General features: G+C 43.6%; 15 protein-coding genes and 1 long non-coding RNA gene across 36 annotated transcripts in view; 7 read left to right on the top strand and 9 right to left on the bottom strand.

Moving 5' to 3' along the window:
• Positions 1 to 22034: 22034 nt before the first annotated feature.
• LOC105184237 (UPF0528 protein CG10038) lies at positions 22035 to 30159 on the bottom strand. 5 transcript variants are annotated; one of them, XM_011142901.3, is made up of 9 exons: positions 29715 to 30159; positions 29360 to 29414; positions 28171 to 28243; positions 27748 to 27854; positions 27353 to 27679; positions 27147 to 27266; positions 26966 to 27064; positions 22437 to 22503; positions 22035 to 22336 (listed from the first exon to the last, which is right to left on the bottom strand). In XM_011142901.3, exons 1-9 carry the CDS (start codon positions 29750 to 29752, stop codon positions 22182 to 22184), a joined length of 1041 nt encoding a protein of 346 aa, XP_011141203.1. In that variant the 5' UTR covers positions 29753 to 30159; the 3' UTR covers positions 22035 to 22181. The 5 variants fall into 5 exon arrangements, with proteins under 5 accessions (XP_011141203.1, XP_011141204.1, XP_011141205.1 ...); XM_011142902.3 differs by having other exon boundaries at positions 29748 to 30158; XM_011142903.3 differs by lacking the exons at positions 29360 to 29414; positions 29715 to 30159 and adding an exon at positions 28726 to 28908 and having other exon boundaries at positions 22037 to 22336.
• Positions 30160 to 30659: 500 nt separating this feature from the next.
• On the bottom strand, positions 30660 to 35479 carry LOC105184238 (sorbitol dehydrogenase). The gene is made up of 8 exons (XM_011142906.3): positions 35173 to 35479; positions 34069 to 34102; positions 33201 to 33361; positions 32907 to 33070; positions 32527 to 32711; positions 31571 to 31749; positions 31261 to 31382; positions 30660 to 31024 (listed from the first exon to the last, which is right to left on the bottom strand). Exons 1-8 carry the CDS (start codon positions 35224 to 35226, stop codon positions 30871 to 30873), a joined length of 1053 nt encoding a protein of 350 aa, XP_011141208.1. The 5' UTR covers positions 35227 to 35479; the 3' UTR covers positions 30660 to 30870.
• Positions 35480 to 36116: 637 nt separating this feature from the next.
• RIOK2 (RIO kinase 2) lies at positions 36117 to 39174 on the bottom strand. The gene is made up of 5 exons (XM_011142907.3): positions 38957 to 39174; positions 38665 to 38806; positions 38204 to 38582; positions 37820 to 38110; positions 36117 to 37715 (listed from the first exon to the last, which is right to left on the bottom strand). The coding sequence occupies exons 1-5, from the start codon at positions 39020 to 39022 to the stop codon at positions 36893 to 36895; spliced, it is 1701 nt and encodes a 566-aa protein (XP_011141209.1). The 5' UTR covers positions 39023 to 39174; the 3' UTR covers positions 36117 to 36892.
• A 465-nt stretch (positions 39175 to 39639) lies between these two features.
• egh (beta-1,4-mannosyltransferase egh) lies at positions 39640 to 43165 on the top strand. 2 transcript variants are annotated; one of them, XM_011142908.3, is made up of 3 exons: positions 39640 to 39975; positions 40912 to 41720; positions 42014 to 43165. In XM_011142908.3, the coding sequence occupies exons 2-3, from the start codon at positions 40917 to 40919 to the stop codon at positions 42584 to 42586; spliced, it is 1377 nt and encodes a 458-aa protein (XP_011141210.1). In that variant the 5' UTR covers positions 39640 to 39975; positions 40912 to 40916; the 3' UTR covers positions 42587 to 43165. The 2 variants fall into 2 exon arrangements, with proteins under 2 accessions (XP_011141210.1, XP_019697491.1); XM_019841932.2 differs by having other exon boundaries at positions 39640 to 40061.
• Positions 43166 to 47649: 4484 nt separating this feature from the next.
• On the top strand, positions 47650 to 50976 carry Metrn (meteorin). Its single transcript, XM_011142914.3, has 3 exons — positions 47650 to 48582; positions 48953 to 49529; positions 49769 to 50976. Exons 1-3 carry the CDS (start codon positions 48488 to 48490, stop codon positions 49967 to 49969), a joined length of 873 nt encoding a protein of 290 aa, XP_011141216.1. The 5' UTR covers positions 47650 to 48487; the 3' UTR covers positions 49970 to 50976.
• A 302-nt stretch (positions 50977 to 51278) lies between these two features.
• Positions 51279 to 57368, bottom strand: LOC105184242 (testis-expressed protein 2). Of its 2 annotated transcripts, none has more exons than XM_011142912.3 (7): positions 57180 to 57368; positions 55872 to 57069; positions 55260 to 55643; positions 54872 to 55049; positions 54328 to 54803; positions 53985 to 54060; positions 51279 to 53637 (listed from the first exon to the last, which is right to left on the bottom strand). In XM_011142912.3, the coding sequence occupies exons 1-7, from the start codon at positions 57226 to 57228 to the stop codon at positions 53308 to 53310; spliced, it is 2691 nt and encodes an 896-aa protein (XP_011141214.1). In that variant the 5' UTR covers positions 57229 to 57368; the 3' UTR covers positions 51279 to 53307. The 2 variants fall into 2 exon arrangements, with proteins under 2 accessions (XP_011141214.1, XP_011141213.1); XM_011142911.3 differs by having other exon boundaries at positions 55872 to 57102; positions 57180 to 57353.
• Positions 57369 to 57518: 150 nt separating this feature from the next.
• Positions 57519 to 59527, top strand: LOC105184244 (TP53-regulated inhibitor of apoptosis 1). 3 transcript variants are annotated; one of them, XM_011142917.3, is made up of 4 exons: positions 57686 to 57988; positions 58126 to 58233; positions 58332 to 58513; positions 58670 to 59527. In XM_011142917.3, exons 3-4 carry the CDS (start codon positions 58379 to 58381, stop codon positions 58754 to 58756), a joined length of 222 nt encoding a protein of 73 aa, XP_011141219.1. In that variant the 5' UTR covers positions 57686 to 57988; positions 58126 to 58233; positions 58332 to 58378; the 3' UTR covers positions 58757 to 59527. The 3 variants fall into 3 exon arrangements, with proteins under 3 accessions (XP_011141218.1, XP_025157297.1, XP_011141219.1); XM_011142916.3 differs by lacking the exons at positions 57686 to 57988; positions 58332 to 58513 and adding an exon at positions 57519 to 57611 and having other exon boundaries at positions 58126 to 58292; XM_025301512.1 differs by lacking the exon at positions 58332 to 58513 and having other exon boundaries at positions 57677 to 57988; positions 58128 to 58292.
• Positions 59528 to 59604: 77 nt separating this feature from the next.
• On the bottom strand, positions 59605 to 62566 carry Ssrp (structure specific recognition protein). The gene is made up of 4 exons (XM_011142918.3): positions 62252 to 62566; positions 61529 to 62026; positions 61031 to 61426; positions 59605 to 60960 (listed from the first exon to the last, which is right to left on the bottom strand). Exons 1-4 carry the CDS (start codon positions 62300 to 62302, stop codon positions 59692 to 59694), a joined length of 2214 nt encoding a protein of 737 aa, XP_011141220.1. The 5' UTR covers positions 62303 to 62566; the 3' UTR covers positions 59605 to 59691.
• Positions 62567 to 63285: 719 nt separating this feature from the next.
• LOC105184281 (superoxide-generating NADPH oxidase heavy chain subunit C) lies at positions 63286 to 64847 on the bottom strand. The gene is made up of 2 exons (XM_019841917.2): positions 64570 to 64847; positions 63286 to 64111 (listed from the first exon to the last, which is right to left on the bottom strand). The coding sequence occupies exons 1-2, from the start codon at positions 64669 to 64671 to the stop codon at positions 63308 to 63310; spliced, it is 906 nt and encodes a 301-aa protein (XP_019697476.1). The 5' UTR covers positions 64672 to 64847; the 3' UTR covers positions 63286 to 63307.
• Positions 64848 to 66625: 1778 nt separating this feature from the next.
• LOC105184246 (uncharacterized) lies at positions 66626 to 70052 on the bottom strand. Of its 3 annotated transcripts, none has more exons than XM_019841946.2 (5): positions 69452 to 70052; positions 68827 to 69058; positions 68540 to 68741; positions 68249 to 68442; positions 66626 to 68176 (listed from the first exon to the last, which is right to left on the bottom strand). In XM_019841946.2, exons 3-5 carry the CDS (start codon positions 68589 to 68591, stop codon positions 67553 to 67555), a joined length of 870 nt encoding a protein of 289 aa, XP_019697505.2. In that variant the 5' UTR covers positions 68592 to 68741; positions 68827 to 69058; positions 69452 to 70052; the 3' UTR covers positions 66626 to 67552. The 3 variants fall into 3 exon arrangements, 1 of the variants encoding a protein (XP_019697505.2); XR_003113357.1 differs by having other exon boundaries at positions 67896 to 68176; positions 68514 to 68741; XR_003113358.1 differs by having other exon boundaries at positions 67896 to 68176; positions 68574 to 68741.
• A 2091-nt stretch (positions 70053 to 72143) lies between these two features.
• Positions 72144 to 75576, top strand: Not10 (CCR4-NOT transcription complex subunit 10). Its single transcript, XM_011142920.3, is given in 11 exon segments — positions 72144 to 72597; positions 72710 to 73038; positions 73203 to 73309; positions 73460 to 73611; positions 73686 to 73885; positions 74099 to 74390; positions 74474 to 74824; positions 74890 to 74999; positions 75078 to 75156; positions 75321 to 75338; positions 75341 to 75576. Coding segments are annotated over 11 exon segments (2133 nt in total). The 5' UTR covers positions 72144 to 72188; the 3' UTR covers positions 75427 to 75576.
• A 5756-nt stretch (positions 75577 to 81332) lies between these two features.
• Achl (La ribonucleoprotein translational regulator Achilles) lies at positions 81333 to 89824 on the top strand. Its single transcript, XM_025301500.1, has 8 exons — positions 81333 to 81730; positions 82014 to 82154; positions 82235 to 82498; positions 82566 to 83514; positions 85440 to 85785; positions 86827 to 87069; positions 87218 to 89131; positions 89603 to 89824. Exons 4-7 carry the CDS (start codon positions 82765 to 82767, stop codon positions 87523 to 87525), a joined length of 1647 nt encoding a protein of 548 aa, XP_025157285.1. The 5' UTR covers positions 81333 to 81730; positions 82014 to 82154; positions 82235 to 82498; positions 82566 to 82764; the 3' UTR covers positions 87526 to 89131; positions 89603 to 89824.
• On the top strand, positions 89663 to 98967 carry LOC105184249 (uncharacterized protein DDB_G0284671). 3 transcript variants are annotated; one of them, XM_011142925.3, is made up of 5 exons: positions 89663 to 89824; positions 90962 to 91046; positions 91225 to 91347; positions 91653 to 91745; positions 97681 to 98967. In XM_011142925.3, exons 2-5 carry the CDS (start codon positions 90965 to 90967, stop codon positions 98886 to 98888), a joined length of 1506 nt encoding a protein of 501 aa, XP_011141227.2. In that variant the 5' UTR covers positions 89663 to 89824; positions 90962 to 90964; the 3' UTR covers positions 98889 to 98967. The 3 variants fall into 3 exon arrangements, with proteins under 3 accessions (XP_011141227.2, XP_025157287.1, XP_025157286.1); XM_025301502.1 differs by lacking the exon at positions 89663 to 89824 and adding an exon at positions 90433 to 90491 and having other exon boundaries at positions 97699 to 98967; XM_025301501.1 differs by lacking the exon at positions 89663 to 89824 and adding an exon at positions 90433 to 90491.
• Positions 98964 to 106601, bottom strand: LOC105184250 (transmembrane protein 114). 7 transcript variants are annotated; one of them, XM_011142933.3, is made up of 6 exons: positions 106013 to 106601; positions 101550 to 101715; positions 100797 to 101043; positions 100603 to 100680; positions 99903 to 100040; positions 98964 to 99704 (listed from the first exon to the last, which is right to left on the bottom strand). In XM_011142933.3, the coding sequence occupies exons 2-6, from the start codon at positions 101580 to 101582 to the stop codon at positions 99454 to 99456; spliced, it is 747 nt and encodes a 248-aa protein (XP_011141235.1). In that variant the 5' UTR covers positions 101583 to 101715; positions 106013 to 106601; the 3' UTR covers positions 98964 to 99453. The 7 variants fall into 7 exon arrangements, with proteins under 7 accessions (XP_011141235.1, XP_011141229.1, XP_011141231.1 ...); XM_011142927.3 differs by having other exon boundaries at positions 101550 to 101782; positions 106104 to 106601; XM_011142929.3 differs by having other exon boundaries at positions 106104 to 106601.
• A 5713-nt stretch (positions 106602 to 112314) lies between these two features.
• Positions 112315 to 138979, bottom strand: part of LOC105184251 (uncharacterized) — a 255175-nt gene continuing 228510 nt past the window's right edge. For both annotated transcript variants that reach the window (XM_011142934.2, XM_011142936.2), the window contains 5 exons: positions 119256 to 119413; positions 117793 to 117927; positions 116249 to 116439; positions 113768 to 113989; positions 112315 to 112476 (listed from right to left, as the gene is read on the bottom strand). In XM_011142934.2, the coding sequence (XP_011141236.1) occupies positions 112381 to 112476; positions 113768 to 113989; positions 116249 to 116439; positions 117793 to 117927; positions 119256 to 119413 (802 nt within the window). In that variant the 3' untranslated portion in view covers positions 112315 to 112380. The remainder of the gene's footprint in view (positions 112477 to 113767; positions 113990 to 116248; positions 116440 to 117792; positions 117928 to 119255; positions 119414 to 138979) is intronic.
• Positions 134146 to 138696, top strand: LOC112589193 (uncharacterized). Of its 2 annotated transcripts, XR_003113354.1 has the most exons (5): positions 134146 to 135163; positions 136253 to 136353; positions 136727 to 136990; positions 137064 to 137099; positions 137618 to 138696. It is a non-coding gene; the product is annotated as an uncharacterized LOC112589193 (long non-coding RNA). The 2 variants fall into 2 exon arrangements; XR_003113355.1 differs by lacking the exons at positions 134146 to 135163; positions 136253 to 136353 and adding an exon at positions 136439 to 136609.

Raw genomic sequence — 138979 nt, 5'->3', positions numbered from 1 at the left:
GAGAGAGAGAGAGAGAGAGAGAGAGAGAGAGAGAGAGAGAGAGACTGTGGCTTATTAATTTTTCGAGAGAGGACCACCGTGCGCAGAACGCGCGCACAGCAGCCTCTCCCGCCGGGGCGACACTATGGAGATAGAAGGAACGGCTCTTGGCAGATGGTACCCGAGGGGATATCCTTGCCCGGGATATCAAGGGTTACCCGCCACCGCGGGGACAGTAGCACGGCGGGCGCAAGTAAAGGGTAACTGATTCTAATCACACGCCCTCGGTGCCGTAACCTACTACGGCGCTATGATGAATGGCCGGAGTGCACCCATGACTACCGAATGCGCGGCCAATGTGGCCCGCGCGATATTAATATCTACATGATTGATCTGTATCGTGCAACTTCGGAAGCGCCAAATGCGCCTGAGCATAATCACGATACGAGCAGCTCGCCCGGACACGATCCCGCCCGCTCTCCTCTTCGCGATTATCCAGAGATTTCCCGTGGCTTGGCAAAGTAAAGGTCAGAAAAGGAAATGGACTTAATACTTCGCGCTCTCAGTTACCGGAGAAGCGTTAATTAAAGGGTTTAATTATATACTTTCAGATCATATAATTAGAAGACACGTATAAAAAATCGTGATGAGATCCAGCCAATTTAAGAGGTACACGTTTTTCAGTATTTTGAACGGAAAAGAAGTCAGAGAATTTTTTACGAATTGAGAGACGTACACTCTGTGGGTTCGAATTATGACGAAGAAAAATAGTAGACACGCAAGAGAACGAGAGATAAATAAAAACGGGACGCGAACTAATCGGAAATTTTATTATAATTGTTTCTGTTGGATAATTCTCGCGACGAGCGACGGGATTTAATAATTTATCGGGCAAGTAATACGACACATAAAATGTCCAAGTTCGCCGACGCGGTTGCGCCGATTATTTACGCGGGCAGTTTCGATCATTATATCGCGAGTTTTCAGTGATTTTCATAGAAAGCAGCTTAAAAAATCGAGGGTGTCTGGTTTACGCCCGTGTTTATAGAAGCGGCACGCCACAGAACTCTCTCTCTCTCTCTCTCTCTCTCTCTCTCTCTCGGTGGTATCCGATTCAATTTAGATAACAATCTCGATCGCCGCACGCGCAATAAAAATACGCGGCTCGACCGTACCGTGAATTATGGAGGCGCCGTATTAAAATCGTTTGCAATTTTGTATCTGATTGCGGCGCACGACACGCTGTATAAGCCATTCGCGTTTCGTTCCGTACGCATAATAAATTTTTTCGCGCGGCAAGATTATCGTTCGCACGACCTCCAAATACGCTCATTGGTGGAACGCAATAATCGTGCACCGGGGAAAAAAGCCGGAAACTGCGCGCGCTTACGCGACCCTTCCGGAATTTTCGGGGATTGCGTCGTGTGCTATTCGCGTAGTTGTTTCTCAAGATTCTCTAAAATCAGAATGCCGAGATTTGTCTTAATTTGGTATCTGCGATACCAACTAAGAATATCGTTTTTATCTCCATCATTCTTCATTTAGAAGGGAGACTGAAATATAATGAAAAATAGTGTTTTTTTGTTATTTCTAGTGGGCATCTTTGTGCGCCGACTATTGAAACCAATAAAATAAAAAATGAAAAATTAAAGAAATATTTGGTACGCTTCGAGTATATTTATACTTTTTAAGCATGCACACTAGTGAAATATAAGCGCTCAGTATTTGGTATATTTTGCTCGATTCTAATATAAAGTCGGAGAAATCTTTAGGGAGGACAATTTCTGTGTGGGAAAATGCTGGGACAGATCTGTTTCAGTTTCCCACACATCAGAATCACGTGTTTGAAACATTTTACATTCCTAATCTGAATCCACATATTTCCTTGAAAATGTCGATTAGATCTCCAAAAACTTTGCCCAAACATGGATAACGTCTCTAACGAAGCTGCCTTTCGACTTCGAGACAGATGCGACAGAAATATCGCGTCGAAGGAATAAGATTCAAACGTCTCCATGAGATTTCCAGGTAGAAAATTGTGGAAAATCGCTGACCACAGACCAGGAGATCGCTATCGATCCATCGCGGTTCTCGACCTAGCCCGAACCTAGCGAAAGCCCGCGTTTTCGTTCGCTCGCTCGCTCGCTCGCGCACGCACGCTTCGTGCGCCGCGCTTCAGAATAGGACGGTGAGAGAGTGTCTCTATTTCTTTCCAACGCGCGAGACAATTTTGCCGTAGATAAGATCGGGGCGAAATCCTCCCAGGACCACCACCGTCGCCGTCGTCGACGTGATCGAGGGAGAAGGGAAGAGGAGATGATTCCGAGATATCGCCGACATAAAACCTTTAAGGTTCAAATTTGCATGTTACAACCTGTACCCCACCTGATTCCTGATCCTCTCCCCGGTAGACATTCGCGACGACCGTTCCCTCGCCCTCGCGACTGCCAAATCCGAAAGCTCAGCTTGATCCCCGCTATTTTGAATGTAAGATTCCTTCTCTCCGCCGTACGTTCTCGCGCACACGCGCGTAACCCTCGCCCCATCTGAGAGAAGCATCCGATTTCACCCGGGCCAGCTCCGCTCCACCCGGCGAACACGCGCGCGACTCAGCCGAGAGCCGACTACTCGCCGGTTTCCTTTGTGAGAGAGCAGCCTTTGGTCATTCCGAGGATTCCGCGCTTAAGCCTTCTTGTTTATGGCCGAGATTCCGCCGCTATTGATATCTGGCGGACGTGCACCCCCCCCCCTCCGCCGCTCAGCCCAGTCCTTTAAACGTCCGCCGGAACGATCTCAAGCCACGAAGGAGCAGTCGAAGGACGCGCGCGACATTCAGCCGGAGGGAGGAAGAGATCTGGCTGCGGTGAGGAGAATGTTGGCAAGACGCGAGAGTCTCACCCGGCGAGTGCTCAATTAATTGAACGCCAGCGGACAGCGGAGTCGCGCGAGCGCGGCGACGGTTGATCGCGTTAAGTGAGTGGCGCACTAATTGAGATATCTCCGCGCCGATACCGCGCGGTTCACAGGCGTGCGTAAGCGCCGCGCCAAACAATAACTGTTTGCACGAGGCCACCCCTTCTGTTTGCGCAGGCAGCGCGCAAGCACGAGGTGGTTGAAAATGAAGCACGCTCCGCGCGCGCGGTGATACCCGATGGCGGCGGTAACCGAAGTCAGGGTGGATAGGTGGAGGTGTAGGCACAGACAGATAGAGAGACGCCCGCTCGTGCGCTGCTCCGCGTCTCGCAGCTACGTCGGCCGATATCGGAGGAAGGACTTTAAATTAAAGGACGTCGCGTCGTTGACTCACTACTCCGAGCAAACTCCGGAGAACGTTGTTTGCTTACACCTCGACAAATTGAACCCCTGCAGTCACCGCCACGGTACACCCACAGTCGCGCGCGCGCGCGCGAGCGAGCGAGCGAGCGAATGTCCGTGACGAACGTCGTTGCCGTCGCCCGGCTTTTTCGCCCCGTGCGTCTGTCTGTCGTCGTCTCGCAAACGACAATCGTCGGGGATGAATCGAAGAAATCGGCTGATGAGATCGTTTGATGAGAGTCAACGGAGTCAACACGCAAACGAAGGTCTTCGTTATGGCAGAAATTGAAGTAGCTCGTTTTCCAAGACCTGCCTGATCTTTGCGAATGAAGAAAGCTGTTGCCTCGAATGATCATTTCTTTGCATCGGAGAAGAACCGGCCGGAAGGAACTATACCTTGAAGTTACGCTAATTTTGTTGCGCATTTTAGCTGAATCGTAACAATAAATAAACCGTAGATTAAATCAGAGTAATCTCTATCGTTGATGCCACATCTGTGGAGCCATGGATAATTCACATGGGAGGTTAAATATGGTCTTCAATCGGGCAGTTAAGAATGATCGTTTTATCAAGCTAAATTTCGAGTTTGTTTCACACAAACGGGAGAGAGAGAGAGAGAAGAACATGGAAATTTGGCTGGAAAAACCCGGACAGAATTCATTCTGCTATACGCAGTCCCGAAATTCATCCAGTAAACAATTTCGACTGATTTTTCCCTAGCGTATACAGCAAACTCCGAGCAACTCTGCGAAAAAAAAAAACAAGTGAAAAGAGACGCCACGATAAATATTTGATTTAGAAAGTACACTGTCTCCTGCGTCAATTTTCTCAATATAAAAGGAGCAAACGTCGTTACGTTAGGTTAAAGGTTAGATTAAATGAGTTACGATCGACCTTACGTAATCGGCTCGCCGATGATGGCAATGTGCGATACGCAACGTGCAGATTAACATTCGGTAAATAACCGTCGATGAGACCACGCACACTCTCGAGCCGACGTTGCGGCATCGCGTGAGTTTACCCGCCGCGACGTCGCGACTGACATAGCAGAGAATGTGAGAGATCAAAGTCCGACATTAATATTCATGTAATTATACCGTTATACCGCGCTTTTTTAATTCGATCGGGCCCCGCGCTCCCGAGTGTCGCGTGTGTTTTTCCTTGGCCAAGTAACTTCCTCCGCGGCATATTGCGAAAAGAGGTCGCGCGAATGCACGCGTGCGTGCTGTATATATCGCGGGAAAAAGCGCCGGAGGAGTTCCAGTGAATTATCGATGAATAGTGAATCGATGACGTTTATTCGATCGTTCGTTCACTCGCTCGCAGATTATCCTCGAGCGCGCTGCGACGAAACGAGCGCGACACGGCGCAACGCTCCCGCGAAGATCGACGACGCGCAAATTTAGGTGTTTAAAGTGTGCCGCGGCGGATCCGCGTCTCCACTCTTGTATCGAAGCCAAAGGACAAGGGGAGGAAGCTTTACGGCGCTCTCTCGACGCGATAAATATCCTTTAGCGGCTTTATCGATTTCACCGGAGAGCCGGGAATGACGGATGACCCGGCGCGACTCCCGGGGACAAATATTTTATGTTTTCTGTGCGATATCTGTCGCGCGTTATTTATCTCGAGTGTGTATTATTGTTGTTTATTATCTGCCGCTCGGTACATTTAACCTGCGTCATTTCCTCCCGCGGCACACAATGCCAGCGGTAGCGGCCGGGACGAATAATGTCGCCGGAATTTCCGGCCGCTGAAATTTCAACTTACGATGGACGAAAGTTGCCCCGGTGCCTCTCCCTCTCTCTCTCTCTCTCTCTCTCTCTCTCTTTCTCTCCCACTCCTTCCATTCCCCACGATGCTCGCGGGAACCTACCGCGAACTTTCGTATGTCTCCGCGTCGTTTGTCATCGGAATCGTAGAAAGAAGTTCCACCGCGGGGAGGAAATAAAAAATATATCCCGACAGATAACACACGAAGCTGGCACGCACCGCGAGGGGAGGAAGGAGCTGTTGCTTTCATCGCGATCGCGTCGAACACGCGGTACAATGTAGATGCGCGATATTACGATCGTCGGACAAAAAGAGGCAATGGAGATGCTCGATTTATTCAATTGGGTGGCATTAATTGCAATCGGCTCTTATTTGCCTCTCTCTTTTTTTTCTTTGACTATATACACTGAAGAGGATCCTCATATTTAAAGACTAACAAGGAACATCCGCGCGAAGTGTGTATCTTCGATTTTGACGAAACTTGGCATATTTGTAGAGTAGTGAAAAATAAAAGACCCACATATTTTTTTATCGGCAGTGGCTCAGGTTTACGGGGTGAAACTGCTCCTCAAATCCTTTCATCCCCTTCATGCTATCTCGATAATTATTGTAGATAGGACAAAACTTTTCGAACAAAAATTGTTCGAATTTTTATGTTATTCAATTTCCGTTTAAAAAGTTTTTTCCTATCTGCAATAATTATCAAGATGGCACGAAGGGGATGAAACTTTGACGGGCAGTTTCACCTCTTAAAGCTGAGCCATTGCTGATAAAAACAATATAGGTCTTTTATTTTTGCCTACTCTACAAATATGCCGAGTTTCGTCGAAATCGGAGACGCACACTTCGCGCGGATGTTCCTTGTGAGTTCATTCCCAGTTACATTTTTTCCATATTTTGTGTATTCCATATTTCCATATTTTTTATAGCGTATCTAATATTTCTGATTATTTCGACAATTTCTAAGCTCAGAATCTAAACTAAGAATCTCCCAGCCTCGCACGTCGTGCACGGATTCGGCTTTATTTCGTAATTCGAGCTCTCGCCCGCGAAACGATTCATCCGACAATAGCGTGCGCTCCCGATCGAACGCGATAATTTTTCTCCGCGCTTTTGTACGCTTTTGTGCGCGTCGATCGTATAACCGTTATAACCGGCAATACGAACGCGCGTTAATCCGTGCGAGCAACCGCGGGTGTGCATTGTATGTGTGTATATGTATGAAAAGTACAACCTAACCTTCCTAATTTCAAGCGCGATGCATTTCGTTGTGATAACTTCTTCATTAGCGTTCCCACGCGATCGACATCGTGGCAGCGCGGCGAGCGCGTCGGGAAACAAAGGGGTGGACATAGGGGCGATGTTATAGGAGGATAACTCCTGACCGGTTTCCGGAAGTGTCGATGATCGACAATGGATCGCGCGACGAGCAGGTGTAAAATCACGATAAATGTGAATCCAGCAGATGGCAGAAAATCACGATGCGTGATTACATGCCGGTTACCTGACTTCGCCCGCCCGACCGTCACGGTGGACACCGGAGAACACACTCGACCACAACACGAGGGGACGGAATTCAGCTAACGTACCTCTCTCATGCGAGAAGTTCACGCATGAGAAACGATACGGTTTCTCCGCGAGGACTCCGCTAATGAGCAATTTCTGCTAATGAAAATACATCCCGATTGGATTCTTTACGCTACGCTAACCGCCGTCTCACGAATTCCAGCTGAATGTTCGCGATCCCGATAACCGGACCAAGATTACTCACACTTGACAAGAAGAAGCGTTTCGGAAAAATGGACCATGTTCAAGTGCTCAGTTGTGGTAAAATGCGCAATACAGAATCTCAAAGCAGCCCCTTCGCGAAAATCGCGTGCTTCCGCTCGCGAAGCCGTTTATTTCGCGGCGCGAAATATTATCGGACGAATAATCGGGCACAGCGCGGGTGGCCGAGGTGAACGTCGCGAAAGAAGCATGGCAGGTGTCTACGGCTGCCCATCCAATCGGACGAATCTCGAATGGCATCTGCGGGGACCACAAATTCCCAACGTGACAATCGTCGCGTCCGTCAACGAGCGGGAATAAAAAGAACCGCACCGGGAGAGGGTCCGGAACGCGCGGGGGGGAGTGGGGGAGGGAGGCGACGACCACCATCCACCGGCACCAGCGGGACGAGCGGCAAATCGACACTGGGTGTTTTAAAACGAGTGCTATCGATAATCGAAATCGCCCGGGGGTTGCGGTTGCCCGGGGCTTTAGGGTAAATCTCGCGCCACATTCGCTCCCCCGGCCCTCTTTCACCCTCTTGTGCTCTCTTTCTCTCCCACGTCTTCCCCGTCTCGCTCATCTTGCCACCACTGCGCTCTTCGTCCCCTGCCCCCTTCCCCCACCTCCGACTCTCTCTCTCTCTCTCTCTCTCTCTCTCTCTCTCTCTCTCTCTCTCTCTCTCGCCTCCTCCCGCGGGACTCGCGGGTGCGTCCGTCTTGCTCGCCCTGTCGCACACAATCGCGTCATGTATGCACGCACACACACACGTCTCATACACACGCTTACGCCACCCCCGCATGCTCCAGATCGCTCTCCCAGTCTCTGATTCCAGTCTCGAGGGTGACCAACCGCGAACATTCTGATACCTAAGCTACCACCGCGATCCTTGTGCGGCCTACCCCTAACTCCGAATGCGAAACCCGCTCGTCCTTCCCCCCTCTCTCTCTCTCTCTCTCTCCCCCACATGTTCGCTCTCTCTCTCCTCTTTCCCGATACTCTTCGCGGGGAACGAGATTAACGAGCGCGGCGGCTGGCGCCGTTTAAAACGGGTCTATCGGCGCGTTACGCGCGTCCGAATCCCTTTGACTTGCTGCTTTTTTTCCCGTCCTCTTTCTTTCCGCACGCCCGCGCCGCTCGACGCGCCGGAAATAAAGGAATCTCATCGGACGAGGAGCGACGACGTGTTTGATTCGCGAAATCGCATCTCACCGGCGTGATTCGCTGACAGAAACTCTGCAAACAACACGCGCGAGGACCCGTCCGTCGCTAACGAGAAAATCGCGCGCGCTCGCGTTTTTCCGACCTCGCGTACACACGATCGTCGTCGTCGTCGTCGTCGTCGTCGTCGTCGTTGTCGTAGTCGGGACGCGATGTGCATGACATGTTTATGTCTATATATATATGTGTGTGTGTGTGTGTGTGACGCGCACGCGAGTCCACGATGTGTGAATAATTTCGCGGACGCCCTGAAAAGTGGTAAACCACCGCGACGACGATCGCGACAACGGCGCGTCGCTGACAGCGGCGCCGGTGGCGCTGGTTATTTCATAATTCCGGCTTACGCGCGGTCGCGCGGTTTAATAAAGTTAACTTCGGGACCGAGCCGACTAGGCTACGTCGCACACGCCAGTGACTCTTTTGAGGGTGGCGAGCTGAGCGAGCGAACGAGCGAACGTCGGGGGTGTCTTTGCGCGCGCGAAAGACACATCGAAGTCGCGGCGCGCAATATTTTGCGTGGAAATCCCGTAGTTCGCTCCCCCTGCACCACCTCGCCTTCGTCCTCGTCCGGCCGAGGCGGTTCCCTTCGGCGCGCTGAGAGGTAAATTCACCGGCGACAGAGCGCTCGGTTCCTCGACGGTGGAAACCCTCAGACGAATTTGCCACGCGCACACACGCACGCACGCTCCGCCGTGCGTGCGTAATCATCGCGGATAACGGAATGTAAAAACCTTCGGTTTCTGTTCGCGAGCTTCAGCCGTGCGACGAGGCAACGCGCCGGTGTGCGTGCGCGCGTGCTCGACATCGTATGAGCCACTTAACTGTGTGATGAGGAGAAATTCTCTCTCTCTCTCTCTCTCTCTCTCTCTCTCTCTCTCTCTCTCTCTCTCTCTCTCTCTCTCTCTCTCTCTCTCTCTCTCTCCCCTCGTGGCTTTCAGGAACGGTCACGCGGCTGTACCTTCGAGGAAACTTGGAAAGGAAAAGCTTGGCAACTGCTTGGCAAATGCTACCTGATATCGAGTGTATTCGGCGAATTTGTGCTCGATGAGAATCAAGTCCTGCCGGCGGAGGAGAGCACGAGATGAGAATACTGGGAAAGTAAACTCTACTTTTGTCGACTTCACCTTCGCAGTTTGTGCTCCCCTACATCTTTCGTTGATTCCGTTTTACGTTACTGTCAAAATCCTGTGGATTCTACACGAAGAGGAAAGCTGATGGCCGAATTAACGGTGATAATGGACGAAACAAACGCGTTTCAGTGGAAACAGAATCTCTGGCGCTGGTGAACCAAATTCAGATCTAAGAACCGGAAATTTCGTTTCGCTCCGGCTTCAGATCTTTCGGATTCGTTCGTCGTCCCGCTGATTCAAGCAAACTTTTCCTCCGATCCGAGCATTAATAATACGCCGTGTACATGTAGCATTTGAATCCGAAAACGCACAGATGGGGCGAGCCGATTAAGGAAACCGTCGTAACGCACGTTAAAGTGATAATTTCCGCGCGACAACGCCTCCACGTAGGTATATCGATCGCGTGCAATCGACACCACGCCAAAGCCGTGTAATCGCGACACGCGGACTTGGTCACTCTTCGAAACACGTCATTTCACAACGGCCTAACGTAAGGACTCCGGCGTTCTGTTATATCGGGCGACAGGCCCGTCGAGAGATAAGGCGAGTGACGAGTCTCTCTCTCTCCCGTATGTGGGGTGGTGGCGACGAGAGATCAGACTCCATGTCTCCGGGGGTCGATCGCTCATCTCGGAATAGCGGTTGTTCGCCGCGACGGCGCGGCCCAACCCTCCTTATAATCTTCGCTATTCTCTGCCAACTATCTTACATCGATCATCCGGTGGGTTCTATTAAATTTTTCATTGGCCTCGCGATATATATGTACATATGTGTGTGTATGTGTATGTGTATGTGTGTGCGTGCGTGCGTGCGTGCGTGCGTGCGTGTGTGTGTGTATAGGCTTTGCGGCCAGAATCGATCCTATGTGTCACTCGCAATGATCGGACGCACGGCAAATCGGCTCGAATGAGAAAACACGTCGGAAATTATGCGAGATACGCGCTCCGCGAGAAGATCCGCGTCGTCGATAACGGGAGCAAACGAAGTCGACTTCTTTAATCTAACCGACGACAAGAACCTTCTTGACAACCGCGTAAGAACTCACAAACACACGCATGCACATACACACATACACACTCTCTCTCTCTCTCTCTGTCTCTCATACAAGCAACACGAAAGAAGCGAGTCGGGTGCAAGAGCGAAAATCGGGGGCTCGGCAAAAGTGACGAAGTTATCGGGTAGAATCGGATTTCGCCGGAGCGTCATCCGGGGCCGGCTGAGGGTGCCGTGAGGCGGAGTGAGGAGGCGGGAAAGCAGGAACTCGAGAGAGTGACGGCGGAGTTTGAGCGAGTAAGAAGCATTTTATGAAAATTACCTTCAAATAAAAAAGTAAAACAGATAAAAACTAATGTATGCGGACGGCGGGTGGCTCTCTCCCCGGCGCGATTTACATAGCGAGGTGGCGCTGGCGACGCGCGACGGGGGCGAGCGGCTCCTGAGGATATACATATACATGTATATATATCGACGCGCCTTTATATAGAGTACATAAAATTGCTTTTACCTTCTATTAACAATTCATATTTCTTGCGCAAAAGTCGCCCGCGATAAGAAAAGTTATTGGCGTTGGAGATTTCTGCCGCTCCTTTGTATACGCGGCGCTGCATCGGCTGCGCACACCGACACGGGCGATTCACGAGCGCATTTCGCGCGTGGCACCACACGCACCGTTAAACCACGACCACGACGAGAGCTCGAGAGTTCCTCGAGAGACGCGCAAGAGACGCTCCGCCGTGGTTGCGATAATGCCGAGAATCTCCTTAATTGAAGAGTTCTTCGCGGTAACCGTTAAGCCTGTTTCCCTCGCGGTCGGGTATTATTCCGGGCGCTCCTCCCTGCGCCGCGCGCATTATATCTCGAAATTACATTTTTTCTCCCTTTTCGGGACAAGGTTGAAATTCATGAGCGTCCGCCCGGTTCGTTAAGTGAGAGACGTTGATCGGGACAGAGAGTGATGTAAATCGTATCTTTTAGCGGCGCCACTCGCGCCTTTCCCTGAATTGCAACATCTTGAAGATGTTGAAGAGAGTAAATGCTTCACTGAGAAAGAAAAACACACGTGTCTGGCATTGTTGCGACTATAATTGCACAGTGAAATAATTGTAGCCGGGAAAACTGACATTTGCAAGCACATTTTCGTAAAAAATGCCACTCGCAGCTGTCAAGTATGATAAATTTATTGTATTATTACACGCGTATCGTAACACATAACATTGAATATTGCTACTGCATTTTAGTTAGAGCAACTAAAACATATGATTAACAGCGAAAACGATAATAATCTCCGTAGGATTCTTCTCTCCTCGTGGCTGTATCGTCGCGTTATTTCGTACAAGCCCACCGTTATGAAATAATACGCTCGAAATCGGTGATGATTTCACGAGCACCGGCCGTCTGCATTTGAAAAAAAAAAAACAAAACAAAAAAATGTGTGGAACAACGGGCGAGCGTGTTGCGTCACGGTCGATCGCGATGCGCACACGCGCACGGCGACTTTTCACGCGCAATGATTTAACCGAATCACAGCGCGAAATCAGGAAGCGCCCCGTGCTCTCTCTCTCTCTCTCACACACACACACATCCCTCACGCGTTCGTCGGAGGCCGGGGCGCGCTTCCGGGGTGAGTTTTAAAAGCGGTAATTACTTCCGTCCGTTTTGTCGGCTGCCCTCGATATCCGGCGTATTGCGAGACCTAGTTCCAGGTGGTCGTCACGAAAGTCGTCGCGAACTATTGTTTCGGCCCTACGGATTACTGTGCCGCTCGATTCCGCGCATCGCCAGGTGCGATGCCGACACGGTCGTGGGTATATCGGAGGAAGACACGTGCACGCGTGCATGCTCGCGACGGAAAGTCCGGTAGAATTTCGCGGAAGATTGCCATCGCGTGTCACGATCGCGAGGGACGGGCATTGTGCGAAACGGCTCGAATAATCGGAAGGAAAATCCCTGCTCATCCCCGGATAAATATTTTTTGTTTCCATTTTTTCAAATTTAGCGACCTTCGTCGCAGCGTCCTCGTATACAATCACTCCTATGGAGTAAAATAGCTATATAATTTCTACTCTTTTCCAATATAATTTTTCCAATATAATTTTCTCTCTTCATCTCTTTATCCTTGCAAAAATCTCTTCTCCTCGATCACTCTGATCCGTAACCTCTCGGTTTATCAAATTTCGTGTTCGAAAATTATTCAAAATATAGCCTGACAATGATCAAGTTAGAAAACAACCCTTCTCTATGACATTTAAATCAGAAGTATAATAGCATTCTGAATAAATGTAATTTTCTTTGCAGAAAGGCGCGTCGATATATTTCTCGTAACATGCAATAGCGCGCCTGCTACTTGCACAGCGTTATTTTTTATGAAAATTGGACAACCTTTTAGATTACATTTCTTTCTTTAAACAAATACGTTAGTTCTGATAATATCATTTTGAATAAATATGTACTGATAAACATATTTATTTAATTTTATTTATTTTAATTTTATTCGCTTAAATCTAAATTCTCTTGTTTAGATAAAATAAAAAGATTGTTGCTTTTCATGGAAAGCAACGGGTTGAGGTGGGTTATTTGTTAAGCCATTTGATTGATGCAACGCTCAAAAGTTCCGAATTAATATTTGAAAGTAATAATTAAAGTTAGTATATTGGCTATAGGGATGGCCGTCATACACGGTCGATACGAACGTGCGGGTATCGGTCAAAGGGCACGCCGGTTATCGATTGCGACCCCTCGCCACGAAAGGTGGAGGCCGGGATTCTGAACGAAGTCACCTTCGTCGACTTCGAGAGCGAGCGAGCGAGCTCGATATCATCATGCGTACACGGGATCGTGAAAGACGTGCAAGCCGCGCTCTTTGATAAATATCAAATAATTCGGTCGTTATTTTAACGACCGAAAGAAAATTTTAACGAACCGTACCTCGCCTCGTACATTCACTCTCGACAATTCGATACAACGAGTTTCAGAACAAACTCGTTCGAAGGAAGAAATATCTAAAAGATGGAAAATATTTATTCGGAGGTACTAATAACATATTTGTTTGTATTAATATGTGTATTTTTACATAGAGGAAAGATTGTTCTCAAACGGGAAAATATCACTAAAACCATTGCTTTTTTGTTCTATCTAAGCAAAATAATTTAAATCTAAACAAATACGTTATCAATACCCATCGAATATTTTTCACATATGCGTAATCATGTGTTAGTTTGACCTACAAGTTTGCACATGTGAACAAGCCGGCACCGTCTGTGCCGTTTCGATATTACGCCGATGATATGGAGATGCGCGAAATGAATAGTAATAAAAATCTTGTAGGGCTGACTTTCCGCAGAGAGCCCGGATTGTAATGAATAATTTCACGAGAATCCCTCCCTTGCCAGTCGCACGTGCGTGCATGCGTGCGTACATTTGAAATTTCTGCGACTACACAAAACGAGATACGATAGGATCGGATATTTATGCCAGCGGCTAAGAATTAACTTGCTCGCCGAGAATCTGGTAGCCGGCAGCCGGCGTCGGGTTGCGCTCGTAATCCGTCGGGCGTCGATAAATATTGCCGTTGGAAAAAATAGTGGCGGTTGTGTACGCCGGTAGATAGTGCACGGTGAATGCCCGCGATGAATATTCGCGCGGCGCGGCCACCGAGAGAGAGAGAGGAGAGGAAGAGAGACAGAGAGAGAGAGAAAGAGAGAGAGAGAGAGAGAGAGAGAGAGAGAGAGAGAGAGAGAGAGAGAGAGAGAGAAAGAGAGAGAGAGAGAGAGAGAGCGAAAGAGCGAGCGCGACGGTAACGGTAGCTGTAACTTATCCGCTGAATAGAAGATGCAGTAAACGTTACGTACGTCCGTAAAGTACGTGACGTTATTGCGCGAATAAATCGCTAGCGCGAGCGAGCGAGCGAGCGGACGACCGAACGAGGGAAGGAACGAGCGGACGCCGCAGACGATATTTCCAGATCGTAGCGGCGACTCGCTACGCGAAGTCTAATTATATTTTACATTTGCGGGTAAGGTTAACGTTAACAGCCATTTCTGTCGACCAAACCGTTCCGCCGGCGAATAAAACGCTCCGCGCGACGTTAAAGTTTCGCGTTATGTGTCTTGCCGCGATACGCGGCAGGGAGAGTGGGACCGATAATCCGCTGCGCGCGCGATGCGTTTCGCATTTGGCCACGAAATGTGCGAGTCCGGCGAAAATTGTGTTTTTCATCAGATAATACAACGCGGCTTCGACCGCGCCGATCGACGAGCACGGTAGCGGGTCGTAACGAGATGCGCAGCGTAATTCAACTTTTCCTTCATTACACGGCCACAGTCATGATAACGATACTACGAGAACGAGAATTAAACGCGCGGACACACGCAGAAGGCCGTAAAATCGTTAACAAACGCGACAAACGCGAGATAGTACAAGCTGCGATTTTTCGATCCTTTTTCTTCTCTCTCTCTCCCTCTCTCTCTCTCTCTCTCTCTCTCCCCCTCTCTCTCTCCCCCTCTCTCTCTCTCTCCCTCTCTCTCTCTCTCCTCTCTCTCTCTCTCTCTCTCTCTCTCTCTCTCTCTCTCGTTTTTCTTTTTTTCGCGGGCGACATCGTCTCGCCATCGTTGCAAACTCGCTGAAACGAGACCGCTCGGCCCGGCTGCACGTACCATCGTACATAGAAAAGGGACAGAGAGGTGTGGGACGAGCGGGTGAAGGGTAGAGAACGGTGGTTAGGGACGCTTTGAGCTTACCGCGGCTTTGTGGGATGCCCCTTGTGGGTTCCGCGTCTGCGTTTAATATTGCCAAAGTGCTCAGGCAAAAACCGACTGAATTATGAATTATCCCGGGAACGAATCTCGCGGCGTCATGTACCCAAGCTCGTCGTTGTCCAGTTACGCGCCGCGACGGTTCGCGTCGGTCATTCTGCGTAAGTAGCCGCGCGAAAAAACGATCACGATTTTTCTCGGTTTTCGCGGAGGACCGAATTAATACGTCGTACTCCGACCGACGCTCACCGCGGATCAAATTATATGCCGCGAATTTGTGTCTCGACGTGTTTACTCTCAATTGCATGACATATCAAATTATTCGAGTCTTCGAAAGGGAGAGAGGGAGAGAGAGAGAGAGAGAAAATCACGCTGAAAAAATTCACTCTTCAAGATTGTGACTCTCTCTCTCTCTCTCTCTCTTCCTCTCTCTCTCTCCTTCCTGAAGCGTGATCTAAAACGCTTTGATCTGCGCGTCTCTGCTCCGACTGCGGCATGACGCCGCTCAAAAGAGAAAAAAGAAAGAGAAAAACAGAGTACCGTTCTTCATTCCCTTAAGTGGATGGCGTTATAGGCAGAACGCGCTCTTACCACGCGGAAAAGGAGAAGGAAAAAATACCGATAGCTCCCTCGCTATATCGTCGAATTCGCGCGTAGCCCTCGCGCGAATTATCTCGCGCGGAGAAGACGAGGACGTCGAGGATTGGCGGGGATCTATACGCGCCGTAAATGTCGCGGACTCGCCGAAGGAGGCCCGCCTAATATGTCAGGAAGGGTTCTCTCGGCGTGCGGTTGTCTCGAGACGCGTAGGAAATGTCAAGACCTTTTCCTCTCTTCGATCGCGCTCGCATAACTCGAGCGCGCACGCGGGTCGTCTCGGCCCACGTAAGTGCTCGCACAACCAGTCGCGCTCGACGACCAGTCATCGATCGACGTGCGCGAGAGGCGCTCGTTCTCTCAGCACACCCGACAGTTGACAGAACAGCATTTAATATCCGGCGTTGATAAATAAGCAGAGCGAATGCTGCCTCGAGCGAATGGTGTCCGCGCGACACGCGTCCAGTCGGCACGCGAAAAAGACCTCGACCGCGCGCGCGCGCGCGTCACGTTTCTGCGGGGACTCGGCGAGAAGAGACGATTTCTCTTCGGCCGCGGCGATGAACCCTTCTGAGAGGGCGACTGGCCGAGTCCATTGGAATCATGAGAAATATCAGTAATTTAATAAGCTTCTCTGATAAACTATCAAAATGCGAGAGAGAATCAGTAAGACCTCCGCTACCGGTTGTTCGTTGCGGGATCATACGATGGATAAAATGGCTTGCGTATAAACGATAATGATGATTATCACCGAAGAGGGTCGAGACGCATGTTTCTAAACATAAACGCGGCTATCATACCGGCCTCTATCTATATGTGCGACTCCCAAGAGTCGTAAAAATGCTTTATGGTCAAATAAGCGATTCCCGGCTGGACGAGCGGAGATTTAAGTCGCTCATTTGCGAGTCCCATCCTTAACGGGTTAAATCGCAGCGACGGACGGTCGAAACGACGAGCGAGCGAAAAGCGAACGAGCGAATAAACGAACGAACGAGCGCGCGAGCTACGCTACGCAGGTAACGCCAAATACGACCACGTGGTCGTGTCATTTATCGCGATACCAGGCGAGTCGACGGTGTGCGAGCTCGCTAATGGCGCTTCGTTCCGTTTAACGGCAACATTATCCATCCCTCACGTCGAATTTATGCACGCGCTGATGCGAGGAACGCGACGTGGCCGCGCCGCGCCGGCGGCGCGCTCTATCTCTCCTTCGTTCGCGTTCTCTCGTATCTACGCGCACGCATCTATCTGTCCACACACAATCGCCACGCTGAAAGTGCGTGCACGCTGGAACCGCTGGAGATAGAGAGAGTACGAACAGGGCGAACGAACGAGAGCGAGAGAGAGAGAGAGAGAGAGAGAGAGAGAGAGAGAGAGAGAGAGAGAGAGAGAGAGAGAGAGAGAGAGAGAGAGAGAGAGAGAGAGAGAGAGAGAGGAGAGAGAGAGAGAGAGAGAGGAGAGAGAGAGAGAGAGAGAGAGAGAGAGAGAGAGAGCGAGCGAGCGAGCGAGCGAGCGAACGAACGAGCCATACGGGTCCATTTTTCACGGGCATATAAATGCGAGTTATTAATACGCCGGTATTGTGCGGCACGGAGAAGGTAATTAGTGGCCAGTTCATCAGTCACTCGGCCAGATCCCCGCCGACGGGTGGGGCAGGGGAGGAAGGAAATCTTCCTCGGACCTATATAAGCGAGAGCGGCCTAAGTTCCCGTCCTCCTCTACCAAGGTTGCAAGAAAGATTAGACGGCTAATGAAACCGCGGTCGGTACGGGAAAGACGGAGTGAGCCGGGTGCGATGAACGAGAAGGAGAGGAAAGGAGAAGATGCGAGAACGAAGTTAAGGGTAGGGAGGGGGCGAGGCGAACGGAGATCGCTCTCGGTCCCGATTAACGTGAGTTATATTTTGTACCTTGATCGCCCCGACGCCGGAAATTTTTAATTAGGCGTATCGACGATCGATCTCTCCGATCGCAGAGAAGACAGCGAGAAGAATGGAGTACGGTACGTGTGAGAAGCCGACTCGAAGTTTCGATTCTGCATTTAACGCAGTACGGAAAAAAGAGATATCGGTCGAAGCAGCGCGACGATAAACAACGAAGTGGACTCGCGTCTTGTCTGAAAGAAACGAAACGTCCGCTCTCTTCGGGAGCGACCTCATCGCGAAGAAAAACATGAAGAGGGAGATCAACCGCACTTATTCACCCCTCAACCCTCGACTACCGACGGAACCTTCCTCTTGGAATAATCTACGCTAAGATATAGCGAGCAGACGAGAGAACCCGGCCCGCAAGGTAACGCAGCCGCCAAGAAACTAGGCGAGCTGAAAGATCGCGAACTACGATGTCACGTCAGAGTTACCCCCGCGGAGGGCTGAGCATCGAGTCCTCGTCGAAGACTCCGCGGTTGACAAACGGCTGGACGCGGCTGACACCTTGGATAAGCAAGGTGCGACGTGATAAGCTGCGTCTCCTCGTCGCGATAAGCGCTCACGTAGTATCTAGCCGGCTCTCTGGAGATATTAATGGCAGTCGTGCTGGGACCGCCAGTTCTCGTCTCGGTAACGTACTGTCGGGAAGTCCAGGTCCTCCAGGTCGGCGGTATTAGCTAATGTCGTCGCGATTACCGCACCTGGAGTAGCCCAGGCCCCCTCCCCCCCCCGGCTGCAATCGCAACGACGGCACACGTCGCCGTCCACACGCGCGCACGCGTTCATGCCCCCCACATGCACGTATCGCCCCGAAGACAGGAAGCGTAGAGCGTTGATTGGCTGTCCGGAGGCGGTTGGAGCCGACTGTGTGACCTCTGACCCCACCCCCGTGGGGCGCGCGCGCACGTCTCCAACCCCGAGGAAGTAATTACCTTGCCACCCGCGCTCGATAACCGTCGCTATCGGCCCATCCTGACGGCCGCTGATGCGCCAGGGTCGCGCGCGTGTTCACGAGCACGCGCCCTCGACAGTACACATGCGTCGCGACCGAAAGAGCCTTGGCTGCGATTAGGTGCACAGCGGCGAACTACTAGCTAGAGAACTGTCGACTGTGAAACCGTCGATCGGACAACAGGACGAACCAAGGTAACGCCGCGCGACAAGGAGACTCGGATCGATCGCCGTGAGCTCCGAGACGCATCCACGTCTCACAGTGGCACTCAGTGGCAGGAAGTGGCTCGAATCTATCTCGAGTCTACTCTTTTCAGCTGAAACAGGCTTTTCGTCTGTTCGTGTGTTAGGATGAGACAAGTATATGTTATATGACCTGAGCGTTGAAGGGGTGGACAAAATGAAGAGTTCCAATGAAGAGTTCAGCTAAGAAGAGCAGGTCTGATTATCTTAAGACCAGCTCGGATTGCACTAGGGAGGGATTGGGTATATACTCGAGTAATACAGGGGAAAAGAAAGATTCCCAAACTATGCGCCATCGCGTGCAAAATCGATCGACACGCATCTCGTGAATGTCGAGACTGGCGCTGCGTGTATGTGGGTGTGTTCGTGCATGATGGGTTGGTTACCTCTTGGAGTATTACGTTAAGCTGCAACCTTTACTCATCGTGACGCAAAGTTACCTCTGTTGCGATGCAATCCAAGCTTCTTCAACCAACGGTCCCTAACGGACGAAATTAACGATGCTTCTACCTTGACAGAGATGAGATAATGGGATGGTATGGCGAGACACCCTTTGATGTGTGTAAATAAATACGCGCTCGTTAATACGTAAATAATCGCGAGTCTCGTATAATCGGTCCTTTCATCTCCGCGTTAGCATTATTACAGCCTGCCAACGTTCACCTACGGTAGCTCTCCCTTGTTATTGCGGAGTAAAGTCGAGCGGAATTTTATTCCATGACGTTCGCCTGCGACAAATTCAGCCCCGAAGAAAGAAAATACCAGCATTTCGAGGAGCAAGCGCTGCTTGCACTCGCGTTATTGCAGAGCAGAGGTAATCGCGCGCAGAGCAATGCTGCAGTCTCAAGTCTCTAATCGCTTCAGCTCTACGTACATAATAGTACTATAATTAGCGCTATCAATCATACGCGATCAGCGCGGCGAGCGGCGCGCGGCAATCGATGAAACACGATAGCATATAATAAACAGCGTTATCGATTGCGTGCAATGATACTCTATTTGCGCGATTCCCTTCACCCGAGACTCGACTGCTGCTATATCTCCGACTGTTTGACCGAAACGAGCCGAGCGGTGGCCGTCGACGAACGGATGGAACGATGGTGGGTTTCGGCCGACGCGAGTGATTTCGCCGACGAACGTGGCAGGGTGAGGAGGAGGAGGAGGAGGAGGAGGAGAGGAAGGGTAGATCTCGCGGCGCAAAGTGCAAGAAGAGAATCGCGCATAAGGTCACGCCGTGGGGTTACGCCAGGCAGATCCCCATTGGCAGGCCAGTGCCAAGCAAGAATCGCGATTGGCTGAAGGTCGTGGGTCGCCTCACCTACCCCCAATCCAACGTGACCTCCCACGCGAACTCGCGAGGTAGTAACCGCCGCCACCCTCGCCGGATTCGACGTTGGGGTCGCGCTGCCTCATCGCGCGTTCCGACACGCCGCGCGCAAAAATCCGCTCCAACGGGGGAGAGGAGCGCGGTTCTGCTCGGTGCATCTGATAACGGTGAGATTAATCGCGGGTGTTTCAAGGGGGCGAAACGCAGTCTTTGCATTCGGCCTCGAGGATATCGCGGGCGGCGACGATGCTTTTCTCTCCGCGCAAGGGTTGAAACGCGATCGGATATCGATTTTTTATGCAACGTACATGTTCGTATGATCGGTACTCATAATTTGATCTTATACTTAAGCATCTTCAAACGTTGCGAAAGCCAGTTCACTGGCTCGCTTGGCAAGTGTGAGACTTAAATCTCATGAATCTTAAATACAAAACTAAATACCCCACCCTATATTTTCTATGGAAACCTTTAACGTTCACACTTTCTATTCCCTAAACTGCCGCTTTGTTCTTTACTTTTCGAACTGAGGATTTTCAATACTCGACTCTCCATTCGCAACTTACGTTGCATCCAGAGAATCAATTAAAAAGCAAAAAAAGACTAGGACGACTGTTCGTTAGATGTCCCTCTTGTTTCCGACTACCCCTTTAATGGCCTACGCGCGAGGATCAAGTGATATATCCTTGCCTGCACGACGCGCATCCAAGACGGGAGAAGGTAGGAAAGAAGGATGGACTAAAACGAGCGTAAAGTCATAATGCCATTCATTAGGAGGATGAGGAGACGAAGGCGGAGGAGGAGGAGGACAACCGGCAAACCGCGGCAATTAACTTCCACTGGGGGCTTTTTTATCGCGTCGCGGTATTATTAGACGAGCGGTCAACCCCCGCTGAACACGAGGGTGAAAATGTCGCGCAGCGCGCAGATGCGGTAATCCAAATTTAGTGCGATATAAATACAGCAGATTAGAGCGACTGTTCTACTTTTTTTATTGTCCCCGCGATCCGTGACGAGGCGAAAAGAATTACGCACGAACGAAACGAGGCGTGACGATAATCTCGTTACAATCTCGTCGTCATCTCGTGATAATCGATCGTACGATCGTAATTGTGACGCGGATTTCATCTCATCGCGGAGTCTTTTTCTTTTTCAGTTCAAAGTTGAAACCTGGCGCACATAGATGTGCGCAAGCTCTGAAAGTTTAACGCCATTTGCATCGTTTAATATTATATAGTGAGAATTCTGCTTCTCGTGGAAATATCACATCACACGCTTCTATTTACATGGCATAGATATCAATATGTTTATATATAAACAATTAACATGATATTGTAACAGATATCATTAGGATAAGCAGGAAAAGCTGAATACGAAATATATACGTCCATAATGTATTCAATGGATCTTGGGAAGCTTCTGATGGAAAACAGCTTTTATTTCGTATTCTATAGTAAATTTACGTCATTATACAACTATTGCAATTGTAATCTCAAATATAAAATTTATTAGCATATATATAATAATCATTATCCTTCGTATGGCAATACTCAAGCTACGTAATTAAATCTGAAGCGTGCGAGCTTCAGTTCAATTATAATGGACCTTTGCAAATACGCCGCTCATTACGATTTAGTAATTGTTTCACGTATAATAACATCTGTACAATATTATTATTCGGTAAGATGTTATTGCCTGAAACGCGTATAACGCAATTACTCTAACACAATTAGGAGCGCCGCGCATTGGTCTGTTTCTTGTCTCTGGAAACAAGTCGCTCTCACGAAACACAGATTGAATTAGCGAATATTATAGAATAGGCATCGAAACCGAAAGTCGATAGCGCTATTCAAAACAGTTATTCAATCTTGTATTTAACGATTATTGCATATAAAAATATTAGATCGTGCAAGAAAAATATGTGACACTATATCTGACAAAAGATAAGCTTCATTTTATATATATATTCTTGAAAATTTATTGAATGTATGATTAAGCGTTATTAATAAAAAAATATTATTAATAACGATTAATAATGACGAATGAATAAGGATTAAAATAAATAATAATCAAAAATAATATATTACATTAAGCGTCAGAATTTTAAGATTTGTCGTTATAAGAAAAACTCGTGTTTTTAAGTATACTAGCTTGACATTGTCGTTCAGTACCACGTTTATAAATATCGTTAAGTCAAAATTAAATAACTATTTTATTTTAACATGACTAGAAGTTTCATTATCAGAATAGACCATCATTACAGACTTTCTGGAGATATCTTTAACACGAAAATATTTTCTTTGTATATAATTGAATATTGGTTTCATACAAAGAAACGGCAACTTTCGACGATCATTATCATCTGTAAGAAAGAAAGATTCGTTATATAAAATTCTCCGGAAAGGATGCCTCGTTCTATACAGCTTATTGCTAAAAAAAAGAATAAGGATTAAGAATTATACCACTTATTATGTATTCAACGTTTCCGTTATCTATTTTTATGTTCTTGAATGTCCAAAATTTGCAGATCTAAAGATAGAAATTATAAAGATTCTTTCGTTAAATAATGTTCGTATCTATATCACAAATTTCACGCTTATACATATATATATATATATATATATATATATATATGTAACTCTGCTAAAATACCAACAAAGTACACACAGCATACTATCACAAGAACGAAAGAAAGAACAAACTGAAAATACCAAATGTTCGTTAAAACAACAAAATATATGCATGTACACAGATATTCCAAATCCCGAGATCACACGTTATCGAAGGTCGTAAAGTCAATAAGAGATATAAGAATCTAAAGAAGTATTGTATTTTTTCTTCGTCATCTCTTAAACATAAAGTGATAAAGACTTTAACATAACAATGGACTTCATCTTTAATAAAAGAGACTTTCTTTCCATACAATTTCTTAAAAAGAGAATGATGTCTCTTTGTGTGTGAAGAATCTATTTTCTCCACAATGTGGATATGTATGTACATATATATGTACACAACATATATATATATATATATGCATATTAAGATGTCAGATCTCGCAATTTGAAATACAAACACCAATATGAATAAGTAAGAAAATAATAATAACAGCAATTAGCATTTCTCCATACCGCGAAAATTTCAGACACACTAAAAAAAAGTGCCAATTGTAATGTAGAAATGTAGAATTGTAGAAATGATTATTTTCAAGCACAAGTGCACATAATTTCATCCAGACACATACTCCTCCCTGCGTCGTGTTATTATTACGGTAGATACATTTCAAGCGTGACACACATGATCATGCGAGGATATATTTACAAGCAGGATATTAGGTAACGACGAACTCTGGGTATTTTCTTTCGGTTTTAAGGTTTCTGACAGGGATCTCTTGGTGTCCGAGCGACTCGCAGCTGCCAGACCGCAAGACCGATAGGAGAACACGCCGTTTCCGCCACTGCCAAAGCGCAGCCCTCCTTAAAATGTCGTGAGGCGCACGTGCGCGTGGTAGGAAACCGCAAGGTAAAACTACGTGACTTTTAACTTCCACGCGAAGGAGAGCCATATCGATCGGCTTTTGCATAGAGTGTCCGGAAACAGTGCATCGCACTGAGACACCGGATGCACAAAAGAGAAGATAGATTTCGCGTTGTAGCGTCAGGAAATTTCCATTTACCTCCTCCCCCCGTGTCAGTAATTCCTGCGTCAATCGGAAATAAGCAGGAGAAAGAGTGAAATAAAAAAAGCACATGACGGTATCGGACGCGACGCTGTCGTTCGCGTGTCGGCAATGATGTTTACAAGGAAGCTCCTTACTAATCGGTAACGAACAGCGGAATCCACTCGCAAGTCAATCCAATTGGACAGACTCGAAAGCGAACAGCGACGGGCAAACACGGACGATCGGTTATCGAAGCGATTAAACGTACATATCGCCGTCCGTGTCTGTCTATCCCGCGTCGCGCCGCGCCGCGCCGCGCCGCGCCGCGCCATGCCGTGCCGTGCCGTGCAAATATGCGCGGGCAAACTCGAAAGCTGCGCTTCCAACAAGGAGAAACACAGCGTCCGTCCGTCGACGTGGCCCGCGCGCCAACGTTCGTATGCACAACCGGCGGCATCGTGCTCTCGTGGGAAATGCCGTCAATTATATTTGCGCCATGGCGAGCGCGGGTGTCCAAGGTACGCCGGAGTTCCGGACGAGGGATGGCTGTGGGTGGGTCTATCGTCGTCCTCGTCCTCGTCCTCATCCTCCTCTTACTACTACTCTCCTGCCGAACCTGCTGTTTGCACCGGCACTCTAATTAATTATCCGGCGTCTCCGATAATGTAACACCCGACGCGAGCGCACGCACACCGGCGCGGCCCCGCTCTATCCGAATATGCCCGGAATTGTCGCGGCCACATCAGAACGACGATTTTGCGATGCGCGACTGTAACCCCTCGACGACGACTCGGCGAGAGAGACCTTTCGCGATTCCGTGTCCGCGAACAATGTGAACTTCGTCTTCGAGGTACGGCCGTCTGTTTCGTAAAGCGATCTGCAGCCAAGACGAATTTCTATGACGATATAACCGCCAAACTAATACAGCTGACCACTCTTGTCTGGTCTATGCGAATGGAATCATGAGAGAGAGAGAGAGAGAGAGAGAGAAAAGGGGGTAGGAGAGCCGAGAAAGAGCCAAGTCTGTTCGATAACTTCCTCTTTGCCGTTTCCCGGCGATGGGCGCGGAGCGTGCAAATGGAACGCATGGAAGTTATATGTTGACGCTCACCCACCGGATGGACAAATATCGTCGAGTACCACTCGGTAACGCGGGGAGCTAATAAAAGGAGTCGCGCTGTTCCATTATCGAAGCTAAGGGCTCACAGCTAACCGCTTCTGTAAATGGGCACGCGCTCTCTCATGCGCGGCATCTCGTCGAGCCCTTCTTATTACAATGATGCACAGGTCAAACTTCGTACGAGCAATGAAGCTCGTAGCGAAACTTCGTGCGTAAAATCACGCGATTATCCGGAATACAAAGCAGTACAACTTTCGCTGCAATTCGCAGATTTCCACGAGTTAAAAAATTCGACCCGTATTTTGCTCAATGGAAAGATTAAGATCAATGATTTTCTTTCGTTGCCGCACAGAAAAGAGAATCATTCTACCGAAAAGCAACTACTCAATTTATTTTCTTTTTACAAGTAATAGTTATTCCGTGTGAACAAAAAATATTTTCTCGATATTAGTTTCTTAAAGATCGTTACAAATTTCAAATTCATCAACTTGTATTAAAGAAGAGAAAAAAGAATTTTTGTTCTCTTCTCTTAAATATTATAAAACTTGTATTGTATAGAGGAAGCAAATAGAATTTCTGTTTCAATCTAGTGTTCTTGATTGAAATACTAAACTTATTGAAACTCAGAATTTATCTTGACTATATTTCAAATTTAATAAATTTACGTTTGTAAAGTGTTGAACTTTGCGTTTAATGAACGATAAATTTACAGATATAATATCCTATGAAATACTTGAAAGAAATAATATTGATTTGAATGCAATATGTATTTCTCTGCATGCATTCTGGTCTCATTATATCATTAATTTGTTCAAAGTCAATCAATTTGTTGTTGATTAAAGCGGCTTTAAGGCCGCAAAGGCGAATGTAGGTCTTGACAATTAACACGGGTATGACCGACAACGGATGGGACTTGTATCTGAAGTACGCACTCGGTAACGTAGAAGGCTAATAGAAGAAGTCACGCAGCGCTATTGTTAATGGACAATACTGCAGATGGTTAAAACGATTCCCGTCATCCTGAGCTCACTCTGCTCGGCGCGAGTACGCGAAGCCACTTGGCGCGCTTTTGTATGGCCAACGATCTCGGTGTGGATATCGATATGAAAGCCGACTGATAGTGAGCCAAAGTATTTTATCGCGAAGAACACCGATTAAATATAGTATTTATTTTTTATACACTTATATATGTATATACTCAATGGACCCGAGAGATATCAGAGAGAGAATGCACATTTATAAATACCCTCGATAATAAAATATTCCACACTTCCATTATCGGGCAAGATATCGAATTCGGACAGTACGTAAAAATTTCATGTATGCTATAAAATGCATTATGCTTTTTAACATAGACTGAAAATTTTAATTAACTCTAATCGCAAGGAATATCTCTTTTTGAAGTAGACTTGTATTAATGAAACTTTTGACAGTAACGTTTCGAGAAAATATTATATGAACAACTTCATATAACATTTTACTTTGTACCACAGCAATGTATTTTTATTATTCTAATAAAAGAAGTGTTCAGTCTTTATATACGTATGTCTTTATATACGTAATAATAATATATACGTAATAATAAAAATAAATTAACTTATTCACCCCCGTTAGTTTTCTATAAAATATAATCTTAAAATGAATTCTCAAGCAATATATAAATGTTCATGTATGCATCATGTGTTATATACATGTAATTTTTGATATCTTAGTTATAGATATTTCAGTTTTTAAAGTTTTTTTATATATCATGTAATGAAACTTCATTTAAGGAAGGAAGAAAACAACTTAACAATAACATATAAAATGCATGCAAGCACAGAAATTGCACAGAAATTGTGCACAGATCATTAATCCTAAAAATAACAAAATATTTTTCATGTAAAGTAATAATAATTTGTATAGTCTGTATAATTGTATAAATATAACTATATGTTAAATGGCATAGCAAAATATAAGTGTTATATATTTTATAAGAATATCTAACAAAAACTATATAAGATCATATATTTCCTGACATCAGACTTTCCTTTAATTACCAATATGTTCTTATAATTTTATGATAGGATTTTTAAATTTTTCAGCACTTTAATTACAGATATATATATATATATATATATATAAATATAAATTTCATGTGTATATATGAAAAATATTTTGTTTTTCCATTATCGATAGATTTAAGATTAAGATTTTGTTTATAGCATACTTACGGTTTTTAATATTGAACTTTCACAACATACATTAAGAGGGGAATCTATTAAAGCCACTGCAAAAACTCTTTTCTTAAAGTGTTCCTCTAATATCATCCCCTAGAACAACATAGATTGTCAAAAATTACAATAAAAATGCTACTTTGTATGTAAGCTTAGGTTAAAATAAAAATTTACATACATTTCGTATTACACAGTCCCCTCCAAAATTATGAGCGATAATAGCAATATTCTTAGCTTGACAATCTTGAATGTAGTTTTTCCACACTGTCTTGAAATGTTGATAACCATCAATACTACCCTGTATAAAAATAGAATATTTGAATAATAAAAAAAAATATAGTCCTTGCAATGAGTTACAAGTATTGTAATTATCATACAAATCACCTGGATTAATTCTAGTTTTCCGTCTATAATTCTTAAGTTGTCATTAATATTGAGCAGTAAGATGCCATAACCTAATTTCTTTGCTTTATCAACATATGAGATCTGAGTCCCATAATCAAGACCATAATTAATTATTGTTTGCCTAGACCATTGACCAACCACAGCTCCACAGCCATTGACTATTATTATCAGCTTATCATTTGTAAAACTATCTGTGCTTGCATATATAAATGATTTTTCTAATGTTAAATCAGAAGACTTTTTTGGCACTGGAAGTTTCTTCAAACCTTCTTTTTCAAGTAACTTGTATACATATTCATCAAGAGCCTGTAACAGAATACTGAGTTACAATAATCTTCAACTAAATGGAATATATCTGTAAACAATTTACATACATTATATACTTCATATCGCAACTCCTTCGCAAGATCATTAATTATATTTTCCTTCTCTGTGTTGAACATGACATCTTTAAATATTCCAACATGTTTCAACTTTCCATCTGTAATAATTTTCAATATTCATCATTTATTATCAGAAAATTTAATTGATTTATAATATATATAAATCAAATAAATATTAAATTTATACTTCTGAAAATATAAAGAAGATATATATATTTTCATATTGTTCCAGCAGTTACAAAGATCGATAAACAGAAGATATAAAAACGAAACAAAATAACTTTAAAAAAAAACCAAATTGTGATGATAAAATTCTATATGACAACAAAGTTAATATTGTTTACAATATTGGATACAATAAAATTCTCGATACATCGTCCTTATTTCGTACATAAATTATAACATTAAACGTACTCTTAAATATATAGCCAAGTTCATCTAAGGTTCTCGCCGTCTTTGGTAAATGTCTCTTGTTCTTGGCAAACAACTATTAAACATATTTAAAAAAGCATTGTTTGAAGATCGTACAAAACATAACCTCTATCAAATAATCTGAAATCTGTTCTTTTTAGCTGCACTTTCTGCACTCTTAATAGATCTCTTCTTTCCCCTCCAATTTAAACGTATATTTATTTTATATTAGGTGACTTTTTATAGCTGTATTATGTTATGTATTATATTACACTTATGTTTGCGTTTAAGATGAGACAGATATGTACTTGAAATCCAGTAGAGGAAAGCTTAAGATAACTATAAACAAAAGTACAAGAAATATAAAATTCAAAAAAATCGATGTATTTGCAGAAAACGCAACATGGTGCATCTAAAAAGAAACAGATCTAAAAGTTTTATATATATATATATATATATTCATATTAATTATCAATTAGTGTGTAAAATATGTGAATATTCGACGATTAAAACTTATCACACACACTTAGATTACATAATAAAATGTGAATACTTAACCTTTTTCCACAGAATATAAAGCAAAACACCGAAAAAAGGTTGCCATATGGCCATTAGGATAAATATCTTTTATAGAAATTATTGACAAATACGATAACGTCTCGCACGAAGTGTATCGAATAACAATCTCGGAGCAAGAACGCTACAATATATGTGTATTCTTCTCTTATAGCTACAAGCTTTTTTTGCCGAATCACGTGATTATTATTCAAATATAATAGTATAACCTCCATACACACATATATATATATATAGTGGATTTATTAATTAATGATAGAAATTTTATGTACGTATACATGTGTAAAAAAAACATCTATATAATTATAAATCAAAAACTTCCTGATTTTCTGATCAATGAGTTGAAAAAACTAAAACATTACAGTTTAAACTTCGAACTGCCATTATTGGCAAATGCCGCGTCGTGTTCCAATCAACCGTCGACTTGATCTCATTACATAAATACATAAAATTTACTTTCGACGTTCTCGACGATATTCTGCGCGAGTATCTCCTTCAACGGTTTAAAAGAGCAAAGCTCAATAATTTAAGCAGCGGACGTGTGTAACTATTCGACACTTTCAACGCTTTATTTCGCGAGATGTTTAATGAGTGATTTATTTCAGCGATCACTTACCGATACTTTACCGCCATCAACGCAAGGTATTTGCGGCATGCTCGGCGCTAAAATGCTAAAATTAACGAGCCAAAATTACTAGAAATATAGAGATGTAAATCTTAACTGATACGTTGCAACTGTTCTATAATTGCGTATCGACGAGACGGTTGTATCGGTTGCGATTCTCGAAATATCAATGTATGCCAACTTCACTCGGTACTCTCAACGAGATATTTCATGATATTATTCTAAGCGATTATTCAACCATATTTCGCTACGACGAATCGTCGGGAACTTATTTTTCATAATAATGCATGCGCAAAACTCGTTAACGGCAAATCGGAAACGTAAAAATCCGCGATTAAATACTAACCTGAAATGTGTAATGGATGTGCTACGTACGTACATCATGTTCCGGTCTTCCTGACAGAACGATACGCGAAATATTCATTTACAACGATTACTCGGCATTGTTTTATAACTACAAACGCATGAATCTTATTATTTTGGGCACTTTGAATGACAAATTGTACGCAAAATTCATCAGATAACGTTAGATAGCGCAACCGTTACAATTTCGGATTCTACATACTCTAAACAGTGAAACGACCAATCACAATGACGCGTCTGCTTTCTTACGAGACAAATGCATGTGATTGGCCATACAAGAAGCGCGTTAATTAAAAAGCATAGGAAAAAAAATGATATTTCTCAAAATTTAGGACACATACTTATATGTATACGCATACTTTTTAAATGATACATTTATTCGCACACTTAAATTATCCTCCTTTAGATCTCTAAATATATCTTTATATTCTACTTGTTGCAAATTAATATAAGACAAGAGACAAATTAACTTTTAAGATGAAATGGTATAAAAATAAAGTTCTGTTTTTAAAAAATTATCAGTTTATTTTTATGTATCTTATGATAATATTTGTATCCTGGGAAAACGTCAACAAACTCAAAAGATAGTCGTTGCTTAAATTTACTATTCATTTTATGTACATGCAGATTTTCTTAAACTATTGAACTTGATTGAGATTGATACATATTTACAATAACGCATTATATATTTACGCGATTTTTATCGCAACAGTATTAAAAAAATTAAATGTTGATGTTTTAAATTTCATTAAAATACTCAAATACTAGACATTAAATTCAGATTGATATTCGAGTAAAAGACGTATAAATTTGAATTTTAAAGCACATTATTATGCGAAATAATACGGGTCTACATATTGACAATATGATAATTGTATCTATCTATACGTAATTTGATAACTCATCAAAATAACAAATCGTAAAAATATGAATTTCATGAACTATTAGCATAATTTATTTCGTGCAAATGTAATCGTTTGCCATTTTTTTGCACCTCGTAGATTAAAATAGACCATTTATAAATTTGAATCGGTCGTTTATCATTTATAAGTTTTAACATGATAGTCAATTTAACATACTTCAGTTCAACATGTCGAGATTTAAAAATCTCTCATATGACAGTTTCACTCCGGCTGAATTTATCTACAATGAATCATGACTTTAATAGCTCCACCTGCTCCAGTTCTGCTAGTTTCGAATGCTTTCATAGTGTCTTCTATCTTATAGTTATGGGTGATCAAAGGCTTCACGTTTACTTTGCCAGATGCGAGGAGGTCCAGCGCATCGCCGTAGCTGTAAATCAAAACGAAATCATATTGTTACTATATGTTAAATTTGATAATTTTTCCCTATTTAGTGTATATGTAATCCATTATTTTCTTTTATCAAATTCATTATAGTCCAATCAGTATTTATAGTCCAAACGAGAAAATAACTTAAATTCATATTATGTTCTCACATATGTGGAAAAATAGTATATTACTCATTTGTATATATATAATAATTTAACAAGAAACTTGTCTTCTTACTCATTAACGTATCGGAAAACACCTCTGATGTCAACTTCCCTGATCAGTGCGTTAATTAATGGGACTTGCACTTCAGGAGCACCCATACCCACTAACACTACGACTCCACCAGATTTTGTTACCTAATTATAGACATATATAAATATAATTTACAATAAAATATAGTAACATAAACAGAGAAAAAATATTTTATAAAATTAAAAGGAAAAATTTATATAAAGATATAAAGATACACTTAATGGGATATTAAAGAGATGTAAGATTTGCTATACAGGATATTATAGAAGTATATCTTTTTTTCAAAACATACGAGGATTGCTAAGCGTATTGAGGACTGTGCACCCGAGGCATCTATCGTTCTATCAGGTTCATCTCCAAAAATCGCGTGTATATCAGCCATTGTTTCCGATTCTGACTTATCCTTCTGCACCAGATATGTATCGTCAGCGCCGAGTTTCTTCGCTATTTTCAGTCTATTCTCTATAATATCTGTAAACATAAATTGTATTTATTTATATCTCGTTCGCAGATCTTACGAGATTATATTCAAAACCTATGGAAAAAGGAATAACAACGAATGCAACAACGATAGTTGTAACAATATGCAGCAAATAGATTGCAACTATACGCTGTTGATAACGCATGACCTCGTTTCACAGCTAACGTCTCTCTATCATGCTAATTGTACTTCATCTGCTTATCTTGCAATCGATTGCAACATCATTGCAGTCACCCATATCTGGAACGCGCGATGCGATTAATATTAATCACGATGTTTTCCGCTTGTTATTGTGTAATTCGATAAACACTTATCATGTGTAAAATATTCCATTAATAACGTGTTAAAAGTGCAATTACTGCAGAATTTCTCTTAACGATTGTACATCACGCGATTTGTTTTAATTCACGACAGATAAGGAACTGATAGCTTATTAATAGGCACCAAACATATCAAACATACATATACAAGTTTGAAAAATAATAATATATAATAAAATGTAAAAATATTCTCGACATTTTATGCGATAACGTGTTTAGTTTCGACGTTATAATTCACTATAAAAAAATAACGTCAAAGTACAATTTTAATTTTGCATCACGATAGAATTATTACAAAATTATTTTTCCGCACATATTATTTCGATTAATTACAACTTGTACTATAGTGGTACTAATGAAAAACAAAAAATTGAAAACAAGCTCAAACTTGAATATATTTCTATTGAGTTTCTTTCTACTGCACTAAGCTTGATTTTCTATACGTACCAGTAATAACCACTTTGCTCGCACCCATGGCTTTGGCTACCAGTAATGTCACCAGACCGATTGGACCAGCTCCCAGAATTAGTACTTTAGAACCGATCCCGACAGATCCTCGTTTACAAGCGTGCACTCCAACTGACAACGGTTCTAAGAGCGCTCCTTCTTCTAAGCTCACGTGGTCAGGCAATCTGTTGCAAAAAGTATGAGGATAAAAATCAATTGTCTTAATATATGATATACTTAAAAGAAATCATTTAATTAATTATACTTAAAAGAAATCATTTAATTTAAGTTTGCTATAAAATATAAAAAAAATTGCTTCTGTTTAAATTAATTATTAATTTCAAAGTATAAATCAGCGTGGACAAAATAGGCAAGCTCACTTGAAGCAGAAATCAGCCGCATGTTTGTAAAAACGTCTCAAGCTGCCATGCACCGGCGGCGTCGCGCAAAACACCATATCCTTGCAGAGGTTGTAACGTCCTGTTTTGCAAAACTTGCATATTCGACAAGACACGCCAGGCTCGATGGCGACGCGATCGCCTACCTATATAAAAACCAAGAGAATGTATCAGGAATCAAGAACACTTCGAACAAGAATAACACAGATAAGGTTTATTGTTATTAGCTCTGTGTCGATCCTGCCAAAATAAATAACACGAGCGGTATACACATACTTTCAAGTTCTTGACATTTTTCCCGAGTTTGGTGACGACACCGGCGGACTCATGCCCGACGATCATGGGTTCGCGCACCACGAAGTCGCCAATTCTCCCGTTGACGAGATAATGGACGTCTGATCCGCAGATGCCTACACATGCCATTTCCAAAAGTACCTCTGCAAAAGGATAATGTTCGTCCTTTATTTCATATCATTCTTCATTATCTTTATCATTATGATAATAATGAGAATCTTAATTATATAAATCTTTATGCACACAGCTATCTTGATAAGCTCAACTTTAATTCTCGGGCGGAGGATTTCTTTCTGCGACCTTATCGTAACTGTACACACAAATGGCTTTTCATTATTTATCTATTCTTTGTATAATCTCACGTATATATTTTCTCATATCACAAGGCAATTTGCGAAGCTGTTAGTTAGTTAGAAGTGGAGAAGAAGAGGACAAGAAGACATGCAAAAATGCAAGGAGCCTTAGATAGAAATTGATCTCTGTGACTTATCACGCCACGGGCATATGTGAAATGGCGTTCCATATCACTATGACGAGCGTCATCGTGCACATTAATCGCACTCAACGTATATTAGTCCATACTAAGATGTTATGCAATGTCGAAATAAAGTGCCTTTCCTTTGCGCCTCAAACGAGTACAAAACTTGCGCGATTTTTTCACACACACACACACACACACACACATACAGTAGATAGGATAAAATTATCTGTACGTAGAATAAAATAAGATTGCCAAGAAAAACCACGAAAATATTATCGCCAGTATAAGTAAACATATCCTAATAACACATTGCTTATCGCTGATAATTTTAATGACTGTTAGTGAACATTGATAAAGGGCATTCCTCACCATCGTCTCGCGGTTCCTCGATAGGCGTGTTCTCCTGGAAAAGAAAGAGAAAAATCACAGAAGTTTTATTTACAAGAAATTTTATACAATATCGGGAAAAGCACACGGTGACAGAAAATCTTTTTAACATGGATACGTTCGAATAATGAGAGAACTAAAAAGTCAATTCGTTGGTTGATCAACAGCACGTGCAAGGTGCAATCGATCTGCGAGCCGGCTAGTTTTATGTGCGTAGCCGCGAAGTTAAGAAGTCAGGGTCACCACAATCGATATACGATAACAACATGTAATGTAAACATTAAAAAATTCGGATAACGCCGGAATTGAATTCGCTATTTTACACGCACATATCTTGTACACTTTACGCAAGAACAAAGTAAAAATATAATCAACATAAAATAAAAGAAAGTATCTATTTTTTCCTTTTTTTTTGTTTAGAGAATACTGCGAACGTAATTTTATATGATGTTGCATCATTTCCTCGTTAAAATCGTGTTATCTTAAATTACACTTCGTTTTCAATAATAAATACTTTGTTTCTAAAATGTTTTAAAAATGTTTTTAAAAATGTAAGCTCTATGCAACGTATTGCTGACGTTGCATGATAATATGTAAAATAAGTTTACGGATAAGTGTAATCGTATAGAAACGTTTAACAGTCGGTAAATGTATACGCAAATAGTGCGCGAGTTTTGCAAACTCTCGCACGTCTATCATGCCAAACATGCCGAACGAAAGATCGATAGATCGAGACCAATACAGTTTGCGATTACAGGTAAAGATAAAACAAGCCCAAATCGATTGGAACATGAATCAACGTTTCAAAGCACAAGCTCATGCAATATGGTCGAGTGTGTGCGAAACTAACGTCGATTTTTCTAACACATTACAATGACTAGGAGAACGCTCGCACGTAACTAACAAATGTTCACCATTCCAACTATTAATTTAACATCGCTTGTTCACACGCTTTGGTGACTCTATGACTTTCCTTGCTAATAATTAATGGCAGTCAGAAATCAAGTCGACCAAGATTCAATCAGCATAATCATCGGAGTAATTCGAGCACCAGAAAGGCAGCAAAGTACAAAAATCCGTACTAACCAGCCGTAAGTCGTTGATCCCGTAAAGTATAGCGGTGAGATTGTCCTTGGCCATGATTCTCTCGCGAAAAATTCGGATCGATGCGTGGTCTTCCTCTACAGCGTCTCTCCGTCGGCAGAGATCCACGCTTTCGGATATTTTGATAAACACTGGCGGCACCGCACTCGTGCTCAAGAAAGAACTTGCTGGTGGTATATATACTCGCGACTACGGCTATATATAGCTCATTGTCGCGCGCTATCACGGTGGACGTGCTATCTGTTCTAGGCTAGACAGCTTTCCCCATTGCCATCATCATCACCATCACCATCACCATCACCAGCATCATCGTTATCACCAACAGCAGCAGCGGCCGACATCTCTCGATGATGATTCGTCGAACTGTCCTATTTGCCGACGACTCCTTCCCACAGCCGCACCGACCACCACCGTCGTGTGGTATCATTGCGGAATACGCGCTTTGCCGGACTAGTAAATCGATTATACTATATACACATATGTATATGTATATATACATATGTATATATATCATCTATATATACATCCTATTTATACGTACATACATATGTATATACACACATATGTATATATGTATACATGTATATGTAATATAATATATATTTCTAAGAATCTTTCAAATAAAAATCTGAATAAAGTGAAATAAAAATCACTGTTTTATTACAGTCCCTAGTAAGACTAAACAAATTTTATCTGAAATTTTTTCCGAATAATGCATTTTTCCAGGATATTTTAAATAGGCATTTAAAATGAGTCACTTTATATACGTATATGTATAGGCAAGCATATATCTATATATATATATATATTTTTTTTTTCCTTCTACTGTCAATCAATTCTACGTTAATGCATTCTACTTTATAAACATGAATAAAGCATGTATTCAAAGATATGGAAATATCCTAATCAATATTTTCGCTAGAAAATTAATGTTCAAAGTAGAGCTGTTTATTAATAATTCACATAGATTTGATATAAATCTTCAGTAACCAGAACGAATTACTATGTAATATCGGGAAATGAGACGATTCGTGTAATTTTATATATTGGTTCGATAGTGGTCGGTGCTCGCGTGGATGTTAGAAAATGACCTGCAAGTGAGACGAATGAAAAATCGCACATCCAGTTCTTGTAATCTGGGAGTTCAGAAATACTCGGCCTTTTGATGTAAATGATGCTTCGACTTCTTTACGACGCGTCTGCTATCTTATCTATGTGCAGCTAAATTTTCATGGGATCTCAATAACACACAACATAAACGGTAATGTCAAAAGAGCAAACACAAGTTGCAAACACAAGTTGCAATTACGTAAATCCTGTAAACTCGACTGCGACAACATATTACGCAAACAAGAGTTATATAAATACGTTGCAAACAAAAAACATCTCTCTCTCTCTCTCTCTCTCTCTCTTTGGAGATCTCTGTGATATCTCTGTGGAAATGTGTATATTTTTTGTATCAAGTTATATATACCAAAGATATACCGTTAACCCTAGACCGCTGACGACATTCTTATAGTTAATTTTGTAAACTGGCTTTACTCGTCGTTAAAATTAAAAATAACATTGCTTATCCACGGCTAACTATAGTTGTTTATAATGTGTATATATGTATGTGTTATCTTACACATTACCTTACTGTGTAGTGATATATATAATGTACAACAAACGACCAAAGTCGATACGTAGCGTTAGTTCACTTTCACCCCCATATTCCCGTGGACTCTTTAATCGTAGCTCTATTGTCCCTTCGTATTCTCGTTACTGCGCTTGCTTCTCCCTTAGCCACTACTTTCCGTTGATTCTTCCTCTCGCGTTTCTCGCGCTCCAATTTCAATCTTCTCCTTACCTCGTGCCGCGGGATCGTGCCAGATCGTGTCGAGGTGCTACATATGCTTTGCGTATCGAAACAATCCTTGATGGACGCTGCTTTGTCTTCAGTATTCGAAACGTTTTGTTCTTGCGTATCGAAACAATCCTTGATAGAGGCTGCTTCGTCTTCAGTATTCGAGACGTTTTGTTCTTGCGTGGCGAAACAATCCTTGTTAGAGGCTGTTTCGTCTTCAGTACTCGAGACGTTTTGTTCTTGCTCATCGTAAGAATCAACTTTGGATGGTAAAATACGCAACACTGTCTCGTTATGTTTTTTGCCGGTTCTTACGTTTCCTACAGCTGCGGTTTCGTCATTTAGTTTGCATTCACTCTTTGTATCGTTTTCTTTCTCGGACTGTGATGTCGCGGATATATTCTCCGAATATTCGTGATCATTATTTAATGTTGTTTTCATCGTCGTTTCAACTGTTGAAACGTCACACCGTGTTTCCATGACATCCGTAACTTTTAATTGTAAATCTTTTATTCGAGTTTCAAGATTGATACAGGCCTCGTACGTTTCATCTTCACTACTGTCGTCTTCTTTTTCATTTTTCTCTTTATTCTCAAAACCTATTTCTCCCAAGAGGTATTTTTCCATCTGCTTTGTCAAACCACTAGCTTTGACTTCAATGTCTATGTCGTCCTCGCGTCTGAGGATAAAATATTAATTTGTTGTTGAATCAATATAAAATATAATTTAGGTTTAACAATGGTACATTGTACCTTTAATATACTCTCTTTTTCTACTACTTACAATATATCTTGGAAAGTCGGATACAATTCGCTTTCATAACCAAAACGTTTCTTAAAGAAATAGTGAATGCATTTCACATCCCTTTCAAAGTAAAATTCTGCATTGGTATGCTCAATGGAAATCATCTGTGGAAAATCAATGATAACAGGCTTGCCATCATCTTTAATCATTATGTTAAATTCATTGAAGTCTCCATGTATAACACCATGATTTCCCAGTCTCACAATTAAATCCATAAGGTTGTCATACAATGCTTCCACATCATCTACTTCATCGTACTTTACATTGCACCTGTGAACAACCATACAATTAGAACATAATACAATTAGAACAATGTATATTGCATAATTACAGACATCTAGGATACATTGTTGGTGAACTTACAGAGGTCTACCTTCAATCAGCTCCATGACAACACAATGTCTGTTATGAGCAATTGGTTTTGGCACAGGGAATCCTCTATTTAAAAGTACTTTCATATATGCAAACTCTCTGGTAGCTGAAATTCTTGATAGATACAACCAGGATGCTGCACGCCTATGCTGATAATAATCTCTGTTTTTCTTTATATTTCGGAAGCATGTTCTACCAAGTCTGTGTAGTTTTAAACACAAATAAGTTTGCTCATCATCAGCAACAACATAAATATTGGATTCCTTGCCAACACCAATTTCATTGCCGAAGGAAGCTATTGTGCCTTTTTTTGTCAAGGCGTTCAAGGCCAAGTAGTCGTAGCCCGCATTTGTCAAACGATAACCATCATCTGAAAAAATGATATGAACATTATTTAATTAGTTACATCTTTAGTGAAGTCTATAGTCACATATAAACAAATATTGCCCTACATCTCTTTCCTCGTTCGTAGCTGAGTAGTTTGTGTTTACACAAATCTCTTAGCAATTTATGGACTCCACCATGGTGTAGATGCGCTATTTGCGCAGCAAGCGGTGCAGATACAAGTTCATGATTCTTCATACCCATTTCGATCTGAAATGTAAAGATTACAAGATACAGTTCCAAATTATATATCATCAACGAAACGTGTCATCGTAATAAATATGATATTTATATTCGCAAAAATTTATTCGAAGTCTCTTGCAAAAAGTATCTATTTCTTGACAAGTAGAAATTTCTTACCGCTGTTAACACGCGAAAGTCATCATAAGTTAAATACTGCAACATTGTGACGTCCAATTTTCCCATTTTCGATTTCGGCTCGCAAACGAAAAGACAATAATGTAAATATAATTTCAACCGATTACCCGTTAAAAAATTCAATTTGTTCAATTATTCGCTCACGTCTATCGACTCGCCTCACGCACGTTTGAACACGCTACCTAACGTTTACACATGTACATGAAAATGAAAAACATATGATGAACAACCCCGATATCCAATATTCTTTAGTCTCAAGGACAACCAATCATCATGTATGAAAGATGGCGTAACAGGCAACTTTTGAATCAGAATCCTTATTCTTGAAATATGTCACACGATATTTCATGAATGTCATTAGATATCACGATTCTCAGCCAATTAAATTGTCCCATTGATGAAATATCGAATGCGAATATTTCTCACATATTTTCAAAAATTAAGCCAGCGGCACACAGTGCTTGTTTTCGTGCTGGATTGCTTGCTGGATGAAAATACTGCGTTCTGATTGGTGCATTTCCATCCATCTTCGGAAATGTACTGGCTTTAGAGAGCCCTATGAAACCGGAAGTTGCAAGTAAGGTAGAGACATCTATCTTACTGAGCTGCACTTTCTGTACTACCTTGCAATTTTATCTTCCCCTCGTCGATGATTCATCCAGTTTGATCACTACTATCACGCGGTGAGGTTACAGATACATCGCTCGCTCGCCCCTCCTTCGTGGCATTTGGGCGGCGCAAAGAGCGGCGGGTCGGCGCGTGTGAATTTGGACAACTATCCGTATGCGTGCGTGCCTGTGTGTGCGTGGTTGTCGTATGCCTGTGACGAGTGATGCTGAAGTTGGCGTTTCGTAAGCGGGGGCGAGTTATGAAGTGTTCGCGCGCGCCGATCCGATAAAGCGTCAAACTCGCGCGATCCGGCAGTTATATCGCGGGCAATGGGCAGATCCAGCACGTCCACCATCCTTGCGCTCATCTGAGAAGTTCGTCGCTCACCGGAGGTATTTCATATTCGCGCGATCTAACCCACGCTACGAGGCGAGCGTTCCTCCGAATGTCGGTGCAACGGCGTCAAGCTGACAGGGAGGTGCATATAACCTCCATTTCGTGTTTTCCGTCTCGAAGCCGTAAGATTTTAGCCGTGCACGAACGAACGAGCAACCGATAGGTCTGGACCGGCCGGCTAGTTGAATAATCAGAAATCCTTGTAACATTATTCGCTGTCGCAACATCTACAAATCACCTGATTATCACCTAGCTATCGGGGCGATATTGATAAGGTTACGGGCACTTGCGTTATCGGTGATAATAAGCATGGAATTCACCCGTAGTTCATTAGTTTCCACCACGATTTGCCGCGGCGATGCCCAAGCTGCTCTGTTGAAAAGAGACACTCGGTATCTTAAGTCATAATTCTATCGAGAAGGCCTTGTGTTTATCCGCCGTGATGCTCCGACCTGCTATTTTTTACCCGTCACGCTTCGGTTATCAGCTCGCTATTTACATAGAGTTCTGAGTCACTTTGTGCGAACCAGCTCTCTCCCGACGCTTGAACATTGTACCAGGTCGTCGTTATTAGCGTTTCTATTGAAACTTCGGTCGACCGTGACATATAAGTAACAACGACGTATGTAACTATATTCGTACGCAGATATGTGTGTATCCGTGTGTGCACGCGATGGCAGAAATGAAGGCCAGATTAATCTTTCGTGTGAAGTTCAAAAATAGTTGCTCGCATCATTCATTGAGAGTAACTGCTGCAATCTAGGTTAAATTACTCTCTTAGATCAAATTCTCTCTATTGTCTTGAAATTGTACGACAAGTGATATTTGCATAAAATCAAGAGAAGTCATTGTGCTTCTGATGCTTTAGATTAGACTGCATTATGGCCTGAGCTTGTAAGTGTGATATTCACCGAATGTGTTCTAATTTTCAGGAATAATGTTGAACAGTATAGCAAAACACATTTTACACTGCTGCCTATTGCTCGTGGTCATACTTGTATTCGAATTTGTATCTGGTGGGCTTCGATGGAACACTGACAAGAAAGAAGAAATCGACCCATGGCTGCGATACGGATTCTTAGGCACAATCACTTTGTACCTGCTGCGTACAGTGACATTTCTCTCCTTGCCACAAGTTTTATTCAACTTCATAGGATTAACGATATATAATGCATTCCCCGACAAAGTAGTCTTGAAGGGCTCGCCGCTGCTCGCGCCGTTTGTGTGCATAAGGATAGTAACACGCGGTGATTACCCGCAGTTAGTAAAAGCGAACGTGAAGAGAAACTTAAACAAATGCACAGAAGCTGGCCTTGAGAACTTCCAAATAGAGGTAGTAAGTGACAAGCCGGTAGGCTTGACTCCTCACCGCCGAGTGCGAGAAGTCGTCGTTCCTCCGAATTATCGCACAAGTAGTGGTGCCTTATTTAAGGCTCGTGCTTTGCAATACTGCCTTGAAAGTTCGGTGAATGACCTGGCCGAACATGATTGGATCGTGCATCTCGACGAGGAGACCCTGATGACTGAGAATTCCGTTCGCGGTATACTGAATTTCATACTGGACGGCAAGCATCAGTTCGGCCAGGGACTTATCACATATGCTAACGAAGATGTCGTTAATTGGATCACGACATTGGCTGACAGCTTCAGAGTGGCGGATGACATGGGCAAGCTAAGACTACAGTTCACCATGTTTCATAAACCATTCTTCAGTATGAAGGGATCTTATGTTGTCACGCAGGTAATTAAAAAAAATGATCGCCTTCATAGAATAACTGATACTTTGTAATCACTGTAATAATATTACATCTTAAAACATATAATATTAGGAAAAAGATTAAGACAATAATTTATCTCAACTTAAGCAGACGTGAAATTATTCGGACCAGTTTTTGCTCGAAATTATTCTGCTTTCCTCAGAGGATAGAAATAAAAAAAATCTCCCTTCAGACAATTTGGGAAATATAAGCGAATGGTTTCATAATATTTGTCCCGATCATTCTCTTCTATGACATCTGCTCTCTTACGATGCAGATGGGAGCAGAGAAGCAAGTTTCGTTCAACAACGGATTAGACGGTTCCGTTGCGGAGGACTGCTTCTTCGCCATGAAGGCGTTCTCTCAAGGATACACGTTCAACTTCGTGGACGGCGAGATGTGGGAAAAATCGCCCTTCACCCTGTGGGACTTCGTGCAGCAAAGGAAGAGATGGCTGCAAGGTATATTACTTGTTGTGCATTCCAAAGCGATTCCACTAAGAAACAAATTGTTATTGGGCATCTCGTGTTACTCGTGGGTGACGATGCCATTGTCGACCTCCAACATCATTTTAGCCGGACTCTGTCCGATCAATTGCCCGCCATCGATTGATTTTCTGTGCGCGTTCATTGGCGCTGTGAACATCTACATGTATGTGTTCGGAGTCGTTAAGTCGTTCTCCCTATATCGTTTCGGCGTAGCCCGATTTATGTTGTGCATATGTGGCGCGCTATCTACTATTCCGTTTAATATAATCATCGAGAACGTCGCCGTGATATGGGGCTTGTTCGGTAAGAAACACAAGTTCTACGTCGTCAACAAGGAATACAGACCGCCGATCACCGTATGATGCGCTGTCGGTTTAGAAACCTCATCTAAACTGACGCGTATACTTAGCAGCGATGTAAAATTTCCATTGTGCATGCGCATTATTAGTACCTGTACATCTATATGAGGAAATATACATACACACATCATTGTCACAAAAACGAAATATTTATAATTAGTATTACACTGGAGTAATGCTATTGATAGTTAGATAGAGATTGATCGGTCAATTTTAGAACAGGTAATGGAAGGTATATGTCTCTGTGCAGCAATAGATAGGTGCAGTATTAAAAGTATACTTTATATATTTTGGCATTATACGGAGCCAAAAATCTGTTGAAAAGTATTCATCCCTGTCAGACATGTATCTATGTCAACATTATATTCTCATAGTGCAAAGTCATACATGTAATATTTCCTTTGATCTCATGTAAACGTGTTTAGCGTTCATTAAGTTAGCATTCGTATCTCGTTTCACGTGTTCCTCTTCTTACATTAGACTTATATCTTACATTTTTTTATGTTATTGTCAAGATAATCGATTTTTATCGTGTTCAAAAATATTCCGTTTCTGCCATGTTCTGTACTTTTTTTATTTGATTTTATTTCTTTATTTTTCTCTTTTTAATAATTGACTCACGAAGTATTTGGAATAATTGATAAATATTCCATCTACAGTATCTACAATATTTTACTTAATAGCAATAAGCACTTATACGCATCACTAATTCGGACTGCTGTGATAAATCTTGCTTCCCTATACAATGGTAACTTCTTTTTACATATATTTTAGAAAAATATACTTTCCTGCTTAATGTTTTGATACAAATTTAAGAAATAAGATGAATCAAGAAACTGTTCATTAATTAATTGTTTAATTTCGCATCATTTTGTTATAGGTGATATAACAAGGCACAATCGTATGGTGTTTGTATAAAACAGTACTTAATAAGATCAATTCAATTGTTTAATGAGACATGAATATTTTTAAAGTTTTATATAAATATATATTTACGCGTTTTTCTTGATAAAATTGAAAAGTACATGTCATACGATTATCTCAACTAGCAATTTAAAGATAATGAATACGTTACGTATATATATGTGGGAAAGTTGAAAAAACTTTATTTACATTAGAAGAATATATAAAATAAAAAAGTTCGAAATTAACACAAATTTTTGGATATGAGAAACGACTTTTATGAAATTTTATCTATTATAATCATTAATATGTATTTGAACAAAAGATGTAAATTTATTGCGAACAAAATTTTTAAATAATGTTTTTATTACGCACAGCGCATAATATTTTATGTAGTAAATTACATATAAGAAAATCACGAAAACATATAAATTATCATTTTGTCAGTTATACATTTTTTCACAAAGCATATTAACGTTTTTTTTGTTTGGAGGGGATGATTTACAGTGATCTATTAAATTTTTTTTTTTATTTTTTAACAGAAGTTTTAGAGTTTCCCAATGTTTAATATTTCAATATAAATAGTACTATGCTCTCCAAATATTACGAGTTTCGTATTTTTGTTAACTTATGACAAAATGATAACAGTACGACAAAGTGAAATGCTTTAGAAATAACAAAGCAATATAAGTTTAGCAAGACTTATTGTATCTAGTCAAGATGATATAAAGAATGTTGAAAAACACGAAGATATTCGTCATAATACGCGTATAAGTAACTAATGTAAATTTTTATTGACGTTGTGTTGATCCACTGTAAATACTTCTAAATATTGCGTTTAGAAAAGCAAAAAAAGAAGAATAAAAAAGATCAACAATTTTACACTGTATTTCACGAGGCAGTATTTGCACTAATGCATAAATCATATTTCGTTTGCAAATTTTGTACATTAAATAGAGCATTGCAATGAGAACGAACAGCGCAGCTTCTTTCTTAAAGTGTTACACTCGTCGCTGTTGCAAAATTTACATCTCGATTACAAACATCACTACGAAAAAGTCTACGCAGTATCGCTGCGGCGTTATACATTTTTCACATAATTACTGTTTATTACAATTATGTGTCATTGCACGACGATTGTACATCTCACATCATTTGCGATTGCGTAATTATATTACATAGTATTATTATGTAACCATGAATCATATATACCGCGTTGCGCCTTACCGGTCCTAAGATATCCTTGGTCTGCGTTTACATTTTATCTACATACAACTGTCGGTCTTGCGCGTTTATATTTTATCCTTATTCCACATCGCATGAGAGAAACGAGAACACAAGCGCATCTATATACTAGTCTCATACGTTAGCCACTTGTTACATTTACTCCGACAACAATGCCAGTTGAAATCAATCGAGTATAAAATACGATGACCACAGCACAGACACGTGTTATGTATTAACTCGACAGGCAAGTGATTGTAACCAGGAAGAGTTCGCGATAAAAACGCTGCAAAACATACCGCGCAATTATTGACTGGGCGGGAGATTTTTCTGTGTTTTATACGACGAAATAAAATTAAGGAATTTCTCGACTGGGCGTCACGAATGCGAAAGCGGGTTAAATTGACTGAAGCGAAAATATCGTGTTTAGTGTCGCATGAAGAATACTTCGAATAATAGAAACAACTTTAGCATAATCATTTTTAGCGTTATGTTCTTGACTGGAAACTCGTGAAATACTTACACGGGAGAAAAGACTCAATCGGGGCAATGGAATAAAAACTAGATTGAAATTCCTTGATATAATATTTCTGTGGCCGTGACCAAAAAAATTTATCTATATATTTAGATATACTAAAACTCGATTGAGATAACGAGTTGAATCTGATGTTTACTTTTTGCAGACAATGAAACTTTATTTACACCAACGGAATTTTTTCCATGCAGATCTGAATTTAGGATTAGATTTGGATTTTTCATTTGAATTAATTCTAATAAATATGACATTCTAATCGCAATTTATTTGAAAAACTTACGTCTAACTCTGAATTCAAATCTGAGTGTCTCACTTGAGGCAAGTTTCACTTCCAAGTCCGGGTATTTCACATGTCGCAAGTTTCAAGCGGCGACTATCGATACGAGTCTTAGATAATTATCTACGTCTATTTACGTCTTATCAGAGAGAGAGAGAGAGAGAGAGAGAGAGAGAGAGAGAGAGAGAGAGAGAGAGAGAGAGAGAGAGAGAGAGAGAGAGGGAAAGAGAGAGAGAGAGAGGGGGAGAAAGAGAGAGAGAGAGAGAGAGAGAGAGAGAGAGAGATGTAACTTCATTGCACGTATCGCATACGTGTATTCATTAAACTTCGTTTCGAGCGATCGCGGATTTCTATCGCATAAAGTTTCTCTCATATCATATAGCACATCATACATTATATCAAGCGAAGAAATTTACAGTATGAAGAAAATCGTAATCACTGTAAAATTCTGGTCTGTTGACAGCTGTAACCGTTGTATTGAACTTATAGATAGTATTAAAAATTGTGAAAAATACGTATAATATTGAAAATTAAAAAGAAATACATGTGAAAACCCAACCTCAAGAGAGAAAGTATTGTCCTCTGAAAATATTCGTATTTGTTCATCCTCGAAATATAACGTGATCTATAAGACCGAAAATAATGCCAGTATCCAGCAGTAGTGAATTAAAGAATGTTTAGTTGACTGAAGCAATCGGCAAATCAACAAAGTTAATTAGTCGTCATATATAATTACAAATGCTAATTGCGATTGATGATAAATTGAAATAAATTGATAAATGATCATTAATCAGCGTATAATCAGTCAAAAATCCAAGTAATCGGCTGAAACAATTATATATAATAATGATTTACTCGATGTTAATTTTCATTGTTTTAATCAGCCCTCAAACTTTTCAATCAATTGACGCCCGATGCTGGTGTGAGTTTTTTTTTTTTTTTTCAAGCGTTTTCAAGCCGCTTGACGCTTTAATGCCGTTAACATAGTAGGAAATACTAGGCGTTGGAGAGCAGCGATCCTAGATCTTAGAACTAGTCTAGCCCTGCCCTGCGACACTGGCGGGGAGAACTGGATCCTCGTCGTCAGTGGACGGGCCAGTTTAGGATTTAGTGGGGATGCAGCGGTGATCGTAACCGGTGAACGTTCTTGCCTTGGACGTTTGCTGGCTCGAATATAAAACAGTCGCGTATGAAGGCGACATAGAGCGATATCCGCGGAACTGAATGCTTACGCAAAATCTATTATCTCTTTGTTAATTTCTATCTCATCAGAGAGAGATTGGTTTCCGCGAAACCAATCGCTCGAAGGCTATCCGCGCGATAACGAGAACGGACAATGTTTCAGATATATTCTTTCGTCTGGAATTCATACGAAAGCTACGGAATGCATATATATAACAGAGCAAGTGGGAATAAGTTGCGGGAATAAAATCCACGGAAAACTTTTATTATTTATTTCCGTTTGTATTATTACTTGTAACATCAGTAACTGTGTGTTGAATTCGAACTCAATTGTTCCAAAATGTTTCACAATATTGTAATTATTATTTTTACTAGTGTATTTCGGTTATTTCGAACTTTAACTAAAAATTTCAAAACTGCAAATTCAAAATTCGAAATTTGAATTTTACGATCCTATCGAACATCGCGTACGCAGTTCGAGAAGGAGTTAAACAAAAATATGAATGGAGTTACCATAGTTCGTTAAAGGAAACTTTTTACAAGACTGCTTAGCCTAATTAGATGATTTAAAACTAGCCATTAATAGGCTATTATTAATTGTCTGCTTTGTTTCGCCGGAGAAAAGAAATTACAAATCATTCGATTATTGTTGTACACGGAAAACAACAGAACTGGAAATTAGTATTGGCAATTCTGTGATCGATTGTTCAGTCGTTTCGAACTGGCTCATCGAGCTGAAATTTGATGAATCATCGAAAGAGGCAACAAAAGAGGAAAAAGGACCAATGTGTATCGTCATGTTACACAGTGGGGTCCAAAAATTCCAGCTTGACAGGCATGCTTTCCGAGTCGGTTGCTGGCGGACGCATGCCATAGTGACGCGTTTACCTTTCCTCTCGATAACGCGTGTCCCCGATTTCGTGTCGCGCGCGCGCGCAGGCGCACGCGCCCAGACGGAAGCGAGTCGCGAAGGCCCTTCGAGTCGAGGAGGAGAGCAGAGGAGAGAATAGTCGCGTCGCCTGCTTAGCGGTGTGTCGCTTTTCCGCTCGGTGGTCGCAACCGTCGCAACTGGCTTTGCTTACAAAGCGAGCGCGGGCTGGCTGGTGAGTGGCGACGGTGGTGGCGAACGCTGGCGTCGCTATGACGCATACTTCTCGGTCGCCATTCGCGGAACACGTCGAGGTCGGACCGCGTCTACCCGATTTGCCAATTGCTGTCTCCGCCAAGATGTCGCATAGCGCCCGAGGAAAATAACGCGCTCACGATCAACACAATGGGACTCTCGGTGGGTGGACTCTGAAAACGAGGACAATCGACGACGGAGCGTGTGTGTGTGTGTGTGTATGTATGTGTATGTGTTACACGATTCTGTACGATGCGTGTGCGACATCGACCACCGTGTACGGAAGCAACCTGTATCCCGCTTCCTCGCGAGCAGCTCGAAAACTCGCAGGCACCTCGACCTACGCGAGCGTGATCGTCGTCGAGCAACATCTGGAAAGTGCGCTCACGATCGCAAACCGTGTTCCGTGACCGTGTTCTGCGGTATTGGATCTTCCTGGAAAGCCGTGGAGGACACGCGTGAGCAGCTTCTTCGTTGATATGCTGTGCGAGCGCGCACAGGATTATCCTTTTTGTACTTAATTTTACGTCGGGCGAGAGAGAAGGCGCGTGCGTCCTGCCTCATCGTGATCCCGACGGTAGCGCCTGTGAGGAGGCATCAGAGAGATATGAACGCCTTGTGTATCGTTTATTATCCGCAACGAATGTGTAAGCATTGAAAATGTTACACAAGACTGTTACGACTTTCGTGCTGTTTTTCACCCTCGTATCCGCCTACGAGCATACCACCGCGGATCAGTGCGATTGGTCCGGAAGGTTAGTGCTTTCTATAGTCTTATTTTCTCCGGCGCGTATCCATAAATCATGCCGGATCACCTGATGAAGTTACATGTAGTCATCAATCATTGCTTGCCATTAATATTCTGTCAACAAAAGCTCCGATACGTTCAATTTCAATTAATTTTCAATTAATTTTCAATTAATAATACTAATTGATTAATAATTTTTATTCTCAGGCAGTATTGAATTGCCCGATTATGTTGAATGTCACATTTTCTATTAACATTACGTATTGTTGCTAAATATTAATTATTATTTATCACGCGCTTTGTTGTTATTAAATCTGTATCACTATAATAGTGATAAATAGATAATATGAGATTAAAGTATGTATATACATGTGCAGCGGAGGAGGAGAGCATGGTGGTGTCCGACCAGTGTATCTGCGCTGTGCCCGAGGAACGGTGTTGTGGCGTTATCCTCGTGGAGCTCTGAGAGTGGTTCTCTCTTTCCCGGCTTCGTCCTCAGAGAATTCTATTCCTGGTCGCAGTAATCTAGGTTTCCGCGCCTGTGTCAAGATCTCGGGACCAGTACGAGTGTTCCTAGAAGGCAACGGTAAACTGAGGCCTCTCTATTCTCCGTCCGATGGCAAGCACGAGTTATCTCATCGCTGCTTCCACTCGCGAAAGCTCATAGCTGCACTCTATATGGAAGCGGAGGACGATTATTCCTATAAGAGGGAGAAAGTCAGACTGCAGTATGACCTGGAGCCGAATTCGTTGAAAGGAGGAGCATTGCATATACCGGAAGAAGAAGAGGAATGCAGACCTTGTTCTATGGAGGAACTTGCCAAGGCTTATTGCCAGAGTGACTTGGTCGCCAGAGGCACTGTCAGTGCGGTTCAACAGCGGTTCGATTTGGAGGCTGAGGAATTGGTGCTCAGGGTCACTAAGATCCTGCGTCAAGTGGTCCAAGAAACTGAGGTAAAGAACTTTCGACATTTTTTGTACTTATTTGTTAGATAATTTACATGATATGTAATTTAAATTATATACTATATATTTAAATGTAATTTAAATTATATACTATATATTTAAATGTAATTTAAATTATAATTATTTTACATTATATAAAATGAAAGGTTTTTCTTTGTTCTTTGCTACTTTTCCTATTCTTTCAAGTCTGTTGTATAATCGAGCCGAATCAATTTATCCTGCGATAGGGTAACGAGACGGTATCTGCGAAGAAAAGTGTACGTGTGAGGGTGCCAGCGGCGTGCGACGCACGACACGGTCTCGGCGAATTCGTGATAATGGCCAAACGACGTCTCGGAGACCTGATCTTGGTGTGTGCGCCCAGACTGGAGGCGTGGGCGAATGCTGTACGGGAAATGGACACCGCGCCTTGCGTCCTCAACAGCTAGCGGACGTGATTTAAGGCGACCGCGCATTGAGAAGCTGCATACAAGCAACTGCAAGTTGAGCGTTGCTGGATCACAGGTACGGCTACGATATTGTGCCAGACGTAACCAGAGAATGTACGAAAACGCTGGCTAGTGATACCGTGGCGCGACCAGCTACCGATTTTTTCATACAAGAATACATGCACATTGTGTATACATAGGGAACATCCATTCTTCGTGTACATAGCGCGCACTGTCCATCGGACTGTCGATCTCCAAACTGTGATATTATTGTTGCATTAAGAGGAACGTGGAATAGCGCGCGTGAGCAACTAAAAGAAAATTGCTCTAATACTCGCTCTAGAGAACAAAGACCACATTATATAAAGAATATCTCGCGGACATCGCGCACTTTCCCTCAGCGGATTTTTCGATGCGCATCCTTTTCTACCTGTAGTCTTTTGTAATTTTTACACATTGTTGCGGTACAGTTCAAACATCTAGAAAAAGTTGTTATAAAGTTGTATTTAAATATTGTTATAAAATGTGATACATTCCTTACAGAGAAGTAACGAATCTTGTAAAATTCCTCAAATCTTGTAAAAAATTTTATAATGATAATATAACTCACAAATTGTGTTACATGTATAGAGGATAAGAAACCGATTTTTTCGGCTTATTCTGTTAAAGAAGAGCTTAATATATGTTTAATTATCTTTTCTCGATCTGTCTTATCGTTCGAAATGGGCGGTTTTTCGTTTTTTGTGCCATCTGAGAGAAAGCGCGCGATAATCAGGACACCCTATGTACATCGAAGTTTTCACGTACCACGAGTACGTTGACTTGCAGCGGAGTTGAATATATTTTGTTTTATATTGGTTACAGTTATATAACATTGTACAGATTTAATAAATTGTAAGCGTTTTCTTTTTTTTTCTATAATTCCGATGCTAATCGGGATAAACTGTTTTTGTCAGTATAACAGATGATATGTGCGATATAAATAAAGAAGTTGTCTGGAAAAGCGAGTGGCATTCGTACTTCTTTATCACTGTACGAAACACATGAAAATGAGAGATAATCACTCCTGTGAAGTCTAGTACTTTGCTAGGCTTCTGGTTTCATGGGCTTAGTTTGAGGCGATTAGAGTAGGTATCGAGACCATGTATCTCTCTCGTGTACAAAAGACACACGACTCGTGTAGCAATTCCGACCTATCGGATCTTCTCGATTCGATGGAGGAAGAACTCCGAGGAAACGTCTGGCAATTTACAATAATTTATTTCTGCAAAAAACATTACAATATACAGCTTTGTGTTTGAACTCTAGAACCACAACGTGAGATCGACGATGGTCCAAATCTTGAACGTAAAACATCGTCTGAAAAGTTTTTACAAAATATATTTGCTTTATATATTGCAATAAGCTTTATATATAATGTTGTTGAACTCATGAATTTCGGCCCTTTCAACATAATCCCCTTACGATACGCCCCGTATAATAAAAAACTCCCCTTACGTTTAAGAATATTGCGGCTTTTATCTAACAAAATCACGTTGTGACTCCAGGATTTACGTCTATATTAGAATCTCCCTGAGACACGCAAAAAAGACACAACGTTCACACGTATCTTTTTATATGTATCAAACAAAATGACACAGCCCACAGATCAAGCAGCCAGTTAATACATACAAGTCGTATACTCCGTACACATATGATTATACAATCATGAACGTTCTCTTACACACACCCGCCTTCTTGCCGCCCAAAGATCCGTCTACATCCATCGTAATATCAGTCGTAGCAAAAAAAGATAGATCTCCCCTTGAATCAGACGTTTCAGGGATGACACGCCGTTAGAAACGTCTAATTGGCTATTGCGAAGTCGAGCAAATCATAAGAGTTGCAGATCGTAAGAGTTTTGAAACTTTTATGATGGGTCCACGATAGCTCCCGAGGATTGTTACGACGAAAGTTACGATCGCTCGCGATATGACGATAAACGTAGACCGAACCTGATATCGTTGAACGAGCAAAGGCATTCACTGAGCGATCTCCGATTTCGATTGGAGACGGTGAGTGAATCTCTCTGCTGCGATATCCGTTAGAAAGCCATCTGCACAGTCTATGGAGAGATAAAAAGTTACGTATTATTTTTAATCGTTGTATCCGCGCGCGGTTAATGTAATACGGTTCCGTATTCTCGTATAACGGTTCGTTCGCGCAAAATCGATGTCTTGGCTGCTGGAGACTTGAGTTTCAAGCGGTTATTGCGTTTTATCATCAGCGATATATATATTCGAACATAAAACGCATCAGCGCGTACACCGCATCATACATTTCTCTTTCTCTTTTTCTTTCTTCTACATGCTTTATTAACCGCCAACTGTAACATTCGCTCGTGCCCGTTCGTTGCTGGTCACAAAATCAATTGTTAAAGTGCGAAAAGAGAGTTCTATCGCTTTGTGGCTGTTTTTATTTCATTTCATACACGTAATTCTTGACTGTTCGACAGTTGTATCGATCTGACTTGGCCAATTTGCCGATTGTTTGATTTCATTGCGACGGCATTCACACATACGATACCCGTATCTTAACAATAAATTAGCAAAATACATCTCCATCAGCTGCCGCGTGGTTAAATGATTAATTAAACGGTCACACAAACGTCGACGCATATCTCTGCCCCTTCTAGAACGACGCGACGGCTGGCACCGAATCGATTTTCTAATATTTACAACTGTACAATTAAACAATCTGCGAGTTTTTTGCACTTAACGTCGATTAAATCACTTTCTATGTTTCTCTCTATATCTCTCTTTCTCTCCTTTTTGTTTACTATATTTTCTTTTATAATATTCTAATAAAAACAATGCTCACTTGTGGCGAGTCTAATCTTTTCCTCCTTTCTCCCGTTAATTTTTACAAATGTAAAAATAATATCCGTACTGTAACTTATAACGGACGATATCACAATCTTTCTCTCGCTCTCCTTCTTCAACACATCCGCGTAACACGTAACAAGATGAACGCACTCGGCGGTGTGTACGAACAACGTAATAACGGTAACATTAAAAAATCGTGTAAAAACAGCTAAAGCTACATCATTCTCGTCCACGAGGTTCGAAAGTCTCTTCATTTTCTCTGTTTCTCTCGCACAAAAGTCCTGATAAATCGCTGTATTAAGAAAGAAAGATATTAAAAAAATTTTTCCCCAATCGATACGATCGTATAAGAAACGTGATCACAGAAAAGAATCACAAGATACACGAAGTCAGTAAAAATGGAGAGTACAAAACTAAAAGTCTAAGTTCTAAACGAGGAGACACTTTTCGCCGACATAAGACGATCTTGCACTTTTACGTCGCGACAAACGGATAATTTGGGCAGAGTGGCAGGACTAAATCGTCCATATTTGGCAGGACAACTAGTTTCTCGAATTCCCTGAGCAGCTTGGTCTTGATCCATTTGGTCACGTACATGATATTCACGGCTCTCTCGCCCAGAGCTGGCTGCACGGTAAGAGCGATCTTCGGCACCGTCTTGAAGCCGTACCACAATCGGTCCGACGGCGGCGGGGGGATGTTTACCGATAGGCAGCCCTCGATACCAGATACGCTGACCATGAGACGAATTTCCGTGTTGGACACACCCTCCATCGCTCTCCGTATGTAAGACAACTCCGTAGCCTGCAAAACAGTTGGTCTTGTTTAATTAATCGGTTCGACGGCAACATGTGAGCCGCTTTCGTCATCATATCGAGAGCGATCGAACACTTGCTGGATTTGATTCCCGGCTTGAAACGTGTCTCTGCATTATTTCCAATGTCTCATGAACACGCTTCAGAATTCATTTCACTAGTGACGAGTAACCCGATGTTATATATTTCGATTGGAAATATACAAACAATAAATGACATAACAAATTCAACTCTGATCCAAAAGCCAATCTAAAATATAGCATTCCTTCATATCGCAAAAGCCTCGAACTTGCAGATCGAACATTTAATTCAACAAGCTGCTAATCGCTTACTTACGTGACGGAAATACTTGTTGGCTGTCAATTTGTCGACCATGCTGAGGAATTTTTTGCCAGAGGATTGTGTAGCCGGCCTGTGACACACGGAATTTTATCAATTATTGTCATCTATCACGAGTTATATCAATCATATCGAAAGAACGACGATTATACATTTTTAGATAATCTCAAAAGATTACGTCTATCTCTGGTAGAAATATATCTCTCTCTGATTATATCTGTCTTTTCTTAAAAGAGAAACGTGTTTGGAAGAGACGTTAAAGAATAATAATCACGTAACTAGATGGCAAAGAAAAATAGCTGAGAGTTGAAATAATTATTCGATTTGGGAATTGACTTACGTGCCGTCCTTGTCGCAAGATGCGATATTCCCGACGTCTTCATCTTCCGTGGACGTCTCCGGGCTATCCTCCACGTCGCTGTCGAACATCGGTGACCTAGTGGGGACCGATTTCTCGCCGAGAACGTCGCCGGAAACGCTGTTGGCACGCGTCAGCTTCATCAGATTCAGCTTCGTTTCTACGGTCATCGTCAGATAGCCCTTGTAGGTAATGTTCAAATCGAGCCAGAGCCCACGCTCGTCGAGCGTCGGTTTAGTGACGTTGTGGATCATCGGAGCATCTTGTCCGATCACCATTTCCGACACTAAGAGGCTTTCCATAAAGTACGGAAGCTTTATATTGGAGAGTTTGCGTTGAATTTTGTCCTGAATAAGGTTGATCGCGTCTGGGCAGCTGTGCATGTCGAACAGTAGCCGTCCCAAAAGGCAGTTCGCCCAAAGAACGTCCTGTTCCCTCGGGGAACCCTCGGGGTCCACCTGAAAGGTCAATCGCTTAATCAGCGATACAAGGATTCCAGAGTTCATTCGATTGCAGCGTCGCTTACGTCCAGGTACTTGCTCATATACGTGTTGTAGCTGACTTCGGGAGACACATCGAGCAATTTCGCCTCTGCCACATCCGAATGCACCGAAGTTGCGTTCATACAAGTCGTAGAATCGTTTATAAAGCTGGCGGAGTGTCGTTTCTTCGAAACGGATGTTGCTAATGTCAATCTTCGAAACCTGAAAGAAAAAAGCATTCACTGAAATCAGTGCAATGATTGCATAATTCTATATTCTAGGTTGTCCTTAATTTTAAATTCTTAATTTCCTCTTAAAATTTTTTAATTTTACGTTTTGGCATCCCGATGAAGATGAAGAAGGTAATTTAACAAGATCCTTCAGTGATTATTTTGATATAGAAAGTGTTTTGATAAAAATAAATAATTTTACCAGTCCTCCTTTTCTCGATCGGCGCGCGTAAACACGTACAGCTTGCATTTGGTAATCTCTTCGTCGTCGCGACAATCCTCGTAAATACTCCTGAGGGATTTCGATTGCGAAAGATCGTCTTCGTCCTCGTCTTCGTCGATCTTTAACTCTTCTTCTTCGTTGTCCTTGAAAACTTCCAATCTGAAATCTTCATCCTCGCTCTTCGTCTCCTCGCCCAAGGTACTTTCATCGCCATCTTCGTTGACTCCTTCCACCTGCGGAATCTTCTTCTCGTCGTCGAAAGTCTCCTTTTCGGATCCGTTTGCCAAGTCGTTCAACGTCGTGCTGTCTACCAGCGCTCCGCGATCCATCGTAATACAAATTGGATATTTCTTGCTCCACCTCCTACATAGAAAAATAATTTCGTTCAAGAAGACAATTCGTTCTACAATTGACAATTAATAAAAGAATTATTTTATATTTACAATTTTGATTATGAATAATTATGAATATAATTCATAATATTGAATATCAATACATGTTCATAATAATTACTGTGCGTGAATACATATTGTATTATATAAACATATTACGTATACATATCACAATATATATTTCATGTTACGTAATTACCTTCTTCGAATGAGCCCATCCGGTAACAGCTCGACTTTCGCACCAGTGAGATTGTACACACGTTTTCTGGTGAACTTGTACTTCCTCTTAGGCTCATCCCATACTGTTCTCTTTGGTACTTTCATCCTGGTCTCCATGACACGCAGCATACCACCCTCCAGGCTGAAGAAGACTGACTTTGTGCGTGCCACGTGATAGTTGTTGGGGTCGTAAGTGTACGGCAATTCGTTCAACCATCCTTCGTATCTCTCTTGAACCGCGTGCTCTTCCGCCGCGGGTATTTCCAGCACGGGCATCACCGTGTGCACAGGCTCGTTCTCCAACGGTGTCGCTAATAATTCCTTGATTCTCTGTACAAACTTGTACACCGTCAGCGTGGCGGAAACTCCAATGAAAAAGCCGACCAAATGCGCAGGCAATGGAATGAGGTAGCAGAAAGCTAACACGAGAAACAGCAGAGCGGTCAGTTGCTTCGTCAGCTGCCGTAGTACGTGATCCTTTAAGCGGGAGAGCAACTCGCTGAACTTCACTTCTCGTCGCATCGGGACATATCCATCCGACTGGCTGAAGAGATGACTTGCGTTGCTCCTCTTGTCTTCACTATTAAAATCATCCTGGGACTCGAGGGGTAACGCCTCAGGTACATCTTCGGCAAACTCTGCAGCCTCCACACCACTTTCCACACTGTCGTCTCGAGAGTTTTTGGTTTTCAAGCCAGTTCTCACCTGCGAGAAGCCCACGAATCTCGCGGCGTTGCTCTTACGATGACCTCCGCCCGGTTCCTTCTCCTGTTTCTCATTGACGTTCTCGTCGGTCGGCGTGACATCACCGAGATCTTCAGGATCGCTGATGCTGGAGTTGTCCTTGTTGTTGAGTCGTTTCTTCTTCTTTTCGTTCTTAATCTCGGAGAGCTTTTCCTCGAACGTCTTTGTGATCTTCCCCTTGATCTCCGACAGCATCTTCCACGGATCCGAGGATGGCGGAGTGCCTTCCGACAAGTTGCCATCGACAGATCGTCTGCCCGACTCATTCTCTGTGCCATTGTCGCTGCCTTTAGAAGGGCTCGGCGGAATTTTCGCTTTGTCGAACTCCGGGGTGAGGCGCTTCTCCTCGTCCGAGGAGCTCGGATACAGCTCCTCTAGCTCGTCGTCATTGGCTCGATAATGGATCACTGGCACAGACGTGGTGATCGGCTTGCCTTGGTGAGAAGAGCGAACATCAGTTCGAAACGCTTGATAAAAGATTTGTCGTGCGTGATAAGAGATAATTGTATAACGAGGGACTTTTCACATTAGTGTACACACTTACCCTTTATCATCCCCAGTTTAACCCTACCCGGACTGTGTTTGCTGCTCATTGTCGGTGTTCCGGAAACTGCTGCTGGACTGAAGCTAAAAGCTGTCGTTGTGCTGGGAGCTTATCAGCAAATACCGCAACATTGAGTCAAGTGTTCTCGGAATCTAAGCAAAGTCCGATGTTTATTCGCAGTGACGATAAGACACTTTCTTCTACCTCAAGCAAGCCGTGATCAGGCAATTAAAATCGCGTGACGACACATCGAGCACGATCGTTTTTACAGCGATGACTAATCATAATCAGCGATCATAATCAGCAGGTGCTATTCGCGCGGTTAAACGTTCATACATCTGACATCTTTCGAAACGTTCGCCACATCGTCCGCTTAGCACTGTGTCCTGTGTCCTCAAAGCGGATTCGCAACGGAAGATAATGAGATTGAAGGTAACGCCGCTACATGCGACAGACTCGACGATTGGCTGCGCGACAATCAACATGAGAATTTCTCGCAAAACTTCTCAATAGGCCTGTTCGTTTGGTCTGCACTGCTGAACTGGTGCGATAAGTTAAAGTGAGACAAACGTAGGTTTTCTCACTCTAACTTGTTGCACCAGTTCAGCTTCAGCAGTGCACACAAAACGAATAGGACTATTGATAGCGTTCAGTGTGTTTTATAACCTATCATTGCAAGTGGCACGATGTCATCTGTGTGATCAGCGGAACGTGAGATTTGTATCATCTCACATGTAGTTATTCAGCTTATTTCCATTTTGGCTTCAATTAAAAAGTTTTCGCCGCGTCATTCAGCCGTAATATCAAAAGTAAATATTCGCTGTTTGTCGTTAGGACGTTATTCTCATTGTGTAATTTTAGTTTAGGCTGTTTTTCGAGTTTATTCTCGCAATTGCTGATAAAACGGTTGACTATGTGGAGCTGATGAGTCACAAATTGATTTCAGAGCGCTATCGAGATTTATTCATGAACAGCATAGGCGAGGCGTGCAACGAGGCAAAACATCAGTATGACTCTTGCTTCCATACGTGGTTCTCTGAAAAATTCTTGAAAGGTTATACGAGTGACAACACATGCTTGCATTTATTCAAAATATATCAGCAATGTGTCAAGGTAATTGAAGCAAAGCTGTTATCTTACTTGTATCTTTAGGTGCTCTGCGAGCTTTTGACATATGAGAAAGATAGAAAGAGTGCAACATGGAGGATTGCAGTGAATTGAAACAAAAGTACGATGCCTGTTTCAATAGTTGGTTCTCTGAAAAGTTTTTAAAAGGGGATACCAACGATTCAATGTGTGCTTCTTTGCTTAAAGTTTATAAAGATTGCGTAGCGGTAAGTCTCTAAAGTCTTTTCTCGCAGAGTATATCTTTTATAAGTTGTTGACCATTCTATATATATAAAAATATCATGAAATATTAGATATAAATAGGGGAAGAGAGAGAGACATTTAATATATATTATTAATAGTTTTGCATTTGTATGTTTTAGAAGGCCATGAAAGAACAACATATTGAGCTCAAAGAAATGGAGACAAGTTACTTAGAATCTGAAAAGGAGAAGAAGCCACACAGTTGACAAGGAAATGCTCAGAATATGTACTTGGCTCAAAGTTGCATTGTATATAATTCGTTTAAAAATCATTGGCAGTAAACTTATAGTAATTATATCTTATTCCTGCTTCTTGTTAGGGAACAAAATACTTTGTTTTCAATTATATTGATAAAATTATTGTTATCTAATTCCATATCTTGTATTTACTGTTGCAAAACTTGTTTACTCTTGTAATCTTACACATACTTGTAGCATTTAAACACACAAGTTGTTTCATGGTGGACACCATGTAACTGTTTTCACATTACACTCTGTAGGAAATCATTGCAGAATTACTTGGTTGTATCTCAAATAGTGTGTAATTTTTATTGAATTTTCTCAGCTGTTTTTTTTTTATCTTATAAACAAATTTGTACAAAGAATGAGTGTTAAAAACAGTGCACTAAGTGCAGTGTACTAAATGATAATAATATAGATATTTTATGATTCATAGATGTAGAATTCTTATTCCTGACACACCGGTCTTTTTTTTTACCATCAAGAAGAGATACATTTGTCTGGATGACAGATATTCAATCATAATCGATTACGAATATTAAATTATCTGTTGAAGATATTTGATTGAAACGAATGTTCTAATACGTTGCAATATCTACTATTTTGACACACATGTATGCCCACAAGTACACACACACCTGTCTCTCTTCCTCACTTCATGTTGACTCTCATATTTTTATATTAACATTATTATTATAATTAAAACTTTAATAAACGTTACAAACGTAACATTTCTAAGAGTCAGTGTGCTCGAGTGTTCCCCTGCTAAACTTAGTAGAAATAGAAAAGTTCTTCGTTAGTGGAAGAACTGCAATTACGGTGACGCGCAGCTGCAGCTTGTCGTTCGCCGCCCGACAGGCGAAGAAACATTCGCTCGGATTTTCCAGCGCACGCACATCGAGTTAATCGCTGTCTTTGGAGTCCACGTCGGACGAGGGTGGTGTGCTCTCGATCGGTTCTTCCACCTCGCTGTCGTCTGACTGATCCCGCTTCTTCTTCGTCGTTTTACTGGAGTCCTCAGCGGGCCGCTTCTCGTTCTTCTTCTTCTTCTTCTCCTTCTCCTTCTCCTTCTCGTCTGCACTGTCGTCGTCGGAACGTTTCTTCTCGGATTTCTTGCTCTCGTCACTACTACTACCATCGTCACTGATGTATTCTTTACTTTTAAAGAAGGAGCCACTCATTAATTTACTGGGCGAGTCCTTCTTCGTTTCCTTCTTCTTTTTCAGCTCTACTTTTTCCTTCTTGTCCCTCGATTTGCTGCCTCCACTCGCCTCGTACTCCTTCATCGACATCATATATTCCTCTTTGGCTTTAGCCGCTTTCGCCTCCCACTCGGGCTTATCCTTCAGCTCTCGCCACATCTCGCCGCCCTTCTTCGCGATCTCCGTCACAGCGATGCCCGGGTTGTCCGCCTTGATGCTCTCGCGGGCATTGTTGAGCCACAGCATAAACGCCGTCGGCGGCCTCTTGGGCTTGTTTGTGTCCTTTTCCTTCTTCGACTTGCGTGGCTTACGCGGCTTCTCTGGCACAGTCTTCGCTGACTTCGACTTCTTCTCCTTTTTCTCCTTCTTCTCCTTCTTATGGCTAGCCGCGGATGCGTCTGAGTCTTCGCCGCTGTCGGAACTGTTGGGGTTGCTATCATATTCCTCAGCGACATCGCTCTCATCTTGGTTCGGGTTGAAGTCCTCGTCGGTCGAGCCCTCCTCAGAATCTTGATTCTCCTCGCCATCCCGTTCCTGCGCCTCCGCTTTCACACGCGCCAGATAAGCGTCTGGTTCGTCCTCTTGGTCGCTGTCGCCGAAGTCTTGGTCGTAATTGAGCTTGTCGCTCTTGCCGCGATTCTTCACGCGCAGCTTCTTCAACGTAATAAAGTCGAACAGTTTACCATATTCCTCCTTCTCGATGCTGCTGAACGTATGCACCACTCCGCTCGTCAGCTCGATTTCGAAGTCGAATGATCTGGTCGAACCGCCGCCACGGGCGAAATTTACCGACGCGATTTCTTCGAAGCGGATATGTATCGGCGGCTTGTGCACGTAAATGAAGCCGCGCTCCAGCGGATACAAATAGCCAGCGGCGGCTTTGAATGAGCAGCCGATCGCGGGCGTCCCAGTGTGACCTGTGAAGTGTCCTGGGCCGGTTAGCTTCCGATTTATAATCACTTTCATCACCTGTAATGTAAACGAGTGGTTTTCAAGCAGTTACGACCAAGGTATTGAGGTAAACAGCCTATTAATTTACCTTGCCGAGCACCTCGTATGTCGGACCTGCCAATTCCTTGGTCAACTTATCCTCGTATTTCTCTTTCAGTTCTTTCTCAGTAAAGGGCAATTCGATAAAGGTTTCTTCCTCTTGCTTAAACAGCAGCACCAGGTAATGATATCGTGTTTGACCTTGCTTTATAGGAGGATCCAGGCTTACGACGAAATACATTTGTCGATTATCTTTGTGTGGCAGCAGAAAAAGTCTAAGAACTGCAGACATGGGAATTTTGTAATCAAATGTCTTTCCGTGCAGCTGGAAAAAGGTCTGGAAGATTTTAATGTCGTAACGACCACGTGGCGTTAGACAATAAATTTCCTTGAATATGGCAATCGCATCGCCGCTTACGCTGATCACAGAAGCCTTCTCCATCACCTGTTCAGATCAACAAGCAGATTAGCCTTCTTTGCTTGATGTCAATTTTTATTGTATGCAGATAGATTCATTCATTTAGTCAATTTGTAAATGTTATCTGACCTGTTGATGAAACGCCTCCACAGGATCTTGATCAGCACTGTCACTTACAGGAATATGAAACCTCATTTCCATCAAACTAACTGGAGCATCATCATTCTGATGGAATTCTAAGGTCACTTCATTCTTCCCAGTGTTACACTGCGAAACATCATATAGAGGTATCTCAAAAGCAGTATGATGGCCCACATCAAAGCTTAAAACAGAACCTGTAAATTTAGCTGTACCCCAGTTCCAACCCTTCAGGCTTAATTCCTTCTCCAAAGTTTCTTTCTTATAATTCACAGAGAAGAATTTTGCAATCTTTTCTTGGTCGGCTTCTTTGAAGCCTCTGAAGCGATGTAAAGTTCCATTTTTTAGAAAGATCCGTAAGCCCCAAGTACCAATAAATTTCTGATAATTTACCATCTCCATGTCAGAGGCAGAGATCTGCTCTACCTTTCCAGTTTTTTGACTCTTAAAGATCAGATGCTGATCGGTCAATTTTAATTTACCTGGTGTCTAATAAGAGAAAATAAAGCGATCTTAATTAATATACTCACATGTCTTCGCCAAACTTGGAATCACAAGGATGTAGTAATTATATATTAGCATAACGAATTTTCTACGTAACACAATCGCCGTTAACTCATCATATTGGTACATTACGGATCGTGGAAAATTCTTCTTTTTATTATTACGACTAATTATGCAAGATTGTTTGTCAGAATAACAAAGATTTCTTACCATAGCACCTTTAACTTCAGCGACAATGTCAGGATATTCTAGAAAATCCATTTTCTTTTCCGTCAATTTTTCACTCCAAGTATCGAAAAAGTACTCGATTATAGCAATTAACAAATAAAATATCTCGTGCTAAACTCGTGTAACCGAATTCCAAATGCTCGTTCCTAACCTTCCAAGTTTGCCGCCGACGCGCTCTTTGAGAAATCGTTTTACGTATCAGAGGCAGTGTTCCAAAATTCACTGCCAGTACTGAAAATATATAGTTCGTGTCACGCAAACTATAACTTTTCAGCGCTGGCAGTGAATTTTGGAACACGGCCAGTGAGAAGGAGAGGGGTCATGTGCCGCTTTTAGCCGAGCAAAGTGCGAAGCGCTCTCTGTACAACCGTGCACATGAACTACGATGACTACATGGTTGTGCAAAGAGCGCTTCGCATTTGGCTTGGCTAAAAGTGGCCTGTGGCCCCTCTCCTTCTTCTCTCTGATAAAGCTCACGTAGAAAAGGACTTTTTTTCTACGTGAGCTCTATCCTTGTTTTTGAAATTCGGGAGAATGCACAATCTAGGTATACTGTGTCTGATTTCTTTGGTACTCTGGATCCCAACGGATAAAACCGACAGTTTTTATTAGTATCTTGTTGATACCAGAATCTAGAAGGCATTTCTAATTCTTTCATGATTATCGCCGAACATATTTGCATATGCCAATACAGCATGTGAACTGCAAATAATTCATACGATATAATAATAGGTGCAAATAATTCATACGATACAAATAATAGGTGGATCTTAACAAATACAATCTTTTATTGTTTATTAAGCAATTGTCATGTTAATCATACAATGAATAATATAAATAGAATATATAAGTAAAATATATCCTTTAGTTATACTGAGATTCTACTAAGCTATTATCATTTTACATTTTCTTATAATTAGGAAAGGATTTCTCTTACAATTAGGAAAGTAAAAAAATAGTTATAATTTATACTTAACTTTATATTCTAAATAAGTAATAACACTAAATAATAAATAACAAAATTTACAAATCATTGAATTAAATGTCTATCAAATCTATCCAATCTTCATAAATATTTTTATAATCACTTGTATCATTCAAGACATCATCCAATAATTCATCTATATTTGAGTCATTAGCATTTGTATTATCCAGTATAGAATTGTATAGAATTGTTGTATTTGAGTTATTCATAATACCAATATTGACTTTCTCATTTGTAGCTGATGATACATTTATGTTTGCACTTGTACCAAAGTAATTTGTTACTTCATCTGTTTGTACATTGTTCCTTTCATTTTGTTCTTTTTCAGTTTTGTCTGGTGTATGCGAATTAGATGCATTGCACCATGCCATGGCGCTATTGGCATCATGCAATGAAGTACCATAATTTTTTACAGGACCCATTGCAGATATTGGATGTTCTTGTGTTCTCTTATTAGAAACATTGTTGTCTTCAAAAATCTTAGTAATATCAATGTTAACTTTTTCAATATTAATTATTTTAGGCATCAGTTTATCAGTATTTATGTTTATATCCTTTTCTTTTGCAAAATTATTATTTGCTAGCTCAGATATAACATGTGGCTTATTACAATCTGCAATTTTGTTTCTTAAACCAACAGTTTCATTTTTGGAAAATAATTCATCAAGTTGATTTTCCATTGTAGAACTCGTTACACATTCAAGAGCTTCTCCTCTAGGGGTCATAGGTGGTGTATAAAGTGAAAGTTCTGTCAATGTGGGTGTATATTCTTTAGTAATATCAGGTTCATTCCAATTATGTGAGATAGCTGATCTTTGAAAGAACATCAAATCTTGGTAGCCAAAGGGCCAAATACACTGAAACACAAGTAAAATTGTAACTACAAATATGAAATGTATAAGTTCAGATTCAGAAAAATTAATAATAGTGGTTAGTACACAACAAAAAATAACCATTGATACATGAGCTAAAAATTCATATGTTTAATAAATTATAATGCTTCAACATATGTGTACACACATATACGGGGGTACAAGGGGGGGCCTTCGGCCCCCTCCCGCACCCTCCCCGTCCTCATTGCGCGTGGAAAGTTGCAAACCCATCCGGAATCTTATTTATCTGTCGCCTCCGTGACAGGTTTCTTAACCTAAATTGCCATCAACTTTAACAATTTATATCTCGCTCCACAAGGCAGAGTGACGATTTTTTCAAATAGAAAAGTTGTTTCTCTTGCAAAAACGCGTCGATTAAATATTTTTTCGTCGATATCGGAGATGAGGAGGATATTTTGTATAATTATCAAATTAATGTTTACCTTGATATTCTCACAGCTCCATATTGTTTCTTCCAAATTTATTTGAAAGGCTTTCATTTTATTTCTAATACCATTTTGCATACACAGTGGACAAAATTGCATCTTACAATGCGTGTTCGGAAATGTGTAAACAACGACATTCAGTCACGTTGCTACAACATACTATTATAGCTGTTGAACCAGCCTGGCTCCATAGACATAGGATTCGATTCAATTCAATTCAATAAATGGCTCTGGGCAAAATAAGGTACTGCTCCAACGCCACTCTCACGGTGTAGATAGATTAAAGCCAGCGGTACACGGTGCTTGTTTTCGTGCTGGATTGCTTGCTGGATGAAAATACTGCGTTCTGATTGGTGATCTCCGATCTCCGGTAATTTCCGAAGATGGATGGAAATGCACCAATCAGAATGCAGTATTTTCATCCAGCAAGCAATCCAACACGAAAACAAGCATCGTGTGCCGCTGGCTTTAAATATAAAAACCTGACTATGAATACCGACCATAGACATAGGAATATAGGGACAGAGCATAGAGTTGCGGGCGGATAACCATTGCGGGACGGTGCGACGAGTAAATTGTGCCTAAATTTAATTGGTGGTTGCGCCGTGTGTAAGTATTTGGGTGCGTTCCGTCAGGCCGAAGGCCTGACATTGACTACGTTTACACAGCCCAATTTACGCCAAAGTTATAACATCGATGTTATAACTACTGACGTTAGATGCGTAAACACTCCTTTACGACGAAGTTATTACATTGATGTAGTAACTCAAAGTCATTTGGTGAAGAAGCTTAGAGTTTCTACATCGACGTAAGGAAGACGTGTAAACGGACGTAAATATGACAATAATACCAATATAAAAATTGAACATCTTAATTTGATTGTAAAATTGATTTATGTTGTGAAAATTGTAATACGGGTCCGAGATCATGCAAATGATTTGGTGGTGTTAAATTCAACAAATGTTGTAATATAATTTCTTTCTGACGCTTTCGCCGTTTAATCAAAATATTTCGTACATATAGTATATATTGCATCGTCATATTTTCTACTATTTTCAAATATATAGCAACAAACAAGCGTACGCTTTCCATATTTTCCATGATTAATTTTTTCCAAAACTGATAACCTAGAATTTTAATTTCATTTTTAGTTAAATATTATATTTTATTATATAAATTTTACTATATAGATATATACATATTTTATAATTTTCAAATTCATAATATAACCAAAAAGTTCACTTTATTTGTTGATTTATTTACATACTATTCTTTTCATATTCTAATTCTTTTATATTCAAACTACAATCACAATCATTTCATTTTTCGGCCTTTTATATTGGTACTAATGGGAATCCTTGACTCACTCGAAAGTTATTAAGTTATTTCAAATAGATAAGCGTAAATGTGTAAACGCAACTCACCTTGAGTAGGAGTTATAACATTAGCGTTATTAAGGCTGCGTTCCGAAATTCACTGCCAGTACTGAAAATACATAGTTTGTGTCACGTATACTACAGAATTTCAGTGCTGGCAGTGAATATCGGAACGCAGCCTATGAATACGGGCACAGTCGCCCTCCACATTTCAGCACAACTCCCTTCACCTATCTTACGGGCTTATGCTCTGTCCCTATATTCCTATGTCTATGACTACGTTTACACAGCCCAATTTACGCCAAAGTTATAACATCGATGTTATAACTACTGACGTTAGATGCCGTGTAAACGCTCCTTTACGACGAAGTTATTACATTGATGTAGTAACTTAAAGTCATTTGGTGAAGAGGTTAAGGGCTAGAGCACAGACTTCTGCATAACGCATAATACACAACGCATAAGAGAATCAACCAATCAGAGTTCTTCATTTCTGTCCTGAGGAGGGAAATGAAGAAAACTAATTGGTTTATTATATGAAATTATATGAAAGAAAAAATGTCGACGCAGATCATCATTGGACAAACGTAAGTATCTAATATATATATATATATACTCAGTTTCTTTTTACAAACGACATTTAAACTATATTTTTAATTACTTTTTATAACGTTTTATTAATTATATTTACAAATGTAACATGCAAAGTAGAATATTATAACTTATTTATAAATAACTTTAAGACTTATATAACTTATTTATACTTAAAAATATCTTTTTTTCATATTTTCAGCGGTTATTCTCCAATGAATGGTCTGACAATTTGTTAAATTTTGCGATATTTATCATTGTAGCGTACGAGAATAACTTCTCTACTAGTGCCGAGGAAGGTAAATATGTGTTATATTTAACAAATAATTTTTTTACTTGTGGGTATTCATGTAACACATTTATACTTAATTTAGTATTGTTCAAAAAGCGCATTATTTGTATTGTATCTTCACCTTCAGATGAAAAAAGATGTGATTGTCTATTAATATGGGCAACATTTTCGCCAAAATCATAGAAGTCGTCTAACAATATATTTTCTTCTAATTCCAAGTTATTTACTTTTTCCGACCTAAACGCTGTAATAATTAATTGTTTTATTTTGACTTTCTTCTTGTTATCTAAGCAATTCAGCCAGCAATTTTTAAATCGCGGATATGTAATCGCAGCAAGTGTCGCTGCTTCCTCTTGACCGCGAATTTCAAAAAAGTCATTGAACCTTTCAAATAAACGTAACTACATTCCTTCCACCAACTTTTCACAATATGTCGAAGTGTTGCTTCCAAGCATTGTAATCCACTTGTTATTTATGCTTACCAGCAATGGCGTTAAGCAACCATAGCAAGCATTAGTCTCGGCTTGAGCCTTATCAATTGCAATAGCCAAAGGTTCCATAGATGTTACTTAATCCCTTATATAACGAAAAATATGCTCCCTGTAATCAACTTCAAAATTTAAATAATGTTGTATATTAATATCGGTGAGTTTATCTTGTAATGAGATTATTTGTTTAAGACTGTTTAATTATTTAAGATTTGTTAATTATGTAAAGAATACTATCTTGTAATAACAGGACGTTTTAAAGCGCAATTTAAATATTTTTTCAAGGCTTCGCGATTTTTCGGTGATCTTAATTTTCTCCATAGTTTTTCGCATTCTCCGATTGCTTCTTCGTGCAAGCGTTTTAATTTATAATCTTCTTTTATTATTTTTATTGCATCACTAGATGCGATTAGATTTAGTGTGTGACTCGTACATCTTAAATGTCGAGGTAAGATAATTTTAATTTCGTCGTTAATTTCTTCACTAACTACAGATTCGTCATGAACATGATCGTAATTATTGTTGTCATCATCATCATCATCATTATTTTCGTTTGTTTCAATAATGTTTCTGTCATTCGTTTCAGATAAGTCGTTTATTTCCATTTCTGTGTCAAGATAATTTGTACTTGGGCTTTCATTTCTTGAAATGGCATTACTGCTTAAGCCAAACATTCGGAATCTTTTTATAAAATTAGACCCATTGTCAGTAACTGTAGCTACTATTTTTTCTTCAGACAATCCAAAAAATGCATATATTCTGGCTAATTTGGCAGCAATAGCTTCAGCTGAATGAGTACCTTTTATTGTTTTGCATGCTATAACAGCAGATTTTCTCTCCAAAATTTTGTCACAGAGCTACAAAAGATAATCGCATTAGATACAGTAGGAATAAATTTTCGATTTTGTTAAAAGTTTAGAAACATTTACCCAGTGAGTCGTAACGCCGAGAACTCTACGATCGGGCACAGTCCACACATCTGTTGTAGTACAAACGTGTTTGGTATTTTTTAAGTGGTTTTTTATGACTTCTATATGCTCGTTATAAAGAGCGTCAATTCTTTTAGTTAAAGTGTATCGAGTAAGATGTTTTAAAGTTCCTTCATCATATTTTATTTTGAAACCTGTAAGATGAATGCATTATTTTAGAACATTATTTTAGTCTTCAAATACATCAATGACATAATGAAAAAACCTCTTAAATATTTGTCTGTTATTTACTGTTAAATATTTGTCTAAATGCTGGAAACTCAACAGTGCTGAATGGTGACATGCTCTGTAATATATAAGCAGTGACATTTTTTTCAAACAGTTCTTGTGAAAAAGCTCATGTTGCTCTACGATTTACGTTTGATCTTTCCGCCAACTTTCGTTTATCGTTTTTATAAGTTAAATATTCGGAGCATAAATCAGGATGTTTTCTCTATAAAAATATGAATAACTATTAAACTAGTCTCTCATTATGTATTCCTTTAAAGAAAATATATGAAAAGTCTTGATAGATGTACCTTCAAATGTGTTATGTAATTAGAAGATACTTTTAAACTCCCTTTAATAAGTTGCTTAGGCGTGCAATTAGTACACGCGGCATACACTGCAGATCCATCTTGAGACGATTTCCCGAAACCCACGTCAAAAAATGTACCGTCTAAATACGGAGTTTTATTACACGCAATCCGTAAATTTAATGGTGTTTCCTCTGCACAATTATCCGTTAACAAATCGATTTGTTCATTATTACTATAAACATGAACATCTTTGTTAATCGCCTTATTTTCATAGAAGACACCAAATAATGGTGTCGACTATACGCGAAAAAGGATAAGTCGGTTAGCACACAAAAATCGCGAAAGCGGTAGGCAGGACTCGAAACAAGAATATATTTGCAATGACCAAAGTATCATAAATTATTGATTTTAATATATTTCCATTATACATTCGTATGAAACATATACTATTTGCGAAAAAAACGCACGAAAAATTGGTCAAAGAACGAAGCATATTGTGGACAAGAACAGCTAAAGGATCTAACAGGAAACATGTGAATTGATTCAGCGTGATTCGCCGCATGTCAGCTATCTCTAAAAGGAAACTGAGTTTATATATATATATATATATATATTATATACTTACGTTTGTCCAATGGAGTTCTGCGTCGACATTTTTTCTTTCATATAATGTTTAAAAAATACTTTTGTGACCGAAACAAAGGATCTAAGTTTTTTAAACTTCTTGTGTATCACGTTATATTCAGCTCGGTTAGTTGCTATGAGTAATGTAAACATTGAATTGACAGATTAGTCAATTGTCTTACTGCGCTTTTCAATTAAATTTGCTTATACCAATTGTCAATTAAATAGCCTTTAATTATATTGACTATGTTCAATCGTTAATCGAACAATCTTTAATTACTTTTGTTAGTTTTAATCGTTGATTCAATGGTTATTGATTGAATTCCTTCAAATCAATCGTTAATTGAATAATTTTTAACTAGATTTGTTCAAATAAATGGTCAATTAAAATCTTTTTAATTGAATGGGCTTATATTAATCGTCAATCAATTAAATTAGAAATTATTTCCTCAAATCAATTATTAAATTGAGGAGAAGTTAATTAATATTTTTACAACTCTGCTCCCATTTTTCTGGCAGCATACGAATACCATGTCGAAAGAACAACTCATCCTTTGAGGTTATCCACGAATCGACCCATTTTTTGGCTTCTTCATAAGAATGGAAGTGCTGCTCAACCAGGCGTCATGAGTCATCGATCGGAACAAGTGGTAATCGGAAGGAGCAATGTCCGGTGAATACAGCGGGTGAAGTAGGACTTCCCATTTGAGTGTTTTCAAGTAGGTTTTGACCGGTTTTGCAACATGTGGCCGAGCGTTATCAGGCTGAAAAATTACTTTGTCGTGTCTCTCCTCGTATTGCGGCCGTTTTTCCTTTTGCCTAATGTTTTTAAACGTTTGGCAACTGTTGTGTGATCGACTCCTAATGATTCTGCAAGTTCATTTTGCGTCTGACATGGGTCTTTATCGAGTAATGCTTCCAATTTTTCGTCTTCAAACTTTTTCGGTGCGCCAGAGCGTTCTTTATCTTCAACATCAAAATCATTATTTTTAAAGCGTCTAAACCAATCTCTGCATGTTGTTTCCGACAGAGCATGGTCGCCGTAAGTCTCCACAAGAATTCTATATGCTTCAGCTGCAGATTTTTTTTGAAAAAAGTAATGCAGTAAAATTCCCCGCAAATACTCTTTTTTTGGCACGAAATTCGACATGTTTAACGCTATGAAAAAATATGTTGTTTACGCTTCGGCGGAATAACATATACTGTCACTTCGAGCCTAATGGTGGAGCTTCACGATGAAGTTGGCTGTAGTATTGCCCGATACAAAAAGACTAAGATAACACCATCTGTCGGAAAACAGCGAGAATTTATTCAAGTTCCCAATACTGACCAATTATAGCCGATTATTTTTGTAATAATCGACTGTGATTCGCCAATTCTTACGGCTTGCAACTTACGACACGTATTGTAGAATAACTTTTACATTCAGACCAATAACGTTGACGAATTAAGCCAGCAGCACACGGTGCTTGTTTTCGTGATAGATTGCTTAGGTGAAAATATTGCATCCTGAGAGACCACCATCTTGTACCACTAGGTACATGTAACAATAGCCGCGTTCAGTAGAACAAAGTGATCAGAGAGCGCTTAGTGATTATTATCTGTGATTGGAACATTCTTTTAGATCCTTCCCAGACCCAGAAGTATTTACCAATCAGGAGCGGGATTCAGTGGAAAATCTAGTAATGTTGTCCAACTGTTGAGTCTGCTGAATGCAGTCAATGACTACGTTTACACGGCTTCTAACTTCGACTTAGTAACTACCGTAGTTAGTGCAGCTCGAATTCGATTAGAGTATATTTTTAGATCTAAAAGTATATACCAATCGAATCAAAGAATTCACTAATTACGGTTGTTACTAATCCGGATTAACCTTGCCGTGTAAACGTAGTTAATGCCTCTTTCTGTAGTCGCCGTGCGCTCAGGATAGCACTAGAGATGTCGCTTCCGAACGATATCTCTCAACGTTATCTAGGGAGAAGAGAGTGTCGTGAGCGTGGAGCGTCAGGTAGTTCAGTGGCTTAGAGCAGTCGCCCGGCCAGCGAAAGACCCGGGTTCGATTCCCGTTCGAGTCTAGCTAGCGACTACCGCGCTCTCGATATTTTTCTCTCTTCGGAACGAAAATAAGATGCAGGTCCCGAACGCATGGTGTCCCGTCGCCCGCCACCTAGTAGTACGCCCTCCTTCTTTCATGGTCTGATCCTGATTGGTGCATCTATTTCCGGAAATATACCAATCAGAATGCAGTATTTTCATCCAGCGAGCAATCCAGTACAAAAACAAGCACCGTGTGCCGCTGGCTTTACTCAATAGTTGCGCAACTGTTGAGTGTCGTGAACGCACCCAATATGACGATTTGAAACTCCAATGCTCATTGGTCCACACGATCTTATGCCATGTGCAGTTTTATCATTTCATGTGCGACGGGCATAAGTATTTCACTGAGAATTGAAAACTGCGCATGTGCGAGCAAGAACATTCTATCTTCTTTTTCTTTATTCATCTTCTGTCACTGTTTCCTATTAATGCATTCTTTTATTTTCTGTAATCTTAATATTGTCCTTGCCTGTATTATAAGTGTATAAACGTAATCCAATTTGACGTAATCTGACTTTAATATATGTCAAGAATAAATAAAAATGAAAATCTATAAAATACAATTATTTAATAATTAAGTAATTATATAAATTTTCAATTGTAGAATATAACAAAAAACAGTTATATATTATTGCATTATCATGAGCGAAACTACAGAAACACAGATTAGAGACAATACGGTCTCTGTTATAACTGAGCAGGAACGTACTTTGGCACAAAATGCATTATCAGATTTTCAGAAAGGTTCCTACATATCATGTTTGTCACATTTAAATAGGCTAGAAAGCCTCAGGCCTACGGATCTTAAAGTTACACATAATAAAGTTGTTGTGGAATATTATAAGAGTGATTTGAAGAAAACTGAATTGATGCGAAAGAGTTTAAATGCTATATGTGGTCAGATATCAACAACAGACTCTAGTGAGGCTATTGATGATGTTGAAAAGTGTGTTATGAGGTATAATCAAGCTGTATTATTATATCATACTAGACAATATAATGCAGCAATTCAAATTATGAATAGGCTCTTTGCCTTTATTGAGCCAATGGGTATGTATAGTGATAGTTTCAAGAAGTGATTAAATCCAATTATGATAATTGATATTCAGATCTATAATACTTTTTTGTTTAATATGTATTTATATATGCTTATTGTTTACAGAAGAAACTTTAGCACACAAAGTTTGTCTACTATTAATCGAATTATATATTGTTATGGAGCAACCAGATACAGCTATTTCAATATTAAATTATGTAGAAAGTCAATTTGTATCTACTGACAATTCTAAGATATCATCTGTTGACAAGGATGGTATGATGAAATCTGTAAAGGATCAGAAAGAACAAAAAAAAGGTGTTAGTGATACTGCAACAGATGCATTTAAAATAAAACTTTTGAAATATAAAGCAAGGATATATCTTCTGACTCATCAACTAAAACTTTGCAAAAAAGAATGGAAGACATTAGTTTCATTGGGTACTCCAGTGGTGGTAATATTATTTATTGAAACGATATATAAGATGAAACCAGTTATTGCAACATTATTATTGATGCATTATATTGATGTGCTTTATTATATTTTTTTTTAATTAATTTCTTTTTAATGAGGTTGTAGAAAATTACAAAAATTTTATTACTTTATTATTGTTTTCAGAATACATCAACAATTTTTTTGAAAGCTAATCTAGAATATTTACGAGGAAATCATAAAAAAGCAATGAAATTGTTGAATTCTGCAACTACGGAAAATTTAGATTTTAAGTATGTCATTTGCAAATTCAATTAGACATAAATACATAAGTTCAAATTGGGGATTTTTATATATATCTGCCATATATAAAATGTTGTATTATATTTTAAAGATAAAGTGACTGTGATAATTAAAATATTATATTAACATATGATTTATAGATCATGTGGTGAGTCTTTGGCTGTTTTATATTATAACAACATGGCATGTTTGCATTTTGCAATGAATAAGCCAAATTTGGCTTGTTTCTATCTGCGGAAAGCTCTTCACGAAAATAAATGTGCAGTGGAAAGTGTGCAAGTTAAAGATACTGGTGAATCTTACAGTTATTATTGAATCTGTATATATTTCTATTCCATGTAGATTCAGTTGAAATATTTGATACAGATGCCTCATCCTCTCAACCATTGTATACACTTGGTAGTAATAAACACTATGAGCTGATGTACAGTTTGGGAGTATCATTGTTGCATGCTGGTCAAGCATCAAAAGCCTTCGATTGTTTTACGGAAGCAGCACAGAGGTTTCACAATAATCCTAAGCTGTGGCTCAGAATGGCGGAATGTTGTATCTATTGTCACAAACATGTAAGTTATAATTGATATTGTTGGTATCATTAATTTACCTATGTAAATAGGAGATTTCCATATGTATCTGGAGTATATATTATTTAAGAATAATAAAAGAATTGTTTATATCTTTAGTTATACTTTTACATTCAAGCAAAGAATTAAATTTATGTAATAAAATTATAAGTCTCATTGTTGACATGTGATGATGTGTTATTTATATATTTTCAGTCAAATGAAGTCGATTTTAAAATTTTACGTCGACGTGAGGATCTGGTGCAGAAAATCATAGGTTCTGGAGTTTATAAAAAAATCATATTAGCCACATCTCTTTCCGAAAAGGTGAACTATCATTCCGAAGGCTTGTCCTACGCGATTCCACAGCCAACATTAGAATTCGGATCTTTGTGTCTGAAAAATGCATTATTTCTACTGCCAAACAACAACGAGCCAAATATACCAGCGACAACTACCACAAATTCACAAACAGTATCACTATCGTTAACACCTGGTCATAACTTGGGTATGGATTTCAAGTTACAATGAACACGAGATTGCACGTGATTTTATAATTTGTCATAATCTATTTTATACAATCGTTTTCAGGTATCCAGCATAATACTACGCCAATGTCTCAAGCCACGGCTATCGAATCTTTTAATTTAAGAATCAGCGTGTTGGCTGCTAGCGCATACGTTTCTTTGTGCCTTGGAGATTACACACTTGCCCTTGAGCACGCAAAAGCACTGCTGAGCTTTAATAAGCTGCCTGGTGCATATAGAATGTTAGGTAACTTATATGCTGCCGAAAGTCTGATATTTATCGACAAAATTAGCGAAGCTCTTGAATATCTGAAACCGGAAAATCTTCAAGATTTAAATACATTTACGACTATGCCGGAAGTCCCCGAGAAGGATAAAGAGAAAGCGGAGGAAGTCGTGATGAAGCCTATAAAAAGTAAATTTAGAAAATCTTCGTATTACTTCGTTATACTAAAATGTAAAATGACATTATAATTATAGCGTGGTATCCTACAACAATTTCTACGGGCATTGCCGTGTTACGTTACAACTTGGCTGTGGCTTATGCCATACGTGGCGAATTAGATAAAGCTGGAGAAACTTTGAAACAGGTGAGTATATATCTTAAAATTGGCTTAACCTATTATTTGAAAGCCGTGATATATGGTAACAAGAATTTTTTATTCCAGGTATGGGTGTCGAAACCGCAAGATTGTGATGTACCGATACAAGTGATAATGTTAGCTTTGTACATAGAGTTACAATTAGGTAACGTTTATTTTGCATTAATATTAATTAATATTTGTTACACATAGATTAAGGTGCTTGTGAAGGATGGTAGAATTTGTTACACATATCGCGAGCACTACTATGATATATCGAACATATAATTAGAGTAATTATAAAATACTTTGTGCGCTTTTCAATTCCAGGTCGTGCGGATATCTCCAAATCGATAATAAAACAACATTGTGTACAATGTCGTTAACGATCAAGATTTACACGACTCTAAAAGTTACAGACTTTTATGTCTGTTAAGTTAGTGTATACAAGAAGTCCAGTAAATTTCTATCATTTATGAAACTAATGACTATAGAAGACAATGTTGCAGATAAGAGTTACTTGTGATAAAGACGTCCTATAACATAACTTTATCCTAAGCAAAATCATTATCAAGATATGAGTGTTACCTTTTTGTTTATTTTTATATATAAAAGAATTTTCTTTTTATAGAGAATTTATCGAAATATAATTCGATCTATATTTATTATAATGTAATTTAATTTGCCTCAAGTGCGATCATGAACAACAAGAGAGCAAATGAAAAAAAAAACAATTTTATGTAATATATATTTCGAACAAGAATAACATAGTGTTCTCAATAAAAATTAATAAACATCTTTTTTGTACAAACTACAATTTACAATTGCATACTTTATGCGAAATATTACATTTGCAATATAGTGTAGAACGTTCTTGACAAATATTTGTTACATCCAAAAATCCGATATTTTTATCAAATATTTCGATTAAAAATCCTATTTCACCATTCAAACCTCAACGGAAGAACGTTAGTGAAATCTCAATGCGCTAATTAGATGCGTGAAAATCATAAGGCATTTTTACAATGGCTGCGAGAATAAGGCTGTAAGCGTAAGCTGTAAAAATAGACCAAACACAGTCGATTATTATAAGAATAATCCAGACCATAGTCGATTATTAGAGTCTTAAGCGTCGTCTACAATGGCAATAAGCAGTAAGAAGTAAGCGTGAACAGTAAGAAATGGATCAACCACAGTTGATTATTTTTGTCATAATCGACTGTGATTAGTTTATTTCTTATCATTTACGCTTACTTCTTACTGCTTACTGCCATTGTAGACGGCTTTTTTGTAGAAGCCACTGTAGCCATTGTAGAAGCTTTAGCTTTGCAACGAACTCTAACTGAAATTTCTACGACTCCTAAAAGCGAAAATATCGACGATCGATCGAGCCGCGTTCTGCAGATTTCTTGGCGCTAATTATACAAGGTCAATGCCACTTGCTCGCTTCCACTAGGTGGAAATGGAAGAGAGAAAGCGTGACAATCGTACCCCTGCACTACGCCAGACCTACCCCAACTATTGCCTCTCTGACTATTCACCACTCAGCGTGCGAGCTAGGCGGTCGTTCACCTCACTTTACGAAATTCCGTAATTCGTATCTTAGCAACGTGTAAAGCCACGACGTCGCGGTTTCCACGGAAATGAGTTATTTTACCTTCAGATTAATTTCTGACTACAGCCAACTCAGTGCCGTGTATCCCGAAACATCGGATCCCGAAACTTTTTCACCGATCTATTAAGAACTCTTTCGTAATCGATATCTTAACCCAAGCAGAAGAGAAAACCATGATGACATCAAAATGATGTCAAAATTTTGAGGAAAACTCTTTTTTCCACCATGATTCGATCATTTTGATGTCATTTTGATGTCGTGATGTTCTGTTCTGCCTGGGAAGAAATCACATGGCTACGTCAATGGGTGTCGCTCAGAAATTCGTTTTCTTGTCTTCCAATTCGATCACTTCCGCAGATACCTCGGCTACATATATTTAGGGACGCTCCAGTCTCGCATCGATATATTTATAAAAGAAACTGTTGTGATTGATATCTCGGGAATTCATTAAGCATCATCAGTACAGAAAATTCGTTATTTTGTCTCCAAATATCACCCTATATTTTAATGACGCTTCGATGTCAGTTCGTGACACGCGGACGTTCGTCTGAACGTCGTAGCGCGATGCTTCGACTACTCCCTAAATTGGTCACGATAGGCAATTTAAAAACGGACACGTAAGGTGGAAAATTTGGAATTATGTTCGATCCACCAAATGGGGCCAAGCTCGTTCTCGAGGCCTAGCGCGGCCGCTTTATAGTATTTTCCCGACGAGTACAAGAGCGTTAATTAAAACGTACGATAAGCAGCGAGTGATGAAACGAGAGGTGTTATAAGACACACGGTGGCGGCGTCGTGGCGTAACGGATAAATCAGATTAAGCGGGGGAAAGATTTACGTAAAAGTGCTTAAGTGAGACGCGCGCTGTGTTTCTGCGCTGCGTACGGCTTCGCGGATTGCGCAACGCGTATCGAGCCTGAAGACCGCATCTTAGGAGTGCATCTGCCGTATTATCCGCGCTTAACTTCGACCTGCTGATCGCCGTGATTACGCTCGGCACGCGTAAGCCGCGTTACGCAAAGGTAAATGGCGAAGATGAGGAGGATGACGCGTAATTTTCAGCCACACGCGCGGTTTCGGCATGAATCGCGCTGCGTAATTGCAAGCCGAGCGGGCGAATAATTACTCGAGCAACGTCCAACGCGGCCGTGCACTCGCCAGCGGCGTGGAGGGCGGCGATCCCTCGAGGCGATTTTTGCCGCTTGTCCTATTCGCGGGAGACAGGAATCTCTCTCTCTCTCTCTCTCTCTCTCTCTCTCTTTCTCTCTCTCTCTCGAGCCTGAACTGGGTCAGGGTAGCGCGGCCGAATAGACGGATCAATTTTGTTTTCAATTTATCAAGCCCACGCATGCGGCCGTACGACCGGCGACGCGAGCGAATTTCACGCTGTGCGAGAAATTAATCACGATATATTGTGTCGATTGTGTTAACGCGTGCGTCTTCGTGAGCGGAGGATGCGGATAATCGAGCCGTTGGTCGCTTGCGAATTGGAGGGGACGAGTTTGTCGGCGGTGCTATTAATTCGCATTAATCTCGGGTGTCGGCGAAATGAGAGGCGCGCGAGAAAGAAGCGCGAGCGAGCGGATTATCCTTCGCGTTTTGAAGCTCGCCGTTTCCGGTTTCGTCGGACGGAATGGCCCGTTTGCACAGATGATACGTTATTGATTAACTTATGGAATATTTTATCTATCGATTTAATTCATTCTCTCCTCCTGCATATTTATTATATTTCCCTGAGAAATATCAAATCAATTTTTAGAGAGGAAATATGAAACTAATTCCTTATTCGGTATCTCAAGACCCCTCGGTATCCTTCATCAAATGAATGAAGCACTGTTCTATCGCTTCGAGGTTCTTTAAGCAGGCAAGAAAACAACCGGCTGTATTTTTTAAACAAGTCTTGATACATTATATATATATATATTTTTTTTTTTCTGTATTCTGTAGAACATTTACATTTCTCGCATAGATAAATTCTCCCCATCGATCTACGTGTGAAAGTGAAATCTCAGAATGAAATCACCGCGAAGTGTAGACATTTGACGGCGTTAAATGGTGATTCGTTGTCGCTCCGTCACCAAGGATTCTTGAATCACGGAATCTTCATCGAGGATTCTCATTCACTCTCGCGATTTGTTTGAAGTTCATAGGTAATATATAATAGAGAACCACTGAAGACACTGAGTCAGCCGTAGTAAAAGAGTCGATGTCAGGCCCTGGATGATTCGCATGGATGGCCATGACCATATTACCGTCCAGAAGCCCCTAACGATATAGCCAACGGCGAAGAGTGTGTGAAATTAGTCCGACGTGTGAGGACAGAAACACAGCGCTATGTGTATACACACAGAGGCAGGTACAATTTTTTTTCTACCGACTTAATTCACTCTCTTCTCCTATAGATTTATTATATTTCCCTAAAAAATATCAAATAAATTTTAGAGAGGGAATTAGGAAACTAATTCCTAATTTGATATCTCAAGATCTCTCGGTGTCCTTTGAACCAAATGAACGAGGCACTGTTCTATCGCTTCGAGGTTCTTCAAGAAAGCAAAAGCCACCTGTATTTTTTAAACAAGTCTTGATACATATTACATACTTATAATACGATACAATACAATATTTGCTTTCGCGCAAAAATTCTACGATTGCGCGATTTGCTACGAACATCAACGCATCATCAATTCTCTGGAAGAATATTCCAGGATTGATTCTATTTTAGCCAAAATCGCTTCCGAAACATAAGACTCGCGATGCGATATAAAAATAACACAATATAACATTCGATCGATCCCTAAAGCGGTCTATTGAATGCCCAGCTCTCTTTTGGTTTCATTATATTAAAGTTACACGAAACAACAAAACAATCAGAGTCAGATTGCAGGTCTGGTTTGCATTTGCAAGAAGTTCTGCGGTAAATTCTGCAGTAAATTCCACCGATAAATTCCACCGATTATCTAATCTTCAAGTGTGTGAGTCGTATCTATTATATCGGTTGCATTAATTACATTAATTGTATAAAACTTTCAATTTCCCATACCGTGAAATGCCCGCGAAAGCGACACACAAAGCGGTGCGCCAGCAGGAGCAAAGTAAAGCGGCGGTCCACCTAAATCGAGCGAATTTCACTTCGGGATCATCCGCGGCCACGCGTGCCTACGCGTTCGCATCACGGCCGCAATCCGGCGTGTATGGTCAATGGCCGACGTAAGCTCGTTCATTACGATTTCGCTCGTTTCGTCGGCTCGATTAATTACGGAATCACTCACGCTGCCGACGTGTGCTCTAGCGAGCGGCGCAACGTGTAGCTTGTGTATGCCGGACGATTGTCGTCGGTCGTCGTACGTCATCCGCGAGGGACACGTGGGACGTATGCTCACACACGCGGATGTGTACACACACACACACACACACACACACACACACACACACACACACACACACACACACACACACACACACACGCGCGCGCGCGCGCGCGCGCACGCACACACACACACGCACACACACACACACACACACACACACACACACACACCCACACACACACACACACACACACACACACACACGCGCGCGCGCGAGCGCGACTTTTCCGCCCGCGCCTCCGCCGCTCTCTTACCTGCGTCGATTTTCGGCGGAGAGACCAAGGTTATCACCCTGTCTTTCAAAGCCGCAGCCGCAGCCCGGGCCGGGCCGGACCCACCGCGAAGCGACGCGACGCGACGCGACGCGACGCGACGCGACGCGACGTTGCCCCGAGGGGCCCCAGCCGAGGGGCCGAACCCTTTCGTTTCGACGACTCCGCGGATCGCCTTCGTCCTTCATGGCCGTACGTGGCACCAGCCGCACTTGACCTATATATTATTATGCTGCCAGCGTACGGATGCAATGCGCGTCGCGTTCGCGAATAGGCCCGCGGGGCCTTATCCGAGGTGAGGAGGCCTGGTCGGTGAGTTTGTCGTCTTTCCTTCCTGCAGCGACGAGTCAGAACTCCTCCATCCGTCCGATTCGTTCCGATCTCTGACCTTCCGTGACGGACGCGAAATGCCGCGAAATCGTTCCTCATCGTCGGCCAGGACGAGATCGATAGATCCATTAAGGATTTACGTTCGGAATTAACATCCACCGCATGCCGCGGCTCTTCTCTCTCGCATTGAATTAAAAAGTATAATCGCGTGATTCTCTGTCTCCCTTGCTCCACTCTCGTCCGCGAATATGATCTCAGGCGTTCGTGGATAATCGCGAATAAATTATCTTAAGCGAACAGGGAGGAGAATAAGAAGACTTAATTATGTAGCTTGTTTTGAAATGACAAATAATTAGCGGGCGAGTTGAAAGTCGGCTGTCTCTAGTGTTCGCAAAATATTCTTGGAATGTTCGCTGGTCCGTTCGGTCCTCCCGACTGAAGATCCGAAGGATCGAGCCGGGAGACAATCGACTCGGCGACCGACTCGAGTGAATAATCCGAACGAAAGGGAGCCGAGTGAACTTACAGCGAGAAAAAAAAAAAGAAAAAAGATACTCTCGTCCTCCACGATCGGACGGAAATTTCGTGAGCGCTCCTTAAAATCCCTTTCCTCCGCTCAAGGCCCGGCTTGAGTGCCCTTCGATCGTTCGTCGCTGCCTCACTCTTCACGGGCATTCAAGAAGGCCACGAGATCGCTGCAGCTTCGCCGCGCACCGCACGCGGCCGACCGCGGCTATAAAACGAATCGCGCGCCTCTTGGAAGGCCAGTATGCCAGTGTGACCGAGTACGCTCTTGTACGATCTCCCGTGTACAATTTGCACCTTTGCGATATATATAGATTCTCTCTTTCTCTCTCTCTCTCTCTCTCTCGCTCTCTCTCTCTCTCTCTCTCTCTCTCTCTCTCTCATCGCGCCGCCTCGACAGCTCCGCCGAGATCTCGTCGGCGATCACCTCTCCTCGTTCGCCAAATCTCGCGACACGCTCGGCACTTCTTCACGCGTATAAAACATAGTGATGTGATCTCGACAAGATGTCCGGTGCGGGCACATTCGCGAGCAAATTTATATGACACGCGTGATTCGCCGCGGCTCTTCTCGCCCGTCACGTTCGCGAGGTAAAGCTCAAGCGAACGGTCGTTCGTTATCGGCGAAGAGGTAACGTCTCTCAACACTGAAACTACCAAGCGGTGAAAGACGACCAGTTATTATAACAACTCCGATTAATTATGATAAAGTCGTAATAATATCAATCACGAAAATGATCGATGACGAATCATTTCCTGAGGAAATTACTCGGATTTGCATAACGGTGGAATTTAATATTTTTAAGCGACGATTTTGGATATATAAAAGCCCCTCTTGAAAGAAATGAACTATTTATCTTAAATTTATTTTTCCTAATTTTCTCCTAATCTGTCTCCTTTCAACAACCGTTCAGGCTCAGGAAGTAAGTCGGTGGTACCGGTGTTAATCCTTCGTGGTCCTGCGTTCAGCCTGCCCCGTCACCGCGTCTCGTTTCAGTCGATGCTATGAATCAACTTGCCATTAATTAACGGTATACCCAACAAACGTGGCCATTGTAAGTTGTCGCATCAGTGAGTACTGAAGTATCGAAAGAGAAAAAAACAAATCACGGCCGCGAGGTAAACGAATTTTTAGTGGATCGTTCGGGACGAACGGCCGCAGACAAGCCGGCCACCCACGAAAGGGTGGAAGGCTGGAACGGAGCGATTCCAGCCGGTAGCGTGGGAGCGCACCGATTAACCCCACGGCTATTAATTTTCCCGACTAGTGTGTGCGTCCCGACGTCGACGGGGCTGGTGATGCCGGTGAATTTTCCGATTTAGCGCTTGACGTCGTCCGCATCCCCGCCGCGACGAGACAGCCGTTGGCAGATCGGGGAGCATCGAGCGGCCGAGAAAGGTAAAATTGATTTTACGTTGATCCCGCGGTGACGTTTACTCTCATTTCAACCGATGGGCGCCGTTAGAATGTGAGGCTCTCGGCACGAGACGGGAGGAGACGGTTCACGGCGCGTTCACTGGCATGTCACGGGGAGACGAGGGAGAGCAGGCTTAGAGCTCGTGAAGCGTACAAACGGCGAGTCGTCACCGAGCGGGGCTTCCGCTCTGTCACGTGTTCGCCGGGACGCCTGACGTCTCCGCATTTCCTTGCTCAAGTATCCGGGGATGGAGTTGGAGGTGCAGCAGGAGTCGAAGGACGAGATCGGCAGCTTGCCGTTTTCACCTCCGCCCATGAAGAAGTCCGAGACGAGGGACAGCATCTCCTCCGTCGACAGCGACGTGAGCCTCTCGTTCGACAGGAGAGGCTCCAAGGGCGAAGAGGCCGACCTGTCGGACTACGACAGCGAGATTAGGCCGACGAAGGAGGAGACCAGCGGCGATCAGGACTCGGGCGCGGACTCGTTGGACGACTCGGCAGCGAAGGAGCCGGCGAACGGCGGTCGGGAGCAGCTGGAGGAGGTGTCCTCGGTTCCTGAGAAGAACGCGGACGACTTCGTGCCGCCGAGCGACGACTTGGCCGACAAGATCTGCGCTCAGGTGGAGTTCTATTTCTCCGACGAGAATATCGTGAAGGACGCCTTCTTGCTGAAGCACGTGAAGAGGAATAAAGAGGGCTATGTGTCCCTCAAATTGATCTCCAGCTTCAAGCGGGTGAAACACCTCAGTAGGGACTGGAGGGTCGTCGGTGCGGCCTTGGCGAGGTCCAAGAAGCTCGAGGTGAACCCACAGGGCACCAAGCTGCGCAGGCTGGACGCTTTGCCGCCCTTCGACCAGACCGCGCCCTCCAGGACCATCTTGGCGGCGAGGTTGCCGTTGGAAAAGCTCACGGTCGAGTCGGTCGCCGAGATCTTCAAACCCTGCGGCGAGATCGCGCTCATCAGGGTGCTCAGACCCGGGCATCCCGCACCCTCTGAGGTAAAATTTTCCAGCTTTCGGGAAGAGCCAAAATCTAGGGTCGTGTCATGTTAATATCGCGCGCGCGCGTGCGCGATTCAACGGGTGTACAATTCTGGCAGATTATTTCGTCGTGTTGTGTGCTTTCGCTCATTGGTCCCTCGTCTTCGATCCGGCAGCTTCTCCAGCAGGCCACAGGCCGAGAAGGTTGCTGGTTATCGATGAGAACGCTAACGTCGTCGCCATTACTGCTGTCGCAGCTTGATAATTGTTATTTGCAGTTCAACCGGAACGCTGCGCAGACAACTGCGTCGATAATGACCAGTGCCTACTCGAATAATACTTGTTTGTACAGATTTCCCCATCAAAATTTTCCACAATTGCACCGTGACATAACGTTCGCACAGGTTGCAATTTTACACCTTTGATGTGACGCTCATTTCCTAATGGGCTGTAATTGGCCGTAAAAGCTGAAATTTGCGACCGCGGTACCTAATGACTACATTAATGTTTGATCCCTGTGATCTGATAACCTGGTTAATCCTTACGTCATCTGTTTGTCAGTCGAGATTCAATTGACCGTTAATTCACTCACTTGATGATCGACCAACGAATATTATCGATGCGCTGTACAATCAATGTACTATCTCCGTGTAATCACCGGCACATGATTTGCGATATTTTTTTTTCATCTAGTTCCACTGCATTAAGTGGAGAGGGAGAATTTGTCTTTAGTAATTTTCGGAAAATGAATTAATTATTGATTATTGATTTTCATCGTCTCTCTTGTTTTTGTACAGGACGTAACATCAATATATAGGTATGACGGGTTGCCTGCCTGGATGGATGATAATACAGAAGCTGCCGAAAAGGTCACTCGTTGATAATGATATTTACAGCGCTCTCAATTATGATGAGTGCAACTTGACACTGTGGTTATTATGACAATTTATCGACCGTTTATGACAGGAGTCGAGCCTTATTGAATTAAAAAAAACTGTTTAAAAAAATGAAACTGAGAAATAAACATTAAGGATTTAAGTAAATAGTAGTAAATAGGAAGAGAGTAAATAGGAATAATAGTTAAGGAAATAAATGATACAACATATTTTCTTGTTTCACATAACTTCCTAATTTCTTTCTTGCGTTAAAAAGGTTTCGATAGGAATTGGAAACTAGAAAGGACGGTTTAGAAATATTTAATATTTAGAAGTCTTATATACTATATTTCATCCATATTTCTACAAAAGATCGCCTCTGATCAACGACAATTATCAAGTCTCATTTTCGATAAAAGAGGCGATAAGATACGAGACTATAATGTACTGAAAATATGTCGCTTAATAGTTGTCGTCGATTAAGTTGCAATCAATATTTATACTGCGTTTCTGGTCGATTCGTACCTTTGTACCCAATCTTTTGTAGAAATATGGGTGGAATATAGTATATAAGACTTGTAAATATTTCTATACCGTTCTTTCCAATCTTCAATTCCTATCGAACTTTTCAACACAAGAAAGAAATTAAAAATATATGTTATATTATTGTTATGTTATGTTATGAAACAAAAAAATATGTTATATTATTTATTTCATTATTTATTATTTTTACTTTTATTACTATTACTTTTATTATTATTATTTTTATTTACTCTGTTTAAATCCATAATGTATTTCTCAGTTTTGTTCTTTTACACATCTTTTTTAATTCAGTAAGGTTCGACTCCTGTCACAAACGATCATGGTGCAAAGTTAGTTGCATTCGTCATAACTGAGAACATTGCAAATATCATTATTAACAAAGTCAACGAGTTTTTCGGCATTATTGTCCGAATAGGGGCAGACAAACCGTCATATTGACTTACATATATTGATGTTACACCCTCTATACAGATAATAATATAATACATATAATATATAATATTTCTCGAATGTTTTTTGGCTCAGGTGCGACAGGCAATCTCGAAGAGGCCAGAACTGGCGTCCAGCGACGAGTGCGCTATGGTCGAGTTTACGGACTCGAACTCCGCGCGGATCGCTATGCAAATGACGACTTTGGGTGACGCCAAGGTGTTCGAATTGCATCAGGCAGCCGACAAGAAGAGGAAGCATCAGCCCACGAAGAAGAGTGTCCTCAATAGAGTCACAAGAGAGGATACACAAGAGAGGGGCCACAATTACAACTCGTCTAGCTGTCCGAGCGGCTCCGAGCCGGAGGATGGAAGAATGAGACACAAGAAGAGCATCCCAGGATATCCGATGTACCACATCCACGCGGGTTATCCTTTCCAAGGTAGAGAGAAAGAGAAATTTCTTTCGCCGTTCAATCCAATTTTTTTTATGAAAATGATTGACCATTATTATCTCGGTAAGCAAATGTACATAATTTGTCAGCAACTTTGCTAGTTAATTTGTAAAGGCTGCATCCTTCATGATGTTCGATCATATTTGTCAGTTTGACGAAGTACACTAAGAAAAAGTATTTAATATCTCTAACAAAACTGATTAGTTGAGGCATTTTTTTAATAGCAACCAAATATCTTGTTTTATATAACAAAATATTTAGTTGTACAACTAAATATATTTTTCTGCTTTGTTCTCTGGACCAAATGATTTTATTCTTAGACTTCATATATAAAAATTAAGCATTTTAGTTATTTTATCCACAAAATAATTACATAATAACGAAATATTATTTTATATAAACTAAAATAATGCCCAATGGATACTATTTTGTCTCTCTGTGCACTAAAATTTACATTTTATATATTAAGAAAAAATTATATAATAGTATTTTTAACAAAATTCATATAGTTCAAGCTCTTTGGTTGCTATGACAAAAGTATTACGTTATACGAACAAACCGTAATCAAATAAGATATTTGTTTACAGGAACTAAACAGTTTTGTTGGGCATATTTTAACCAAATCTTTTTGTTGTTACAAAAAAATTTTGGTTCACGCAACAATAAATTTTTCCTAGTGTAGAAATGTGCAAGAAATACAAGAAGAATTATTGAAATCTACTCAGAGATATTATTTCGCTATTAATTTTATTTTAATTTTAATTATCATATAAATGTCATATAAAAATCTGGGTGCAGCTTTTAGTAAATTTGTTGCTGCGTCAATGTAAAAAACAAAAAATTCACATCATCGTAAGATGTAAATTTGACGATCAACTCCATACGGTATATTTACTTCCTAAAATCGTAACTAAAGAAATCGTAAGGTTTCCGTCATCGATTGCGTCTCACGTTATGATAATCGCGAAAATCTATCCAGGTAATTACCCGCACCTCAAATATCAATTAACCGCTTGTATTTTATCACAGCGGGGCCACCGTCACCGGACGCATGGTTGTCACGGAAGCTCTCCTCCTGCTCCGTATCCAGCTCGGACAATGGCTTCATGTTTCGGCGCTTGTCCTCGTGCTCCGGTTCCGGTTCCGGCTCGGACACCGGTAGACGTTACTCCACGTGTTCCTCCGGCTCCGAGGCACCCTTCTTCCACCCGGGCTACCCGAGCAACTTTTACCACCACGAGAACCGCCGTTACTCCTGCTGCTCTTCCACCGGTTCGTACGATCGTACAATTGTGTTTTTTTTTATTTGGTTCGGAATATATTATATATATATATATATATATATATATTATATTATATTATCGGAATATATTATATATTGCATATTTCGAGTTGTGCACACGCCTGCTACGTGCCGTAGGCTCTCCGATGGAGTGCGGGGGAGGCTGTTACGTGACGAGTCGTCGCGGGTCGGCCGACTACGGGCCGTTCTTGAGAAGAATGTCGACATGCAGCCGCGATTCCGGCTATGACATGAACATCCGCAGGCTGTCTCTGTGCTCCTCAGGCTCCGAGCAAAATGGATTCTGCCAGTCAAGGAGCAACAGCGGCATCGCGATGACGCATCTGCCCGAGAACGTGACGAGAATGCCATCGGGACCTGACGGCACTCGCGGTTTCTTCGGCCGTTCCGCGAGGATGCCGGTGCCCATAGAACCCACTTGTTGAATATCGCCGAAGGGCTCACGTCCTCTGCCGCCGATGCGGCAGGGCTAATCCGATTATGTACTTATTAATATCGATACATATCAATAGTTGCTCGAGCGACGGGTTAAGTCGACTCGTGTCACAAGTGACTCCCGACGAAGATAGCAACTTATCTCTCTTCGTCCGAGAAAGTCACCTCTTTGTCAGTCGAGGACATCAGTCGTTATTCAAAATGGCCTGTACTCTCATTCCAGGCCAGACTCCACCGTGTCCGATGTCCCTATAAAAAACATCTGAAATATACATATACAAAAATATTTTATACATGCGTATGAATAAACTGGGGGAAAAAGAAAGAAATAGACGGGAATCATACGAGACTCGATTCAGCGAGATTGAACGACTACTCGTTCAATCTACCTACGTGTGGAAGTACACGGTGGTATAAATCGACCATGTCGATGGAAGGCACTTGTTGACGCCATCTTTCGATTGTTGAATAGATACGATTATCGGCTGTCATCGAGATGTTAGGGAGCTTTTGCCATATCATCTCTCAGGCACGGTAAACGTTGATCGTGAATGTTATTGGTCGCACACATGGCTACGTTATTTCTGAGCGAATAACGTTCATGTTTTTACGTCTACCGTATCTGAGAGACGGTACTGTAAGAACTCCCTATTTACTTATTGTTAGGCGTAGCGTTCGCACGTAGATCTTTTATATAGTCCTCACTTTAAGGGATACTTCCCAGTAAACACAAAATATCATCGATGTTACAATGTCAGCTAAATCATATGGTATGTTACGCAACTGTTACTTCATTATACAACAAAGCAACTGTTATGTAATATACCATATGATTTAGCTGACATTGTCATCATCGATGATACTTTGTATTTACTGGGTTGTAGTAGATTAGCAGAGCATGCAGGATATTCTATATCGATAGAGCGCCTTACTATCGTACGATACGTTCAGCAGAGTGTTCGGAAATCCGAGTACAGTCGGAGATAATTCGCTACATCTCGTGGTGTTACTTTTTGATATAATAGTGATAGAGGAAACGCCAAGCGTGGAATTACAACCCGGATCTGTCCGAGATTCTATGTAGCTGATTGATTAAGGATTTAGTTCTTTTTTTTTTTGCAATACACACACACACATACACATTGTAGTCTTTTCAAATTTTTCTTACATAGAATGCAAATGTACGGATTATACAGTTGAATTATGTAGTTACTCGTGAGAAGGATAATTATTTATTCTTTTTTTCTCGAGAAAAAGAGAGGAGACAGGAGAGGGAGAGCGACGAAAATTTACAGTTACCCCAATGAATTATAATGCATTATATACAACATAAATACAATACCCTAATATATAAACTATTCTATTGTCTGTGATTGATTGTATTTCGCAAAAGCATTATTATATTAGCATAGTCGCAGCAAACATACATATTGATTGTATTAACTTACTGGAATATAAAAAGGTTTAATCCAATCCCGCAATTCGAAACTGGACGTCGTTTCGACTTATTGAAAAAACGAATGATAGAACAACGTCGATGAGCGAGATTGCACAGTTACGCAAGTCGAGCCGCGTCGATCACGCAGACGCGACTCTGTACGTCAAGCCATTTAACGAAAAAAAACATTAACTAAGTTGACTACATTTTTTAATAAATAATTTATCATTAACTAACTAAAGAGATCGGTTCACATTAAAAGCTGCCGAGAGGGTCAATTTAAAGATCAATTAAAAAATCAATTAAAAAAAGAAACGATTTCGTTCGTACGTGTCTCCTTCACATGGAGAGTCATCGCGGGCAGAAGCTGATACGCAAAACGTTTGCATCCGCCGCAAGAAGCGGGCCATTAAACAATATCGGCTCACAACTGACCGGATTAATTATCGCAGTATTGCGTCTCTCTCCTCATAAAACTTCAGCATGCGAGCGTCACACATACACACGCGCGGCGGCACGTAAATCCCCAGCGAGTGCGATGCATTATTCCGCTGGTGTTTCCTCCGCGCCGACTTTCGTGCCAGATAGCTCGACCTTTTCTCATCTTCGTCTTCATCTGGTATTTCCAGCGAGTGTCTTCGTCTCGCGCTCGTTGCCTCTCTCTTTTTCTCTTCAGTCGCAGAGACGTCAGAGAGGCACCGCCACCGCCGCCGCCACCGCCGCCGCCGCCGCCACCGCCGTCGCCGTCGCCGCCGTCGAGTCGGTGCGCAACTTTGGCGGAACTCAGTGTCGCGGCAACTACAGACGATCACGCAGGGTGCGCGGCAAACAGGTGCAGGAAGCACAAACAGGTAAGCGCTGACTAACGAGATTCCTTTGTTCCTCCGTGCGAAAAATGCGCCACGTCAGCGTCGTCGGTCTCCGACAAACAACGGGCGGATCATTGTTGCAGTAATTATTATCATGTTGTCATGCATCGCTTATTGCGCGTGTTCCTTCTCGCGAAGACTGCGACTCGCGCGGAAACGTCGCGCGGCGGAAGATGTTGCGCAATGCTTTTTCGGCTTCGGCCAATGCTTCGGCGGATCGATAATTCGGACGTTGCGGACGCGTGGCCGTCGTGAAAATCGCGCTCGTCATCGGGAACAATTGTGTCGCGGAGCGATTGTCGCGTTTTTACGTGCGCGCATACATATATGTGCCTCTCCGACTCGTAATTTCTCCGCTCGAAGTCGTGCGTTCGAGGTCGATGCGCAAATACCATCTCGCGAGAATCGATACGTTTCTGGCGCGAAAGTGGAGCGTAATATTTCGCGTCGAGCTCTTGGGCGACTTCTTTAATGTAACCAGTGGAAAGCTGGACGACGCACAGTGTGTATGTGTGTGTGTGTGTGTGTGTGTGTGTATGAGTGAATCCGTACATATGCGTGTGTATACAGTACGTATGTGTGTGGATCAGGAGGTGGATCCCCTTCTTCCGACGACCGCCGCGTCACGCTCGATCCAAGGATAGCAATGGTGAGAGAATAAATGGTTCGACGGAAAAGCAGGATCGTGTCAAGTTGACTTTGCGCCCTAGTGCGAAGTTGAAGGCTTGTCCGAAGGGTTCGTTTCTTACTCAGGGCCGAGCCGCGTTTTTTTGATAGCGCCAAAGCACGACCGCGTGAATCGTTTTCAAGCTGTGCAAATGTCACATGTTAGTTTCACGAATAGTCACGTGAAAAACGAAATTTTTATGAGAAAACGATAATTGGGCAATACTTGCACAGCCAATCGCAACGGTTGGTTGTTTGGAAAGTTTTGACACTTTGAAATTCTGAATGGCCACCAACTTGCCTCTGCAGGTGGTTGATTATTTCTTTGAGCGGAAATATAGTCCGAAGTTGTGGAGCAATTAGCAACAGGAAGCACATAGTTCCTCTCGCGAACTGACCGCAACCACAACATCCTGCCTGTTAAGTAAGGAAATTTATTTAATCCATTTTCAGAAAATGTTTTCACACGTCACGCTCAGCGTTCTCGTCGGAACGTTGCTGATAATCACCAACATTCCCGATGCGGCGTCCTACTCCAGTAAGTAGTACAAGAGGAACAACACGCACGTGTTTCCGTTGCATTGTACGAATTTGAGGAAAAATATATTTTTTCGACGGCAAAAGACCTCATTCTCAAAACGAAAATGTTTCTTAGTTTCACTACATAATGCCGTGCAATATATCGAAGACAACTTTATGATCTTTTTTACTTTTAGAGTATGGAAGAACCTGCAATGATATCGGCTGTCTCAGCGACGAGACTTGTGTGATGGCCGAGGATCCTTGTACCAGTTACTCCGACAAATGCGGACGATATCCGACATGCCAGAAGACAAGCGGTAAAAACTTTGACGATCTCTATCTATAATAATTGATCCGAATAATGTGGAAATTCCATTCGCAGTAATTTCGCAGCTCGCGTGTGCGTTCAGAATTACACAGTTCTGCGCCGACGGTCGAATAGTTCAACTTTTCGCGCTCCAGAGTTCAGATTTATATCTTTTCGCTCGCTTTTATCCAACGTGTATTCATAGTTCATATTCGTATATTAATGACTTCGAATCCGGATATAGAGATGCACCCGGTGCATATCGACAGCACTCAATTTACGCGTTAAGTCAACGTCCCCCAAAAATATTTACAGGCGCAAGTTGCACCAGTATGGTTTGCGGGGAAAACGAGTACTGCAAGGTGGAGAACGGTATGCCGAAGTGCGTGAAGAAGTCCACAGGAACAGGTGAGTCTTCATGATCTCCTACGTACTTGGCGACTGCGACTATACATCGCGAGCATCCGGACGTAAAAACGCTGGCGATAGCTATTGCACGAGACATTGCATGACAACATTCCGGCCATGCGGGTGGTCTGAATCGCTCGGACTCGCGGGGTCCTCCCGGATTGTTTGCGCCCGCGAGAAAAAACGGGGTCTCGTAATTGCGACGGTTCTCTCATGCATTTCACAGCACGTACAAGCTCGAATCGACATAGACGTGTGAATGTTTGATGGGGAATGACGCGCGACTGGACGGCATTTTATTATCTAATCACCACGCGCGCCAAATAACAAACATGAGTCCGCTATCTGGGTGTCTAAATTAGTCTCATTCTAAAAGGAAACACACGGCAGCTTGCCTCTCTCGTTCCAAGTAAAAGGCAGAGACAAGTCTAGTTCCCTCCGTTTACCAGCAAATATTCAGATTGTCAATTAACCGGCCGAAGGAGGAGACGTCTGTTTCTCTTTCGGAATTCCGCGAAGAAATTCGATCTCTCCCGCGAGACGCGTTCTCAAAGAGTAATAACACGAATAATCAAGCCGGCCGGGCTTGAACTCTCATTTCTGTCGCCATCCGCGATTATGTGCCGGCGTCGCGTTCGCGCGTTTTGCACGAAAAAGAAAGAAAACACAAAGATAGAAAAGTACCAACGCGGCACGTGTGTGGCACGACGAGTAGCGACTGGGGCATCTCTGTGTGCAGGCTACGAGTCGGCTGGCGTCTCTTACGTGAACGGCGAGCGGGTCAGCGGCAATAACGGCAATAACGTGAATCCCTACGCGAACGCTAACGCACCGCCGGCGCCGGCCGATCCAGCCGGTGGGTATCACCGCACATCCGCCGGCAACAATCAGGGTTACCCGCCGTATGCGAGTAACAGCGGTTCCTCTGCAAGTGGATACCCGAACTACCCGCAATCGACCAATCAGGCCGGTCACCACCGGGATCTGGGGTACCCGCCGTATCCGACGCAGAACAGGATGCCGATGCCGGGACAGCCAACGTACTCCGGATACCCGCAGGCCCCGGGATACCCGCAGGCCCCGGGATACCCTCCCCCGAACTCCCAGCAGTATCCGGGATACCAGAACAATCCGTACAACCCGGGCTACCAGAACTACCCGAATCAGAATCAGAACCAGCGTGGCTACGGCTACAACACAAATTCGGTTTACCGGCGAAATGGCGCCGCGACCGGCGCGCATGCGCTCGCAATACTCGTCGGCTTGGCGGGTCTGCTCCTGCTGCTGGAGCGAGCTGTGTGATTCGGCTCCCGATTGTCGAGAGACGTCTCGAATTAACGTGTTCTCGTGTGTGATCTTCGGCCTTTTGTATCTCGATGTCGCTGCATCCGATGGATATCGATTCCGTATCCTTCGGCGCAGCGCGCTCTGCACGATTAGTTGAGGGACAGGATCCTCTCTGGACGCTACGAATGCTTCGGAGCAGCCAGTGAGCACTGTCGAAATTGCTGCGCTAACTGGCGCTCGCGAATGATCAAGCTCTGGGAAAGCAGGAAAGCAGATTTATAATTGCTTGAAGTGATATTCATTCGGTTAATTAGGGAGCAAGGGGCGATTTTGCGCTCGCACTCGCTCGAGGATGATTGTCCACTCATCCGTCGCGAACGGAGACTCGCGCGTGACTCTCTCCTTGTTTATCTTTCGTCGTCCTGGGACGACTTTGAGCGACGTTCGCAGCGTCGAGTGGATCCTACTACCCTGAGCGTGTTGCCGTAGCTGAGGCTCTCTTTTCGCACGCTTCTCGCCGTTTCAAGCGACGTGATTCGAACACACGTCACTTACACGTGCCGAGTGACGTGACTCGAAGCGGCGAGAGATGTATAAACAGAGAGTTCCGGCCAGATAACACGCCTATGCGTACAAAAATAACAAGACACTTGGAGTTGCAGTGTGATTACTCGCTAAGGAAACGCACATGAAAGTACCGGGGAGAGATATTTCTTTTGTACAGATATACTTTTATTTTATACGATAATAACGTTAGATCTTTCGGCTGTACGTAGTAGCTCTCTAATGTCTACCTCGCATCGGGCAGAAAAAGTTGTCGTTCCAATCAGAACCGTAACGTTGACTCGACGTTGCTTTGACGTTGATGCATGGTCGTTGTAACGTCGAATCAACGTTAATTCAACCCTCATCGACGTCGAATCGACGAGTTGTGGCTCTGACTGGGGGGGAGGGGGGGGTGTTGTAACCCACCGTTATTCGCCGGCACCAACGAAGACATGGACTCGCGCTGGTCTTGCGTTGGTTCTTTCAAGCACGGGACTCGATTAGTCTGAACGATCGCAATTATCATTGATTGTGACGACCCGAGGCTGTTACGAAATCTCGATCGAAGTTCACTCGGTTCGGAAAAGTTGTGAGTATTCCGAGTTTCCGCAACACGCGCGTCCACGCGTACATAACACGACGCTTCATATTTTTCTGATAAAGTGTTATATCGTAGTATTTCATCTCCAAACAAATGCGTCCTTGATATATTTTTTTACACGAGTCTTCTCTTGCGTGACAAGCGAGACGACACGACACGATGTTGCACGAATTCTCGCGAGTTCTCGTGAACTCAGCTGATGCTTCGAGTCCCTGCATGATGAATCCGCCTCGAGTCTCTCGCTGGTCGGGAAGTTCGTCGAGCGATATCATTGTCATGGGCGATCATTCCTCTTCTCACCGACTTGTTTTGCATGCGTGAAATCCGTCTTGATCCGGCCAATTCATCGCTGTCTGCGCTCACCTGTTATTCTCATCTCTTTGACGCTCGCGATTTCTGATTTCTCCTTTCTGGATTTTCGTTTCAGTGCCTCTTAATACTTCCTGCTTCTTAATGTTACATAGAAACGGTGAATAGTAATGGAATTGCGCTCGAGCCAGGGAAAAAATTGCGTTCGTTTTCCGGAAGCAAAGATTTACGTGTATGTGTGTCTGTGTGTGATGTGTGTGTATGTGTGTGTGTGTGTATATATGTATATGTATGTGTATGCGAGTACATGTGGTGTGTCTATGTGAATGTGTTCAGCGAGTAACACAAGCTGTGGATGTGCTCCGAAATCGCGATGAAACCAAGGAAAGGGTAAATCCTCGCGCAGAAATAACTCGGAGACGGAGATTGCGAAAAGTCGCAACGGTGCGTCCTTGTGCTTTTACTAATCTCGAATAACATTCGGCCTTTTCCCCCGGATCGTACCGCGACTTCGGACGCATCCCGCACACATGATAATATAATATTTATTGCAAAATTATCATTCACGGAGAGGGTGTCGCGATGATTTAGCTATTAGCCAGCGTTGCGTTGCAGTGTACAGATGCAATTCAACACACAATCAGACTACGTGTGCAAATAATTCTACGACGAAAGAGTGCCGATGAGAGAAGTATTTCGCTTCCGCCGAACGATTCACAATTTGCAGCCCGGCGAGAAAGAATCTCGCTTATAGTCGACCAGCCGTCGATTGTTTACACTCGCTCGGAATCACACAGGAGTGATAATCCCAGTAACACAGTGTTTGCTCGCAACTTATTAGAAACGGGCTCTCCGATAACAGCCAATTGATTTCCCCGTACCGTCGCGTCGTGACGCTGGCGGTCCAGCAAAGCGCTCCACGCAGCGTTTCTTGTTCACGAGCTAATGGGTCTTCCGCGAATTAATAGGTTATCAGCTTTAACCTTGACACTCGTTATCTACTCGTGAGCCGTTTAGCCGATGTGAGTTTAAGCGCGCGATCAATTGCGTCTTATGCGCCGGGGGCATAGTGTTTCATATCTTTCGACCGTAAAATCGACTCGGTTACGTCTCGGCAGATACGTCTCCTGTTATTTCTCCCGATTTCGCTTCGTCCGCGATTATTTTCTATCGATCGCAGTTAATAAGAGAGGGAGAGAGAGAGAGAGAGAGAGAGAGAGAGAGATGTGTGTAAGAAAAAAAAGCGAAGGAGGGAAACGCTCATTCCACTTTCCGCTGTGTCAACTTGGAGGCTGCCTCGCGTATTATTGTTTGCACACGAGGGACATCATATATTATCCTCTCTGTTTTCTTTTTCTCTTAATCCCCCCACGATCGTACGGCATTTACTCTCATACTTGATACTACTTTTTATACGCGCGGAATTTTCTTAACATTGTATTGTGAAAACATTGGAGCGGTCAGATATGCGAGAGACACAACAGAGAAGGGGCAAACGCGACGGAGGAAGATTCACATCCTTGATCTGTCGTTCGAGAATCCCGCACCTTGACGCAACCACTCGGCGTCATTTTAAATTGCTAAGCAAGTGTTGTGTCACTTTTCTTGTGAAAACAATAAACACTCGATAGATCGGAATCATGAAGGAGGCATAATTTGACGATGTTCCAAAACTCGCGACCGAGTCCAGTTTACCGAGAGCTTCTCCGAACCAATTTGGTCATGATTTTCCCTCATCGAGCCTGACGCCACGATATTTACGACGACTTTCCAATTTTCACCCAAAGTTGAGAACTCGCAAAAAGCTCCGCTCCACTTTTTCCACCACTCGCATTATCTCGCGAACCATTGATGTGCCTCGATGCTCCCGCTCAGGAAAAATTAACCCCAAGTTGCCCGGAGAGCCTCTCGGTAAAAATTTACATCGTGAGGGCTTTGGGATCTACGTATTTTTTTCATCCTTTTACACCTTCTCCCCCCGTTTTCCCACTACGACGGTCAATCGACTGACACGAAGAAAAGAGAAAAGAGACAAAAGGAAAAAGACTTCGACAAGCGCGCGCTCTTGATTCTCTCCCGCGGTGTTAATCTGACCGATCTCTTTTTTTCACTCATCGTATGATCCGACAGCACGACTTCCGGGCCTAGACCGCCGGGTGTCATACCGAACGACACCGAGAGTCCCGACGCCGCCGCCTAGGTCTTCGTCGTACAATACGATACAGTACGGCAACTCCGGCTCCAGGAACGCCATAGGCAACGGCTCAATTTTCGGCCGCTTGTTCCGCGACGACCGTCGTTCCCGGCCCACACCCAGTCCCGACACTGGCTTTGGCAGGAGCACCTCGCAAACTGGCGGCAACGGTTATTACACCACTCACACTCGCACAGACAGCCATGGGAACCGAGTCTGGACGTTTTCCGGCTGAAAGTCGATCTGCACGTATCTCTATTTTTAGCATTCATCGTTAACCCCGAGATTATGTCGTTGGCGCAAGGCGAGTGTGTCGCGATCAACGTTTTTGTTTTTACCACGTGGACGTATGATAAATTCAAAATAATTACACACCGGGACGGTGTGTGCGTGTGTGTATGTGTGTGTGTATGTGTGTGTGTGTGTGTATGTATATGTAAGAGCAACGCAATGTAACATTGACCGAAGGCTCGGTTTGAAATAAACTTCACCTGTGCGTTACTACTATAACCGACAGTGTGGTCAATTTTGTCGTTCAACTGTGTGCGGGCGCACATACAAGCAGCCACGCGCACACAGACACGCGTATCACGCGTGCTCGAGTCGAGTCACACGCATGTGCACAGAAGTTGCCGCAATCGTATATTTATCGCGTACGCTTCACTTTACGCGCGGAGCTTCTCAAGTTTGAGCAGTGACTCAGACGTGACATGGCTGGCACCTGTTTTATTTAAAATGTTTTAGGGAATCCACACATTCGCGCGATGCATGCCGTAAATAACGTAAATCACCTCTGCAACCCCGCATGCACACACGTCAGGTCGCGTTCGACGGAGAATTGGTGCTGCCGCTTCCTCATGAAAATACGATTACGCATCGTCTTGTTCTTCTTTTCCTCCCTTTTTTTAAATCATCTTTCAACATGTCGCGCACACACTTCCTGCAGCCGTATCGCCGGCTGCGCGAACGCATGACGATGCCCGCTAAATAGGACGTAGATGACGAATTGTTTACAGAGGACGACGAGATGGAGGCGCGAGTAGTTCCGAAACGTCAGAGTGGTTACCCGACGGAAGCCGAGAAGCGTGGTTCGCCGGATACCACCTCGGAAAACTCTGGTGGTCATTCGTATCCCACTAGATCCTCCGGGTACCCGTCTGGCTCGGGATATCCTGCCAATAGCGGCTACCCAAGTTCTGGAGCTTCCAGAGCTTCCGATCCAACTACGACAAGTCATTCCCGCCGGCCCGATAACCCATCTAGCGGCTCATCTGCTTATCCTTCCAGTGGATCATCCGGTTATCCTTCCGATGGGTCATCCGGTTATCCTTCCAGTGGATCATCCGGTTATCCATCCAGGAAATCATCCGGTTATCCATCCGGTGGATCATCCGGTTATCCTACCGGAGGATCATCCGGTTATCCTTCCGGTGGATCATCCGGTTATCCATCCAGTGGATCATCCGGTTATCCATCCAGTGGATCATCCGGTTATCCTTCCAGCGGATCATCCGGTTATCCTTCCGGTGGATCATCCGGTTATCCATCCAGTGGATCATCCGGTTATCCCTCTGGTGGATCTTCCGGTTATCCTTCCAGCGGATCATCCGGTTATCCATCCGGTGGATCTTCCGGTTATCCTTCCAGCGGATCATCCGGTTACCCATCCAGAAGTGGTTCCGGTTATCCAACAGGATCCGGATATCCGAGTGGGTCTTCGGGATACCCGGATAACTCGAGGAATCCATATGGCGAGACGACTGCCAGGCGAACCGGCGTCAGCACTGTGAACGCTGGCAACCCGCGTCCATCTGGATATCCGCAGGAGAATCCTGCGCATCGTGGTAGCAGCTATCCGACTCAAAACGCGGGTTATCCTTCTTCGGGCTATCCGTACGGTAACCAGCGTCCTAACCAAGGCTATCCACAGGGATATCCACAGAGCTATCCTCAGGGATATCCACAAGGAGGTTCCCCACAAGGATATCCGCAGGGAAGGAATCCGCAGGGAGGATATCCACAGGGAGGCTATCCGCAGGGATATCCACAAGGCGGATATCCGCAAGGAGGATATTATCCGGGCCCGAATTATATGACGACTACCAGACGACCTGGCTTCCAAGATCAGTTGACGAACTTCGCGCGAAACATGGCGGAAAAGGTGCTTACGCAAACGATATTAGACCGTGTCACCGGTAGACACTAAAACTGAGAATTTTAGTTAGTTTCTTAAACAGAAAAGAGTGGGGGGGGGTGAAGATGTAGAAAGTGTATCTGTGTGAGAACACACGGCACTCTCACCGTTCCGTTGCGCCGTCGGATCTGTTTCTGGAGCATTCTTAATGCGCCCATATCTGTCTGAGGCATCCCGAGGAAAGATTATTATTACTATTATACATATATATTATTGCTTGTATATTGTTTTTGTTATTGTATTTAATAAAATTACTGTTAACCGCAGTCCGACGTTCTCGTGACTGTTAACTGTTCCCTGTTTATCCAAGCTGTTCCGAACGGAGCGGAGCGTACTGAAGAACTACTGAAAAAGTGCCTACGTACTGAGGTAAGTAGGTAAGGTAAAGTAAAGTACCTACAAAAAACGTGTATCATGCGTGTGAAAGGGCCGAATATATATACCGGTAGCATCGTCATTTTTAATTCACACTCAGAATTCACTGTTTCTTCACATGTAACAATAAGAGTAACAAGATAATAATAATAATAATAATAATAATAATAATAACAAGAATAACAGTAAGAAAATAAAGCTTTCAGCGGCCGATGATCGTCGGTTCATCGGCCATGGCAATCTCCTCGGTAGGCGCCTTGTCTCTCTTCCTTTTCCTCGAGAAAATCATGAAGGCGAGGGCGGCCGCGAGATTGCCTAGGAACACGATCCACGCGAGGAAAAGCGAATAGTCGTATTTCACGATCGCGCCCTTCGGGAAGGTCTCGAACACGTTATTACTCTCGTACTCGATCGAGGAGAGCAACACTTGTATCACCACCATGTTGCAAGCGGCTGAAAGCAAATTAGCGTACGATTAGTTCACGCGTAATCATTCTCTAATGACGCGCGACTACGATTAAATAGGCCTTGCCTTGAGACAAGGCCGGAATAACCACGGAGATAATGCGTATGAGCGTTGTTTAATCCGCGGGCAGGGTTCTAGGCAGGGAGATCAAAGAGATTACGTCGCATTGACGTGGCGCTAATTACCGGTAATGAAGTGTATCCCACCGGCGAGGCGTTTGAACATGTAGCGTGGGTTCCGGAACGTGTAAATCGAAAAGCCGAAACCCATCACCATCACGAAGAGGCTGATCAAGGCGAACGAGACCTGGGTCCTGGAGTAGTCTAAAAATGATCGAGTCGATTCGAGGTGAGTCTCGAAGAGTCGCGCGTTAAGCGGGTCGAGCGGAGTAAGCGGCTGTTGCGACAATTTGTTCGCGCGTGCCGGATTTTCCGAGGCGGCACTCTTGCATGACGTTTGTGTATTAGTATTATTAAACATCACAGTAGATTCACGTCTCGCACGTCTACACTTCTCGGAGGAGATCTTGGAGGAGAAGCTACTTCGGAGAAAGTTAGAAATAGAAATTTCAGCTACGATAGCAATTCCAAGGAATACGTATAAGAAAAAGAGAGTTACATTCCATTGATATGCGATTGAGGTTCAAGCTGAATTTTAACAAGGGTCAAACGTCAAGACTAAAAATTGGAACCACATTCAGCAGGAGATGAGGGAGATGGCTTTACGGGCCAATTATCTAGGAAAGATTTATCAAAGTGCTCGCAGAGCGCCGGGCAATATCTCCGCGCTGAGGAAGCCAATTGCCTCGTGACGAAGGATTTATCGCGCTGTCGCGTCAATATGCCAATTTGAGCGTTTCGAAACATTCATCTTCGGGACACTTACTCAACACGGTCGGGTCCAGGCTCGAGTCCAACTTTATTTGCAGCTCCGTTGGAAACATCTCCAGGTACTTGCATTCCTCTGAATTGAAAACATTGACGTGAATATGAAGGCCGCGAGTCGGGCGCACTTTTACTTTTAATCGCACCGCAGACGAGACGAGGCAAATTTCAAAGGGGAGAGTAAGTAAGACTCACGGTAAGGCACTAGGTTCGTAGAGTTCACCGACTCGGGCACTAATCCGCTGGTGCAGCCCCTCCACAGGCCCATGTGCTTGTAGAGCAACCTTCTGCCAGGCTTGCCGGCACCACCCAGCGGTAGACCCTGATCATCCGGTGCTTCTACCGCGTACCAATGATCGGTGCCTATGGCCACGGACCATATACACGTGGAGAGTCCGACGATAGCGGTGCAGCCCAGAAGGATCCGTCTCTCGAAGAGCACCTGCGAAGATCGGGGATATCAAGGTGAGGGGTTGAAGGTTCTCGCGATGTTGCTGAGAAGTGCTGCATGATTCGGCTGCATCCGACTCGGAAGCTTCCTTCGGAGTTTCCCTTTTTCCCGTGGATGCGCTTCGCATTGCGCTGAACACTCGAAATCCGCGAGATCGAGCCGCGTGTCGAGCCGAAAGACAAGAGATCCCCTCTTAGCGGTCTTTTCTCTCTTCTCGACAGCAAGCAGAAACTCGCGTCTCTACCTCCCCCTCCCCCCTCCCCCCCCCGCCCGCCGTGACTCTTTCTCTTTCCGTCGCCGTAAATTAGATTTTCTCCCGTCGACCGGGGAAAGTGGAGACGCGGCGCGGGTAAATTAAGATCTCAATTGGTTAATGGTCTAAGAGTAACACGAGCTTCGCATGCGTGTGCCAATACACGTTTGCGCGCGGTCGCGCGCTCAAGACGCGACTAATTTAAATGCGGATAGACAGCTATTGTGCATCTCGCATCGCGTACCTGGTTGTAGAGATCCTTCATGCGATTTGCCATGTTGCCTTTAGCCGGTGCCGCCGCGTTTCTTGGTAGCGTTTCAGAAATTCATGTCTGGCAGGTGCGATCTGTCGACAATGTCTTGCCCGCGACGTTCAGCATCGGTACTGCGACTCAATCGGGACGCGACAACCTGCCGAGTGAACGTGAGAAAGAGGGTCTCTCTCAGGTGCATAAGAGGCGAGGACGTTGCTTTTGAGCTTGTGATCCCAACGAGACAAAAGAAAACACGTCTTACTGTATGCGAGCGGTATCGAATATACCGGGTGTCCCGCGCCACGCTACGACGAAAGCGGCCTTCGGAAAGCTGCGAAGCTCCGAAGTAGTGGAAGACACGAGAGAATGTCAACGGGGTAATGCTCAACGGCTCGGAATTCCGCGCGGCGGCTGCGAGCCGCGACTGTGCGTTTCTCACCTGAGCGGAAGCACACGTCTCGTTTTTTTTTTCCTTCTCCTTTTGCACCAATCGATCTCCCCGTTCCCCCGATCCGCCGTCCCGCGATATAAAAGCGCGCGGTAATGCAAGGTCGTCGAGAGAAAAGAAGAAACGAACTCTACGAGGGATATTTTATATATTCATCGCATCCTGCGATGAAATACGCGAATGCGTGTTTCACGAAGTATATAATATACGCGCGATGACGTAAAGCTCCTCGAAATAAAGCTCTCTGTACTGTAAAATTGAGCGTTCAAAGGCCCTATTGAGTGTCTCCTCCGGGAATTTTCATTTTCGGAAAATTCCATGCACGAGGGCTGCATATAATATACGCGCGATGACATTACCTCGAAATAAAGCTTCTGTGCATAAAACTGAAACTGCAAAGTCTCTATCAAGACTCTCTCTTCTGAGAACATTCATTTCATTTTTCGGAAGATTGTATTTCGGGAGGATCGATTTCCCGTCGCTCTGCACATTTCCCGCTGTTGTGACAAATTCCGGCAAATTGTCCCGGATTTCGATACACTCCTTCGCGGGACAATGCGTCCATGCGCCCGGCCGGTTGACTTCGACGAGTCAACCGACAAGGTAAAAGCCTCGCGTTGAGTGAGTCACCATGTACATGCACAAATATATATGTAAATATAAATTAAGAAAGCAGCCTACGAGCTATTCTGCTTCGTCCGGCCAGACGACGCAGCTCCCCATGTAAGAATAACTCGGCTCTTTGGCCGTAGGTACGGCCGAAGTTAATGACATATCCGTTTATCATAGCGGAGAGTGTAGCGAGCGAAGAAGCGTCGTCGTCGAGATTATTCGAGACGTTGCTGTCGCGTTTCCGACTACCTTGCCGCGCCGGCAGCCTTGAGGAATCGCGAGAAGTTCTCGTCACTATTTATACAATTTCACGCCAATTAACAGCCACCGCCCGCGTCGATTCCGATCAACGTCCGTGCCCGCTCCGTACGGATCATCTCCATCTCGTATCTCGTCTCGAGCACGACCGAATCGGACGAATCGAAGTCGCGGCCAATTGTGCGCGCGACAAATGAGCGCAGCGCACAATTTCATACGCGCATTCCGAGGCGCGGCAAAATGCCGCCGGGCGGGCGCGTTTTCCGCATGCCGAGCGTACGCGCGACTAGGCGCTGAGGAAGGCCATATAGTTTTAGATCAGGCGGCTTCCCTTGCGCGCGTCGCCCTGGGCACCAAGAGAGCGCAGTTTAGGCGAACGCCGAAGAAGAATGCGACCTCGCCGTCTCTCGTCTAATGGTCTTCGAAATACGCGAACAACGGCGCACAACGCTTTACGACGACCGGCCAGCGTATATCAGGCGCTATAAAAAAAAAAAGAAGAAAAAAAAGAGAAAGAAAGAAACAGCGGGAGGAGGGCCCGCATACCGATCGAGCGGCGGCGGCGGACGTACAACGCGTGTTGTTGTCGCGGGTCATAAATGTCGCGCGCTCGGGCCACCGAAAAGCCGTCTGAATTCTAATTTCTCGGCGGGATCGTAAAACGGTGACGCGTGATTACCGCATAACGGAAGGCCCGGGGGTTGTCGCGCGCGCGACTTCGAGCCATTTTTCTCTCCGCTCCGTTTCTCCTTCTCTCCGCTTTTTCTTCTTCCTCTTCCTCCGCCGCTTGTCGCGTCTCTCGTCCTCTTCAAAGAGCCAGCCACCGCGATAACGCCGTGACCGACCTCGCCTTCGGTTCTCGCGCGGCGGCGCGTGTGTATTTATTCTCGCGAGAGAATCGAGATAAAAGAGCGTATCAAATGTTACACGGCTCCGTGGGCTCTTGTTAATTATCGACCGATAAAGCTGCGCTGCGTCGCGCCTGCGAGGACGAGAGGAAGAGAACAAGCGACGAGAAAAAGGATAGAAGAGGGAGGGAGGGAGCGAACAGAAGGCCGCGTCCGTAGAGTAGCTCGGGGTATATTCCGCGCATACGGTTATTCCGAGACGGTGTCGCGAAATTTTACAGGCACATTTCAGTAGCGTGAGCCGGCCAACCCATGGACGCTCCGTGGAGGTGCGAAACGCGAAGGTGTCCGCGTGCGATTCGACAGGCAGAGAGAAAGGCCCGTCGGGAGACGAGGCGACGACGGACTGTGCGAGCGCTTGTCGCGCGCTCGCGTTAGCGCGTCCATCGGGTTATTTTCGCGAAAACGTATTCCCCTTTTCGCTCAGGCCGCGCGAAAAAGCGACACCGCCGACCGCGGGGAGGCCATACGCGCGAACTACGCCGCGGCGGCGGCTGTTTGCCGATTCTCTCTCAATTGCGCTCGTTAACCCTCTAACGCGTACTGGTAACTGTAGTTGCCAGAAACGCGTTTAAGAATCCATAACTTAGTCAAAAAGGGGGATATTTTCGTTTTCTTTGCACCTGCACTGTAAAGGTGAATTCCTCTTCTAAAAAATGCTACATAGATTGTATGTAGATTCGGTTTAGTCTGGTTTTAGCTCAGTTTTAATGATAACATGTTCTGTCAAATTCCAAGTAGGCATAGTTAGAGCATTGTTACTGACATCTGGAGGTGCACTGTAAATGAATAGATTGGTATCTGTTATAATTTTATACATGTGGAAGCTTTCTCAGACGCGAAATGTGAAATTAAAAGAATACAGAAATTCAAAATGGCGAATCCAATATGGTGGACACGAAAATCAAGAAACCAAGTTATTTTCGTGAAATCTGGTGACCTACACAGTTTTTTATGCGACGAAAAATAAAGGGACGATTGACTATCTGAATGGTGATTTGTAAGATACTCTTCTGAAATAGTAAGCTTGACGCTCCGAATGTCTGAATCTAAACTTCACTCACAAATATAGTAAAGTTTCAGCTCAAAAATGTCAAGCTGACTGTCAGAGTCGTATAGATTACCCTTCATTTTTCTCTGTATATAGGTTGCTCATTTCGTATATATGCTTTTAGAATCCACGTCATATTTACCGATAAACAAAAAACGAACGATAAAAAAAACCAATATAAAATTCTGATATTTTTCTCGGTTATCACTACTTATAGTCTCGGTTAAAAGAACTCAAATTTTATTCTTAAAACACTTGTAAAAAAGTCGGGCGTTTAAAAGGTTGAACAAGCCGAAATCACGCGAATTCTCGTCGGCACGCCGCGCCACCGCGTTCCTACGCGCGCGGAATTATTAAAACAGGTTCGTAAAACAGGATTCTCACTGCTCGACTGCTCGACTGCGTCGCCAGACACAGGTTAGTTTATCTCTTGACAATTTCTTTCTGTTTCTCTTTTTTTTTTCTTAGAATAACTGAGATGTGTCACGGCGAGACGAGGATGCTATGAATATTCCGATAAAAACGTCGCGAGAGTATATCGAAGAACGTTTCAAGGAAGGATCGGCGGATTCCACTCGCCCGGACGGATAGTGAGAGTCAGTGCTGACCTTCCTTGATGCTTTTGCATCGGAAATTTTACGGCATCCGTCAGCGTGACATCTCAATCATCTCGATTTAGAAGAGGATTTGTCGCAGGAGATTAACAAAGTCCAGTCTGCCGTCGTCCGGACGAATAGCGAGAATCAACTTTATAACTGGACGACTTGCACGAAACGCTTTTGCACTGAGAGATTCACAGGACCCGTTAGCGCGACGTCTCCTCCGCAATCGTCCTCTGAGGAAAACAATTCAACGGGAGCTCGACCGACTCCAGCCCTCCGTCGAACAGTGCCACGAACAGTGAGAATCCAGCCTAACGTTTCCGCGTCGGGACACGCTGAAGAGGCGCTGGAAGATCTCGGCGGAGGAGATAAAGAGAAACCGGGAAGATCGTTTTCGGCGGTCACATCGCGAGGACGCGGATCCGCGAGGTGCAGCGACCGGCGCGGCGCGGGGTGGCGATCGAGGGCGCCGGTCGCGAGAGCGCAGGATCTATTCCAGTCCGATGAGATAATCTGCGCGCGCGAGAAAATGAGTCGTCAATGCTCTACCCTCCCAAACGGTCCTACGTATTTACGCGATTAATCGGCGCGTTGGCGGCGCGGGCGAGCGGACGCGCGCGAGCACGTGTTCCGCAGCCGCCGGTTTGTTCCGGCTCGACCTGCTACCTTCCTCTTCTTCTTCTTCTTCTTCTTCTTCTTCTTCTTCTTCTTCTTCTTCTTCTTCTTCTTCGCTTTCGTCTTCTCTATTGACTCACCTCGAAATATCCCGGGAGATGTGGTTCGAGCGCAAAACACACCGAAAATATCGCTCTTTCTCTCTGTCTATCTCTTTCTGCCTTTCTCTCCTTCTGCTGCACGTGCGCGCTCTTTCTTTCTCCCTCCCTCACTCTCACTCTCTCACTCTCTCTCTCTCTCTCTCTCCTTCGCGCGCGCGCGCGTGTGCTCGCCTCTGTACACGTTTGTACGCGCGTGTATACGCGGTTGGCGCGACAAGCTTTACAAAATAGGGTATAACACCGCGCGTGACGGACCTCCGAGCCGTCCGAACGGACTGATTGACGGTCTGACACTGATCGCACGCTGACTACTTGGATCGCAACTTGAGAAGAGAGAAGCTGAGCTTGCGGACTGGTTCAAGCTGTGGAGTGGGGCAACTGACTTCTTTAGTACCCCTTGCTTTCCCACGTATAGGCGCGTAAGCGCGGGGATTACGTAAAGTAAGGTGTACAATCCCTCGAGAGCGGAGTGCAGTACAGAGACATCTCGATAGGGACGACGCGACGGGAAATCTCACGAGGAGTGTTCTCGCAGCCCTCGTGGCCCTCGCGGCCTGCGGCCGCTCCCCTCATCGATCTTCCTGCGGAGCAAGCTCGCGAAGGCGATCGAACGAAGTCTCAGTGCGCCCTTAGTCGTCTGGCCCTCAGTCGTGGGATTTGCGTCTCATCAGCGAAGGCTGCCGTGTCCTTTGCATTTTAAACGTGATTATAACGCAAATGAATTACGTGAGACGAGGTGCTTTCATAGCAGCGAATCAATATAATCGCCCGAGCAGCATCCGATCGGTCGGGTCGTTCTGCAGATTTGAGATTGAGTCTTGTAACGATACGCGATGAATGAGAAAACAAACGTCGCTCCGCTTCAAGCAAGTTCGTAACGAGAAATGGAATAGGAAGGAGACGCCGGTGGAGAGAAGGACTTGAGACTTGTACTCTCCGCTTCGCGATTCAAACCATGAGAACACCTGATACGTCTCGTCGATACCGGAGCGACTCTATTTAAAGCAACCGCTGGTAAGGCAGTGAGTACGCTGCGGCAAAGTTTATTTTCAACGATAGTTTCGGGCGGATATCACGTTTTCGCTTTGTCGATTGACGCGGACCGCGTCGGAGATCCGGAGACCGCGCGGAGAAAAGATGCAAAGAGGGACTTTCGCTGCGGCGGTCATACAATACACACGAAAATGCAACGTGTGACTCGATATTCCGCGTAAAGGAGAAGAACGGAAGGAAAGGAGAGCGTTGCAACCGATATCGAAGGATGTCTTCGAACCTTTGCAGTACCTCGTCCGGAGGAGGTGAAGTTTCTGATTTTACACTTTGCGTCTTATCGCGCACGTAACAAAAAAGAAGCTCACCTGGGGAAAAGTAAAATCTGACATTTTATATTGCGCACGAGGAAAAAGCAGAAAGGGAATGAGCATAAAATAGCCGGAATCAGGAATGTCCTCGGCTTTCTCGGAGACTTGCTCCGACGTGGTGATGGCATTCGTGACGTCGCGCACCGAGTATAGACGGAGTCAGAAGCTGCCTGAAACATCCTTTGTTTCTCAAGCGGACGTTTAAACGATTGCGTTATGCCAGCAGTTTGGCAACAGATACGATCGGTACGCTGCGGATTGGCAATAACTGCACATACATTAAGTTTGTGTTCTTCCGGCAGAATCCGCAAACAGAATACGACAGGTTGAGACGGTGGAGACCGAACAGACTCCTAGTTGCTTTCGTAATCGCCTCGAGCGCCGACCTAATTGCGAAAATCGGCTCGAAATCTGCTCGTAACTATCTCGCCCGTATTCGGGCGGGGAGACCCGAGACCCGAGGTGGCTGCTCGCGACTTTATTTACGCCGAATTATTTAAATAAATCTCTCGGGGGGAGGGGGAGGGGGGAGGGGGAGGGGGAGGGGGAGGAGTCGACGAATTAAAGTCGCGTGATTATATTTACCTGTGAATTTACGGTCGTGAATAGAGAATTTGAGCCTAAACTCACTTGCGTTAGATGCGTGTGTGTAAATACATAAAAGATAAAAATACCTCTTCTCGAAGGCAGAAGCAAACAAAGAGGGAGAGAGAGAGAGAGAGAGAGAGAGAGAGAGAGAGAGCGAGAGGGGGAGAGAGCGCGCGAGCTCTTTCTAAAAATATGATAAAGAAGCTGTATACAAAAAAAGTGTCCCAGTGGATATTATCTCCTCTTATCATTTAAAAGTGATCTCGTTCACTCGCGGAGGGGAGAAAAATGAGGGGGGAATATTGTAGCTCTCGCTTTTCCCCGCTCGCGGGAACAAAAGATCACGTTGGATTTCCGGGTTGCCGAAAGTCTCCTCGCGAGCGTAGCTCGCCGCGTGATGTGAATTAAGTCATGGTGCACCTGGTTTATTTGTCTTACCACAAGTACATTATCAAAGTCTGAAAATAGCTTCGACCTCCTACGTTTCGTCTATGATTTGGAGGAATCTCGTCGTCATTGCGCCTCGTCTACTCTCGCTTAAGCATATCGTTCCGCAGCGAAATTCCTCGGCGCTCCTCTGCACCCCCTCGAGACGAAGTCATATTTCTCGTGTAGAATTTTCTCAGCGTGATTTTTTGTCTCCACCTTCTTGTCTTTACTTTGACGAGCGACTGAAAGCGCGTCGTTCGTTCGCGGCGAGACTGTTGCAAAGAGAACGCGCGCGCGCGTGTACGAAAAGTTCGAACGGAAAGAATTCCGCTGTTTATGAAATCACGAGCGAGGCAGGTGCCGCCTAATTGGGGGAACAACGGACTTATTAAACGAAAAGTCGAGAGGTTGACGGGACGGTGGTAAAGTCTTCGGGTAACGAGGCTCTCTCGGTTGAAGGGGAACGACCACGGAAAGCGGCGTAATTCCCCTACGACGCTGCAATACTCCACGGTAATTAGGCGTCGCCTCGAAAGGACGAAAGTGCCGGCAGGAGAGACAACGTGTCAAGAACCGTGTCGGGATTTCTTTCCCTTTGGCACATTTTATACGTCATTAAAACTAGTCGCAATCAGACGTTGCCTGCTAATTACTCGTTAAAAACCAAGCATCTAGCGTGGCTCGTTTTCCTCCAAGAACGTCCCTCTTCTTCCTCCTTCCGTCTTTCCTCCCTTTTTTGCCCCAGACAAATGGCAGAACGTCATAACGCATGTATATTGTGTACGTTGTATATATTATACATATATATGGTGTCTCAGAACTCGCGACTTTAATTTTACCGAGAGGCTTTCTGAAAAATTTCAGCGCGGATCTTTTCCTTGGCGAAAATCTCGAGGGAAGTCATTATTTACGGCGACTTTTCAATTTTCAACATAATATATTTTTGCAGCTAAAACGTAATTTTAAATTACCCCGAGAATTGCTGTAATTTGCTCTCGGTGAAATTAAAGTCACGATTACTAGGACACTGTGTATACTTTATGATGTCTTCTATCAGCGAGTTCATTCTTCAACCCATGAATTCCTCGGAACCGACGTCGAGTCGAAACAAAATTCTCGAAGGTGTGATTCCTCCTGGATCACAAGCGATTGAAAACACAGGATTTTTCTTAGATTTTCTAGAATTTAGACAAGGTTTTTGTGCTTAACAAGTAGGCAACGTTGTTTTCGATCGAGCGAATCTCTCGCGGGTTCTGATCATGAGCGAACTGTTCTCTCTTTCCCTTTTTTCATCGTCCAAGGCTTGCAGTAGTACTTCCATCGTGTCGGTACAAAACGCCGGGACGACTGCCAGAAATTTTTAACCGTGGCTGAAATTTTTAACGCGTGCGCGCGCCGTTTCTGACTGTTTGTTGCTCGACGTCGGCCGTGTGATGAAGTACGCCATTACTATGGCATTCTCTCCCCATTTCTCATATACGGTAGAGGTCCATTAAATATATATATATCCTTGGATCTTGAAACTCTTCCGGAAAAACTGCGATGTAACTCAAGCTCCCAGCAGTCGTAATCTAATTGTCTGCATTGTGCAAGTTGCATCTAATACATTTCATGAGCCGAAACGGAAGGACGTGCATTATCATCGCCGGAGTGTTTCTCGCGATCGTGATGAATACACCGTTCGAAAACGGTCAAAATAACTCAGTTTGACGCTCAGTTGTTCCTCGACCCCTCAATTATGGAACGGCTGCAATGGTGTGTGAGCATAATTCAGGAATTGGAAGAGAGAAAAGATTTCGAAAAGCGACCCTTAAAAGACGTAATATATTTTATTTAGATATTAATGATCCATAAAACATTGTTTATATATGGGGCTATAAACAAATAACTCTCGTCGCTATAATCTAGTCGTGACGTAATAAATATCGTTCTGTTTGTTTTACAGAGAGAAAAACGCAGGAAGAGAACCGCGTCAGGCCTCGTGAAAGCTCGACCGATTGTTTCCTTTCTTTTCCGGCTGTCGTAAAGATAGTGTCTTCTCTTTCCTTCTGTCTTTCTTTCTTTCTTGCTTTATCTCAAAGTCGTGATGCATTTATGAATTGTACAGGCTGTACCAAGAAATGAAACGTCTAGATCTTTGATATGCGTATGCTACAGGCGCTGTCGATGGCGAACCCACCAGCGAGACATCGGGCGCAAGGAAGAATCAACTGAGAACGAAGTAGCTTTAATCGTTTGATAATTTATTCGACGCTCATGCGCATACAATCGCTTTGATTATCACGGTATGTTTGATAGATATGCATACACATCGCGAACACACACGATGTTCCGCAGTGGTGTTTCGAGGACGAAAGTGACGAAAGAAATTCGCACAGACGACAGCGGCAAGCTTGGGATTTCTCGTTGTTGAAATATGTGTTGTAGAATTTACTTGCTGACACGCCACCGACAGCATTCTTCGTATCGGGAGATATGTTCATTTATAAATAATTAAAGTGACTTAATCTACACTTAATCTACACACCCACACACACGCGCGCGCGCGCGCGCGCGCGCACACACACACACACACACACACGCACACACACATGTGCGACTGCTACGAAAGGAAGTTATAAGACGTATCTTTTTTGTCCTTCTCTTAACAAACGATTTCGCCAACATTCAAGGATTATTTATTTACCGGTATTATCGATGCGTGTTACAAAATCAGATCGTCGGAGAAAAGTAAGCGGTGGTTAACTCAGTAAGGTAATGACTGGTAAATAAATAACTCCTGACACTCCGAAGCATTAAATTCATCTATCGATGATTCCTCTTGGTTAATATCGCGTAATTTCGAATACCTTCATCTTCGACACTTCGCGCGAACGAGACGACAACGAAACAAGCGTTTATAATTTTCATATACACGAATCGAAGATCTCTACGAATTTATAGAAAATGTACAATTGCGAGAATTGAAAATCTCGCAATCGGCAATATCCAAATATCTAGGAACTAGACAAACGGTATTTTAAAATCTAAAAATTCAAGAATTATACAAAATTTAAAGCTCTTACGTGTTAACGATTTTAAGAGGATTTTTTAAGAAGAACAAATATAAATATAATTACTGGGCAATATTTTAAAGCTTTACGAATCTGCGGATGGTGTTAAAGATAGTACATACGATTTCTCGAAACTAAATCCGCTCGACTTGTCGGAAAGTTCCAGAGAATCCTTACATTTTTAGAATTTCTTTATTTATTATTATTCGTTTATTATTTATTGATAATTACGATCGACATAAGAATGGAAGAAAAATCCTTTACGATGTGAAACGAATGTGTAGAGCGGAACGAAAAAGGATTCAAAGGATCGAACCCAGTGCGACTGTTGACGTTATCCTGTTTTCACCTCAATCAAATTTGTTAATTTCCTCAATCAAAAATTTTCAGCGAAGTTGCAAGAGCGAGTGAAAGGTTCAAAACGGAATCGATATCTCTTGTTTCGGGAAGATGATCGATACTCGACTAGCCGGCATAGATCACTGGATCTAGCGATCCTGAATAATTTGTTAGGCAATTAAGCTATATACAAACGGGTGCGTTATCCTTAAAGGAGATCGATATGTCTCGTTGGTTGGCCGGGGAAGACCGTTCCGATGAATATTCTATTTATCTTCTCTTTTAATTATTTCTCTCTCTCTCTCTCTCTCTCTCTCTCTCTCTCTCTCCTCTCTCTCTCTCTCTCTCTCTCTCTCTCTCTCTCTCTTTCTCTTCTCTTTCTCTCTTCTTCTCTCGTTTATTCCTTTGCTGATAATGATCCATTGGTCAAGGCCATTACTGTTCCAGAAGCCCCTCTCGAGCTCGTATCAGAATTCAATTCTAAAGACGAATCCTGTAACAGAGATAACACGCAATTATAATTTTGATAATTATTGCAGCCTAGATTTTAATCATTACAAAGCTCCAAACTATACGTTATCAGTATATTTCTGAGACGAAGAAGATTGCGCTTTCCCAGTTCCAAGACCCTGCATAAAAATCCCTCAAAAATCCCTATTTCAAACAGGAAAATCTCTATACGAATATTGCGAAGATAACGAAAAGAAAGAAAAGATGCAAGAGACTCGCAACATTTTGAGTATCTATATTCTTTGTATATTAATTCCAACGTAAGATAGAAAAAACCAAGAAGACATATTGCGAGATGTCGAGATGTGAATTCGAGATTCGCTGGCGAACATCGGCGGAGGAGTCGGAGCGATGTGATTTATCGTGCGGCAAAAAAGTATCGCGACGACAGCATTATCCCGCCGTCGTCGCCGTCGTCTTGGTTGTCGTCGTGGTCGCCGTCGTTGTCGGCGCCGACAACACCGATTTACGATGTTGCCGTTAATATGCACCCGCGAAGAACGATTCTCCATCGTGGATGACTGCTTTTAACTGTTGTGCGGCGAGAATAGGACCGGTCATTAAGGCCGCCATGCTGGATCCATTACGATCTTTATGCTCTTTACGATCCTCACGATGAGATACGGTGGTCTCCGACGCCGTTTCTGACACCCGAGCGTGCGTCTCCAGCACTCGGCGGTCTATTCTCACCGGTGAATAAAAAAAATATGTCCGTCTTTCTTATTATTTCTCATTTAATCTCGAACGAAACGAAAAGCCGCAATTATCGAAATTCCCGCGAAACAGAGGCGCGAGTTTCCTTCGCGGATCGGAAGATTACGTCGCTCCGCGAGTCTCCCACGAGCGCGGAACACGGCTGTGAAAATTGCGAGGTGCGGAGGAAATCGCGATATAGCCGTGACGGGGAGAACCGAGATAATAAAATTCCAGAGGCAAAAGGACAAGAAAACCTCAGGGACAGAAGGATAACAAAAGCCGGGGGGAAAATTGACAATAAACTCGATAATAAAATCGACTATGTTTCCTCGTGTGTGTAAAAAGAAAAAGATACATGTTCTTCCCGCTCTCGGCTGATTTGCTTACCCCTCGCCGCTCGAATTCATACGCATCTTGCGAGGCCGCGGATGCGTGTGTGTGTGTGTGTGTGTGTGTGTGTGTGTGTGTGTGTGTGTGTGTGTGTGCGGAGAGAGCCTAACGATCCTATATTCCTAACAATTCCTATATCGATTCCGTTTGAAAAAGAGCCCCGTCGCTTTTCGGGGCAAATTACTTACAATGCTGAGAGCGTGCATGATGCAGGCCTGCGTGGTGTTCTCTACGTGGATCAATTCGTCGCAGTCCTCGTGATCCAAGCCGTTGACGTCAGATCGAATCTTGATCGGCGACAGAGCCGCTTCGTTGTCCGTTGACTTGCCACTGTCAGGGGACGGTATTAACTCGTGTCCATCAAGCTCCTCCTCCTCCGCGCGCTCCTCGCAGTCCGTAGCCTTGATTTCCTGTCATAGATCCCGTAGATCAGTGCCGGGTGCGCGGAGATTATCGCAGACGGAAAACCGATTAACGAACGTGCATCCGTCGGCCCAATCACGCGGGATCATTTATCCTCGCGAGGAAACGCGCGGCGCGGCGCGGCGCGGCGCGGCGGTCGCCACGGGAAATTGTAACGACGTCGCGGGACTTTGTCAATTAATGAGCGCGACGCGACGTAATTATCGCTACAGAGAGAGAGAGAGAGAGGATTTTGTTCCTCGCGTGAGACAAAGACGTAACACGAGTGTAAAATTTGGACAGGCGGCTTTGGGAAATTCAAACGGACGCGCGCCTATAATAACCGTTGCGATAGCTCCAGCACCGAAGAATAATACAATGTTTCGAAAAGCGAACTTCGTTCTCAAACAACGCGCTACGTTCGCAGCGTGCTGCCCGTGAAAATAAATAAATCACGCGAACTCTGCCTGTCCGTTGGCATGCGATGCGTCGAATTCGGCGGAATCGCAGCGCGACGCGAGATTCGACCGAAAGTTCGTACGAAAGATCACCGCCCGCTCTCATCATTATCCTCGGCGCAGAAGGTGTACCTGGTGAAAGCCTGAGGGAAACGCGACGGAATTGTGCGCTCCCGCGATATTAAAAAAAAAAAGAGAGAGGGAGAAAGAGAGAGGGGCAGAGAGAGAGAGAGAGAGAGAGAAAATATAAATGAAAAAAAAAGGGTCAGAAGTAGAATTTTTCGGCGCCGCTGGTATCTGTTGATGGGAAAACTGTTAAGGGGAGATGATGGGCGAGTGAAGGGAAAATGCCATCACCCGAGGGGGCACGGAAAAATATTACTTCGTCATATATTTCTCTGTCGATACGTCAAACCCAGAGTTAGCCTCGATGGAATCGACGTGTTCCGCGTCGGTCACTAGGGTTGCTTTTGCTGAGTGCAAGCACGCGCCCCTCGCGCTCTCCGCTTCTCCACAACTTCGTAGAAATTGTGTACGTCAAGCGTCATCGGGAAGAACTGTCTGCGTCGTCCTCGTCGACGTCGTTCACGGATGTGGATCCGAAGATGTAGATGTATCTCGTGTCTCTCAGGCAACGCGCGAGGCGTCGCGACGTCTCGTCGTCGCTCGGCCCGCGACGGCGACGCGCAATGCGCCGATAAATGTGACAGAAAATCACGCGCGTTTCCGGCGAGGGCGCGAGGCGGGTGGTGTACGGGAGATGGGTTTAAAGAAGAATAATTAATTCGGTGCACGCGAAGGACCCGCGAGAGTCGCGAGTCGATGTCGCATCGGAGTTAGTAATTTCATCGGCGGTTGCCATTCGATCGCGAATTAATTAACGAAAGTGAGAGAATGTTACTTATTTCAGCGCTGCGATAGGCTCTCGCGTAACATGCCGGATAATTACGCATTCGTGAGGAAGAAGGGGGCAGAGAGAGGGAGAGGGAGAGGGAGAGAGAGAGAGAGAGAGAGAGAGAGAGAGAGAGAGAGAGAGAGGAAGAGAGTCGAATACTTCCGTTAAATTCACATTTTAATTATCCGAAAAATGCGCGCACGCGCTCCCTCGCTCTCGGCGGCGGCGGTAAAACAATTCTGGTAATTCGTTAATTAGTTGCTGACAAATAGACCAAACTCGAGATGATCCATGCAAGTGGAATCGCGGTGTCGCGATTAATCGCGGCGTTATTTTATTAACAACGAATATAAAATTACGCGATTTGCGCGTAACGCGAGACAACACGCGGGCCGACACGCCGCGGGTGGTTGTTCACGGTGTAAACAAATAATAACGCAATTGCGTATAATTATACAAAATGCGGAAATAAATTGATGCTTATTAATCAGGTGGCGAAATAACTTGCGACACGAAACAAATCGCGCCGCGACGCGTCGTCACACAGACGGCCGATAATTTCGATCGCATTTCACGGCGGAAAATATGTAGGTCGCGGCGACGAGAAGAAACTTCCGAGCCCGAGCTTCGGGATGCTCTGACGTCATACCCTTCGCCGTCCCCGGAAGTTCTTGGTTCTTCTTCGGCTTGAGGTCCGTTCGCAAAATGTCGCGGCGCGGCGCCGGCATAAATGATAAGATCAGACGGACAGATAGATACATTTTTTGCGAAGTCCAGACAGAAGGTAACATCGAAGACAAAATGTTCGAGAAGGAGAGAGACGAAAAGAGGAGGAGAGAGAGAGAGAGAGAGAGAGAGAGAGAAAGAAAGAGAGAGAGAGAGAGAGAGAGAGGGCAGGGGGAGTGAGAACTGACCTGGAAATCCTGCGGGGAGGGCGACGACTCCTTCGGCTGGTCCAGGCTGGGACTTCGCGGCGGGCTGGGCGCTCTTGTGCCCAGCTCGTAGATGTTGATCATGTGGGCCGCCTGTGCATGGACCATCAGCTCCCAGGCGCTCAAGAAGGAGAGCTTGCAGAGGACGCAGAGCAGCGACGTCGTCGAGTCTCCTGTACGCATATGAAGGCGATAAATCGGTGAAAAGATGTCGAGATGTCGCGCAGCGACGAGCCGGACGATACGAGACAAAACTCGAGATCTTGCGAACTTCTTCACTCCCCCCTCGCCCTCCTGTCGCCTAGCGATCGTTTATCGTGCGACGGATAAATCGCGGGCTTGCCGACAAGTTTCATGGCGCGTCGCGTGCGGTACATACTAAAGAGTGCATCGTGAAAGCGCGTCGAATTACTCCGCTCCGAACGGAGGAGAGGGAGCGAATCCCCCGGCTGATTCTAATGTTTCCGTAATAACCCGCATGGAAATTTCTCAGAATTTTACCGGGAGCGGGGCGTACACTCCGATCGGAATGTCCTGAAATAACTCGTCCCGAAATAAGTTGCCCCGCTGTGACACCGACGGAGAATCCCATTCTTATCCCAAACACGACTTCCCGTCCTTGTCTAAAAAGCGAAGTAGGAACATCGTGGAACTCGATTCTATTCATAAGTAAAATCGGTGCTTTTATTTTCAGGTGGAATCATCTAATGAATCCCTCTTTCACACCAGCTATTTAAGAGCTATTCAAACCAGAATTCAAAAGAATAAAAAATTAGGAAAAATATGGAAAGTGTCGTGTGCATTTGGATCTTTTAAATATTTATACACGGAGTTAATACGCAAAGAGTTTTATCATGTTATGTGTTTGTTCCACTTCAATATAAAATAAAAATGAGAAAATCTTTAGAGAAACATTAGCGAGATTAAATAGAACAGGAAGACGTTTTTCAAATTTAGAATTACATGTTCGAAACGCATTAAACCTGAATCTACGTGGATTTCCCAGCTAGTGATTTAATATATATTTTTTTAAATTGAGTTGAAGCAAATTAAAGATCCCAAGAAATTTTCTTACGTGAGACGGATCAGATCGTTTTTAGAAAGAGTCAGGATAAGGCAATTGAAGATTGATTTGTACTCGATTTCGCCTCGTTTCGTCCTTTCTTCAGCTCGTCGTCTGACTCGGAGTCGCCGTGTGTGATGGAACAAAGTCTCAATCTCTGGGAGAGAGACGGACTGGCAGGGAGCACATATAAAAATTTGACGAAATGAGAACCGCCCTTTGATTTGCACAAAGCGCATCGCGATTGCGATCGCGATGTGTCGCGAAAGCGATACCACGGCTGCGGCAAGTTGTCGAGTCGGCCGAGCGAGGTCGACGGATTGTTTAATCTGATCGTCGTGTAAAAGCGACGGGCAGATAAACTGGACAGATTAATCATACTAATTCTGGAATCTTCCGGTGGGACTCGGAGCGCGTTTACGTACCGGAAGGAGACGCTTCGAAGTTTATTTCGAGTACATACTTGGGGCGGCTCCGTTGAAGGTGTGACATTTACATGTGAACCGCAACTTGCAATAGTTTCGCTTGTGCTCCAACAGCTCCCCGAGTTCCGTGAACATCTCCCTGCAGTTGCCGCAGATCAGTATGTCCGGATTGCCTACAACATACCTCCTATTAAACCTAATCTTTATTTGCCCGACGAGGAGGAGCAGGGGAAGCACGAGGTTTAAATTATGAAACCTTGCGATTATCGTCTCGTCGAGTTGATTGATAATAGAAATGCAGAGAGACAGGTTCTTCTTAGACAATGAACTATCGAATTCGGGGTTTCAAAGCATAAATTTACACCCGGTGTTAGAGCGGGAAAACACTCGCGAAATTCAACACAATTTTGTGTTCAACAAGCATTATGCACAACACAACCACGTAAAATCTGTTCCGATAACTTTGAATGAAACGTTGAATTATCGCAATGACCGAAACTTTTACGTCTTGATGAGAAGAGATTGGAAGCTTCACCTAATCCCTATTATGTACCCGAGCGTTCTCCCGCTCGTCTTCAGACACCCTGTACATGTGTACATAGACTGTCGTGTACATGGACTGAGTTCTCCACAAGAGGCTGCGAAGACTGTCTCCGAAAAAGATGACCTGTGCCAAAAGCTTTGTCTACGTATGCTTGACTCCCACTGGGGATAGCTGGACGAAAAGACAACATGACCGTGGACAACGAGAGGGTAATACGAGGTTTGATCGAAAAGTAACGAGAATGTTGAAATTGCGCGCGCTGTATCGTGTCGATTCAGTTGATTCTTTTTCTGTACGTTGATAGCACTACCGGTGACGTACGTGTCAATTTTCAGGCAGCTGCGACGCTTAGTTTGTTAGTTTGGCGAGCGAATGAGCAAGACGTACTTCAGTGCGTTTGGCGATTTTTTGTGCGGCGAAATCAGTCGGATCAGACAGCACACCGCTTTGCTTATCCAACAGTTCTTGGCGAAACACAACACCGTTGTAATCGCCGCAACCGCCTTATTCTCCAGACATGGTCCCCTGTGATTTTTCCCTATTTCCCAAACTCAAAAGGACACTCAGAGGACAACGTTTCTCAACAATAAATGAGATGAAGGCGAAGTCGCAGATCCAGCTCAAGACGATACCTGAAGAGGCGTTCCACCAGTGTTTCTCAAACTGGAAACCACGTTGGTACAAGTGTATAATATCACTGGGGGGACTACTTTGAAGGAAATGGGATAAACATTGAAGATTAAACAAATGCTCTCCGAGAAAATTAAAAATTCTCGTTATTTTTTTTTATCAAACCTCGTACATAAGCTGTCCTTCACATCTCGTCTGCAAACCTCTCACAAAGAGACGCAGTCCACATAGCCGAGTTTCGAGATCGAAGCGGATCAACGCGCGGGAACGCGCTCGCCCTCGGCGACGGCGAGTGCCGATGACGCGTGTTGCGCGCGAAACACTTACTGTATACTTTAAGTTGATTCAAGTCGGGCACTGTGCTGATGTTCGCCGTCGGTTGCTGTTTCTGCAGTTTCGGATGCTGCGCCCGCGTCGGTGGCATCAGACGCGGCCGCTTCAACGGTGGTGCCAAGCGCGGTGGAAATGCGGTCGACGCGTAGTAACTGCAAGTACAGGGCCATTTTGCAAAATACATACGGTAATGTGTGCCTGCGCGCTTGTGCGTGTGCGTGCGTGCGTGCGTGCGTGCGTGTCAGTCAGATTGGTAAACGCAGCGTCTCGGAACTATTGTGTATCGTTCGGCCGCGGCAGCTCAAATTAACAGAGAGCCGACGAGCGTGTTTCGATATATCAGCGGCGTCGATAGCGGCATTTGACATGGAGAGTTTAAAAGAGACGTCGGCCAATTAAATTTCGAGGACGCGACGTGTTTGCACGGACAGCGTGTATATTAACAAATGGCAACGCGCGTTACGCGCTCTCTCTCTCTCTTTCCTTCTCCCTCCCCTCCCTCCCTCCCTCCCTCCCTCGTTTGAACGTGTCGATTCGCACAGCTCACCCGTCCGCTCGCTTTTCCGCCGACAATCGCGTCATCGACGACCTTACAAATGAGCAATTGTCGAATAAATTGCATTCGCGAACGAGTGCGCTTTCTTAAGTGCATTTAGAGACGCGGCGGGATAAACGCGCGGCATTAAACGCGTTTCGCAGACTAGCGGAATTCCACTGCGAGAGCGTGTTCCTCCGAGAGCTTCCCTTTGTCGCGATATGTAAGAGAAAAAGAAAAAAGAGACGGAAAAAGAGGGAGAAAAGAAGAGAAAAAGGAACGCACAAGAGACCGCGCAATGGGGCGTCGTGTATCGCTTTTATTTTGTATGAAGAAAAAATTTCCATTCCTCCAGCGAAACGCCTTACCCGCTTTGTTCAACGGAAAGAGAATATCTCGTAAAAGAAATTATGCCTGTGCTCGCGGCAGATTTATAAGTCGAGTGTATTTGTTGCGAATTAAATGACAGACCGTTGAGCATTCGTACACGCCAAATTCATCGATAATAAATTTATAACATTTCGACGGCCACAGTGTCGTGTCGTGTGTATCTCGTAATATTTTCGTATATGTTCAATACGTAAATTACATAAACATATTAAATTATATTAATTAAATATGTAAAAGTAAGAAAAAAATGTTTCTCGTTGACATCATTCTGCAAGCGGCCATCGCCTTATAAAGAAATACTTATCGATGATAACAGTTTATGATCGTATTTATTTAACTCTACTCGAATTCGTATGCAAGGAGAGTGTTTTTGTTTTCTTTAGAAAATCCGAGAGCCTCGAAATTTGCCAGAGCCAGAAATCTGTCAAAAGAGTCTTAACCGAAATAAAAGAACGGCTACGAGAATGTTGACGCGCATATATATATATATATTGTCTATTATTTTCACCGTTCTAATTAATTAAAGTCCCAATTAGCGTTGTCGTCGTCAAGTTTCGCGAAGGATTCCGCTAAAATTGGAAAGCTTCGGCTTTAAGGGAGCAGCGGCGGCGACGATTGTTGCTTTAAAAGCTTCGAAGGTGGAGGCGCGCAGTAAAATAAATTACGTTTGAATAATTCAAGATTGTATCCGGTAATGCGGTCCCTTCAAATTAAGATCGAATTACTCCGGGATTTTTCCTTCGAGAGAACATCACTTTGCCGATATTAAACGTACATATCGCATAACCTCGATAGTTCATTTAATACTGCGCCTAAAATAATTATATGTATGTAATATGCGATACGCTCCAATCTGCTGTTCAATTCAATGGAGAATCAATACAATCGCGATATCGAATGAGGGGACTCGCGTTTAATAATGCGTTCGTTTATTTACGTGTTGTTTTACACGTAAGTGAAATTAGGCAATTATTTAAATATTATCGAATGCGAATTAGGTTGTTATTATTATCGCTTGATGAGCGAAAAAACTATCCAATGAAGGAGTGAGTGATCGAATCAAATTAAACGCGTTAAGAGAACGTTAAGCGTTTCATGTGATGTGTGAGCGATAGAAAGAGAAAAAGATATCTCTACAAAGATTTGAAGATTACTCTGTCATTAGAATCACATATGGTTCTGGGCTCGTATTAATTGTTGTTTCTTGAAATTTGCCTAGAAGGGGGAGGGGGGAGGGAGATACGTTTAAGTTTAGATGTGAGAGTTTTTCGATCGAATTCTCCATTACAAGTACAACGTCACTACATATTCCATGATTCGCTCGAAAGACCCAGAACGCTTCATTCAAGTCCGAGTATTCCACGCGATATTCAAACTTCAAAAATAGAAATTACCAGTACAAACCTCACACCTCTAACTTCATATCCTGATCTCACGGGGAACAAGCTTCAAGTAAACGACTATTAATACGAGCCGCAGTATTCTCAGTCAGCGATCTGTGAACGTTAACGAGCACATACATACGTGCGTCCCGTTAAATGCTTAACGGGACATCGAACAGGAGACGACAGTCGTAATACACGGCACGGATTTCGTTGGTGCGTTCTCCGTTTTACGGATATCGCTACGCGGTATGCACGCACGCGATTTTACGATGTCGGAACTCGCGGCTGCCATAAATACCGGAGATGCGGAGCCTGCAAAATGCCTCCGTTTGCGCTTCTTTTTACTGCCAAATGAACGCGCCCTTCGAGCTGCTTTTCATCGGTTTCACCGATGCGCGAAGTGTTAACGCGTTTCGAGCAATTTCGAGAATCTGTCACGTGCTCTCCTTTATTTTTTCTTCCCCCCTCTCTCTCTCTCTCTCCCTCTCTCTCTCTCTCTCTCTCCCCCTCTCTCTCTCTCTCTCTCTCTCTCTCTCTCTCTCTCTCTGAGAGCGATCACGCGAGACAATCGCACGTGATAACGAATTCACGACAATATCGCTCGGATTTACGGCGGACTGCGAGATCACTTTTGACAATTTTCACGAGTGACACAGCCCCATCCGGCTGACAAAATTTCAATTCGCCACCCTCAGCAATTCGTGCGGCGTGCGCGTTGCCGAGATCTGGATCTTGCAAATTGGAGAAATGAATGGTGATAAATCAACTCGATAATATTATCGGAGAACGTATTCGGGTCATTTTCGCGGACACAAAAGTCCGATTACATTGATATTATGATGTCGGACACTGATCCATTTCCTGCGAGGCTTCTAATTGCCGTGATAGACGTAAGTGGGTTAGTGTTGAGCGCGCGCGTCGGGCGGATCTTGTATCAATAAGTTCCGCTATGGCGAACCTCCCGGCAAATAATGCGCCGTGACGTAATTCAATTCTTATTCCTTCGTCGACTTGATTAATTAATTTAATATCTCGCGCTCTCCTCCTCTCACTCTCCCGCTCCTTCTGTCGTCGTTCCGCTTGCGACGGGGCGTGTCGGTCCCGCCGGTACGATCCGCAAACGGCGCGCGACAAACGAGATACGCCTTATCGCGATCGCGAGACATGTCTATCATCGTCGTCGTTATCATTTCGTCGCCGCCGTTACATTTATTTATCGCTTTGCTGCCCGTTTGTTGCAACGCCACCATTAGTTGCCGTCACTCATAAAAGGTTGCACGCGCGTAAAAAATGTCAGAACGAAGTGGAAAAGTGGCGAGTGGGTCGGGGAAGGGCGGGGAGGGGGAGGGGATGCGGGACGAGGAGAGGGAGGTGGAATTGGAGGGTTACGAATGGCCTCGTTACGGTATAGAATTATGACGTCGGTTATGAGAGACGCAATAATTGCGGGAAAACGCCGACCTGGCCACCGACAGAAATATTATTTATGGCTTCGAGGGGGTGAGCGCAAATCGTGATACTTGCGATAGTAAAATATGGCCGGCTGGTTTTGTCCGGCGGAGCATACATTGTGACGATGTCTTAACGGTTTCCGATGGGAAAGAGAGAAAGAAGAAAAACGTGAATTATTAGGGTTAAAATAATTAGAAATAAGGAGAGACGGCGCGCGGGACGGCGCGGCGGGGTTTAACGAGTGGCGATAAATGTCTCCAAAATTGGCGGTCTACTGCTGAGAAGGAACATCGATTCCCCGCAATAGAAACAGAGGCGAATCGAAAACCACTGACCGACAGTTTTGGTTTCGCAATGTTGCGTGGAGCTTACCCGCGCCGCGTACGTCCAAGTTCTTTATTTATTTGTTTTATTTATTCATCGGGAAAGTCCCAGATGTTAATCGGATTAAATTCCTTTCTTCTCGGGGTAAAGTCGAGGACTATCAAAGATAGTCCAACGTCTTGAGACATGCGATTGACCCCGTGCGTTGAAAGTCGAAGCGATAAGTCGCCCGGAAGCTGTCGTCATCCAGCCAAAACTGTTTGAGCTACTGCGAATATCGCTGCCTGCGTGCTTGTCCGAAGGATCTACGTATATCCTTATTATCGCGAATTACGGAGGCCATGGATATTTCAGTTGAGTTCTCACGCACTTGATACTTCATGAAAGATTGATTCGACGCGCTTGGCGATCGCGGTGCGCGCAGGCGCAGAAGGCGACCAAGCAGGCTCGGTTGGTCGAAAGACAGGTCGGACGCTGCGAGAAATCGACACTGATGAAGAGAGAAGGATTACGCATGTAAACTTCAGGGTCATCGCACGAAAATCTGCTTGAGACAGAGTTCTCGAAAGGAATCAATGTGAATTGATAACTCGAGCAAAAGACAGCATTTTGCATCAGCGGTGCAAAATAAGTAACGTGATTTGCGCGCCGTTTACAAGCGCGCGACAGAGGGCGCTGCAGGCGCGCGCGTAGTAGCCGAGTCGAGTTTTGAGTAACCGTCTCTGCAAATTTGCCGGACAGTGCGAAAGGGGCGAAAGTTGCGGCGCTGTCTAAGCTCGCCGTCAAACGCATTCAACTCAGCTTGATCTACATACAGTTACCCTAGCAGACAAAGGTACAAATCTAAGATTGAATTACGCGTTTCGGGGGAAGATTGATTTGATGGGTAACTAACGGCTAACCTAGATCGCAGGACGCCGTTGGGCCAAACGAGACGACGCTTCCGATCGATCGGATCTCGCGCGGTACGTGTATACAATATACATTATTTGTATTTAATTTGCACGGTCACATGGGATAGAATCCGCGCTTACGCAGGAGAGAAGACGGCCGATGCTTTTTGTAGTAACCGGCTAAGTCTATTAGCTTGCGCGTCCGTCTGTACATCCGTGTTGCGTGTGACAGCTTGCCGCGCCGAATGAATTTTAATGAAATCCAGTGTTGGAGGGAGACGAGCGAGCGAACGAAAGAGAGAGAGAGAGAGAGAGAGAGAGAGAGAGAGAGAGAGGGGGGGAGGGAGAGGGAGAGCCGGGTTCCAGCCACGCTATCCCGGAGCTGAATTTATCCGACAAATTCGAGCTCCCTCCGCGTTGTCTAATCTGAATACATGCATATCCGAGAGAGAGAGAGAGAGAGAGAGAGAGAGAGAGAGAGAGAGAGAGAGAGAGAGAGAGAGAGAGAGAGAGAGAGAGAGAGAGTCGCGTATATAAAGTGGAGACGCGACGCGCTCGGCATCGTCATTTTTCGCCGGACGCCACCACCATCCCGTTCGCGGGGTAGATTGACCATGCCAGATTAAACGGTCCGCGGGATATAAAATCATGGACGCCGCGAACGAAGACAAAAATATTTGGTATTTGTAATTGTGGTGTATAACCGCACAGCGAGAGAATTACAGTTACGGCAATTACGAGAGTTAACGTTACGTACTTACAATTATTGCGAGTGAAATTTTTCCGGCTTCGTACAAGCCGAATTCGGTCCTGAGAAGCAGGATGGCTATAATTCTAGCGACATGAAGCATTTCTCAGTCCAATCCAATTCAACTTATTAACGGGAGAAACCCTTCAGTGACATCTTATCGAAGTAGCGCGAGGGCAGAAATCAGGACATATAAGTATCACGAAAGAACAAAGTGTCGGCGGCAGTCAACAGAGTCGAGAGAAGTCAGAATAAATAAAGCAAATAAATGAAAATCTTCTCTCCTCGGTATGAGATTTTACGAGCGCGCAAATCACGAAAAGCTGCGAGTCATCAGACGATGAGTTTCCGTGGGCGTGGAAAGGTTGCTGAAGACTAACGAAGGGTTAAAGGTTGGCGAGGGGCGAGGGGGAGGTGGAAGGGCGGAAGAAACGCGCTGCCACCGCTGCCGCGCGAGACACGGCGAAAACAAATAATTGTCAGAGCTGCCTATCGGAAGACCAATGGTCGACGTTTGTCTGACGGCGAGTACGAGGGATGAGAGGCGGAAGAGGGGAAGGGGCAGAGAGACGGTTTAGCCCTTGATGAAAAACCCGTCGATTTATTGATCGAGCTTCTCGTCCTTTAAGCGCGCGGAGCGTCCGCCGCTGCGCGCATTACCGCTCTCTTCTGGCGCACGTGAACGAGCGGTGAGAGGAGAGGGGGCGAAGAAGGAGGAAGGAGATTCCCCGGGAAGTTTAAATTCAAATTGGATCGTTCGGTTTCTTTCAAGTGAAACGCGCGCGGCTTATTCAGTTTTGTGCGCTCGGTCACGCGCAAATGCGCATTAAGACAGATCGCCGATGAAACGAGACGACGGCAACGACGACGATAGATATCCCGGGCTCGCGTTCCGGATCGCGCAAGTTCTCCATTTTGTGTTTATACCGCGGAAAGCGGCGACGATTTCTTTGCCCGGCGACTCCCGTGCAAATAATCACGAAAGTGCCGGAGCAATCGCCGTGCAACGTGTATCGAACGTCCGTTCTCTCCTCGTGTCTCTCTTCCCGAGTATATGACATAATTTTCGGGTATATAAATATATTTGTATCGAGTATAGAAATAATTTTTTCAATCATATAAATTATATCCCCGCGCCGCCTCGTCAGGTAATATTTTCGCCTGAGATGCGTGTGGTTTGATTATCAATGTAGGTCGCATCCGATAAAAAGACGATACGGAGAATGCGTACGCGTGCAATTTAGATGCGTGTTTGCGGGCGTGCACATGGAACCAGTATTATTACAATCGATTTTGCATTATACTCATCGCCGTCTACCACACTTCGTCGTGCGAATATTAATGCCGCAATTAATTTCGCTTAAAGCATAAATTACGACTGAATATATATTTTGAATTTTTCACGAAAGCCAAATTATGCGAACTAACCAACAATTGTGTGCTGGCATTGACCCTTTCTCTTTCTTTTTCTCTCCCTCTCTCTCTCTCTCTCTCTCTCTCTCTCTCTCTCTCTATTCGGACGCCATTAATAAGGCACGATGTTTCGATTAAATTGCAGTCTAAACGCGAAGAACTGAAAAGCGTTTTGTGCGTTTGACGCGTCGCCAATTACGCGAGACGTCAAAATAATGAAGGTGGATCGCGTTTTCCACAATTGCCAGCTGCCAATTATGGCCTTTCGCGGCCGTGTTCCGGCCCTTTCCGCGCCGATATTAATAAATCGTCATTGTTGAAATTGTTGTTGCATTGTCGCCGCGATGACCGAGGTTAACGCGGATTTTGACGTTGAAATTTTCGCGAAATTACTGATACGTCGTACACGTCGCGGCTAATGCGTACGCGACGTAATTACATAATAAAATTACCAAATGTCGGATGCATAAGAATATTAATACGATCGATGGGTACACCGTCCGACGCAGTGTGATAGCCATAAAATGCAAATTTTCCCGGCGCGCGTGTGTCTGCGTAGTTAAAATGTAAGTTTCCTTCGTTTGTGTAGTCGAAAACTGCGGGCGAGTTACATAATGTTTAAAAAACTAGCTAGCCAACTAGTTTCAAAAGCTCGCGCAAACTTTATTTTGCAAGTTATGTGACCAATTTAGAGTCGGTGTTTCCCCGGCTTCTGCTCCGTGCGAAATAAAGGGAAGAAGAGATAAACAATTTTTTTTTCTCTCTCCCCCTCTCTCCTCAAAATTTAACTTAAAACATCGATATCCAGCGGCGCGTCTGTCACGGATGCGACGCCGCCGTCTGTGTATGTGTGTCATTGGATGAATTGCACGAACCGCCAAACACGGGATGAAAATTCGGAATGGCGGAGGGAAAAGTTTCTCGGGACGCGCGATGCGCGGCCGTTTCCTTTTCACGGGACGAACTTTCGGCCTTTAAATTCAGCTGCGGCTTCTCGGGACGATTAAAGATATCGACCGTAAATTATCGCGCCGGTCATTAACAGTCAAAGTGCCATTTCGTGGGGCCACCGGGGGGGGGGGGAGGGAGCTACCGGAGACACGCTGAATACTCGCTATTAGTCGAAGGTGCGTTAATAACAGGTCGATCTCAATGCGTCGTCGCGGCAACGCATATCGGGAATCTCGAATGGAAGAACTCCAGCTCTCGACGAAAATGCACGTCTGCCGAGTTGCATACATAAGTCATTGGCGGTATTCCACTTTGCCCAGCTGCGATTATGCGTCGGGAATGCGCGCAAAACACTTTCGTGAAAGTGTCGGCGGCATTAATTGTGGAAATTTCGTCTCTTTCCTCTTCCCCCCTTTTACCCCCCTTTTTTTTCTTTGATCAACAGTTAATAACACGTTGGAAATTACGGGCCGAACGGCGAATGGAGATCAAAAGCTGCGCGCTGCATTTGTGGGTTTCGTTGCGTATGGCTGCAGATTCATATTTGCATAAATCGGGCCACGGCTTGTGAAAACAAATTAAATATAGAAGCGCATCGCTGGTTTTTAGCTCTCGCAAACACGAATGTCGAATGCGTTTTACATTTTTCAAAGGGACGATGCCGTGTAACATCACCGCCGTAACTTGATTGGTGTCGCAGCGTCGATTTCAAAGTTGATAATTGACTCGCTCGCGAAAGCTCGACCGACCGACCAACCCCGGCGCATATTCACAGGCCCGGCGTTCTTTTGGCTTCCGTTCGCAGTTATAATATTTCGAATGTTTTTGATGCCGGCTGTCGGATAACGGCGTTACGCGACTGCAAAAATGAAATGAGTGAAAAGGCCGTGAAAAAGGCTGGAAAAAATGTTACTTTTGTTCGTCTTTTCCTTCTCTCCCCTCTTTCTCTCACTCTCTTTCCTCGTTTCATTTCATTTCTTGCCAGATATTCCTCGTTTCGTTTCATTTCTTGCCAGATATATATAATTCTCTCGTCATAGAGTATCTGTCGGGGTGAGATTCTACCTTTGCGGAAGTGTTCTCGACGACGTGAGGGTAGAACACGTCAACTCGATAAAGCTGACATTCCGCGCGGACGCGTTTTACGTACATGTAAAATGTCGTTGAAAATTATAATGGATAGGGAAGGGATAAGCGCGCGCGGTTCTCTCTCTCTCTCTCTCTCTCTCTCTCTCTCTCTCTCTCGCCGGAGTTATTTTATAATAACGGCATCCTCCGCTCCCTCTCTCTCTCTCTCTCTCTTTCTCTCTCTCTCTCTTTCTCTCTCTCTCTCTCTCTCTCTCTCTCTCTCTCCCTCCTTCGTTTCGGCACACGGCGCAGGATTAATTTCAGGCGGTAGCGACGCTTAATTTGACGCGGGTAGGACGTGCATTAAACGTTGCACGATCCGTGCACTTAATGCGCATCGATGGGAATCGAGCGTTTAGGCCGACGCGACGCGACGCCGACGTCCTGACATCAGGGGTCAAGGGACATATCGCTGGCGCGCGATTAAGCCCTCGAAGTCGCGAAGGTGTCTTGAGGGACGATCGTTTCTAATTAATCTTCCCTCGGTCCGATGCGCCGGAGAGCGTCCAAATCCAATGCCAGATTAAATGCGACGTGAAATCGTTGGCCGAGGTAAGAGTAATGGGTGATATAAATAAATTATTGGCTGACATTGTTAGAGAGAGAGAGAGAGAGAGAGAGGGGGGAGGGAAGAGAGGGAGAGAGAAAGTGGTATACTTGGTCGAGTCATAAATAACCTCAGACGAAGCTAATGGATATTTACCTTCTAATAGTGAATTATAAAAGCGACCCCTCGCGTTTTTCGCTAATGGAAAAAATAATTAATGTAAAAAAATAGTAAGTCGTCAAATACGAGAAAGAGAAAGAACAAAAGAGAGAGAGAGAGAGAGAGAGGGGGGGGGAAGAGAGAGAGAGAGAGAGAGAGAGAGAGAGAGAGAGAGAGAGAGAGAGAGAGCAGGAGAGAGGAATTTGGCAGGGAATTTTCTATCCAAAAAGTCACTCACTTTCTTCTTCATTTTTCGTTCTTGGACGTTAGAAATGTTGTCATTGGACAAACTTCAGAAGCGGATTCATACCTGAAGAATGCCTCTGTATTAAGCGAGTTCTTCTCCCGCGCGTTCTCTCTTCTGCCCACAACGGTCACTTGCGCGAGTCTGCCCCTAATTAAGCGCGAGCCGTCCCGAAGCCGATCTCACCCGAGGAAAATCGCGATCTCCCCCGAGAGATCGGGATTTTCCGAGAAGGGGAAGCAGCTCGGTCGCTTGAGCGTCGTTTAAAACCGGCTGCTTGAAATCGAATTGTCCGTGGGAAGGACTGAGGCTCGTCAAGCCCGGGATCCGCAATTTGGCGTAGGTTTCATCGGGGGTACGTCGGCGTTATCGGCTCCGACGATTCCCTCGTTAGACGTAAATAACCGCGTCTGCGACTTATCGCCGAGATCGATCGTGAGTTGCAGTCGCAAGCGCAATTATTGTTCGCAGCAAAACAGCGGGATATAAACGGCGTCCCGGTCCCTTACGCAGTCGCGCGCGCGCGCTCGTCTATACCGGGTGATAACTAATTCCCGACGAACTCGACTAAGCCTTTGCTTTCCGCGTGCGCGCGCGCGCACGCGCGCGCCGGTTCCTCCGCGTAATTAGAAGGGACAAACTCTGAGGTAGGCGAGCCTGTCTTCCGCTAATTTGCATTGGTTTAACAGCTAGTTTCAGACTGCTCAGCGTCGCGTTACGTGGCCGTCCTCTAATTTGGAAAGGCAGCAAATGAGAACATCGCGAGAACACATACCTCGGAGCATCCATTTCCTTTTCTCCTTTCTTTTCTACCTTTGTTTCCAAACTCCCTTCTCGTCGCACGCGTTCGCACCCATCCTCGGGATCTCTCTCGGTCTCAACTCGGTTTCGGTCCAGCGAACGCGTTCGCTTTCGGTTTCGAATTGTCTTTTTATTTAAAACCCCGTGTTTATGGGAACGCAGCCGCGAGACGTAAACAAAATTCGCGTCAGTGTTCGATACATTAGTAAATCAACAGTAACAAACATCTTTAAATAGAGACTATTCTTCTCATTGTCGTGCAATCTGACAGGAACGTAAATAAATCCTTCCTTGCTCGATACGAAATCAACCGCATTCGCGCGCATTGAGTCGTAAATTGTTATTCTCAGTCCACAATCCGTAATTATTCATTGTGCTTATGCGATTGCAAATAGTAATTATTATTTTAGCGCCCGGCGGCTATATATAGATATTTCGTTGGCTCTTGGAATATTTCATTAGATTTCCGTCGGCGATCATTTCGCGCTATTTGACGCACGTTTCCGCACATTCTCCGTTCAAATTGTATTACTGTAACTCCTGAAAGATCGCGCTGTATCGGTCAATATTGAGTTGAAACAACCCCGCGAAAGAGCAATTCGATAAATATTTACCGTAAGCGAATATATTGAAAAAAGAAAACTATGAAATACACGCGGAAATTAAATGAAAAAATGTATCGTGTAAAGTTATCGCGTATTAACTGTGTGCAATCAATGGAAGAAAGGCTGCGCTCCTTTTATCCTGACGCATTTCAGAACGCATCCTGCATCCGACAGGAGAAATTGTTCTCTGGCATTTATCGAGAGATAAATTTTCCTGTTGGATACTGCTTGCGTTCTGAAATTCATCGAGTTCGAAATGTCGCAATTTGTCTTCCATTGAACGTACTTAACAAAACATAATGAACGAAACAGTCGAATAATCGGGTAATGGTCCCTGAACACGAATCTATAATTAGATATGTTCTCAATCGAAGATCGTGAATCATTTGCAAGTATGAATACCGCGCGTAGAATTCGGCATTAATCTCGCGAGTGCTGTTTTCGAAGCCTAAACCCGGTGTTCGATTTAGCGAATGATTACTTGTCCTTTCAGTTCCGAGATAATCCTTATTTAACGCACATTGCAGAGAAGGGAGAGAAAAAGAGAAAGAGAGAGAGGGGGGGGAGAGAGAGAGAGAGAGAGAGAGAGAGAGAGAGAGAGAGAGAGAGAGAGAGAGAGGAAATTTGCGAAATATATTGATATTTGCGAAAAATTTGAGAAATATATATTCACGTCGATTTTCAACGTGGTATTAATTAATCGGTAATGAACGTCTTTAAATAGAAATTATCTTCCTCGTTATGGTGTAACCATATTATTGCTTACCGCGGAGATGTAGGAACATAAATAATCGCTGGTGCATTCCGCTGCAACGAAATTAACCTCATTGGTGCGCAATGAGTCGTAAATTGTTATTCTCGGCCGATAATCCATAATTATTCATTATGCTCATGCAACTGTAAATAGTAATTATTAATTTAACCCAGCAGCGGGGCTTTTTGTGCACATTCGACCGAATGACACTTCGCATTTGTTCAAATTATTGGCCGATTCATGGAAGCACACCTTTGGCAATAATAATCATCGTAGTAATAAACATACAAAATATTACGTCGAGATTGAAAGGGAATGAAAGGAAGACTGAAAGGGAGACTGATAAGAGAACGGCAAGATCCACGATTTGAACGTTCGAAGAATTAGAAAACTTTGCGAATGCACCAAAAAAATCTCGACATATATAATTACTTTTCCTTTTTGTTGTACAAATTTATTCTGACAAAATAAGTCGATTCTCATAAATCTGAGTTGTTTTAAAAGAAGATGAAATGTAAACTGTTTCGAGAGCAAAATTTCTTCAAACCGCAGGGGATATCTTACACAAACAATCTTTGCTTTATATTATTTTTCGTACAGCTTTCATGAATCTCTCGAGCGTTCTTAGACAAATTAATGATTTGTAATAATTGCCAAAAAAGGAATGAGAGATAAATTGCAAGTAATGAATATAAAAGAAGAGAGATGTTGCGCCGGCTGGCTAAATTAGAGTTTGTTAAAAATGTAATGAGCTACATTTTGGACATAATGAGCGTTCTGCACGGGTTTAACGAGAAGAGTATTTAATTGTGGACTAAACCGCATTTAATTAAAAATATACTGCTGAACTCTTGTGCAGCGTGCGTCCGCGCTGGCCTATTCATCGCAGCAGCTAAGCGTTTGTGCAAGGCGAGACACATAAAATGTTACGAGTTAATATCTCTGCACGCATGATATAATGCAATAAGTTAAATAAGATATATATATATATGAAAGGAACATTTCGAGTGACATTCGTTGATAGATTTAGAAAGGAATAATTTAAGGGAACAATTAAACGTCCGTTCGGAAACTGTCGGCCAGATTGTGGTGGACAATGCGCGCAATTTCAAATTCATCAATATTATTTATCTCTGACACGAACAACGGAGAAAATATCCGATTAATACATTACGATATGATGATTGATATATTTTACGTACCAAACGCATCATCAGATGTGGAAATCGAAATGGAGCCATTTAGTAGACCAATGATTAAAAAAAAGGTGTGCTCTTGGCACAACAAAATGTAATCGTCAAGTTAGTTAGCGAGGCGGTTCGCAAGACGAAAAGCAAAATGGATAATACAGGCAAATTAGTAAAACAGTCGAAGTTTCCGCTTGATAATACCGTCCGACGGATCGTAACGAATGGGGCGCGCGATTTCCGCGCGGGAGTAAAAATCGAGACCGTCGTTGCAATCCATCGCGCAAAATTGACGATCGCGAGCCAGTGCAATTAAATCGCGCGGATCTTGATTCCGCTAATGCACACGACATCGTCACAGACGACACGCCTCGCGGGACAGCCGTCTCTAATTAATCCAACACCCGATATATAGGTATTACGGCCGTGTTGTATCCGCATGTGTTAATCGAATTGTATCCCATGCGTGCAGTGTGTCACCTCGCGCGAACCCCGCGCGATATAGATTCGAGATTTCAAATTACGAATTCTCTTCTCATCCGCGCCGCGATCCCTCTTCCGTGTCGTTGTTGCTCGTAAACGTACAAATGCAGCGTGTACAGGTAGTCGTGCAGAGTAAGAGTCCGCTGGTGTTGCATGCGCCACGATTTCCGGCCCGGTATCGCGTCAAATCCGTACACATCGGGCTAGCATGTAGAGAAAGTGTGAGTGAGAGAGAGAGAGAGAGAGAGAGAGAGAGAGAGTGCGAGAGCGAGAGAGAGAAAGAGAGAGAGAGAGAGAGAGAGAGAGAGAGTGCGAGAGCGAGAGAGGGAGTGGTGTTCGCAGCGTGTTTCCTAGATAGAACACTCCGTAACTTTTTCGTTAAATTAAAAAATTAACCGAACAGGATAGGTTAATTGGAATTAGTTGTTGGTCAAGGATCGCGCTTTTGCGACAGCGAAGATGCCGTCGTTAATAACTAACTAATGTTTCGGAACACATTCCTCTGTGTTATCTGAATTAAGTGATCTAAGTGCGAAGAAAAACTACGAATATCTCTTTTTACTTTTCTAGATGCAATTCATGGCAGCTGTTACAGGCGGAAGAGAAAAAACGGCGTTGAGGAATGTCGGACGAGGATATTATTTTAACATTTCACGTTAAGAAACCATCTCGTCTGGTGAGAAGTTTCGACAACGAGACTGCAGGTTTACGTAAGAGGACAAACATTTGATATTTGCGATCGATACTCGCGAGCTTCATATGTTGTTTCTCACGATCGTATAACATCATTTCACTCGCCAGGAAACGATAGCTTAAAAAAGAAATATTAGAGATACATAACCTAAACTAAAAAAAAACAATCATATCAATACGTGGCACATTTGAATACAAAAGTCGGTATCGAATCTGACGCGCGCGCTCGCAACCGATTACAACATTCTCCCCAGACAATTCCCCATTTTGCTCGGTGATTGAACCATCATGAAAATACATTCAGAGATACCTGGGGGCTGGATTTCTCCAACTAAAGGCCCCGGCCGTTTCAACGGCTCGCTGACCGCATCGTTTGACAGCGCGCGCGTCAACGACCGCGCGGTCTGCTACGCTCCGCGGCCGAAGACAAAAAGGCGTCGAGGTGTCGAACAGAAAGCTCTCGCGGCGAGCGCGCCGCGCGATGTGTGCGCGCCTTCGCTTCCGCTTTAATTATGACTATTCAGTAGTGCTCCGTGACTCGCACGTGGATAGCACGCGTCGCGCTGCGTCACGTCGCGTCGCGTTGCGTAGCGTTCCGCCGAGTGGAGCGCGTCGTCGCGACACGCCGGACACGGAGCGGCAATAAAAGTTCGCGCCATCCCCCGCGCGCTGGCTCGCTCGCTCGCTCGTTCGCGATTAAAAAGTGCAAAATATAAATACACCGCGGCGTATTCCGCCGAGCGAAGCTTGCGCGCGCGCGCGCCGGGCTACTTTTTTACAAAAACCGTCGGGCGTCGCGCGACGACGCACTCCCGCGCGCAGCGTCGCGTTGTGCGTTCCTTTTTCCTTATTTTTTTGTCCGAACGAGTTTACATTCGGGCGACACGCGGGCGCGACGCGACGCGACGCGGCCGGTTTTAAATATGCAAGTCGCGCGACGCTGGGCGGCGTCACTTCCGGTCGCGCGTTCCGTGTGCGCGCGCGCGCGCGTATGCTCGCGTATGACGCCGTGTGCGCGCCATTATTGTACATTCGCGAATTAAGCCGGCGCGCGCGTTGGAGAATTGAAGAGATCCGCGAGACAAAGATACGTAGACGCGTTTCGCTTACGAACGAGCTCGCAACCGAGTCGTCACGAAGGGAGAGAGGGAGAGGGAGAGAGACAATGTCGCGGGCTTGCCGAAAATTCGGGAGCGTAGCTTCGTACAAGGTAAAATATCTCCCCGCGAATATAATGCCGGCGGTGCACAAAAAGCAGCTACGTTCTCTGTAGACGTAATATTGTTTGCGGAACGGTTGCTGGTTGCGCCGATCGAGGAACGCTCGCAGAACGTTCAAACGGTGTCGATGGCTGGCAAAACCCTCCGCAGTCGTCATTACGATCGCCGAAAAGTAGACGCGTTTTCGACGGACATAACCTCTTTTTTTTTTTCGCCGAGCGACGCCCGCGGAACGTACAGTCGATCGAGAAACTTCCAGGCAGAGACTCAAACGGTGCCGATAGATAACGAAATTCGTTATAATCGTTTTATCGTCGGCTATTTTAACCGTTCGAGTTAACAAGGCGATCCGCGCAACTATTCTCGCATCCTGAGCGGCAAAATTGCGCAACAATGCCGAATTATAGAACACAGGGAAGAAACGAGATCGTGCTCCTTGGCGCTCGAACGTAACAGGTTAAAGTAACGGAAGGGCGGCCGAGGAGGGATACGGTAGTTTTGTGTGCAGATAATTTTCACATTAAATGTCGTGCTGGAGGCGTCTCTCTTAATTAGCAGCAGCACGCCATACGTGTTAAGAATCTGATTAACGAGCGGAACGTTGCGGAAAGAGCAATATTGAGGTTCATCAGATAGCGCAACGCGTTTTGTAGACTTTTTATAATTTCTACGATTGGATCGCTCTCGTAGTACTCGTGCGATTGAATACAACCGTGTTATATTTCATTCTGCTTTAATTACTTCTAATAGTCGTATCTGTGTTTATAACCGAAACGTCGACATTTTTATACTAGAACTTCCAGCTTGAATCAGGCTCCAAAGTAAGCTATTACACCCACAAAAAAAGTATTCCATTTGTAAAGTGATTTTTCCCACAGTCTCATATTCTAAGCGAAGGCTTTTGCGGAAAAAGGATTCCTCTTTCTATAAAGCGATTAAAGTGAAGCATTCGTCTAAAATTTATTAGATATTATTCCAACTGTTTTCCTCTTATTTCTCCTTTCCTTCTTCTTTTCCTCTTATTTCGAGAGAATTTCCTCTTATATCAATTAATTTTTCTCTTATGTGTTGATTTGAAGGTCGGCTTCTTTCGTTCAATCATGCTCTACCTGCGGACATGAACGAAAAAATAGCCACATGCTCAGATGGGTCAGAATATTTCGAGCGCTTTTTAAAAAAGGTATGTGTGTTGCTGTAACATATTACGAAGATAATTTACCCATATTTGGTCAAATACAGTTTATAGATCCATCTTCCAGATCTATCTTTCTGGATTCGTAAGCTTCGTATCTCTGTCAAAGGCGACGGTCGACGGTCGCACGGTATCTTTAGTGTCTTCCAATAAATGCTCGATACTTCTTTACCGCGTCGCGTGTTTTACGCCGGGATTATCGTCATCATCGTTAGTGATCGACATCGTCATCGTCAGTGAAAGGGTAAACGTCTGCATTTAGTTCTGCATCAACATCGCGATAAAACGATCGTCGGAGTTCCTGCGTATTCTTTTGCCCGGCGAGAGTCGCTTGAAACACCTGTGTGTTGAACTTTTGTAGATTTGGAGAACAATTGGCGGACACGCACGAGGGATGCACTTCCGACGGATGCAGATGCAGCACCGGAGGACCCGGTTCGAGCTGAGCGGGGTCGGTTGGAAGGTTTCACCGACTACCTCTATATTCCTCTGTTTAACTCCTTCCCCCTCCCCCTCCTCCTCTCTCCTCCTCCTCCTCCTCCTCCGTTCTGCCGTGCGGACGAAAGACGAGGACGAAGCCGTCAGCACGAGACTCGAATTACGACCGTAAAGGGCTAATTTAGCGGTATCTATGCGAGAGCTTGTTCGTTAAGCCGAATCCCTAATTCTAACTGGCAAAACTGTATTCTTTGTTCCAGATCCGGCCGTGGCCGAGCCTGAAGCTACTTCACCGGGTGAGTAAGAAATGGGCAAAAAATTCGAGATGGTGGGTTCCTCTTGGCCGGAGCGAGTTTAAGGTGGTGGGTTTCGTTGCCGTGAGAATTAGTGCGATTTGCATTGCTTGATTTGATTTTCGCTGATTCACCCGCTCGTACGCGGGTGAATCAGCGTGTGCGAACACGAACCGTTGAACGAAGCTCGTGGTGCGAATCGCGTCTCTTTGTCGATTTCACAAACGGGAGACTCGATACCCCCTATGGATTCTCGCGTTACTTCCTTACTTAATGATTTTTATGAGTTCTCTGATATTCACGCGTGCACTTGATCGTGGTGCGTCGCGTCGCGTTGACACAAAAATGCTGATCCCTGAAATTGTTTGATGTTACGTAATTAATTATAATTAGCATGGAGTCCCTCATCGTTACACTTTACATAAAAATAACTTTCGCATAAGCGAGCTTTGTTGTATAATCATGAAGGAGGGGATTTCTCAAAGAAGTCATGTATGTTTTTACATAGAAATTACTTTCAGGTGGAGCATAATTATGAGGGGATAATTTGCCGTATAATTATAATAAAGAGAGAAATCTGACGCACACACAGAGAAGTCGCGTACGTGAATAAAGAATAAAAGATAACTCGATGTCTTACCGATCATCGTACTTGAGACTTGTCATTGTTATTGACGTTGTTATTATTAATGTATACCACTACTTCGCTCGACGACTTAGTTCTCTCACAATGGTACGAGTACCGTCGAATGAAATATGACCTTTTAATTCTGCAAGATACGTCGGCGGGAACCGAAAATTGCTCGCCGCCGCACGTGACACTCGCGGTAATCTCGTTCGTGTTAATCGATTTTCCGATCGTCGGCAGTCTTCTCCAGTTTTCTCACTCACGGAGAAACAAAGAGATTTCGCGACAGAGCCGCGATTGTTCGTTGCTCGCGCGTATAATTGTTCGCGATACGGAACTCGAATCATATTCTTCTGTCGCATTTCGGGAAATTGCGACACTTTTAAAACTTTTAAATGACTTTTCAACAATCCTCACTTTACGACCGCATCTTTGCATTCTGTGTAAATAAATCGATACTTGCAACACCGACGAGAGAGAACCGATCGACGAGAGAGAATATCGGAAAGATACTTTTAGTTCGCTCACACAATCTATAATCATCCAATTGTTTCGACAATCATATGATTGATTTTACATACGCAAAACATCTCATTTTCTCGCCAGAGAATAAGTAATAAAAACAATCGACGATGTTGCAAAGAGATATCGATACTATATTATATCGCGATAACAAAGTATCACGTGTAAAACAGCAGCGGATCGTATTGTAATTATCGAATTATGCATAAAAACAACGCAAAAGAGTGGAATTATAAGACGCGGATTATTTTATAAATCTTCGCGTAATGCGCACGCAGACACGCACATTGTAAATGATCGCGCGACAATTTTCTATGAAATCTGCTTCGTTCGTCGTACTTCTCTCGGTATAGGTTCGACAATTGCGGCGATATTTCGGTAGCCACGACTCGCGGCGAGCCGATTATAACCCGTTTGTTATGTTTACACATTCCCGTCGCGATTACGTCGCGTCGGAAACGCGCGCGGAGGATTTTCACAGGCGGCCGCGATCATTCCGCTTACACGCGCGGGTTAATACATTTAGCGATCGTTGCGATTATTAATTCGCGATTTTTTACGCAACGCGCAATTCACGCGGCCGGCGCGGCGATATAAATTTCACGATACGGTCGCGATTTTATTTCTCGCTCGTGCTCGTACGCGTTGATAAATTCGGGGCGATCGCCGCGCGAGCGCAATTTTTTACGTCGTATTTACGTTCTCGCGTCGCGCGGCTCCGTTCTTCGGGCAC

The sequence above is a fragment of the Harpegnathos saltator genome, unplaced genomic scaffold (assembly GCF_003227715.2).
Source record: "Harpegnathos saltator strain DR-91 unplaced genomic scaffold, Hsal_v8.6 scaffold425, whole genome shotgun sequence".
NCBI classification, from domain to species: Eukaryota; Metazoa; Arthropoda; class Insecta; order Hymenoptera; family Formicidae; genus Harpegnathos; species Harpegnathos saltator.
Note: the sequence above shows the minus strand (reverse complement) of the source record. Positions and strands in the feature narration are given on the sequence as shown.

Coding starts and splice junctions, on each gene's coding strand:
- Ssrp (XM_011142918.3), bottom strand. CDS start 62,302: ATGGATTTTCTAGAATATCCTGACATTGTCGCTGAAGTTAAAGGTGCT. Junction 62,027..62,251: donor CTGAAGTTAAAGGTGCTATG/GTAAGAAATCTT, acceptor TTCTCTTATTAG/ACACCAGGTAAATTAAAATT. Junction 61,427..61,528: donor TGGAGGCGTTTCATCAACAG/GTCAGATAACAT, acceptor TGATCTGAACAG/GTGATGGAGAAGGCTTCTGT.
- LOC105184249 (XM_025301501.1), top strand. Junction 91,047..91,224: donor CGATGCGGCGTCCTACTCCA/GTAAGTAGTACA, acceptor TTTTACTTTTAG/AGTATGGAAGAACCTGCAAT. Junction 91,348..91,652: donor GACATGCCAGAAGACAAGCG/GTAAAAACTTTG, acceptor AAATATTTACAG/GCGCAAGTTGCACCAGTATG.
- LOC105184238 (XM_011142906.3), bottom strand. CDS start 35,226: ATGGCCAAGGACAATCTCACCGCTATACTTTACGGGATCAACGACTTA. Junction 33,071..33,200: donor AAAATGTCAAGAACTTGAAA/GTATGTGTATAC, acceptor GTTTTTATATAG/GTAGGCGATCGCGTCGCCAT. Junction 32,712..32,906: donor GCGGCTGATTTCTGCTTCAA/GTGAGCTTGCCT, acceptor TTTTTGCAACAG/ATTGCCTGACCACGTGAGCT.
- LOC105184244 (XM_011142916.3), top strand. CDS start 58,146: ATGAACAGCATAGGCGAGGCGTGCAACGAGGCAAAACATCAGTATGAC. Junction 58,293..58,669: donor TATATCAGCAATGTGTCAAG/GTAATTGAAGCA, acceptor TGTATGTTTTAG/AAGGCCATGAAAGAACAACA.
- LOC105184250 (XM_011142933.3), bottom strand. CDS start 101,582: ATGGCAAATCGCATGAAGGATCTCTACAACCAG. Junction 100,681..100,796: donor TACGAACCTAGTGCCTTACC/GTGAGTCTTACT, acceptor TTTTCAATTCAG/AGGAATGCAAGTACCTGGAG. Junction 100,041..100,602: donor CCTGGACCCGACCGTGTTGA/GTAAGTGTCCCG, acceptor GATCATTTTTAG/ACTACTCCAGGACCCAGGTC.
- LOC105184281 (XM_019841917.2), bottom strand. CDS start 64,671: ATGCAATTTTGTCCACTGTGTATGCAAAATGGTATTAGAAATAAAATG. Junction 64,112..64,569: donor GGAGCTGTGAGAATATCAAG/GTAAACATTAAT, acceptor CTTGTGTTTCAG/TGTATTTGGCCCTTTGGCTA.
- LOC105184237 (XM_011142901.3), bottom strand. CDS start 29,752: ATGATGTACGTACGTAGCACATCCATTACACATTTCAG. Junction 27,267..27,352: donor GAAAACTAGAATTAATCCAG/GTGATTTGTATG, acceptor ATTTTTATACAG/GGTAGTATTGATGGTTATCA. Junction 22,337..22,436: donor CGTTGAATACATAATAAGTG/GTATAATTCTTA, acceptor TCTTTCTTACAG/ATGATAATGATCGTCGAAAG.
- LOC105184246 (XM_019841946.2), bottom strand. CDS start 68,591: ATGTCACCATTCAGCACTGTTGAGTTTCCAGCATTTAGACAAATATTT. Junction 68,443..68,539: donor ATTTAGACAAATATTTAACA/GTAAATAACAGA, acceptor TTCATCTTACAG/GTTTCAAAATAAAATATGAT. Junction 68,177..68,248: donor TCGGCGTTACGACTCACTGG/GTAAATGTTTCT, acceptor TATCTTTTGTAG/CTCTGTGACAAAATTTTGGA.
- LOC105184242 (XM_011142911.3), bottom strand. CDS start 57,228: ATGAGCAGCAAACACAGTCCGGGTAGGGTTAAACTGGGGATGATAAAG. Junction 55,644..55,871: donor GATGGGCTCATTCGAAGAAG/GTAATTACGTAA, acceptor TTTTCTATGTAG/GAGGTGGAGCAAGAAATATC. Junction 54,804..54,871: donor ATATGAGCAAGTACCTGGAC/GTAAGCGACGCT, acceptor TTGACCTTTCAG/GTGGACCCCGAGGGTTCCCC.
- Achl (XM_025301500.1), top strand. CDS start 82,765: ATGGAGTTGGAGGTGCAGCAGGAGTCGAAGGACGAGATCGGCAGCTTG. Junction 83,515..85,439: donor GGCATCCCGCACCCTCTGAG/GTAAAATTTTCC, acceptor TTTTTGGCTCAG/GTGCGACAGGCAATCTCGAA. Junction 87,070..87,217: donor CTCCTGCTGCTCTTCCACCG/GTTCGTACGATC, acceptor TACGTGCCGTAG/GCTCTCCGATGGAGTGCGGG.
- egh (XM_011142908.3), top strand. CDS start 40,917: ATGTTGAACAGTATAGCAAAACACATTTTACACTGCTGCCTATTGCTC. Junction 41,721..42,013: donor GATCTTATGTTGTCACGCAG/GTAATTAAAAAA, acceptor CTTACGATGCAG/ATGGGAGCAGAGAAGCAAGT.
- RIOK2 (XM_011142907.3), bottom strand. CDS start 39,022: ATGGGAAAATTGGACGTCACAATGTTGCAGTATTTAACTTATGATGAC. Junction 38,807..38,956: donor ACTTTCGCGTGTTAACAGCG/GTAAGAAATTTC, acceptor TTTACATTTCAG/ATCGAAATGGGTATGAAGAA. Junction 37,716..37,819: donor CCGACTTTCCAAGATATATT/GTAAGTAGTAGA, acceptor TTTTATCCTCAG/ACGCGAGGACGACATAGACA.
- Metrn (XM_011142914.3), top strand. CDS start 48,488: ATGTTACACAAGACTGTTACGACTTTCGTGCTGTTTTTCACCCTCGTA. Junction 48,583..48,952: donor CAGTGCGATTGGTCCGGAAG/GTTAGTGCTTTC, acceptor ATACATGTGCAG/CGGAGGAGGAGAGCATGGTG. Junction 49,530..49,768: donor AAGTGGTCCAAGAAACTGAG/GTAAAGAACTTT, acceptor ATCCTGCGATAG/GGTAACGAGACGGTATCTGC.